The sequence below is a fragment of the Mobula hypostoma genome, chromosome 4, assembly GCF_963921235.1.
Source record: "Mobula hypostoma chromosome 4, sMobHyp1.1, whole genome shotgun sequence".
Lineage (NCBI taxonomy): Eukaryota > Metazoa > Chordata > Chondrichthyes > Myliobatiformes > Myliobatidae > Mobula > Mobula hypostoma.
In genome coordinates, this window is record NC_086100.1 from 85487662 (window position 1) to 85631840 (window position 144179).

Here is a 144179-nt window from a genome sequence, read left to right on the forward strand (position 1 = left end):
TGAGAGGGGACAGTTTTAAGGTGCTTGGAAGTTGGTACAGAGATGTCGGGGTAAGTTTTTTTACGCATAGAGTGGTGAGTGTGTGGAATGGGCTGCCAGCAACAGTGGTGGAGGCGGATACGATAGGGTTTTAAGAGACTCCTGGATAGGTACATGGAGCTTAGAAAAATAGAGGGCTGTGGGTAACCCTAGGTAATTTCTAAAGTAAGTACATGTTCGGCACAGCTTTGTGGGCTGATGGGCCTGTATTGTGCTGTAGGTTTTCTATGGTTCTATGTTTCTATGTTTTCATTCCTGGAGAATCCAGAATCAGGGATCATGGTTTCTGAATAAAACGTTGGCTATTTAAGACTAAAGTAAGCAAAAGATTTTGGCGAAGATGGTGAATCTTTGGAATTCTCTACAGATGGTGTAGGTGGTGTGATTGAGTTTATTCAAAACAACAATCAAAGGGTAATAAGAAGATGCAGGAAAATAGCACTGAGGTGGAGGATTTGTCATAATTAAAGTCAGGCGAGTTGCAGCTAGTCTACTGCTCTTCTTATTTCTTATGGTCTTCAACAGTTGTGACCTAATGTGGAGAATTGTGTCAAGAGTGCAAGGAGTTCATAGCCCCCAGCCGTGTCTAGTCAAACTCCTGGACGGATATGAACTGACCAGGAAATCATTAAAAGTGCATTTTAGTCAAGCTTAAAGCTATAAAGATATGGCAGAGATAGAGACCATCAATATTACAGTAGTAACTGTGGGAGAGGTGAGTTGAGGTGTACCTGGGATTACTCAGACTCAAATATAACAAGTTAGTGGAATTTCAGCCGAAAAACAATAGCTCATCTGTTTTGGATACCACACAAATTAAAGAGTAAATCAGACAGAGTCAAAGGAGGGGCATATCATTAATGTACTGTACACTGAGATCTGCGATGCTTTTGCTTGGTTTCACCATGAGATAATATGTAGGTAGGAAAAGAATAGAAATTTGTGTGTTGCAGTGGTGAAAGCTCCAAATATGTAATGCTCAGGAAACTTTCACAAAGGTGAGTATTTCTAATCACATGAGTGAAAATCAATCCAAAGTTGCTCCAAATCTAAAATAAAAACAGAAAGTGCTCAGTAGCGTAGGCTGCAGCTGTCGTAAAAGAAACTATTAATTTTTCAGGTTGGTAACTCTTAGTCAGGCAATTATTTCCAGCATTTTCTGTTTTTATTTCTAATAATATATGTGAATCAAAAATATTTTGAAGCAGATCTTCATAGAAAGCACTGCTTGGATTATTCAGGATTTTGCAATAACTTTGTCATCATCAAGAAGTCTTGTGGTTCCTTCAACTGCTGCTCTCTGTGAGGCTTTTGAATAGGTGGCCAATAAACAGCTGACCCATGGCCTCCTATGATTTGGTTCTCAGATCCCTTCACTCAATGTCCACAATACTGAGAGCAATATGATTACATTCACATACTACAGTTCTCATTTTTCATTTCACGTCTGGGTATGTGTTTTTTTTCCCACTTTGTCTCCTTTATTGCACACATCAAACTTTAAGTAATGACTCATAGACCCTTTGAGGAATAGGAAAACAGGCTGAGGAGGTAGTGGAGTGGAGCAGTGTTAGCATTAATGTAGAAGCTGACCATGTGCAGATTTAAAAAAGAGAGTATGGTTCAAACATTTGGAGGTAATACTTTTGCTGTAACTTTCAATGAGAGACAAGAAGGATCCTCTTAAAGAACAGTGGAGACCCTTATTCATGTCTGCAGTTTGTACCTGTGGAATTTCAGTATGATTATAGATAATTATGGAAATTTCCCAAAAACATGTCAAATTATACAAAGACAAATTTTTTTTTTAACTGGGAGAATGTCCCTGCTAAACCAGCCTGGCTCCAGTCCATTTACCTGACTCATCCCATGTGCTCCACAGCCAGTCAGCAACAGTCTTTGGGACACCGCCTCTATATACCTGTAGATGATCGGCGTGAGACAAATAAACAACTGGTCATTTCGCTCACAGAAAGACGCATGAGTTACCTTCAAACCTCTATAAAAGTACACGTTTTGGCAAATCAACCATTTCTGATTTTGCAACCATAATCTTCAGAATGGGATAATAGATAGCATCTCTCTCAGAGGCTGGGCTAATTTATTAATTAACAATGTATTTGCTTGAATAAGTAACCATTAATCAGAATGTTTTCTTTTAGTTCGAGTTATTTATTGACAAGGGGTCTAGTTGATCCTTTTCTGTGTAATCAGATCAGTTTCATTTCCTTTTTAGATTTCTCTTCAAGCTTGCAGGACCTGGGAGACAGAGTAGATTGGAAAGTATTTAAAAAGCTTCTACGTAAATTGGAGGGTTAAGGTGAACAGGTCACTGCTTGTGAGGTCACATACCTTTATTCGCATTTGCAAAACAGCAGAAAAATAATCAAAGGCTCAGTTGTAGGGGTGATTGCTGAGTGTGCTCCTGTGTGATGTTTTCAGCAATGACTGGGGCTGTACTGCGGAGTGCCGTTGTGAATCGGTTGACAACCTGTGGTCTCCTGGCTCAGGCTGAGCGAAGCTCTAGTCCCCTTACACAACTGGGCTCCCAGTACAGGTTGTTCAGCCTCAGCATGTCAGCCTATGCTGAACTTACAGTGCCTCCACCATCAACCCTCTTTAAACCTCTGGTTGTTCCCAAAAAACTCCTGCTGGGACCAGGACCATCCAATATCCCTGCTCGGGTCCAGGAGGCAGGGGGCATGCAGGTCATTGGACACATGCACACTGAGATTTTTCAGGTAATTTTTAAAAATTTCTGTTTGTTTTGTACGCCTTCTGAAAATAAGTGTTTGCTTGAAACTGTGATAAATTGCTATACAATGCAAATTTTTGTAAACATTTTTAAATACACAGTAATCTGTGGGAAACAAAAGAGAAAGAAGTTTGCAATATTACCATTAAGAGCAATAGAAATTTCTGTAGTGAACAACAAAATCATCAGGGTCTGTGAATGATTTAGAAATGTTTTATCAACACTCTAATGAATAGAACTTTGTCTCGACGGGGCTGGTTGATTGTGAACAGTGGTGACGGAGTCTTGCGAGAACAGAGAGCGGGAGTTAAGTGTGGAGCTCACTGGAAAATGGCAAAGAGAGGGAGAACATCAAGGAAAGAGCCAAGCTGTTGAAGGAAGTTTTTGGCGAGAGTGGAAGTGAACTAGAGATGGAGGTTGGCGGGAAAGAGGAATGGAATGGAAAGAGGAAGAAAAGAAAACAGAGGTACGGGATATCAAACTCTGAGGAGTCAGTCGATGACCAAAACAGGACAGCAAAACAATGGAAAGAAGATGAGATTCAAGCAATTATAAAACTAAGTGAGGACGGGGCGTCTTTTGGTGAGTGGAACCTGATTCGTTTGACGAAGATGCTCAACAAAATTATAGGCGAGGTTAAAAGAGCAAAGATTTTACAAAATGGATCGCTATTAGTGATTTGTCAGGATAGTGCTCAGCAGGCAAGATTAAGTAAAATAGACGGCAAAATGTACAATGCTCAATACCCAACAATAGAAAGTGGACTAGAGGAGTTATTTCCGGGATACCAACAAAAGTTACTATGGATGAGATTAAACAGAACATAAAAGGAGCAAAAATTATTGAGGCCAAATGTTTGAAAGTTACAAGAAACGGGGAAAAGAGTGATAGTTTATTGGTAATGATTAACTTTGATGAAGAGGGATTGCCGACTAACGTTCACTTAGGGTATATATGTTATGCGGTTAGAATATATATATATATATATACACCACTGCCTTTAAAATGCTATAAGTGTCAGAAATTCGGGCACATTGCGGAGGTCTGCAGAGGAAAACAAAGATGTGGGAGATGTGCTGCAGAACATGAATATTGGAAATGTGAAGCAGGAGCTAGGCTGAAATGCTGCAATTGTGGCGAGGAACACAGTGCAGCTTGTCGAGGGTGCATTTATAGCAAGAAGGCCGCTGAGATACAATATGTAAAAGTAACTCAAGGAATCAGTTATGCAGAGGCAGTGAAAGAAGTTGTTGGAAAACAGGCTATCAAGCAAACAGATACAGGGAATAATACACTTGTGAATTGTGAGGGCTGTAATATGAAAAATAAGGATACACTATTAATGAGTAGAAAGGATTTTGTACTTTTTATGGCAGATGCTGGTGGAATTTTTATGGTAGCAAACAAGCAAAAGAACTGAAAAAATTAGAATTACAGTCAAGTCTACAGAAAAGTATCTTGGTATTAAAGGGATTAGGTGGGAAGAAGTCAAAGAAATGCTGAATGGAGGAACCAACAGTTCACAGGCAAGGGAGATGGAATCTTAATGGCAGTGTATTTATCGCAAATGGTCAAGAGTTTAAGAAATATGTATCAGAACTTAAGGAAAATCCTCAGACTTTATGGTTGAAACCCAGGGTAAATGTGCAGAACTCCAATAACAAATAGAAGTACCCGACAAGAACAACTGTGAGTTGGAAAAGAGATTGGAAAATGGAGGAAATTATTACAAGGATACAAAAGGAAAAGGAATTTGTTGCAAAATGAATTATCTATGTTCAGATTATAATATGAAAACATGGAAGCAAATGAAGAAGAACGCCGAGATCTCAGTAAACAACTGCAGGCTACAATCCAAGAAAAGGAAAACCTGAAAAAGCAGATAGAATTGGAAAAACAGCAATTTTAAAAGTATAATGTGTGATAATTACTATTCTTTAACAAGTAGATTTTAGTCTTACAAGTAATGTAGATGAAATCAATTTAAGTGAGGTAATGCAACTACATGAAAACGTGACAAAATTAAGGAAGAATAGCAGTTTGCAGCATTATCTAATGAGCACATTAAGCACTCACGAGGAACTGCAACTACAGAGTGATGCTAATAGAGAACTGCAAGCTGAACTAGATTGTCTAAAGTAGAGAACTCCAGGTCATATTTGGTTGGAACACCACAAGTCTAGCAGGTGGCGGTAATGCACTGAAAAACTGGTTGTCAACTGCCATAAAACAAAAAAGAAGAACATAGAACATAGAATAGTACAGCACGTTACAGGCCGTTCGGCCCACAATGTTGTGCCGACCCTCAAACCCTGCCTCCCATATAACCCCCCACCTTAAATTCCTCCATATACCTGTCTAGTAGTCTCTTAAACTTCACGAGTGTATCTGCCTCCACCACTGACTCAGGCAGTGCATTCCACGCACGAACCACTCTCTGAGTAAAAAACCTTCCTCTAATATCCCCCTTGAACTTCCCACCCCTTACCTTAAAGCCATGTCCTCTTGTATTGCGCAGTGGTGCCCTGGGGAAGAGGCACTGGCTATCCGCTCTATCTATTCCTCTTATTATCTTATACACCTCTATCATGTCCCCTCTCATCCTCCTTCTCTCCAAAGAGTAAAGCCCCAGCTCCCTTAATCTCTGATCATAATGCATACTCTCTGAACCAGGCAGCATCCTGGTAAATCTCCTCTGTACCCTTTCCAATGCTTCCACATCCTTCCTATAGTGAGGCAACCAGAACTGGACCCAGTACTCCAAATGTGGCCTAACCAGAGTTTTATAGAGCTGCATCATTACATCGCGACTCTTAAACTCTATCCCTTGACTTATGAAAGCTAACACCCCAGAAGCTTTCTTAACTACTCTATCTACCTGTGCGGCAACTTTCAGGGATCTGTGGACATGTACCCCCAGATCCCTCTGCTCCTCCACGCTACCAAGTATCCTGCCATTTACTTTGTACTCTGCCTTAGAGTTTGTCCTTCCAAAGTGTACCACCTCACACTTCTCTGGGTTGAACTCCATCTGCTACATTTCAGCCCACTTCTGCATCCTATCAATGTCTCTCTGCAATCTGCGACAATCCTCTACACTATCCACGACACCACCAACCTTTGTGTCGTCTGCAAACTTGCCAACCCACCCTTCTACCCCCACATCCAGGTCATTAATAAAAATCATGAAAAGTAGAGGTCCCAGAACAGATCCTTGTGGGACACCACTAGTCACAATCCTCCAATCCGAATGTACTCCCTCCACCATGACCCTCTGCCTTCTTCAGGCAAGCCAATTCTGAATCAACCTAGCCAAACTTCCCTGGATCCCATGCCTTCTGACTTTCTGAATAAGCCTACCGTGTGGAACCTTGTCAAATGCCTTACTAAAATCCATGTAGATCACATCCACTGCACTACCCTCATCTATATGTCTTGTCACCTCCTCAAAGAACTCTATCAGGCTTGTTAGACACGATTTACCCTTCACAAAGCTATGCTGACTGTCTCTGATCAGACCATGATTCTCTAAATGCCCATAGATCCTATCTCTAAGAATCTTTTCCAACAGCTTTCCCACCACAGATGTAAGGCTCACTGAAGAAGAACTTTGTCTCAGGTAGCCATATAAAATACATAGTACTAGGTTTCAGACAAGTGTCTGACAGGCGACTTCATTGTTTTGTAATGCCAGATTTTGACACTTTTTCATGTTTTAAACCTCATAGCTTGGGCCACCTCAGTACAAACAAAGTAATTGATGCAATTATGTGTCCTGAGATAGCCCAGGCAGTACTTGGACACAGTAATGTGAACTGAAGTGGCCCAGGGCCAGTATTATTAAACAAGAGAAAATCTGCAGATGCCAGAAATCCAAGCAACACACATGAAGAACTCAGCAGGCCAAGCAACATCTATGAAGAAAAGTACAGTTGAGATTATGGGCTAACACCCTTCCTGCTGAAGGGTCTCGACCCAAAATGTCGACAGTATTTTTTTTTCCCATAGATGCTGCCCGGCCTGCTCTGTTTCTCCAGCATCTTGTGTGTTGCCAGTATTGATACGTTTCTTGGTGTTCATTGATCCGGTCTTATAATAATTCGATGCATTGTTTGCCTGTTGGCTCTTTGTTCTTCATACAATCTTGCTGTTTGGTCTTGTCACCTGCCTTGTTGACAGAAATATTGTTCACTAAATTAACTCATGAATCAGACCACATGGACCCCTCGATGGGGGATCTTTTGAAGTTATAATATCATGCTGTATGATATTATAACTTATGGATTCATACAGCATGAGATAAATGCCCTTCAGCTGATAATTGTCCATGCTGGCCAGGATGTGTATTCAAGCTGATTCCACATCCCAGCATGTGGCTCATATCCCTCTGAACTCTTGTCATCCATGTACATATCCACATAGCACTTAAAAATGTTAATGTTCCTGCCTCACACCAGGAACTCTGCAGATGCTGGAATTTCAAGCAACGCACATAAAAGTTGCTGGTGAACGCAGCAGGTCAGGCAGCATATCTAGGAAGAGGTACAGTCGATGTTTCGGGCCGAGACCCTTCGTCACGACTAACTGAAGGAAGAGTTAGTAAGAGATTTGAAAGTGGGAAGGGGAGGGGGAGATCTGCAATAGTAGGAGAAGACAGGAGGGGGAGGGATGGAGCCAAGATCTGGACAGGTGATTGGCAAAGGGGATATGAGAGGATCATGGGACAGGAGGCCTAGGGAGAAAGAAAGGGGGAGGGGGGATGCCCAGAGGATGGGCAAGGGGTATAGTCAGAGGGACAGAGGGAGAAAAAGGAGAAAGAGAGAGAGAAAGAAATAAATAACGGATGGGGTACGAGGGGGAGGTGAGGCATTAGCGAAAGTTAGAGAAGTCGATATTCATGCCATCAGGTTGGAGGCTACCCAGACGGAATATAAGGTGTTGTTCCTCCAGCCTGAGTGTGGCTTCATCTTTACTGTAGAGGAGGCCGTGGATAGACATATCAGAGTGTGAATGGGATGTGGAATTAAAAATGGATCTCCCAGTGGCCACACATTTTAATTCCATGTCCTACTATTAGTATTAAACATTTAAAAAGACAATTGAAGGATAACATCACTTCTAAATAGTATTATTACTGTAACTGTTTACTATCCAAACACTGATGTGTATACCTGGTCTGCGAAGACTTCAATATGTGTCATTTAACATTACGTGTTTTCGCAATTGTCGAGCTGGCACCAAGCCAACATGAGATGTTGTGAAAAAAAATTGTTTGCTGCTTCATTTGGCAGGAAAACAAGAATCATTATGTATATTTTTATTATGGATGGGATTTAAAGAATTGAGGAACAGGACTGCATGTTGTGTGGCAACAGAATGTTAGCATGTGTCACCTTGGGCATGTGTGCCATAGGTTCGCCATCCCTGTCGAATCTTTCCACTTGTGGGGACGTGCAATATGAGACATCTGTTGTGCATTTAATATTTCAATCATCTTGTATATGTATTGGTTAATTAAGCATTCTTGTTCATTTAAATAATTCATTATGGGTCATATGTATAAATATGTGAATTGTATGCATCATTAAGCTATCACGTGTTATGTATGCACCTAGCTTAAAGTAAAGATGACGTTAGATTCACATTTCAAACTCTTTTGTCTTCCTTTGAGTTAGTTTAATGTTTTGAAGTTACAAAATGTGACAAGGTTTACCAGGAAATCAGAGATCAATGACAGTTTATATAAAACTGCCACAGGATCTGATTAAGATATTTAAGGTAGATACAAAGAAGGCAGCAATGAACAGTTATTTTGTAATTGCAAGATGAGAGAAAACTTATGTGAATCAATATGATTGAATTATTCAGTCTGTTTTTGGTGCATCTGGGTCCGTAATGCTATGTGACAGAGAAACAGGACAAGAATAATACATTGAATATAACACGGTCCAATAGCATTTACCCTTGGCATATGCCAATAGTTCAAGTCATAACCCTTTAATCTTCGCTTCATCCACCTATCCAATGTAAAACTGAATATTGAAATAGTTTCTTTGCAAACCACTAACTCTGAAGTTGAGTTTGGGGGAAATGCATTCTCCTGGTTGAATTCCTGTATAGTCCTACGACCTTATTCTTGGAATGCCCTGTTCTTCCCAAGAGTATTTGTCAGATTTTAAATTGTCCAATTTTAAACATTTCCATGTTATATAAAAATCTGAGTTTGCTCAATGAAATAGTAGAGGAGTGAATAGGGAGGGGAGGGACAGAAACCGAAGTATAAGGACAGTTTCTATCCTGCTGTTATCAGACTCTTGAACTGACCTGTTGCACTATAAAATGGACTCTTGGCCTCACAATTTACCTCACTATGATCTTGCCCTTTTCTGTTTACCTGCATTGCACTCTTTAGGTAGCTTTTACACTTTATTCTGTATTGTTAATGTTTTGCTTTATTCTAGCTCAAGGCATTGTGTAATGATTTGATCTGTACAGAGAGTATGCAAGAGATTTTTACTGTATCTGGGTACAGGTGACAGTAATAAGCTTCCCTGTGTGGTGTTTCCCTCCTTCCCTCTCTTGTTACAGATTATGGATGAGATTAAGGCAGGGATACAATATGCCTTTCAAACCACAAACAACCTGACTCTGGCAATCAGCGGCTCCGGGCATGCAGCTTTGGAAGCAGCCTTATCTAACGTAGTGGAGCCAGGAGATGTGGTGCTGATTGCAATCCATGGCGTATGGGGTGAAAGAGCAGCAGACATCGCTGAGAGAATTGGTAGGTTCTTTATTCAGAAAATTGTGTGTGCATTCAACTTTATTTCTCCCATATAAGGAAAAATCATCTGTCACCCATAGCAAATGAATTTGATTTTGAATTTGAAAATGAAAATGAATAATATAAATAAATTCTTTCCTTCTTTCTGAAGCTTCTTGAGCTAAGTAATGTTTGATTACAAAAGATAATGACAGGTCTCTGCTGGCTACAAGGCTAATGCACTATCAAAGTTTTGAATTTTAAGGAAAAACCTGATCAGAGAACAAATACTAGGTGATGTTATATATGTAGGTAAATAGTGTGGCAAAGTCATTACTTGGAGGAACTTTTCTACTACCCCCCTCCCCATTCACTCCTGCACAATCCCACTGAGCTACTGCTATGCAGGACCTGGTTTCAAGGGGTGGAGGTGACTCGTTCAGACCTGTGTAATCTGCTTTACCATAGCGGAAATTCACCATTCAAAGTTGCCACTGGGGTAAAGTAGGTTATGGCAAGTCCACATGTTGATCAGTGGTCATTGTTGAAAGCAGCTGGCTTGCCTCTCACAGCAGATTTTGGACCACTTTCTGTTGTTGGTAAGATGATGAATATTGGCCATTAGACTTGGTGCATCCTATACTAAATAGGGCTACTGTACCTTTTCCCTCCACCTGAGACAGCAGTAGAGGCCTCAATTCACTGCTCCTTCACAAGCACACAATTACCTTACCACCGTGGAGTTCATGCTCTTTGCTTACTCAGAGCTGTGAATCTGTCAAAAACAATATTTCTAACAGTATAGACCTCTACATTTAAGTGGTGTCTCTCTCTTTCGATGATGTCAGAGGATGTTTATGGACTATAGACAATGGACTTTTTCAGTCTTATGGTTTTTATATTCTGTGTTGTTGCCCATTCTTTCTTGTTGTTTTTCTTGTGGGGCTGGGGGTTTGGGGATTGATGTTCTGTTATGTTTTGTGTGGGTGAGGGAGGGTTTAGGATTTGATTATCATGTTGCCGTTCTTTTTTTGTGCGGGGGGCAAATTTCTCTTTGAATGACTTTCCATGGTTTTCTTTGTTTCATGACTATCTGGAGAAGTCAAACCTCAGAGTTGTGTAGTGCATACATACTTTGATAATGAATGAAACTATGAACCTTCGAAAAAATTTTCAAAAATAAACAAACCATCAAAATATGTAAGAAATGCTAAAAAGTACTTTTTCTCAATCATTTTAAGTAGATGATCGTGCAACTTCTGTCCTTGATCCCTTGAATTCAGTCAAGTCAAGTTAAGTCGGTTTTTATTGTCATTTGGACGATAAACTGCTGGTACAGTACACAGTAGAAACAAAACAACATTCCTCCAGGACCATGGTGCTATATGAAACAACACAAAACTACACTAGACTAAGTGAGACAACACAAGGCTACACTAGACTACATAAGACAACACAAAAACTACACTGGACTACAGACCTACACGGGGCTACATAAAGTGCACAAAACAGTGCAGGGCAGTGCAATAAATAATAAACAAAACAGGCACAGTAGAGGACAAATTGCAATATAATAATAAATGATGTAGATGTCAGTCTAGACTCTGGGTATTAAGGAGTCTGACGGCTTGGGGGAAGAAACTGTTGCAGTCTGGCCGTGAGAGCCCGAACGCTTCGGTACCTTTTGCCAGATGGCAGGAGGGAGAAGAGTTTGTATGAGGGGTGCGTGGGGTCCTTCGCAATACTGTTGGCTTTATGGGTGCAGTGTGTGGTGTAAATGTCTGTAATTGTGGGAAGAGAGACCCCGATGATCTTCTCAGCTGAACTCACTATGAAACAAATGGAGAAGGGTTTTCTGGCTTAGACCTAGCGTGGCACAGGGCTTTTAGTCACAATTATCACTGCTTGGAAAAAGCAGCATTTTTTTCACCTTCATGTTTAACTAGAATTCCCAAAGTTGTACACAGAGAAATATCTGCAGTTTCAGAGGTAAATGCTGATATTTCCAGAATACCTAGGCTGTTATCTAATAAGGATAATAAATACTCCACACATAACCCCAAGCTTCTGCACTATTGAATAACATTACACCTCTAATCCATTTTCCCCTCCAATGATATAATGTTTGCAAATCGAAAAATGTTCTCCTTCAATAATCGCATGGGTGGAGGGAAAAGGTTTCTAAACATTTACAAGCATTGGAATATAAATAAGATATGAGCAGAAAATACTGCAAGTATTCAGTGTTACGAGAATACACATAAAATTAAGATGTTTGCTGGCCTGGGCTAGCATCAGTGGCATCAGCAGTTGGTCTGCCACCTGCCCTCAGGGGAAGGAGAGATAAGGAACAATGGAGCAGCGTCTGGAGATGTGTAATGAAGGGATGTGGGAGGGAGAGCTGTCTGGAGCGGCTCCCCCCTTTGAACCCTGAACTGTTTGAAGTGATGGACAGGCGATACCCCAGCAGGGGGATAAAAAGGGACAGGTTCGCTAAGACGACACACACGCCACCCGAGGTAACGAGACCCTGGAAGCGGTACGCTTCTCACGAGTGGGTGAGAAGTGCCAGACAACGACCAGGGTGGAAAGGTACGATCAGCGGGAACCCGGTGTGTGTCCGCCCTTGCCTGGGTGCCGGGTTCACTGCAGAGGATCGACCGCATCTGGAGGAGGGGTCACAGTCGGTGACCTCAGGTGACATCACCAAGGACCCGCCCAAAAGTTGCTCGTGAGCAATCTCGCTGGTCTGTGAGTGAAGCCGTGCTGAGTGCTGAGTTGTTCCTGTTCTCTCTGTCTCTCTTCCCCCACGTTGTCCATCGCCATGGCAACGATTACTGCGAACTGAACTTTGAGTCATTTTGAAATTGGTCATTTACCCCTTGACAACGATAGAGCTTGATTGATGCTGTTATCTTAATTCTGTGCACATGTGTGGTTATCATTGTTGAATTGTTGCATTTATTATCCTTTCGATTACTGTGTTGCTTGTTTCTTTAATAAAACTTTCTTAGTTCTAGTACTCCAGACTCCAACTGAGTGATCCATTTCTGCTGGTTTGGCAACCCAGTTACGGGGTACGTAACATCAGCAAGAAAGATAGCATCTGTGGAAAGAGAAACAGTTTATATTTCAGGTCTAAAGGCCCTTTATCAGAACTGGGAAAATGCAAAGAACAGATTTTATATTGTAGGGACCATGGGATAGAGTGCAATCAGGGTTGCCAGAGATTAATGAAAGATTTCAGGGAACAAACAGAGAGAAATGTGAAAATGAAAAGTTTCAAATAAATGTTCCTCATACAAGTCTTAAATGGCTGACCCCTCATCCTGCAGTTGTATATTTTCCTGGCCTGAAGAAACAGTGCCTTTGTATTTCACTGTTCAGAATCTTTACCTCACAATGCACTCACACCTCCTTTTTCAGAAAGCCCTAAATCCAGTGATAATAGGGATATTCTGATTAAGACCATAAGACAAAGGAGTAGAAGTTGGCCATTTGGCCCATCCAGTCTGCTCTGCCATTTTATCATGAGCTGATCCATTCTCCCATTTAGTCCCACTCCCCCGCCTTCTCACCATAACCTTTGATGCCCTGGCTACTCAGATACCGATCAATCTCTGTCTTAAATACACCCACTGACTTGAACTCCACTGCCGCCCACGGCAACAAATTCCATAGATTCACCACCCTCTGGCTAAAAAAATTTCTTCGCATCTCTGTTCCGAATGGGCGCCCTTCAATCCTTAAGTCATGCCCTCTTGTACTAGACTCCCCCATCATGGGAAACAACTTTGCCACAACCACTCTGTCCATGAGATTAACGTCTCCTCCTCATGCCAGACCTCCTCATCCCAGAGTTCCATTTTGTAAATTCACACTTCTCTGATCTCAGTTCAAGTACATCTTTCATTGGGTATCACAATTAAAACTGCACATATACCCTAGTGTGCGGTGTTCCTCAAACCCTGTGCAATTGTATAAAGACAACCTTCTGCACTCCAGCCCCTTGCAACATACCATTTGCATTCTCAAATGTTTGCTGTTCCTGCATGTTTACTTTTTGTGTTCCATGAACAAACACAACAAGGCTTCTCTGTATACAATTATCTAGATTACCTTCATTGAAAAGTTTTGTTTTACTTTCTTCCTTCGAGATCTCTTATTTTCTACCGCACAGTGGTTTTGTACCAACGGCAGACATGAACACGTTACACCAAGACTTTCATCTAAAGTTTGAATAGTAAAGGACTCAGAATTGATCCTGATCAGTAATAGTCTTCTAACCTGAATATATTAGTTACTTTTATTCTCTCTTTTTCCTTTCACTAATCCTTTATGTATCAAGGACTGAGGAGAGGGAGAGGCAGTCTCTCTCTCTCTCTTCCCCCTCCCTCCCTCTCTCTCCCTATATTTTATATATATATACACACACCTCTTGATTCTCTTAATATTCTAAATGCTATTGATCTGTTGAATGAACACAATGATCAAGCTTCCGCAGTCCACTGAGTAAAGAAAGTTCTCATCTCAGTCCTAGATAGCATGCTACTTATTCTGAAACTGTTACCTCCTTATCCTCGTTAGAGAAAACATCATCCTTGTGTCTAGATTGAGAAGACCTTTAAAAATTTTGCTGTAAGTTTTGATCAGATCTTTTCTCATTTTTCTAACTCTTGACAAAAGGGTCCCAGTCCATTCAGTCGATCTCGTACATGAAACCTCTCAATCCTGGGACAAATCTCGTGAATTTTCACTGCACTTCCACTACGGCAAGTATTCACTTTCTTAGGTAAGGAGACCAAAACAGTATACAATACTCCAAGCTGTATGTAAGTATGGTTTCCTCATTCCCGCAATCACACTCTCTCCAGGAGTTCTGTGAAAATGGATAGCTAGGTTCCTCAATTATCAGCCCTACCCAATCTCTCACCATTTAACAAGTACCTTGATTTTTTGTTTTGTGTACCTCAATTGGATGAGCTCACATTATTCCACATGCCTTGTTATTGCCCTTTCAATCAGCTTGACAATGTCCCCTGAGGTCTCTTCACTTATAATCTAATTTAGTTTATACCTGCCAGTGAATAATTCATGTCTACAGTGTTTAAAAAGTTCAAATATCTTCACTGATATTACTATCAGACTTGGGCCTTTCTGATAAAATGAATTTATACAATGGCCACTTACATTGACTTATGCAGAAGGAGATGATTTGCCACATTTGCATTCATCCCTGCACCTTACACATACCCAATAGCACTCTCTGATTATCTCACCAACTCCCTACAGGGAGGCAAATTGCAGCAGACATTTAACCTAAAAGACAGTACATCTTGAGCCATGAAGGAAACGAGATTGCCCAGGGAAGACCTATGTGGTCAAAGAAAGAATGTGCACATTTTGTCTCTCTCTACTCCAAAAGCACCAGATTGAACCAGGCATGCTGGAGTGGTGAGACAACTGCACTACCTCCAGCACCACCATGCCCGCGAAATCACATCTCACCCTTATTGCCCGTGCAGTATCTGTGTTCTCAGTTTGACTATGATGCAAAATACTGAACTAATTCACCAATATTCAAAAGTTCAACAAGTAATATTCTTTCTTCCTGGAGCTCCTACAGAATTAAGCTTTGGGAGTTTTTACTGCATCTAGATGTAGTAGCTGAGCTTCAGTGTTCAGTGTTCAGAAAACACTTGCATATGCTCATGATTGAAAGCCAGGCCTTGAAGGAAGGGGCTTTGCAAGCAATATCTGCAAGATAAGCTCTTCTGATAAACTGCCCCCAGTATACCACACTGTTCAAAATGAAGCCATGGACAATGTGGATCACTTCCCATATTTCAGGAGCCGCCACTCAGCGTGGTGGTCCTTATACTCCATTTGCTTCTCAGACTCACAGTTTTCTGTTCTGTGCACCTCACAGTGAGGAGGTAGTTTTCATGTTATTGGATAGTAGCCCAGTTGTGAGCTGCTGTACTTTGTGTATTTGGGAAAGGAAGATGAAGCAAGAGATAGATAAGAGCATGTGGCTGAGCTTGTGTCAGGAGGAAGAAAGAATATAGGATGTCTGCAAAAGCAATAGCATTAATGTTTGACAAACATGATGTGAAGAGATAATTCATTCTATATTGTTGGAGTGAGGAAAGGCAAAATTCTGAGGGCTTCATCAAGCTGAATCAGCAGACAGCAGATAGGAGGAGATTGAAGTGGAGATGGAATGAAGTAATGTGAGAGTCTGGGACAATGAAAATATACTCAATTGTGTCATGTGGCACTACCATCATACTAAATGGGAAAGAAGGGAAACAAACCCAGCAAATAAGAGCTGGGCATCCATGAGTTGCTGCGAATTTTACTCACCACAATCTCTGATGTCATAAAGACATAAGAATAGGAGTCGGCCATCTGGCCCATCGAGCCTGCTCCACCATTCAGTAAGATCGTGGCTGATCTGGCCATGGACTCATCTTCACCTACCTGCCTTTTCCCCATAACCCTTAATTCCCCTACTATGCAAAAATCTATCCAACTTCATCTTAAATATATTTACTGAGGTAGCTTCCACTGCTTCATTGGGCAGAACATCCCTTGTTTGAGCAGAGCAGGTAGAGCAGGTGATATGCAGAGAGCAAGAGGCTATGGCAGGAGCAGTATAATGTCAGGCCTGCACATGCAGGTAACTTCCAGTCTACAACCAGACAATTGGATTCACCTGCTGCTCATTCCAGACTCATCACCAGCAGCCAGTCCTCATCCACTGTCCTTGTTCACATATCAAGCCAGCCAGTCTCAACCAGTTGCTCCTGGCCTTAATTCTCCTTGCCTAAAGTGTACCTTGTTGCTGCTTGTGTTTAGTTTCTGTTCTCTCTTGCTTTGTGGCCCGTTGTGGCTTGTTATTTTGCAGTCTATTGGTAAAGTACCATTTACTGCTAAGTTGTCTCCGTTGCTTTGCTTTTGGGTTGAGCCTCCTCTACTTTTGCTGATAGACCAGGCACACTTCAGAATGAGGAATCAACCTGGAGAAGCTACAAGGCAGGACTACTAGCATGTCGAACAGCATAAGCAGTATGTGAAGTTATACCATAACCAGTGGATCAGATCTCAGCTGTGCAGGACCAGTCACGAACGCTGGTGAACAATTAAACAGCTCCCCAGAGGCACAGGCCCCACAAATAGCACCATTCTCACTGGGTGGGGGAGGCAGTACATCAGTGCAAAAGAGAAAGTTTCAGAACCTTCTGCACCATGGGCCAGGTTGTTGCATTACCCCAGAATTCATATACCCAGCTATGGGTAAAAAAAAAGTGCCACAAAAAGCAGGACAAATCCATCCCAAAAATTACCACAACATTAGTTTGCTCTTGATTATCAGCAAAGTGATGAAAAGGATAATCAATGGTGATGTCAGTCAGCACTTGGCTATCAACAATCTGGTCACGGAAGCTCACTTTGGTTTCTGCCACAACATCTCCTAGCCTTGTTACAGCCCCTTAGTCAAAACATGGACTAAAGAGCTGAACTCTGGAGGTGTAGTGAGAGTAACTGCCCTTGACATCAGGGCAGCGTAAAACCAGAATCAATGGGAATCAGGGGTAACCCTTCACTGGATCAGAATCAGAATCAGAATCAGCTTTAATATCACCAGCATATGTTTTGAAATCTGTTGTCTGCAGTAGCAGGACAATGCAATACACTGTTATTGAGAAAATAGCTGTGAATATATATATATATACACACTGTATAAAATAGTTAAATTAAATCATCATCATCAACATCATCATCAGGTGCCGTGCCCAGTTTGAGCTTTGACTGCCATGGCCCACACACTCCTGTTTCGGGTCAAGTGGATCAATTCATTGGTATTCATTTCCAGTTCTCTGGCTGCTGGCTCCATCATCATTTGTCTTTGACTTCCTCTTGCTCTCTTCCCTTCAATCTTTCCCATAATTACCGTGCATTCTAACTCTTCTTTCCTAATCACATGTCCAATGAAGTTACGTTGCCTTTTCATGATCTCATACATTATTTCTCTTTTTGTGTTTGCTCTGTTCATGACATCCTCGTTAGATATTCGTTTTGTCCATGATATTCTTTGCATCCTCCTCAAAAACCACATCTCTGCTGCTGCAATTCCTTTCCTCATGTTACTAGATATTGCCATTACTAGATATAAATTAAATATGTAGTGAAAAAAATAGAAATAAGAAAAAGTAGTGAGATAGAGTTCACGGGTTCAATGTCCATTTAGAAATTGGATGGCAGAGGGGAAGAAGCTGATTCTGAATAATTGAATGTGTGCCTTCAGGTTTCTGTACCTCCTTCCTTGTGGTGGCAATGAGAATAAGGCATGACTTGGGTGATGGGGGTCCTTAAAGACGGACACCGCCATTTTAAGGCATTGCTGCTTGAAGATGTCCTGCATACTATGGAAGCTAGTGCCCATCATGGAACTGGCTAAGTTTACAACTCTCTGCAGCTTATTTTGATCCTATGCAGTACCCCCAGCCCCACTTCTTTATCAGATGGTGATGCAGCCAGTTAGAATGCTCTCCATGGTACATCTGTAGAAATTTGTGAGTGTCTTTGGCGACATACCAAACCTCCTCAAACTCCTAATGAAATCAAGGCACTGTGGATTGAATCATACTTAGCACAAAGGAGGATAGTTGTGGTGGTTTGAGATTACTCAGAGCATCTCTGCAAGTCTCACCAATTCTCTTAGGACAGCACCTTCCAAACCCACAACATGAAACAGCTGGAGGGATGTGGGCAGCAAAATATGGGAACATCACCACTTGGAAGTTGTCCTCCAAGCCATACAGCCTTCTGGCTTGGGAAAACAACACTATCCTTTCGCCGTCACTGGGTCAAATTCCTGGAACTCCCTCTCTTAGCAACATTGTGTATATACCCATACCACAAGGACTACAGTGGTTCAAGAAAGCAACTCATCACCATCTTCTCAAGAGCAACTAGGGAAGGGCAATTTAATGCTGGCTCAGTCTGCAAAGTCCACACCCCTGGGAGGAATGTGGACTGAGTGGGAAACGAGCTGCTGCCTGAACTCCCAGTCTAGACTCTGAAATGAGGAAGATTAATACTGATATTTCTGAAGTTAGCAAGGTGCCTCAAGGAAGTAGTCATCTCCTTTATATATTGTTATGCAGAAGTAATCAAACTTGACCTTGACTCTAACTCATTGTTATATCACTCTTAGGGTACTCTCCCAGTCTACAGGATTATTCTGGGTGTTTGAAGGCTTTGGTTTGCAAAAACAATAGTAGTTTTCTCAGCCTTAAATTCCAAAATCCTTCTTTCAACTTTCTGCTTTTCCCTGGAGACAAGCCAAATCAATGGTCACCAAGTTTAATATTTCTTCGCAGAGCAGGGTCAAGATTATTTTCACTGTGCACAGTGAGGTACTTAGGACCTTTGCCAATGACAAAAACATGTAGAGATTGTTGTTATTTTACTATAGACTGAGCCTTTGACTGAGTAAGGTTAAAAAGTTAATATTGGCCATGGTAAGGTCATCCTTTGAAAATTCTATCATTGCGTACTTTATGCTCTATAGAGGCTGGGAGCGTTATTTTGTAACTGTGACATTTTCGTTTCACTTTTATTTAAGGTGGAGATGTCAAGAGATTTGTAAAGCCTCCAGGGGAAGGTTTCAACTTGCAAGAAATTGAGCAGGTTTGTGACTTTCTTTCTGTAAGTGTGCAAAACTGGCCATGAAAATGTGTATGCACAGTTGTGGCATCCAGATTTGTTTGTGTTTGGGCTTCAGCAATGGAAATTTAAATAACAATTTGTCAATGATCAAGCAGAAAACAATTGTTTAGTCTGTTGATAAATTTCCCCCCTCTAAATCATAGAGAACTCTGCTTGTAAATATTCTTGTGCTTAGTCAGATTATGGAGAAACATAATGGCTGACTACCAGAATTAATTGTTTTAACGGATGTTTTCAGCTCAAAGGAACAGAAACTTGAGTGAACATTCATGTACATCTACACCTGGGCAATAACCCATAAGTAGTGAAATGTTTGCACCTTATTTTAACATGCATTCAAACCAGATTCCTCTTGCAATATTTCTCCTACCAAATGGTAACACAATTTATGGCAAGGGTTCTGTTGTTATGGAAAGGCACTGAGTTACATCCTCTTCATTACACCAAGCTTCACAAATGATACTAGTCCCATTAGTTGGAGAGTGATAAATTAAATCCTTTTGCAGAGTGGGTAAAGACATTGAGAGAAGTAATCAATCATTAGATTTAACCTGAGAAGCAAAGAATCCTATTGGCCAAGTGGTGAACTCTGTTCCAAACTGAATGGAACCAGTGTTAATAGAATGACATTAATCAATACCAGGCTGTAAAGGAGGCAGAAGCAATGCTTTTGAAATTAGCTTTGGGATTATACTAATCAGTATTGATTTTGGTCATGTGTGGGCAGCGTAGAAATGATCTGCTTTATTCTGCAGGCTCTGGAACAGCATAAGCCTGTTCTGTTTTTCGTTACACATGGAGAGTCCTCCGCAGGCGTGGTTCAGCAGCTGGATGGGATAGGACCTCTCTGTCACAAGTGAGTGCACGTCAATCACACAATGACAGCGGATTTATTTAACCTTCATCATTTTCTTCTTCTTTTCATTTTGATTTTAAAAATTGAAAGTCACCTAATACTACTGAGGGCTATTTAATTTATCCTCATAGCAACCCGTAGTTGTTGATTCATTTTTATATTATTATTAATTTAAAGATTCCTATTATATCAACAAAATCTCTGTATAAAGTTAAACCATAATTCTTTGTGATAATGAAACATCCAAAATCTGGAGTAATTGGATCTAATAATTTCAACCATATAGGAGGCACATCAAATTCAAATGGAAAATTGATGATGGGAATTTAGCCTAGAATTTTTAAGTATTTACCTATAGAAATGAACAGGAATTTTCAATACATGCATCTGGTGAACATCAACATACTAGCATCAGCAAGGTCAATAGATTGGTTTATTGTGCTCACTGCCCTACAATGGTCACTCCTCACTCCATGACGCTGAGGCTGTGAGATTGCCCTGGCTGTTATGCTTCATGTCTGCAAGCTTTGTTGCGATCTGCCCTACTAATATGATGAACTGAGACCAAGCCTTTGTGCCAGCTCAGGCCTGCTCCAGAGATTCGGATCTAAGGACTGAATGTGGTTCAGAATGCTGTGATTGCTTCTATTGTTCGTGTGATTTGTGTTTTTATCCTCTCTTTCTCAGCACATTGTGTGCTGGTCTTTATTTATTTTTTGAATTATGCTCTATCGGGTTTCTTACTTTGTGGCTGCCTATAAACAGACAAATCTCAAGGTTGTATAATTTATACATTCTTTGATAATAAATGTACTTGAATCTTGAATGTACTGAGGTAGAGTGAAACATTTTGCTTTGCCTGCCATTCATGCAGAACATTTCACCAGATCAATACATTAAGATAGTACAAGGGAAAAACAATAACCGAATGCATAATATAAGACAGAACATAGAAACCTGTAGCACATTACAGGCTCTTTGGCCCACAATGTTGTGCCAACCATGTAACCTACTCTAGAAACTGCCTAGAATTCCCCTAGTGCTTAGTCCTCTATTTTTCTAAGCTCCATGTACCTATCTAAGAGGCTCTTTTAAGACCCCATTGTATCCGCTTCTATCACCGCTGTTGGCAGTGCAGTCCACACACCCACCACTTGCTGTGTAAAAAACTTACCCCTGACATTCCCTTGATATCTGCTTCCAAGCACCTTAAAACTATGGCCCCTTATGTTAGCCATTTCAGCCCTGGGATAAAACCTCTGGCTACCCACATGACCAATGCCTCTCATCATCTTATACACCTCTGTCAGGTCACCCCTCATCCTCTGTCATTCCAAGGAGAAAAGGCCAAATTCACTCAACCTATTCTCATAAATGACACCCTCTAATCCAGGCAACATCATTGTAAATCTCCTCTGCACTCTCTCTCTATAGTATCCACATCCTTCCTGTAGTGAGGTGACCAGAACTGAACACCGTATTCCAAGTGGGGTCTGACCAAGGTCTTATATAGCTGTAACATTACCTCATGGCTCTTGAACTCCATCCCATGGTTGATGAATACCAACACACCATATGCCTTCATAACAACACTGTCAATCTATGCAGCAGCCTTGAGTGTCCAATGGACATGGACCCCAAGATCTCTCAGATCCTCCACACTGCCAAGAATCTTACCATTAATACTATATTCTGTCTTCAAATTTGACTTACCAAGATGAATGACTTCACACTTATCTAGGTTGAAGTCCATCTGCCAATTCGCAGCCCAGTCCTGCATTCTATCAATGTTGCACTGTAACCTCTGACAACCCTTCAGACTATCCATAACACGCCAACTTTTGTGTCATCAGCAAACTTACTAATATAGCATTATAATTACAGAGAAATTGCAGTGCAGGCAGACAATATGGTGCAAGGGCAAGAACAGTTAGATTCTGAGGACAAGAGTCTATCTTATGACAGCAGGATAGAAGCTCTCCTTGAGCCTGGTGGTTCCTGGTTCAGACTTTTGTATCTTCTGTCTGATGGAAACATAGAAATATAGAAAATAGGTGCAGGAGTAGGCCATTCAGCCCTTCGAGCCTGCACCACCATTCAGTATGATCATGGCTGATCATTCAACTCAGAATCCTGTACCAGCCTTCCCTCTATACCCCCTTATCCCTTTAGCCACAAGGGCCATATCTAACTCCCTCTTAAATATAGCCAATGAACTGGCCTCAATTGTTTCCTGTGGCAGAGAATTCCACAGATTCACCACTCTCTGTGTGAAGAAGTTTTTCCTAATCTCGGTTCTAAAAGGCTTCCCCTTTATCCTCAAACTGTGACCCCTCGTTCTGGACTTCCCCAACATTGGGAACAATCTTCCTGCATCTGGCCTGTCCAATCCCTTTAGGATTTTATACGTTTCAATAAGATCCCCCCTCAATCTTCTAAATTCCAACGAGTATAAGCCTAGTTGATCCAGTCTTTCATCATATGAAACTCCTGCCATCCCAGGAATCAATCTGGTGAACCTACTTTGTACTCCCTCTATGGCAAGGTTGTCTTTCCTCAGATTAGGGGACCAAAACTGCACACAATACTCCAGGTGTGGTCTCACCAAGGCCTTCTACAACTGCAGTAGTACCTCCCTGCTCCTGTACTCGAATCCTCTTGCTATGAATCCCAGCATACCATTCGCCTTTTTCACCGCCTGCTGTATCTGCACGCCCACTTTCAAGGACTGGTGTATAATGACACCCAGGTCTCGTTGCACCTCCCCTTTTCCTAATCGGCCACCATTCAGATAATAACCTGTTCTCCTGTTTTTGCCACCAAAGTGGATAACTTCACATTTATCCACATTAAATTGCATCTGCCATGAATTTTCCCACTCACCTAACCTGTCCAGGTCACCCTGCATCCTCTTAGCATCCTCCTCACAGCTAACACTGCCGCCCAGCTTCATGTCATTCGCAAACTTGGAGATGCTGCATTTAATTCCCTCATCCAAGTCATTAATATATATTGTAAACAGCTGGGGTCCCAGCACTGAGCCTTGCGGTACCCCACTAGTCACTGCCTGCCATTCTGAAAAGGTCCCATTTATTCCCACGCTTTGCTTCCTGTCTGCCAACCAATTCTCTATCCACATCAATACCTTACCCCCAATAGCATGTGCTTTAAGTTTGCACACTAATCTCCTGTGTGGGACCTTGTCAAAAGCCTTTTGAAAATCCAAATATACCACATCCACTGGTTCTCCCCTATCTACTCTACTAGTTACATCCTCAAAAAATTCTGAGATTCGTCAGACATGATTTTCCTTTCATAAATCCATGCTGACTTTGTCCGATGATTTCACCGCTTTCCAAATGTGCTGTTATCTCGTCTTTGATAACTGACTCTAGCATTTTCCCCTCCACCGATGTTAGGGTAACCGGTCTATAATTCCCCGGTTTCTCTCTCCCTCCTTTTTTAAAAAACGGGGTTAAATTAGCCACCCTCCAATCCTCAGGAACTAGTCCAGAATCTAAAGAGTTTTGGAAAAATTATCACTAATGCATCCACTGTTTCTTGGGCTACTTCCTTAAGCACTCTGGGATGCAGACCATCTGGCCCTGGGGATTTATCTGCCTTTAATCCCTTCAATTTACCTAACACCACTTCCCTACTAACATGTATTTCCCTCAGTTCCTCCATCTCACTGGACCCTCTATCCCCTACTATTTCCGGAAGATTATTTATGTCCTCCTTAGTGAAGACAGAACCAAAGTAGTTATTCAATTGGTCTGCCATGTCCTTGCTCCCCATAATCAATTCACCTGTTTCTGTCTGTAGGGGAATCTTTTTCTTTTCACGTATCTATAAAAGCTTTTACAGTTAGTTTTTATGTTCCCTGCCAGTTTTCTCTCATTATCTTTTTTCCCATTCCTAATTAAGCCCTTTATCCTCCTCTGCTGGACTCTGAATTTCTCCCAGTCCTCAGGTGAGCCACTTTTTCTGGCTAATTTGTATGCTTCTTCTTTGGAATTGATACTATCCCTAATTTCCCTTGTCAGCCACGGGTGCACTACCTTCCCTGATTTATTCTTTTGCCAAACTGGGATGAACAATTGTTGTAGTTCATCCATGTGATCCTTAAATGCTTGCCATTGCATATCCACTATCAACCTTTTAAGTGTCATTCGCCAGTCTATCTTAGCTAATTCCTTCAAAGTTACCCTTCTTTAAGTTCAGAACCTTTGTTTCTGAATTAACTGTCACTCTCCATCCTAATGAAGAATTCCACCATATTATGGTCACTCTTACCCAAGGGGCCTCTCACGACAAGATTGCTAATTAACCCTTCCTCATTGCTCAATACCCAGTCTAGAATAGCCTGCTCTCTAGTTGGTTCCTCGACATGTTGGTTCAAAAAACCATCCCGCATACATTCCAAGAAATCCTCTTCCTCTGCACCCTTACCAATTTGGTTCACCCAATCTATATGTAGATTGAAGTCACCCATTATAACTGCTGTTCCTTTATTGCACGCATTTCTAATTTCCTGTTTAATACCATCCCCAACCTCACTACTACTGTTAGGTGGCCTGTACACAACTCCCACCAGCGTTTTCTGCCCCTTGGTGTTATGCAGCTCTACCTATATTGATTCCACATCCTCCCGGCTAATGTCCTTCCTTTCTATTGCGTTAATCTCCTCTCTAACTAGCAATGCTACCCCACCTCCTTTTCTTTCATGTCTATCCCTCCTGAATATTGAATATCCCTGAATGTTGAGCTCCCATCCTTTGTCACCCTGGAGCCATGTCTCTGTGATCCCAACTATATCATATTCATTAATAACAATCTGCACTTTTATTTCATCCACCTTGTTACGAATGCTCCTTGCATTGACACACAAAGCCTTCAGGCTCACTTTTACAACACTCTTAGCCCTTATACAATTATGTTGAAAAGTGGCCCTTTTTGATTTTTGCCCTGGATTTGCTGGTCTGCCACTTTTACTTTTTACCTTACTACTTTTTGCTTCTACCCTCATTTTACACCCCTCTATCTCTCTGCACTTGTTCCCATCCCCCTGTTGTGAATTAACCTCCTCTCTCCTAGTCTCTTTAATTTGATTCCCAACCCCCAACCATTCTAGTTTAAAGTCACCTCAGTATCCCTCGCAAATTTCCCGCCAGGATATTGGTCCCCCTCGGATTCAAGTGTAACCCGTCCGTTTTGTACAGGTCACACCTGCACCAAAAGAGGTCCCAATGATCCAAAAACTTGAATCCCTGCCCCTTGCTCCAATCCCTCAGCCACGCACTTATCCTCCACCTCATTGCATTCCTACTCTCACTGTCGCGTGGCACAGGCAGTAATCCCGAGATTACTACCTTTGTGGTCCTTTTTCTCAACTCCCTTCCTAACTCCCTATATTCTCCTTTCAGGACCTCTTCCCTTTTCCTACCTATGTCATTGGTACCTATATGTACCACGACCTCTGGCTCCTCACCCTCCCACTTCAAGATATCTTGGACGCAATCAGAAATATCCCGGATCCGGGCACCAAGGAGGCAAACTACCATCCGGGTCTCTGGACTGCGTCCACAGAATCGCCTATCTGACCCCCTTACTACCGAGTCCCCTATTACAACTGCCCTCCTCTTCCTTTCCCTACCCTTCTGAGCTACAGGGCCGGACTCTGTGCTGGAGGCACGGCCACTGTCGCTTCCCCCAGGAAAGGGGGAGAAGTGAAAATATCTGTGGTAAGAAGGATCTTTGAGTGTGTTGGTTGTTCTACTGAGATAGCGAGAAGTGTACACAGTGTCTTTGGAGGGGATGCTGGTTTTACTGATGTGCTGAACTGTGACCACAACTTTCTTACCATAATGGGCAGAGCAGTTGCCTTACCAAGCCATGATGCATTCAGAAAGCATGCTTTCTCCAGTTCATCTTTAAACATTGGTGAGGGTCAACAGAGCATGCCAAATTTTTTAAGCCTCCTGAGGAACTGGAATGCCCTTGCATTTTCTTGGCGATGACATCTACATGGTTGGACCAAGACAAGCTCATGGTAAGGTTCACTCTCGGGAACCTAAAGCTCCAACCATCTCAACCTCAGAGGCATTGATACTAACAGGAGCATGCGCACTTCCGGAGCTTCCTGGATGTCAATGACCAACACTTTTGCCTTGCTGACATTGAGGAAAAAGTTATTGCAATGACATCATGTCACTAGGCTTTCTATCTCCTTGCTGTAATCTGTTTTATTGTTATGTGGGATTGGGTTGACTGCAGTCGTGTCGTTTGCAAACTTGTAGATGGTGCTAGAGCAGAATCTGGCCACGTGTATACCCTTTGGAAAAGCTTTATTATATTGGCCATAAATCAGTATTGTTAAGAATATTATGCCTTTTTAAACAATCAATTGCTGGGTGGTGTAGTCACCTGATAATGGTATATAAGATTATAGGGCAGATAGATAGGGTAGATATCTCTTTCTCATTGTCTGGGACAAGAGGGCATGTGCATAAATTGAGAGGGTTTAGAGTCTGAAGCAGATTTTTCACACAGAGGGTGTTTATTGTCAGGAATGACCAGCCTATAGAGATGATGGAGGCAGATACTCTGATGGTGTTTGTGAAGCATTCAGACAAGTACTTAATGACCGAGGCACAAAAGACTATGTACTCAATATAGATTAGCATAACGAATAGCATGGACATGATGGCTGAATGGCCTCTTTCTAGCTGTTCGACTCTAGCTAGCACTGTGATGCTTAAACATCTCCTCTTCATCCATCTCAAGTGTCACTTTATTTCTTTCCAGGCATAATTGTTTGCTGCTGGTCGACTCTGTTGCTTCTCTTGGCGGAGCACCTCTCTACATGGATAAGCAGGGTATGTATCAGACCCAACATTGTTCACAAAAGTGAGCTATTTAAATTTTCTGCCTTCCTTTATCATTTCATTTATAACATAAAGTGAAAATGGAGAAGGCTGTAAATATTCAGCAGATGAAACAGCATCTATGAGCAGAGAAAAAGGAATGTCACAGTGATGCTGTTGGTGGAGCTGTGACCTCATAATGCCAGACACACGTGGGTTCAATGCTGACTTCTGGCTCAGTCTGTGTGACGTTTACAAATTCTCCCTGTTACTCTGGGGGTTTCTCCTGGTGCTCTGCCTTTTTCCCCAACCCCAAAGAGGTACAAGTCAGTAAGGTTTTACCCTCTAGTGTGCAGGAATGTGGGAAGAATAAAATGTGTAAAGTGTAGGATTAGAATAAAATAAGTACTTGATGTTTGGCACAGATTCAATTAGACAAAGGACTTGCTTCTGAATTTATTATCCCATAGCACTGCAATTAACATTTCAGGTCAAATTTGCAGTCCCATTTCAGTCCCTCTCCAATGATGATGCCTTGGAACTTGAAGCTCCTCATCCTTTCCTTTGGTGATGTCACGTGACCAGCAACAATGAATATATAATTGAGTCAAGTTTTATAAACAAACATAAACATTAAACTAAATTAACCGGAAGTTAACTGCTATACAGCAACTCTGGAACAGTTCTTAAATTAGTAAATTCAAACACAGTCTGAAAATGGAAAAATTCAGAAGTCCAAGTGATTTACACAGTCAATAAGGAGAGACTTCTCTGGAAACGGATTTCTTCGCAGACGTGACGTCACTGCTGATTCTCCAAGGGATTCACGACGAAGGAAATAAAACGGCTTAAAGGAACTGACCTTTTCCTGGCGAATGATCACTGCACAAACCTTCCTGATCTTACAGGGGTTATCTCAGATGCAGGTCACTATTTCTGAATGAAGATTCAATAAGATCGATCCTGTATTAAACTACCGAACGACACCAACTTTACTCAATCCTTTGGGTTCCTGTACTTTAGTAAGGTCTTCACTCTCCAATACGAGACTTACAATAGAAAGTGAAACTCCACTTTAAAATGAAACTGCGTCATGAGATGAATACGCAGCATAACGGAGTAACTGACGAATTAAACAACAAACGAAACTGTGTAACAACAAGGGTTTCCAGTTATATACCTGTTGAGAACATCATCACGTGACCTCACACTGGCAGGAAAATCACATCACCCCACCATCACAAGACCATTACATCAGGCACACAAGATACTCAATTACATCATGGTCATAAGTCAGTCACAAGATATCCATGAGGTATGTAACAGTGACCCCTCAGTGAGGATGTGTTTCCCATCCTTGAAATCCACCATCAGTTCCTTGGTCCTGCTGATGGTGAGTGCATGGTGGTTGTTGTTGTTGTTGTTGTTGTTGTGACATCACTCAACCAGCCAATCTACCTCACTCCTGTACACCTCGTTGTCACCATCCAAGATTCTGCCAGAAACAGTGGTGTCTTTGGTGAATTTACAGATTATGTCTGATTTGTGTAGAACTGGTATAGCATATATAATTACGTGTGTATTGAAAGGTAATTAGATTAGATTAGATTATTAGATTATGAGGACACTCAGTCCTCGTTTATTGTCATTTAGAAATGCGTGTATTAAAAAATGATACAATGTTCCTCCAGAATGATATCTCAGAAACACAAGACAACCCAAGACTAAAACTGACAAAACCACATAATTATAACATATAGTTACAACAGTGCAAAGCAATACTATAATTTGATAAAGAGCAGACCATGGGCACAGTAAAAAAAAGTCTCAAAGTTCCGATAGCCTCATCATCTCATGCAGACGGTAGAAGGGAGAACCTCCAAGCGCCGCAAACTTGCCGTTGCAGCACCATTGGAAGCACCCGACCACAGCCGACTCTGAGTCCGTCTGAAAACGACGCTTCCGACCAGCCCTCCGACACCGAGCACCATCCTCTGTCAAGCGCTTCGACCCCGCCTCAGCCGCCGAGCAACAAGCAAAGCCGAGGACTCGGGGCCTTCCCCTCCAGAGATTCTGGATCACGCAGTAGCAGCCGCAGCGAAATAGGCATTTCAGAAGTTTCACCAGATGTTCCTCCGTGCTCTCACGTCTGTCTCTATCAAATCAGGATTGCGCACTGCACCCTACTTGACAGGTAAACAGATATCACCACCGGAGTGGCCACTGTGAGCTGCATCGCGCCGCCATCTTCTCCTCCTCCTCCTTAGATCAACAATCCTACTAAGGGATTAAATAGCAATCTTGATGCTTCCCATATCTCTTCAATTTCCTGGATCTCCCTATAAATTATGTAACAGCAAAACCCTGTACTTTCTTGCATTGCAGATTTAGCTGAGTATCTAGCCTGTTATTCCACACTGATGTGATCATCTTTCTCTATTCAGGCATTGACATCCTTTATTCTGGGTCACAGAAAGTCCTCAACTGTCCCCCTGGAACAGCACCAATCTCTTTTAATGACAAAGCCTGGTTTGTAACTGCTTTTTTTCTCTCATATGCTCTGCTACTTCAATGATCTCTGGAAACTGTAAGAGGCAATGTCCTGCCTCCAATCTGCAACCCATAAATATAACTGTTGACGTGAATGCAGACTGACTTCATACCCTCTCCCGGTTTTTGCTAGACCACAAGCTGTCACAAAGAAATAATCCTTTGAGGAATAGGAGAGTTGTCCCAAAGTCCATATTTATCCTCCATCACTTAATAACATATCTCGGAGAAGAGAGTATAAAGTGACTAACGAGCACCTTCACTGATGTCATAACAAAAGGAAAATACGCCCGACACTTGGAAGTGTGCCAAAGTCATTGCGATACCTGAACCAGGAAAGCCTACAGATGACCCCACAAGTTACCGCCCAATTTCTCTCCTCTGCTGTACCTATAAACTTCTTGATAAAATACAGACTTATTTTATCCAGAATATTACCTCTGTTAGATCCTTACATACTGATCGAACAAGCTGGCTTCAGACAGCACCACAATACCTGTGAACAAGTTCTCGCACTCACATCATAGATCAAATCAGGCTTTGAACTAAAAGAGTAAACTGGAGCAATTTTTAATTGATTTATCTGCTGCACACAACACGGTTTGGAACCAAGGCTTAAAGTTAAATCTAGCCCGAACCATCCCTTGTAAAAAGATCCTACGTCTCCGCCACACAATGAGAGGCAGCTGTTCTTTCTTCATGTGCCTAGGAAGTAACACCAGACACGTTATGAAATTCTGCAATGGCATCCCCCAAGGGTCAGTTCTGGTTCCAACCTTATCGAATCTGTACCTCAGTGACCTCCCCGAAACTAAATCTGCTAAATTTGGATTGGGCCAAAGCCTTCCAATCAGATGATGTCAAATCCATTCAAAAAAAAAACCTTACTGAAGATATCAACTCCCTATCCAACTACTTCCCAAAGTAGTACCTAAAAATGAATGTCAACAAAACAGTAACGTCCATATTTCATTTGGACAACTGACTAACCAAACTTAGACTTAATATCAAACTAAATGGCAAACATCCACACCCAAAGTACTTAGGAGTCAGTCACACTAGATCAAACCCTCTCATACAAGATGCACCTTCAAAATGTTGCAAAGAAACCAAAATCTAGAATGGCCATGATCAGGGAGATAGCAGAAACCAAATGGGGTGCTAACCAGTCAGTCCTATCAACATCTAGTCTAGCACTGTTTCTCAGTCACCGAATATTGCGCACCCACCTGGGAGAGAAGTGCTCACACAAACATCATCAATACACAGCTCCATACTTCTATGAGAATAATCTCAGGGACCCTAAAATCCACACCTGTCCAATGGTGCACTTTTCTCACAATTCTCTGATTTAACCATGCATTGCTTTTACTTCTGAAATGAGTTACTACCCATGGCGTCCTTAGCTTAGTACCTATCACCTGGTACAAATTCTTAAACGTGCCTTGTCAAGTCACTTTTTATTGTCATTTCGACCATAACTGCTGGTACAGTACACAGTAAAAATGAGAACACGTTTTTCAGGACCATGGTGCTACATGAAACAATACAAAAACTACACTGAACTACGTAAAACAACACAAAAACTACACTAGACTACAGACCTATCCAAGACTGCATAAAGTGCACAAAACAGTGCGGGCATTACCATAAATAATAAACAAGACAGTAGGCACAGTAGAGGGCAGTAGGTTGGTGTCAGTCCAGGCTCTGGGTATTGAGGAGTCTGATGACTTGGGGGAAGAAACTGTTACATAGTCTGGTCTTGACAGCCTGAATGCTATGGTGGCTTTTTCCAGATGGCAGGAGGGAGAAGAACAACACACATCAAAGTTGCTGGTGAATGCAGCAGGCCAGGCAGCATCTCTAGGAAGAGGTACAGTCAACGTTTCGGGTTGAGACCCTTTGTCAGGACTAACTGAAAGAAGAGCTAGTAAGAGATTTGAAAGTGGGAGGGGGAGATCCGAAATGATAGGAGAAGACAGGAGGGGGAAGGATGGAGCCAAGAGCTGGACAGTTGATTGGCAAAAGGGATATGAGAGGATTATGGGACAGGAGGCCTAGGGAGAAAGAAAAGGGGGAGGGGAGAAAGCCCAGAGGATGGGCAAGGGGTATAGTGAGGGGGACAGAGGGAGAAAAAGGAGAGAGAGAAAAAGAATGTGTGTATATAAATAAATAACGGATGTTATATGGTTATATGGAGGTACAAGGGGGAGGTGGGGCATTAGCGGAATTTGAGAAGTCAAGGAGGGAGAAGAGTTTCTATGAGGGGTGTGTGGGGTCCTTCATAATGCTGTTTGCTTTGCGGATGCAGCGTGCAGTGTAAATATCTGTAATGGCGGGAAGAGAGACCCCGATGATCTTCTCAGCTGACCTCACTATACGCTGCAGGGTCTTGTTAGATGACATTTCAACAAAATGTTACTTTCACATCTTAATTGCCATAATTTCCCTTGGCCGTTCACTGCATCTGAAAAATAAACCAAAAGACAACATTCCAGATTACTTCCTCCTTTGCTAATCAGCCCCCCACCTGCAGAAACACTTCTGTATATGACTAGACATACTTTGGACATGTGGCAACAGCTAGAAGTGTACATTTGGTCCCAATCATCAGAAGCACACAGAACATCAAATAATACATCTTTACATATATTCTGTATCCATTTCTAAAAGTGGCCTTGTCTTTTGTTTACAGCCAGAAAATATTTAATCGGAAGAAGAAACCTACTTCACTTTACCTCGACATGAGTTGGCTCTCAAACTTCTGGGGCTGCGACGGGAGTCCAAGAAAGTGTGATAGAATTCTGTTCTTTCATTATCGGAAATATTTAAGATATGGGGGATACCTGAATGGGACAGTGTGGAATTGCAGTGGGAAGAGGATTTGACACACACTGAACGAGTGGGACGGAGTGTCTGGGGGGAGAGAGGGACCGAGTGACCAGATGGGAAACAAAATGAATAACTGAATTAAACAGATTAAACAATTAAAAAGCAATTTCCAACCCTGTTTTTAATCAAATATAAATTCTCTCTCTTTACCCAGAATGAATAACTGGTAAAGAGAGAATTCATATTTGATTAAACAATTAAAAAGCAATTTCCATCCTTGTTTTTAATCTGTTTAATTCAATTATTTACCCAGAATGAACAATTAGGCAAAGAGAGAGAATTTATATTTGATTAAAAATAATGATGGAAATTGCTTCTGTCAACCTAGCTGGAAGGGAAGATGATTAAGAGGCACTTAATGATCTCACTGTACTGAAAATATAGTAGTGCTGCATTTTATTTCCACAGATACCATCATACAAGCCCCATCACCTGTCTTTTTGCATTGAGAGAGGCACTTGCAATTCTTGCAGAAGAGGTGGGTTTTGTGTTTATGAAATTTGCATGGATATTTTTTCCCATGTTGCTCATACACAATGACGTAAAAGATATCCATAATGTGAGCCTGTGGACATATTTCTATATATTATTAAAAACAACCACAGGTGTCAAAATCTATCAAAGCCTGTCAAAAATTTATAGTACTGTGCATGTCTCGCTCCCAGGATCAGTCTGTGCTAGGTCAACATTCATCTAATATCATTCCTGTCTTGGGTTAACGTCTACCTGATTGTACTCTGTTATTTCACCCCTCACCGAGGAACTTCTGATAGAAGTTTATAAAATTTTGAGAGGCATAGGTAGACAAACAGTATTTTTTTTTCCAGGGAGAAATGTCTAATACCAAAGGGTCTGCATTTAAGGTGAGTCAGGCTGTTTAGGGAAGAGCAGGTTATTTTTTAATAGTGTGGTGGGTAGCTGAAATGCACTGCCAGGAGTGTGTGGATTAGACAGAGGTATTTAAAGTGCTGAGGGATAGGCACATGAATATGCAGAGAATGGAGGGATATAGATCATGTGCCAGCAGAGGGGAATGATATTAATTAGGTGTCATTATTTTAATTAGTTCAGCACACCATTGTGGGCTGAAAGCTTGTTTCTGTGCTGTACTATTTTCTAAGTTCTACTTTTGAGTCCTGCGGTTCCCTCCAAGCCTGCCTCTCTTCTCTGAGTTCTGATACCTGGCCATTGCTTCCAAGTTGTTTTCTTTTCTGTTTGTTACCCTCACATCCTGCCTATACACACTTAAGTCTGATAAGGAGTGGGAAGTCATCATATTTTAGTCTTTACTTTTTGTGAATTAATGGTGGCAATTCTTCTGCAGGGCCTTGAAAAACACTGGAAACTTCACCAAGAAAATGCCGAGTACTTACATAAAGGCATACAGGACCTTGGTTTGAAACTCTTTGTCAAAGACAAGGTAAGCATTTCACTTTGAAACCAACTAGGTGCAGTGTAATATTTCACATTTGCCATTATTGGAGAGGCTGTATTTGTAATTGTCAATCCCCTCATAAGTTAATGGTAGGACCATGCAGCAGCTATCAAATATGTATACAGTAAATGATAACTTTTATAGATGCTTCATAAGTTGTGAGTCATAGGAGCTGGGCTGTGAAGCAAATGGTTTGGGGAAATAACGCAGCTGGTCCTGTGGATGATTTTTTATAAATCATCCTCCTCTCTATAGTTCATGTAGTTTCAAGTAGGTGCAAGATACTTGATGGTCAAATTTTGAATGTGCTTTAAGTAAAGTAGATGCGACTGACTCAATGACGTAGAGTGTTTTAATTTCTAGTTGTAAAGGAGATTGAACACTTTTTAAAAAATCATACAAAGTATATTTTGTCCCTGTCAAAGGTAGGCATCACTGATGAAACCCCATGAAATTGGCATTCCCAAGAGAATAAGTTTAAGAAAGTTTGGAAGAAAATTACTAAACTATTTTCATTCTTCAGGCTCTAAGACTTCCTACAGTAACAACTATTGCGGTCCCAGATGGTTACGAATGGAAAGATATCACTGACTTTATAATGAAGAAGTACCAGATTGAAATCACTGGAGGACTGGGGCCCACTGTTGGCAAGGTATGTGAAAAATGGTGTAGGAAGGTGACCTATTGCACAGAAAAGACATGCACATTTTTAAGTGAATTGTGTAGTTTTATTTGAGTATTTTTAGCAAAAACGTTTTCATTGCATCTACTGCTCATCTACACATGTAGTGGGAGGGGAACTTTTAATTCATAAAGGTTCACATCATCTAATTGAGGCACTAAAGTCAAAGACAAGCAAAGATTTCTTATGGTATTTTAAAGCTTATTTCTCTAAAATTTGAGGTATAAGGAGTTCCAGGATGACCAGCAGCAGGTTGAAAATGGGCCAAGATCTCTTTCATAATAGAGGTTCTTCTTCCTATTGTAGCCTGATTCACTGCTTGAAATTAAGATTTACTCTAATGTTTCTAAATTATCTACGACTAAAGAAATCTTTTTTCTGATCTTTAGGTTTTACGGATTGGATTAATGGGAATCAATAGTACAAAAGCTAATGCAGATCTCGTGCTCCAAGCTCTGAAGGATGCCCTTCAGAACTGCAAGAAAAGAAATTAATGAGCTAAGGTCAGAAGCACTGGACATCTCCAGGCGACTGAAGAAAAATCTATTTGCTGATCTACATGCAATGATAAAACAAAACTTGGCTCCAATTGTACTAAAACCCATCAGTGACTTTAGATCTTTAAATGCTAACAGTTTGGTTCATGGAATCCAAGATGTTCTAAAAAATTAATGAAGAAAATCAATGAATCAAATCTATTCTGAATTTGGAGAATAATTTGTTTGGAGTTGGAGGGTTGGTATCTTCACAGACATCATTAAACTTTATTTGCTTTTGAACTTTGCAAAGCTAAACATAATGAGGAATGTAATCACATTTTTCCTTACCTCAGAGTAATGGCGTTCAGCCCCTAATGGGTCTGGGTGTCAGAGAAAAACGGTGCAGAGGTACACCCTACGCTATTATGCATGATATAAATTGAGGAGGGAATTATTCCAACAGCCCCACCTTTCCAGTCAGACCAGGTGATGTCTGGGTTATGTGAATGAAGTAGGTGAAGGAAAGTGATCACACTGATAGCTGGAGATATTGTGAAGGTAACAGACCTCACTTTATTCATGGCATTGTTGAGAACTGCAGCAATCCAGTATGCTCATTTAAAAGAATGGAACAAGTGAAAGACACTTACTGAATAAAAATCATTTGCTATTGTCTGTTTCTTGATTTCAATTTCTGTTTTGTGGTTTTGCTTGTATATTTAACAAATAAATGTACATTTAAACAATTGAAGCCAAAGCTATATCATTTACCGATCCATCCTCCAAAACATGCTCTCTAAGCTAGTCTGATATTCCATGCTCCAAGGAAATAGTTTCAAAGTTCTTAACTTGATGAGACAGTAAATTGTCTAAGTACTACCTATGTAGAATGATAGAATACATGTCCAACATCTTTTTACAGTTATATCAGCATATATTGTCATAAATAGGACCAAGGGCTAATCACCTCCGTATCTGCAGAGCTCTATCAAGAGGGTTTGACTTAGTTCTGGGTTAATTTCAGCTACGTGTTTAAATTTCACCTCATGCTAAAAAATAACATTGTGTTTCTGGAAATTTTAAATGAAAACACAACATCAATACCTCCTTGGTCAAGCAGTATCAGTGGAGAGAGAAATAGCAAATATTTCATGTTGGTGACCTTTCATCAGAATAAACAAAAGAAAAAAGCTATATTACTTAACTAAATTAAACATTTCTGTCTTTCTCTCATCACAGATTTTGCCTAATTATACAGATGCTGTTTTTATTAGAAGAATTTTATTGCTTTGCTAGGTAGCCACATTTAATCTATGATGGGTTAACAACTGGAAAAGTAATTGGGGTACAAAAACAGATCTCATCAAAATAATACAAACATAGAGACATGGAAAACCTATAGCACAACACAGGCCCTTCGGCCCACAAAGCTGTACCGAACATGTCCTTACCTTAGAAATTACCTCGGGTTACCCATAGCCCTCTATTTTTCTGAGGTCCATGTATCCATCCAGGAGTCTCTTAAAAGACCCTATTGTATCTGCCTCCACCACCGTCGCCAGCAGCCCATTCCACGCACTCACCACTCTCTGCGAAAAAAAACTTACCCCAACACCTCCTCTGTACCTACTTCCAAGCACCTTAAAACTGTGCCCTCTCGTGCTAGCCATCACAACCCTGGGGAAAAGCCTCTGACTATCCACATGATCAATGCCTCTCATCATTTTATACAAACATCACAATAAGGTGTACATGTTTTCACCACAACTGTATCCCAACATTCCCTTTTCTAAAATACATGCTTCTACTATAAAACAACATGAATGAACATTTCCTGACTCAGCTGTGAAAAATATCTGAATTGTTTTAAATTAAGTGAAGAAAACTTACACTATCAGTCCTACCATTAAGCTCTGTAGACTCATATGAACTCTTTAACATTTTTGCATTATGTATAAAAGCTGAGTGAATACATTATTAAATCTCCCATCAGATTCGTACACTGTTTCGTGAAATACATAAAATAGCCACTTTCTTAGGCACACCTGTATACCTGCTCGTTAATGCAAAATCTAATCAGCCAATCATGTAGTAATTCAAGGCATAAAAGCATGCAAACATGGTCAAGAGATTCAGTTGTTTTTCAGACCAAACATCAGAATAGGAAAGAAATATGATCTAAGTGGGTTTGACCGTGGAATGATTGATGGTGTCTGGCAGAGTGGTTTGAGTAGCTCAGAAACTGCTGATCGCCTGGGATTTTCACACGCGAGTCTCTAGAGTTTACAGAGAATGGTGTGAAAAACAAAAAAAAAATCCAGTGAGTGGTAGTTTTGTGGGCAAAAGCACCTTATTAATGAGTAGAGTAAGAGAAGAATAGCCAGATTGGAAGGTAACAGTAACTTAAATAACCATGCTTTATAACAGTGGTGTGCAGAAGAGCATTTCTGAATGCACAACACGTCGAACCCTGAAGTGGATGGGCTACAGCATCAGAAGAACACACCGGATTCCACTCCCGTCAGAGAAGGACAGGAAACTGAGGCTACAGTGGGTGTAGTCTCACTAAAACTGGACAGCTGAAGATTGGAAAAACATTACCTGGTCTGATGAATCTTGATTTCAACTGTAACATGCATCATAAGGTCAGAATTTGGTGTAAACAACATGAATTCATGCATCCATCCGGCCTTGCATCAATGGTTCAAGCTGCTGCTGGTGGTGTAATGGTGCTGGGAATGTTTTCTTGGCACATTAGGCCTCTTGATATCAATTGAGCATTGTTTAAATGCCACAGTGCTCCTGAGTATTGTTGGTGACCATGGGCATTCCTTTATGGCCAAAATCTACCCATCTCATAATGGCTGTTTCCAGCGGGATAATGAACAATGTCACAAAGCACACCTCCTCTCAGCTGACTCCATGAACATGACAATTAATTAAACCCCAGTGGCCTTGACATTCCAACAGCGCACCGTTGAGACGTGGTGGAATGAGAGATTTGCAGCATGAATGTACAACAGACAAATCTGCAGTAACTATGTGATGCTATCATGTCACCATGGACCAGGATCTCTAACAAATGTTTTCAGCACCATGTTGAATCCATTTCACAAAGAATTCAGGCAGTTCCGGGGCAAAGAGGGGTCCTACCCAGTACTAAAAAGGCGTACCTAATAAAGTGGCCACTGGGTAGAGAGCGCAACAACAATCCATATGTGGAAAATGTCATACTGTCACATATTTGTCACTACTCTCATCTTTCTCTCACATCTCTCAGCTTTCACAGTCTGCCAGCTACTAAATCCAAGTTGAAAGTACATCTCTAAGCTAAAAAAATCATAAAAGCGATAACAATGAGCAAACTGCAAGAAGCTAGTCACAATGCTGTATAATACACATGCCTATTTCATCTCGGGCACTAGGGCTGATTGCCAGTCTCCAAATGTTGTCAAACATTTTCATCAACATTGGTGAGTTACAGCCTCAGCCATCTTCCCAGAGTCTGCATTGGGAAAGAACATAGGTGCTGAGCCAAATGATAAATGATAAACCAAGTGAACTTTAATCAAAAGAGTGGGCTTTATCAGAACTCATTTCAAGGGGATTGAAATATAAAAGCAAGGATGTAACATTGAGGCTTTTTAAGGCATTGGTCAGACCACACAGAGCATTGTGAGCAGTTTTGGACTCCTTATCGAAGGAATGCTGTGTTGCCTTTGGAGGGGCTCCAGAGGAGGTTCATGTGAATGATCATGCAAATGAAAAGGCTAATATATTAGGAGTGTTTGATGACCTCTGAGCCTGTACTTTCTGGCTTAGAAGGATGGGGGATGGAGGAGGGGGGAAGAGGAATCTAATTAAAACTGAAGAGCCAAGGTAGAGTGGCTGATTTCCATAGTAGGGGAGTCTAAGGCCAGAAAGCCTTAGAATAGAAGGACATCCCTTTGGAACAGAGATGAGGAGGAGTTTATTTAGCCAGAGGATGCTGAATCTTGGAATTTATTGGCACAGTTGACTATGGAGGCCAAGTCACTGGGTATATTTAAAACGAGATTGACAAGTTTTAGGTAAGCCAAGACATTAAAGGTTATAGGGAGAAGGCAGAATGGGGTTGAGAGGGATAATAAATCAGCCATGATGGAATGGCAGAACAGACTTAACAGACCAATGGGCATAAGTCAAGTTAAGCTTATTGTCATTTAAATATATACATGTACACCGCCAAATGAGACGTGTCTCTGGAATAAGGTGTAAGGGACAGTGGTACACATATCACACAATAACAAAGGAAAGTGAAATTTAAATCTTCAAGTCAATTACACACAGATAAACAAAGTGCATAAATTAAGTAAAGTGCATAAATTAAGTATTGTAGGGTACAGTACAAATTATTTGGTGACACTTTGAATGTGATACAACAGGGAGATCAGAAACCTAATGGCCGGAGAGAAGAGACTGGTTCCCATCCTGACCATTTTTATCTTTATGCATTGGAGTCTCCTGCCTGATGTCACAAAGTCAGTAAGAATGCTGGATGGATGGATGGGATCCTTGACAATACCATGGGTCCTGCATATGCAGCATTCCTATAAATATCCCCAACGGATGGTAGGGGGAGCCCTATGATCCTCTCGGCTATTCTCACTGTCCTTTGTAGGGACTGCTGGTCCCATGCCAGATAGAGATGCCGTTTGGTCAGGATGCTGTCAATGGTGCTCTTGCAAAATTCAGTTAAGATGGGGGAGGGGGGTACTTACTTGCCTCAACCTCCTCAGGAAGTGGAGGCACTGCTGTTCCTTCTTATTCAGGGAGGTGATATTGAGGGAACAGGTGAAGTCATCCATGATGTGAATTCCTAGGAACTTGGTGCACTTAACTCTCTCTACGCAGGAGTCATGTATGCACAGAGGGGGTTGGTTCATCTGCACCTTCCTAAGGTCCACAATCATTTCCTTGGTCTTTTCCACGTTTTGACTTGGGTTGCTGTTCTCACATCAGTCCACTGGCTGCTCCACTTCCTCTCTGTACTCCAACTCATCATCAATATTGATGATGCCAACCACTGTTGTGTCATCCGCAAACTTCATGATAGGGTTTAAGCTGAATTGTGCGACACAGTCCTGTGTCAGTAGTGTGAACAGCAGCAGGCTGAACACAAAGCCCTGGGGAGCCCTAATGCTCAGCATAACAGAACTACAGACGTTGCTGCCCACACGGACTGGCCGTGGCGTTTCTGCTAAGAAATCTAGGATTCAGTTACAGAGTGAGGCATTGAGACCAGCGATGACAGTTTCCCCACCAGTTTCTGGCATACGATAGTGTTAAATGCTGAAATGAAGTCTATAAACAGCAACCTGGCATTTAAGACCCCATTTTCCAGGTGGGAGAGGACTGAGTGGAGGGCAGAGGCTGTGGTACAAGTGGATCGATTTGAGTGATATGCTCACTGGAAAGGATCCAGAGTAGCCGGGAGAAAGGCTTTAATGCACTTCTAGACCAGTTGCTCGAAGCATTTCATAATAGTTGAATTTAATGCCACAGGATGATAATCATTTAGGCAGGTTACTGCCGCCTTCTTTGGCATGGAATGATGGTTGCCACCTTGAAAACCAAGAGGACAATCGATTGTTCCAGAAAGATGTTGAATATATCTTTTTCTTTTTAAATCTTTTTATTAATTATTATTGAAAATCAACAACAGAGAAAAATACATCAAAATAATCAAGACAACATACCTAAATGTAGAATAAGAGTTAAACTATCAACCAAGCTAAACAGTATATCAATAATAATTTACAAAATATTAAAGCTTTTTTTATGGAAAAAAAGGGAAAAAACTCCTAACTAAAATAGGAAAAAAAACCCAATAACAAAAAAAACGGGGGAAAAAAAAACCATTTGGAGCACAAACCCAGAGCTATACACCATACAAGCTTCCATTAAAAAAAAGACATTAATCCGCCAAATAAATCCATATACCCAAGCATCAGAAAAGGACCATCTTTATTAACTCAAATCAAATGATAATAACGGGCAAAAGAACCCCACCTTTTCTCGAAGTCAAATCTAGGATCAAAAGTTCAACTACTAATTTTTTCCAAACTAAGACATAACATCACCTGAGAGAACCATTGTATCAAAGTGGGAGCAGAAGCATCTTTTCATTTTAATAAAATAGCCCTTCCAGCCAATAATGTGACAAGTGCAATTACGTATTGGTCTGATATAGAAATACGGTGAATATGTTGAGGAATTATACCAAACAAAACTGGTACGTTGAATATATCGATCAGCACCTCAATTAGCTCAGCTGCACAGTCTTTCAAAACCTGACCTGGTATGTTATCGGGCCCTGCAGCTTTGCGTGGGTTGACCCTAGCCAGAGTCTTCCTGATCTCAGCTTCAGCCAGTAAATTGTTCGCTCCCCCCGGGGGGGGGGTGCCTTTCTCGCCAGCATTCAGTTCTGTGAATCAAACCAGGCATAAAAGACATTCAGCCTGCGGGGGAGTGGGGCGTCCTGGTCACTGATGCGCAGGGTAGACTTATAGTCTGTAATCCTTCGAATTCCCTGCTACACGCACCTCGTGTCTCTGGTATCACACAAGTGGTTGTACATTCTCTGAGAATGCTCCTGTTTTGCCTTCCTGATGGAGCAGGAAAGCAGTTCTTGCTTTCTTGAGAGCCGTCAATGTCCCTGATCTAAAGGCAGCATCATGATCCCTCAGTTGTGCATGGGCCTTTGCAGTAAGTCATGGCTTATCTTTTGCTCTCACATGGATGTGTTTCATGGTAACATCCTCTATATGCAGCTGGTGACAGAATCCACATATTCCTCGATGTTAGCATGGTTGCCATAGGTAGCAGCTTCCCTGAACATCCTCCAGTTTGTGCTTTAAAGCAGTCCTGCAATGCTGAGATTGCCACCTCAGGCCAGGTGTTCACCACCTTTAGAATGGGTGTGGCTGGATTGATCAGTGATTCGTATGTTGGAATTAGCATAACACATCTGAGAGCCCAATGTGGGGTTGGGGAACTGCTTTATATGCACCTAGTATGTTAGTATAAACCAGGACTAGTGTATCTTCACTTCTAGTAGGAAAACCAACATGCTGGTGGAATTTAGGCAGGACTGCTTTAAGACATAAGGGTCTCGGCCAAAAACACTGACTATTTATTCCCATCCTAGGTGCTGCCTGATCTGCTGAGCTCCTCCAGGACTGCTTTTAGGTTTGCAAGGTTAAAGTCACCAGTGACAATGAAGATAGCATCAGTGTGTTTGGTTTGAAAGTCATTAATGGCCCTGTAGAGCTCACACAGTGCCTCATCAGCATTGGTACAGTGGGAGGGGGAAGAGATACACAGTTGTAAGAAAAAGTTAGTGAACCCTTTGCAACTACCTGGTTTTCTGCATTAACTGCTCATAAAATGAGGTCTGATCTTCTAAGTCTTAATCTGCCTAAACTCATAACACACAAACAATTGTACGTTTTCTCATCAGTACTGAGTCCACCATTTAAAACATCATAGTCTCTCAACAGATAAACTCTTCTTGGGCTTCCAGCCCGGTACAAGTATCGATTACATCGATATAATTGGTAGCCATTCCGTACCATCACGCCTCCATACACAGAGTGGTTCTTTATTCTTTGATTGACTGTGCAAAAACTATTTCGGACCCGGTGAGTCTCCCCGAGGAAACAAGACGATTATGCACCATGTTCCTACAGAATGGCTACAAGGTGAAGAAAATCAATTGGGCCCTTAAGAAGGCTGAGAGAAAAACCATGAAACCTAACAAGGAGGAATTCATTGCTACTGCCCATATTTCATATACTTCCATGGTTTCTGGGAGGATCACCAGGATCTTAAAGAAATACCAGATTAATACCATCCACAAACCTGTAACGAAGCTCACATCAAAGTTTATGTGGGACAAAGATGACCTGGAACTGAGGTGAGCTGGCATTTACAGGATCCCCTGTGAATGCAGAGGCAACATATAATTGGCCAGATGGGTCACACTGTGGAAACCTGCATCAAGGAGCACAGGTGGTGTATCAGTTTGGGTTACCTGGAAAAATTGGCAATATCAGAACATTGCACTCGCAATGGCCATTGGATTGACTCGGATGGCACAAAACTATTGTGTCGTGCCAATAGCTTTTGGGACCACCTAGTAAAGAAAGCCAGTGAAAGGAAACTAGAGGAAAAGAATCTTAACAAAGACGAAGGTCTCACTCAAAGAAAGAACTGAATTTGATTGTAAATAAGGTGTGGTGCCGAAACCTGATTGGATGAGGACTAACCAATCAGGAGGACAGATGAATACCACTGGACCAGACATGCCCAGGCATTATCCCTGATGAAGATGGCCAAGTTTTTTAACAAAACGTCTGTTATAATTGATACCTGTACCTGGCTGGTAGCACGAGACGAGTTTATTGGTCATATATGGTGGGAAAGCACTAATCCTTAACCACAATCAGAAAAGTATGTGAACCTCTGAGGTAATACCTTCTACAAAAGCTATTTGGAGTCAGGTGTTCCAATCAATGAATGCTGAAGGAGGTCACAGTGAAAGACCTGCAGAAATCTCTAGAACTTGCTTAAGTATCTGCTTCTGTGCGTACTATATAAAAAAAAACACTGAACAAGAATGGTGTTCATGAAGGACACCACAGAGGAAACCACTGCTCTCCAAAAAAACTTTACTGCATGTCTCATGTTTGCAAAAGAACACCTGGTGGTTTCGCAATGCTTCTGGGACAATGTTCTGTGGACTTAGGAGACAAAAGCTGAACTTTTTGGCAGAAATGCACACCGCTATGATTGGAGGAAAAAGGGCACTGCACACCAACACCAAAACCTCATCCTAATTGTGAAGCATGGTGGAAGGAGCATCATAGTTGTGGCTGCCTTGTTGCCTCAGGACCTGGACAGCTTATTGAGGGAACAATGAATACAAAATTGTATCAAGATATTTTACAGGAGAATGTCAAGGTAGTGGTCTGTCACCTGAAGCTTAATAGAAGTTGGATGATGCAATAAGACAATGATCCAAAACACAAGAGTAAATCAACAGAATGGTAAAAAGAAGAAAATGTGTTTTGGAATCAGCAAGTTAGAGACAAGACCTTAACCCATTTGAGATGTTGTGGCATGACCTCAAGAGGGCTATTCATGCAAGGTATCCCAGAAATATTGATAAACTGAAACAGTTTTGTATGGAGGAATGGTCTAAAATTCTTCCTTGCCATTGTGCAAGTCTGGTCTGCAGCTAATGTTTGGTGGAGGTTATTGCTGCTAAAGGAGGTTCTACCAGTTATTAAATACAAGGGTTCACATACATTTTTCCAGCCTGGATTGTGAACGATTAAACAATGTGTTCAATAAAGACATGAAAAGTACAACTGTGCGTTGTTAGTTTAAACAGACTGTGCTTGTCTCAGATGAAGATCAGACCACATTTTATGAGTAACGAATGGAGAAAACTAGGTAATAGCAAAGGGTTCACAATTTTTTTCTTGCAACTGTATACAGCTACCAACACATTTACTGTATAGTGAACTCCCAATGTATATAACATTGTTTGCACTTCATTAAAATGAATTCAGAGTTCTGCTCCTGTGTCTTATGGTTTTTATTTATGGCAGAAAGGTTATAGAAAGGACAACACCCAAAAGAGCTGTAGGAACTCGGTGGGCCAGACAGTATACTGTACATGGAGGGCAATGAAAAATGTTTCAGTTCAAGATCCTTCATCTGGACTGGAAAGAAAGAAGGGAGACAGCCAGTATAAAGAGGTTCGAGAAAGAATTCCATAACATTGAACTAAATGTACAGAATGATTGCTGGAATTAACAGTGCCATACTCATAAAAAAAATGGCTGCAATTAAAAAGAGGTGGTGGTCTTCATTTCAATGATCATGGACCCAACTAACATGCAGAATCTGATGGCCAGCGTCTCATCTTCCACTGCAAGAGAAACTATCCAATAACAAGGTGGATAAACTATCACCTGAAGTGGATGGATTGTCACCTGCTATGCAAGCTCAGCTTCCCATGACAGTGTGAGTTTGAAGGGATCTGGATGTGTGTGGTTAAAAAGGTTTTGTGTCAGGCCACCCTAACAAACCACTACAAGGACTAGCCTGGGGTAATCTGCTCATACATGGAGGGTAGATCTAGTATCTTGTCAAAAACAGTGCAAGATGCCATCACCTCAGTGCCATCAGCATCCTTGTTACCTGCTGTGGCTTTAGAGGTTGTAGTCCAAGAATGGGCTTTCTGGGTCCACACCATCTGAGTGTTGTCCTCCATGATCACGTCCAGTATTCACTCGAAATCAGCCATCACCGGTTTCCATGAACCATGCTGTAGCCACAAGCAAGAGGCACAATCATCATCAGATGAAAGAGTTAGGATTTACTCTCCTAATACTTGCTGTTCATCACTGATATTTGAGAACAGTCAGACAAGATCTGTATACATGGAATGCATAGACCTCTTTGGGTGGCGTAGGGTTCGGTAGGCTTGCAGAAGGGTTTCAGCTCGAAACGGCGACTGTACTTTTTTCCATAGATGCTGCTTGGCCTGCCGAGTTCCTCCAGCATTGCTTAAGATACCCTGAGGTTATTTCTATAAAAACGTAACTCCTTTAGAGAAGACATTACATTAACTTTAAAAATAACTGTTAAAATAACTCAATTTAAAAAATTTTTATGATATATGTAGCACATATAACCATCTTATTCCTACATATCTTTTTTTTGCATTAAGTATACACTTGCTTTTTACTATCTTGTACAAAGCTGTACTAAATATTCTCTGTGTTACTTCCAATGTATTACCTTGGCCCTAGTCTCCATTGCTCATTGTTAGGTGGCTGAGACATCAGGAAGTACTTGTGCAGGAATTGAATGCACCTGCTCCCTTATGCATCATGCACCCAGTATCCTTCTGCTGTGCAGCTCGGAAACACATTTTTGTGTGTTTCATCTTTAAACCCTTTAAAAGTTAGTTATTAGGACACTCTTCAGAATTGTGCTAATATTTTTAAAAGATGTTTTTTACATTTCCACTCAGGAAATTAGAACATACAACAGTACAGCACAGTACAGGCCCTTTGGGCCACAATGTTGTGCCAACCCTTAAACCCTACCTCCCATATAAACCCCCACCTGAAATTCCTCCATATACTTGTCTCTTAAATTTCACTATTATAAATTTAAAACATAAAATCTGTCACTAGCCAGGGAAATATTTTAAAAATTGACACTTAAAAATTCCTCCATGTATTATCCACTTGCCACCAAGAACTGTTTTACAAACTTTGCTAAATTTGGGTTTAATCACAATAAACACAATGCCTCCTCCATGACATCATTAATCCAAGTTTAAATCAATGAAAATGACCAAACATAAATCCATATGCCACCCCTTAGTAGTAACAGGGATGAGCTGTACTCTTAATCAATTAAAATTCCTCAAAATCTTTTGCAATACTTGACCAATTTTAGCCTCACTACAAAAGAACTGGTGTAACTTGTTGGAATGTTTAGGTCTTTTCCTTTTGATAGGTAAAGCTCTGTGGTTCCATTGTGTAATTTTACTTTTCCATGGCAGTAACCAGTTCCTCTCCATGTGCTACTGTCTGGTCTGAGTGGCACACAATTCAATTTCTTTAACTGCTTGCTGCAGGTCCTCTATAATGGTATCTACATCTGCTTTCGAAGTTGCTCGACCAACACTTAATCGAATGGCGTTCTCCGCCACGTCATATGGAATGCCACTGTTCAGCAGTATGTGTGAGGGCCTGAAAGAGCAAGACAATTTGTTACAGGAGTAGTGATGGGCTGAGAACCATAAGCACAACTATCCCTCACCCAAATATCATGGGCTCAGCATCACTTCCTAAATATCAAAAGGAAAGTTTGTATGCATATTTTCTGATTCCAAATAGAACCTGTTGAAAAATTTGATGGTTAAGCAGCCTAACATAGAACAGACCAAGAATACTATTATCAATTATCACAATGACTCTGTATGAAAAATTATTAACTGGGATTAAGATTAAAAGGGTTGAAGATTGTCCATGACAATCTTGAAACCTTTGATTTGTTATTGGTTTATAAAGATAGCCTTCTGGTCTACACACTCTAATTCAAAATTAAGCAAAGCATTATACGTTCACAACTTCAATAGTGAGCGTACACTGTTTGCTTTCTAAAAGCAATGCACTGCCCACTGCTCTACTCTCTCTGTACCCGTGACCGTGTGGCTAGGCATAGCACAAATACCATCTATAAATTTGCTGATGATGCAACCATTGTTGGTATAACATCAGGAGAAGAAGAAAGGGTGTATAGGAATGAGATATGCCAACTAGTGGAGTGGTGGTGCAACAACAACCTGGTACTCAACGTCAGTAAGACAAAAGAGCTGATTTTGGAATTCAGGAAGGGTAAAACGAAAGAACACATACCAATCCTCATAGAGGGATCAGAAGTGGAGAGAATGAGCAGTTTCAAGTTCTTGGGTGTCAAGATCTCTGAGGACCTAACCTGGTCCCAACATATCAATACAGCTATAAAGAAGGCAAGACAGCAACTATACTTCATTAGGAGTTTGAAGAGATTTGGCATGTCAACAAATACACTCAAAAACTTCTATAGATGTACCCGTGGAGAGCATTCTGACAGGCTGCATCACTGTCTGGTATGGGGGGAGGGGGAGGGGCTACTGCACAGGAGTGAAAGAAGCTGCAGAGGGTTGTAAATTTAGATGCTCGATCTTGGATACTAGCCTACAAAGTACCCAGGACATCTTCAAGGAGCAGTGTCTCTGAAAGGCAGTGTCCATTATTAAGGACCTCCAGCACTCAGGGCATGCCTTTTTCTCACTGTTACCATCAGGTAGGAGGTACAGAAGCCTGAAGGCACACACTCAATGATTCAGGGACAGTTTCTTCCCCTCTCCCATCCAATTCCTAAATGGACATTGAACTCGTGAACACTACCTCACTGTTCAAATATATATTATTTCTGTGTTTTGCAATTTTTAATCTATTCACTATACATATACTGTAATTGATTTACTTATTTATTATTACTATATTTTATTACTTTTTCTTCTTCTATATTATATATTGCATTGAACTTCTGCCGCTAAGTTAACAAATTTCACGACACATGCCAGTGATAATAAACTTGATTCTGATTCCGCATTTTAATAGAATCACGAGCACCAGAAAATCTGCAGATGCTGCAGATCCAAAGCAAAACACACAAAATGCTGGAAGAACTCAGCAGGCCAAACAGCATATTTTGAGCAGAGACCCTTCTTCAGGAGTTTCCAGCCTGCACCATTGACCCCTTCCCCTGTCTTCAACCCTCCTCCTCTTCCTGGATACTCTGGTCTTCTTCCTGCTCAGGAACGTTTTATTGCTAACTACTGACGAGACATGAACCTTCTCGACTGTAACACATCTCTGTCCAATACTACTCTCACTCCTTCCAAATACACTGCTCTCCAGTCTCTCTGCACCAATCCTAACCTCACCATCAAACCTGCACATAAAGCGGGGGGGTGCTATAGTAGTCTGGCGGACTGACCTTTACCTTACTGAGGCCAGGCATCAACGACTATTCTGAAGGAGTTCAATGAACACAATATCTACTATTTTTATGAGAGTGTTTTCTTTTTCCTTCAGAGGAAGATATTGTTGTTACCTCCAGTTTTTTTTTGAAGTTCATTATATATATTTGACAAATGTCCAAATTTCCTATGGGATGGTGGGCAGAAAAATGGAACTAAACCTCATAACCCATCTAAAAAAAAATCAGTAATATATCCTTTTTCCTGGTGTAGGCTTCAACTGTGAACATGTCTATGGTGTGCCATGCATCTCATTCAGAGCCGGGGCCAACCGTTACTGAGGCACATTCTTGGAAATTATAGCACTTTAGATGAGTTACACCATTGAATGTTTCAGAGCAATGTGGATGTACAAACCGTTATATTTAGAGGATACAGATTGCTAAATGTAGAGTACCTATAAAAGTATTCCCCCCTTCTCCTGGAAGCATTCATGTTTTATTGTTTTACAACATTGAATCATGATGCATTTAATTTGGCTTTTTTGATACTGATTAACAGAAAAAGACTCTTTCGTGTCAAAGTGAAAAAGCTGTCTCTACCAGCTTTGCACATCTGGACACTGCAATTTTTCCCCATTCCTCTTGAAAACTGCTCAAGCTCTGTCAGATTGCATAGAGATCTTTTTCAAGTCCAGCCACAAATTCTCAATTGGATTGAGGCCTGGACTCTGACTTGGCCACTCCAGGACATTAACTCTGCTGTATTTAAGACATTTCTCTGTAGCTTTGTCTTTATGCTTGGGGTCATTGTCTTACTGGAAAACAAATCTTCTCCCAAGTTACAGTTCTCTTCCAGACTGCATCAGGTTTTCCTCCAGGATTTTCCTGAATTTTGCTGCATTAATGTTACCCTCTACCTTCACAAACCTTCCAGGGCCTGCTGCAGTGAAGCATCCTCACGCACGATACAGCCACCACCATGCTTCATGGTAGGAATTATGTGTTTTTGATGATGTGCAGTATTTGGCCAATGCCAAACATTGCGTTTAGTCTGATAGCCAAAAAAGCTCATCAGACCATAGAGCAGGGGTCCCCAACCTTTTTTGCACCGCGGACTGGTTTAATATTGACAATATTCTTGCAGATCAGCCGAGGGGGGGGTGCCGGTGTTCAAGTTCAACAGTGCGTGACAAGGAATAAGGAAAGGTGCAGCTGACTCATATCATTTCCTCATGGCCCAATAGCACATGCTTTGCAGCCCAATGGTTGGGGTCCACTGCGGTACAGCATTCTTCCTACTGACTTCAGAGGATTAAAGAATAAGCAAAATTTCCCCAGAAACCACAAGAATGGGCAATGCAGGAATAGTAGATACTAGACAACGGGGTGACCCGTTGGGGCACCCTTTGAGACAAGGGTAGTGCAGTCTGATATGACCAGAATGAATATTAAATTTTCCTGAATGTTATTGCTATCTCTTTGATTTGAAGATTAAAGAAGAGAAACTCAGCTTATTAAAGAAGAAGGACGCATAGCAAGACAAATATGTGACCAGAATGAACATTAAATATCCATGAAGTAAATTTGAAGGAATCGGGCTTGCTGGATCAGATCTGGAATTAAATGTCTGATATAATGATGGATTTGGCCTTGAATAATCACAGAAGAATTCCATCAATTCCCAGTTGGAATGACTTCATTGGCACCAAAGGCTGTCATTTAGAAGAGGCAATTGTATTGTCTGATGTTTTTCCTGAACTCATTTGCAACAGGTTCATCATTGCTGTACAAATTGAGGAGTTCATTAGGTAGAGGCTGCAAATTGCCTGTCCTGACCTTCCCCTTCATATAACAGAAATGTGTGATTTCTCCAGTGAATAGGAAGGCATGACAGTGGTTGGCGCTCTCCTAAATGGACCTGATATAGTCACCGCTGTCCTTTGACTGCAGCAAAGGGTTTTATGGGTACCTTGAAGTACATCATTATAATAAGATTAAATTATCTCTTATTGATGGGTGGCAGTTAGATCTGTCCCAATCCTGCACATGCTGATGGTGATTAGCAGAATGTAACCACTCGAAATAGAGCTGCCCTGCCCTTTTGTTCCAGTAGATGTCGCTGCTGAGGCTGGCCGTGCGCATGCATCGGGCTGTCGCGTCCCGATTTCCATGATGGCAGATCGGCTCTCGGGTTAAAAGGGAGGCTGTTGATTTTTGTGAATGAGCAATTTTATATAAATATATAACCCTGAACTTTGTCTGCATTCTGTAAGTTAGCACATTTTAATTCGATTTAGCTTAAAAAAAAGTGCTGTTGTAATGTGTTTGTGCTAATTGAAGGTCACAAACAGACAAACAGACAGACAGAGCATGAGAGTTTTAGTATTATATAGATGTAAAATTATTCTTCTATCCACTCCAGAATCTATGGAAAGCATCTACTTACCTACTGACATTTTCAGAATGACAAGCAGCTCCCACACTCGCTAGAAGCCTTTGGCAGTGCTGTAGCACCTTCCGACCTGGGACACAACAACACAATTTCCATTTCTGTTTTATTAACCATTAATTAAGAAGCATAATTAACAGCAAATCTATGGGTGCTACATAAAGTAAAAGTTCATAGAATTAATGGTTATTGAACACTTTGAAAAGATTGAATAAACAACTGCAACAGCATGGATGAAACTAGATTTTCAGATTGTAAGATTGTTACCAATCAGATTCCACAGGAAGCAATACCAGATTCAAGACTATTTAAAATCTTTTTAATGACTCAGATGATTCTAACATATTCTAGTAAAGCTTTGTCAGGGAGGGGAGAAGGAAGCTGAGCAGCATGCTAAAGTTCTTGCCCAGAGGCATTGACCACTAAGGTAAAGACCAAGAATCAGCAAAAAAGGACAAATATGGGCAAATGTTAAGTTATTCACGTGGGAGGAATGGAAAAAGAAAATATGCTTTATACAAGGTGAAACGAATAAATCATACAAAAAAAGTGAATGTGGTGATAAGCAATGGGCCCATTGTCCCTGCTTGCTTCTTCTTGTATAATTTTATGCTTGACTATCATATATTTTGCCACACCTTGTAAGTTAGGACCAAGAATGGACACATTGCAGGTATTTGGTAACCTGTCTGATTCCTGGAAGTGGCTGTTGAAATGAAGTTTTTCCTTTCCAAAGGCAGCCTGGGGCAGGAACAGAAAAACTAGTCAGTCACATGGTCAGATGTTACTGTACGTACTGTCAACAATACAATAAGACATTCAATATAATCCAGACTTGTACACAATTGCAGGGAATCATTTCCTATTTAATTTCCACTGACGACAGTTCACATACCTAGAATGCACAAGGTCTAGTGGACTGACCCATCTTGTTATAATTGATATCTCATTGTAATTAATAAGAATTGGATCTGAGCTGACCACCAGTTTACTTTGTCTGTAAGGGACAAGGTCAGGCTGGATCAACATCCAAGCCTGTCCTCTTAATAAGATGCTGCATAGACTATAAAAATCTTTTAGTTACAGAGATGACTGAAAATAATAACTCCTATAAATGAAATCAGTCAGCATAGAGGCCAACACTTTGACTGAACAGCCAACACTATAAAACAAGAGAATACAAAATAAAAAGAGAATTTATTTAGTGAGATGCACCTGGCACAAAATAGAATGTATTTAAGTAAAAACTATTCAACCAATAGAAAACAAATTACCCATAAATACAAATACAACAGTCTGCATTTCAAAAACACCTGTAACCTAATAATGCGCTCCAGAGCAGTCACCAGAGCTTTATAAAGACTACATATGATCCATCCTGGTCAAAAAGGTGCAACAGCACCTTTATTTCCTGTGGAGCATCAAGAAAGCTCACCTCTGTCCCGGGATACTGATGAACTTTTACCGCTGTACCATTGAGAGCATACTCACCAACTGCATCTCAGTGTGGTACGGCAATTGTCCCGTACTGGACCACAAAGCACTCCAGCGTGTGCTGAAAACTGCCCAGCAGATTATTGGCACCCAATTGCCCACCCTTGAGAACATCTATGATAAGTGCTGCCTGGGCAGGGCAAAAAGCATCATCAAGGATGCATCTCACCCTAACCATGGACTTTTTACTCTCCCCCCATCCGGTAGGCACTACAGGAGCCTCCGCTCCCACACCAGCAGGCACAGGAAGAGCTTCTTCCCGGAAGCTGTGACCCTGCTGAACCTCACATCACAGCGCTAAGCAGTACCGCATCCGTATTGTACTGTCTCAGTACTTGTATATTTGTGTAGCACTTACTTTTTATTCGCAGTTATTTTGTAAATAACACTATTCTTTGAATTTCTGGTCAGATGCTAACTGCATTTCATTGGCTTTGTATCTGTACTCAGCACCATGACAATAAAGTTGAATCTATTCTAATCTAATATGATACCAGAACGCTGAGAACATTGTCAGGTAGATGTCACAGAAAGAGAGAAGTCTGAATATGGGAACATCAGACTGAGGGGCCAATGCAAGTCAGGGATATGCATGTGTTCAAGAATGTGGGGTGCAGATATTTCACACTTAAAAACATGAGAAAACATGTGCGGAGGTAGGCTATCAGGTCTCTCCAATTTGCTCCACCTTTCAATATGACTGTAGATAAACCATGCTGGCTTCAACTTCTCTTCATTGCTGGTTTCCGCCAATTCCCAGTCTTTCAGATAGTTATCAAACTCCACCTTAAATTCACCTAATAACCCAGCCAACACCACCCACAGGGGAGAGAATTCCAAAGATTCAGTAAGCTCTGAGAGAAGAAATATCTACACACCTCAGGAGGTGACTTAATGTGTAGCCGTGTCACCTTGTTCATGACTCTCCCACTATTGGAAACAACAAGGAAACATAAGAGACTGCAGATATTGGAATCTGAAGCAAAAGAAAAACTACGAGAGGAACTTAGAGGGTCAGGCAGCATTTGTGGAGGCAAAGTGGTAATTGACTTCTCAGGTTGAGATTCTACATCAGGACAGGGGACAGGAGCATTGGGGTGGAGGTGGGGCATAAGAACTAATTCAGGGGTTTTGCTCAACTGAGAACTAAAGTAGCAATGGATGAAAAAGACGATGCAAGTTAGGATACAGGCAGCTGCCTTTAGGGAAGTATACATTCACAAAGTCTGTTTTAATTATACACAATAACCAGAATATCAGTTATGAAGCACTAGATTAACTAATATGTTAAACTAAATCTGGCTGGCAGTAGTGATATCAAGCAGATTATCTTGCAATAGATTCCAGCCACCACTATGAACTGCACCCAAATTAATTGCTTTGTTGCTGTGACCTCTGGTGGTGAATGTTGCCAATACAGTTTTCCACCTAAATTTACCTTTCCAGTAGCAGTCACTAATTAACAAGCTGGAGGAGGAAGTCTCTCTGCCATACGACTTATGGACACCAGAGGGAAGGAAAGGCGTCGTCTAGTTCAGGAGGAGGTGAGAGCAGTAGTGGAGGAGATGAGAGCCTGCAAGACGGTGGGAATGAAGCAACAGGGAGCTTGGACAAGATGGGAGAATGCGGTTGAGAGGAAAGTGACCTGGGCTGATCTTTGGAAAGCCGAACCACATCGCATCCAGGCAGTGTGCGATGTGCTTCCAAGCCCATCAAACCTGCACACATGGGGCAAGGCAGAGTCATCTGCGTGCCCACTGTGCTCCAAGCGAGGAACCCTGGAGCACATCCTCAGCGGCTGTGCAAGGGCACTTGGTGAGGGACGGTACAGGTGGAGGCATGATCAGGTCCTGAAGACCATCACTGAAGCCGTCAGCGCAGGAGTTGAGTGGGCGAAGCGGTCCCGACCCTCCAAGCAGACCATTGCCTTTGTCAGAGCTGATTGTCCTAGTGTCTGAGTCTACTAAGCAAGTGGTGCTGCTGGAGCTGACAGTCCCATGGGAAGATAGCTTGGAGGAGGCCTTTGAAAGGAAGCTCTCCAAGTACGCAGGGCTGGTCAGCAACTGTCAGCAGGCTGGATGGAGAGCGAGGTGTCTCCCAGTGGAGGTTGGTTGTAGGGGATTCGTAGCCTGTTCTTATAGTTAGAGTCTTCAGCATTTTGGGCATCGAGGGAGAGAGGAAGAGGAGAGCCATCCGCAGTACCACCGATGCGGCAGAGAGGGCCTCAAGATGGCTGTGGCTCAAAAGAGGGGAGCCATGGAGTCATAAGTAGCTAGCCATCTGGACACAAGTTGGGGTCTGATCAGCCCCGGCTGGGTCACCTGGAGGAGGTTGTATGATGTTGAAAGACCCGAAACACCCAGGAACATCACTGAAGATGTGTCCAGAAGCATCAATAGATGTATGTACACAGCAACTACCAGTTTTGTAGTCCAGTTCTGCAATCTGCAGGGCACAGGATTACAGTTAACATTTACAATCTTCCAGTCATCACTTCTTGATTACTCATTTCACACCTCATCATAATTGTACTTTACAAGGAACTGGATAGAAAGTGAAACCTGTTGAGTTTATCATCCGCGATCTTGGTGGTCACTTAATACTATTGTGGAAGTTTTTTTTAATTTCAAAATATACTTTATTCAAAAATAAATATATACAATAAACCATTCAATAACTTTTCATCCTTTACATACGTTTCCATTATACACAGTACATATCCGTATTTATAGCCACCCACGTGGCACTCCAGTAGTTCAGCTTACCATATCATTGTTGAGGGGTATACTCCCTGCCCTCCGACCCCTCCCACTCCCACGGGTGGAGAAACCTATACTGTGGTCCTTCCCCACCAGGCCCTTGCGGTGGCTGCACCAAGTTTCAGTGCGTCCCTCAGCACGTACTCCTGCAGTCGAGAATGTACCAGTCGGCAGCATTCTCCCACGGACATCTCCATGTGCTGGTAGATCATCAAGTTTCGGGCCGACCAAAGAGCGTCTTTCACCGAGTTGATGATCTGCCAGCAGCACCGGACGTTGGTCTCCGTGTATGTCCCCGGGAACAGCCCGTAGATCAGAGAGTCCTCTGTTACGCAGCTGCTGGGGATAAACCGTGACACTAGCCCGTCCATCCTCCTCCACACCCTCTTTGCGAACTGGCAGTGTGCAAAGAGGTGGGTCACAGACTCCTCCTCACTGCAGTCCTCCCGTGGGCAGTGGGGTGCGGAGACGACGTTCCGGGCGTACAGGAGGGCTCTGACTGGGAGGGCCCCTCTCACCGCCAGCCAGGCGAGGTCTTGGTGCCTGTTGGTTAGATCTGGCAATGAGGCATTTTGCCAGATGAACTGGACAGTCTGCTCAGGAAACCACCCCACTGTGTCCATCACGTCCTTCTCCTGCAGTGCCTGCAGGACACTACGTGCCGACCACTGCCTGATGGCCCTGTGGTCAAAGGCGTTCTCCTGGAAGAACTTTGCTACGTAGGACAGGTATGCCAGCAACGACCAGCTGACTGGGGCGTTGCGCGGGAGTGGGGCCAGACACATCCTTCGTAGCCAGGGCGACAAGTAGAACCTGGGCACATAGTGGTACTTGGTGCCCACATACCTGGGCTCTACACACAACCTGATGCAGCCACATATGTGGAGGTTGCAGTAAGGCAAAGATAGCCTGGGACAGTTGTATTCAACCTTAGCTACAGAAAGGGTGGGTAATGTAGCAGGATCCTCTTTTGAGTCAATATGGGTGGAAGTCAGGAACAGGAAGAGAGCAGTTACTCTACTGGGGGTATTCTATAGGCCCCCTGGTAGCAGTAGAGATACAGAGGAGCAGATTGGGAGGCAGATTTTGGAAAGGTGCAAAAATAACAGGGTTGTTATTATGGGTGACTTTAACTTCCCTAATATTGATTGGCACCTGATTAGTTCCAAGGGTTTAAATGGGGCAGAGTTTGTTAAGTGTGTCCAGGATGGATTCCTGTCACAGTATGTGGACAGATCAACCAGGGGGAATGCCATACTAGATCTAGTACTAGGTAATGAACCGGGTCAGGTCACAGATCTCTCAGTGGGTGAGCATCTGGGGGTCAGTGACCACCGCTCCCTGACCTTTAGCATTATCATGGAAAAGGATAGAATCAGAGAAGACAGAAAAATTTTTAATTGGGGAAAGGCAAATTATGAGGCTATAAGGCTAGAACTTGCGAGTGTGAATTGGGATGATGTTTTTGCAGGGAAATGTACTATGGACATGTGGTCGATGTTTAGAGATCTCCTGCGGGATGTAAGGGATATATATGTCCCTGTGAGGAAGATAAAGAATAGTAGGGTGAAGGAACCATGGGTGACAAGTGAGGTGGAAAATCTAGTCAGGTGGAAGAAGGCAGCATACATGAGGTTTAGGAAGCAAGGATCAGATGGATCTATTGAGCAATATAGGGAAGCAAGAAAGGAGCTTAAGAAGGGGCTGAGAAGAGCAAGAAGGGGGCATGAGAAGGCCTTGGTGAGTAGGGTAAAGGAAAACCCCAAGGCATTCTTCAATTATGTGAAGAAAAAAAGGATGACAGGAGTGAAGGTAGGGCTGATTAGAGATAAAGGTGGGAGGATGTACCTGGAGGCTGTGGAAGTGAGCGAGGTCCTCAGTGAATACTTCTCTTCGGTATTCACTAATGAGAGGGAACTTGATGATGGTGAGGACAATATGAGTGAGGTTGATGTTTTGGAGCATGTTGATATTAAGGGAGAGGTGTTGGATTTGTTAAAATACATTAAGACAGATAAGTCCCTGGGACCTGACGGAATATTCCCCAGGCTGCTCCACGAGTCGAGAGAAGAGATTGCTGAGCCTCTGGCTTGGATCTTTATGTCCTCGTTGTCCACGGGAATGGTACCGGAGGATTGGAGGGAGGCGAATGTTGTCCCCTTGTTCAAAAAGGTAGTAGGGATAGTCCGGGTAATTATAGACCAGTGAGCCTTACGTCTGTGGTGGGAAAGCTGCTGGAAAAGATTCTTAGAGATAGGATCTATAGACATTTAGAGAATCATGGTCTGATCAGGGACAGTCAGCATGGCTTTGTGAAGGACAGATCGTGTCTAACAAGCCTGATAGAGTTCTTTGAGAGGGTGACCAGGCATATAGATGAGGATAGTGCAGTGGATGTGATCTATATGGATTTTAGTAAGGCATTTGACAAGGTTCCACAAGGTAGGCATTCAGAAAGTTAGAAGGCATGGGATCCAGGGAAGTTTGGCCAGGTGGATTCAGGATTGGCTTGCCTGCAGAAGGCAGAGGGTGGTGGTGGAGGGAGTACATTCAGATTGGAGGATTGTGACTAGTGGTGTCCCACAAGGATCTGTTCTGGGACCTCTACTTTTTGTGATTTTTATTAATGACCTGGATGTGGGGGTAGAAGGGTGGGTTGGCAAGTTTGCAGACGACACAAAGGTTGGTGGTGTTGTAGATAGTGGAGAGGATTGTCAAAGATTGCAGAGAGACATCGATAGGATGCAGAAGTGGGCTGAGAAGTGGCAGATGGAGTTCAACCTGGAGAAGTGTGAGGTGGTACACTTTGGAAGGACAAACTGAAAGGCAGAGTACAAAGTAAATGGCAGGATACTTGGTAGTGTGGAGGAGCAGAGGGATCTCAGGGTACATGTCCACAGATCCCTGAAAGTTGCCTCACAGGTGGATAGGGTAGTTAAGAAAGCTTATGGGGTGTTAGCTTTCATAAATCGAGGGATAGAGTTTAAGAGTCGTGATGTAATGATGCAGCTCTATAAAACTCTGGTTTAGGCCAGACTTGGAGTACTGTGTCCAGTTCTGGTCACCTCACTATAGGAAGGATGTAGAAGCATTGGAAAGGGTACAGAGGAGATTTACCAGGATGCTGCCTGGTTTAGAAAGTATGCATTATGATCAGAGATTAAGGGAGCTAGGGCTTTACTCTTTGGAGAGAAGGAGGATGAGAGGAGACATGATAGAGGTGTACAAGATAATAAGAGGAATAGATAGAGTGGATAGCCAGCGCCTCTTCCCCAGGGCACCACTGCTCAATACAAGAGGACATGGCTTTAAGGTAAGGGATGGGAAGTTCAAGGGGGATATTAGAGGAAGGTTTTTTTGCTCAGAGAGTGGTTGGTGCGTGGAATGCACTGCCTGAGTCAGTGGTGAGGCAGATACACTCGTGAAGTTTAAGAGACTATTAGACAGGTATATGGAGGAATTTAAGGTGGGGGGTTATATGGGAGGCAGGGTTTGAGGGTCAGCACAACATTGTGGACCGAAGGGCCTGTACTGTGCAGTACTATTCTGTGTTCTATTAAGTGAAACCACCGGAGACACCTCTGCTTACTACAGATCAATTAGACTGTGGCAGTGTGTACTCAAGCCAAATGAGAGAGGCCTCTATAGTGTGACTTCTCCCGAGGAGAAACATAGTGCCTCTTTACACTATGGGGGTGTCAGAGACAGGCGAGATAACAGAAGGATGTGAAACATACCCAACAACTAAGGCACTATTTTCTATAGTAACTTCAAAATATCATCGGCTGTCTGCTCAAAGTTCCGATGAACTTTAATACCTCTATTGTGAATGATGATTCATCGTCAGTAAAGAATTCAAACATATACAAATTACAATAATCAATATCCGTAACTGATATTCCAATACTACAAACATTTGTATATAAAAATAGCAGTTTTCTGTTCAAACTTCAGAACAGTGCGGGTGACAGGGGTCCAAGCTGTTATCCTTATGCTTAAGCACAATTAAAAAAAAAGCAATGCTTGAGTCGTAAGTATGTCTATGTTCTGGGCTCCATTATTTTAGTTGTGCTATTTTATTATTGACGATGGCACTATGATAACGGAATTGTTGATTAATCACAACAACAAATTCCATCAAATAGCCTGCTTCCCTTGGAGATTGTGAGGTCTACAAAGACCATTTTATATTCAATTTGCCTGCAAAATGCAAGAGATCTATCACCCTTGAAAATTGCGAAAAGGAACTGTGGATAAGGTGTGATTGTGTCTGAGGTAAGGAATATTCTGGGATTAAAATGACTGGTTTCCACTCTAGTTCTATGGGTTAAGACAGCTAACATGGAACCTGTAGCTCCTGCCACAGGATGGTGGAAGGTCCTTGATGTGGGAGTGGGTGTAAGCAGTAATTCTAGATAAGATAGTGCAATTGCAGGAGACCAAATGAGGCAAGAAGACTGAGACTTGTAATCAGAAGGGTTAGTTTACTCGCTGCTCGAAAGCTACTTTCAGAAGCCTCAAGGGTATGAGGATAGCATGTGCAAAAGACTCGTAAGCTTTCCTTTGTCTCCAGGGGCTGCTCTTCACAAAGGCTGCAACCAGTGCTGAAGAACCATTGGGAAAGTATGCTGTAGATATAGGAGAGTCCATGTGCACACTTAGTTTCATATGTTTGTTGAATGAGGCACCTGTTGAGTTTGAAGTCTAACTGAACGTTAGTGTTGTAAATGTTGTAACTTAGGGTGGCTCAGATGTTTGGACAAATGTTTTACTGTTTTCTGTGAATAAAGGTTAATGTGCTTATTTGTAATCAGTGCCTTCTGTCTCACTTACCAAACCCGTGAACCTGCTTCCTCATAACAAGACTATAGTTGGATTACCAGTCACAAAGACTCAGGGATGGTCAAGGACTTGAAAGGCAGAGTGAATAGATAATGAATAGATCAATTAACCCATGTCAACTGAGATGGCCATGTTTTAAATTATCTGCGGAGTTCAGAGAATATTGGGCCCCCATCATGGATTCTGGAACCGTGAGAAAACAGTATAATAATGGACTTATTTAGAGCATGAGTGGATTTTGTGTGTTGAAACCAAGGTCCACATCTCACAGCAATCTGAACAATTGTCTAACAGTTAGAGGATGGATACTTATGTTTTTGCAGAACCCATGTTACAGTATTTAAACATTGAATAAAATAGTCTTATAATATTTAATAGTAATTTTTGGTCTTGAACTCAGTCCTCGTAGAGAACACAGGGTACCACAAACACCCAAGTTACAGATTTTCCTACAATAGTTCTGCACATGATGAGAGAATAAAAATATCCATTGGTTTAGTTTTGTGAAATGAACAATGATTTCCAAGCATGCTTGAAGGATAGGAAGGTAGGCAGAGGGGGAGGCGTGGCTTTATTGGTAAGAAATGATATTAAGTCATTAGAAAGAGGTGATATAGGATCGGAAGGCACAGAATCTTTATGGGTTGAGCTAAGGAATAGCGGGGTAAAAGGACCCTGATGGCAGTTATTTATAGGCCTCCAAACAGCTGCAGGGATGTGGACTACAAATTACAACTGGAAATGGAAAAGGCTTGTCAGAAGGGCAGTGTTATGATAATTGTGGGGGATTTTAACATGCGAGTAGATTGGAAAAATCAGGTCGGCACTGGATCTCAAGAGAGAGAATTTGTAGAATGTCTGCGAGATGGGTTTTTAGAACAGCTTGTTGTTGAGCCCACTAGGGGATCGGCTGTACTGGATTGGGTATTGTGTAATGAACCGGAGGTGACTGGAGAGATTGAGGTGAAAGAACCCTTAGGAGGCAGTGATCATAACATGATTGAGTTCACTGTGAAATTAGAAAAAGAGAAGCCGAAATCTGATGTGTCGGTGTTTCAGTGGAGTAAAGGAAACTACAGTGGCATGAGAGAGGAACTGGCCAAAGTTGACTGGAAAGAGACACTGGCGGGAAAGACGGCAGAGCAGCAGTGGCTGGAGTTTATACGAGAAATGAGGAATGTGCAAGACAGGTATATTCCAAAAAAGAAGAAATTTTCGAGTGGAAAAAGGATGCAACCGTGGTTGACAAGAGAAGTCAAAGCCAAAGTTAAAGCTAAGGAGAGGGTATACAAGGAAGCAAAAATTAGTGGGAAGACGAAGGATTGGGAAGTCTTTAAAACCTTACACAAGGAAACCAAGAAGGTTATTAAGAGAGAAAAGATTAACTATGAAAGGAAACTACCAAATAATATCAAAGAGGATACTAAAAGCTTTTTCAAGTATATAAAGAGTAAAAGACAGGTGAGAGTAGATATAGGATCGATAGAAAATGATACTGGAGAAATTGTAATGGGAGATGAGGAGATGGCAGAGGAACTGAACAAGTATTTTGCATCAGTCTTCATTGAGGAAGACAGCAGGATACCGGACACTCAAGGGTGGCAGGGAAGAGAAGTGTGCGCAGTCACAATTACGACAGAAAAAGTACTCAGGAAGCTGAATAGGTTAAAGGTCGATAAATCTCCTGGACCAGATGGAATGCACCCTCGTGTTCTGAAGGAAGTAGCTGTGGAAATTGCGGAGGCATTAGCGATGATCTTTCAAAAGTCGATAGATTCTGGCATGGTTCCGGAAGACTGGAAGATTGCAAATGTCACTCCGCTATTTAAGAAGGGGGCAAGGAAGCAAAAAGGAAATTATAGACCTGTTAGCTTGATGTCGGTGGTTGGGAAATTGTTGGAGTCGATTGTCAAGGATGAGGTTACAGAGTACCTGGAGGCATATGACAAGATAGGCAGAACTCAGCATGGATTCCTTAAAGGAAAATCCTGCCTGACAAACCTATTACAATTTTTTGAGGAAATTACCAGTAGGCTAGACAAGGGAGATGCAGTGGATGTTGTATATTTGGATTTTCAGAAGGCCTTTGATAAGGTGCCACACATGAGGCTGCTTAACAAGATAAGAGCCCATGGAATTACAGGAAAGTTACATACGTGGATAGAGCGTTGGCTGATTGGCAGGAAACAGAGAGTGGGAATAAAGGGATCCTATTCTGGTTGGCTGCCGGTTACCAGTGGTGTTCCACAGGGATCAGTGTTGGGGCCGCTTCTTTTTACATTGTACATCAACGATTTGGATTATAGAATAGATGGCTTTGTGGCTAAGTTTGCTGATGATACGAAGATAGGTGGAGGGGCCGGTAGTGCTGAGGAAACGGAGTCTGCAGAGAGACTTGGATAGATTGGAAGAATGGGCAGAGAAGTGGCAAATGAAGTACAATGTTGGAAAGTGTATGGTTATGCACTTTGGCAGAAAAAATAAACGGGCAGACTATTATTTAAATGGGGAAAGAATTCAAAGTTCTGAGATGCAACGGGACTTGGGAGTCCTCGTACAGGATTCCCTTAAAGTTAACCTCCAAGTTGAGTCAGTAGTGAAGGCAGTGAATGCAATGCTGGCATTCATTTCTAGAGGAATAGAGTATAGGAGCAGGGATGTGATGTTGAGGCTCTATAAGGCGCTGGTGAGACCTCACTTGGAGTACTGTGGGCAGTTTTGGTCTCCTTATTTAAGAAAGGATGTGCTGACGTTGGAGAGGGTACAGAGAAGATTCACCAGAATGATTCCGGGAATGAGAGGGTTAACATATGAGGAACGTTTGTCCGCTCTTGGACTGTATTCCTTGGAGTTTAGAAGAATGAGGGGAGACCTCATAGAAACAATTCGAATGTTAAAAGGCATGGACAGAGTGGATGTGGCAAAGTTGTTTCCCATGATGGGGGAGTCTAGTACGAGAGGGCATGACTTCAGGATTGAAGGGCGCCCTTTCAGAACAGAAATGCGAAAAAATTTTTTTAGTCAGAGGGTGGTGAATCTATGGAATTTGTTGCCACGGGCAGCAGTGGAGGCCAAGTCATTGGGTGTATTTAAGGCAGAGATTGATAGGTATCTGAGTAGCAGGGCATCAAAGGTTATGGTGAGAAGGCGGGGCAGTGGGACTAAATAGGATAAAATGGATCAGCTCATGATAAAATGGCGGAGCAGACTCGATGGGCCGAATGGCCTACTTCTGCTCCTTTGTCTTATGGTCTTATGGTCTATACTAATCAAATAACATCTCACATTAATCATCCAAATTAATCTTCCATTACTAAATACAGTTATACATACCATCAGGTTTGCTTCCAGGTAATCTCTTATTTCCTTCATGTGACCGGCATACACCTCCAGCTTCTTAACAACCAGCTCGGCAGCCTGGGGAAACAGGTCAGGAAAGCGAGGATGAAGACAAATGTTATCATGTTACTTTTCTCTCTTCGTTACAACTGCCCATTTAAACAGTAAGGCAGGAATTATTATAATGTAAGCAGTGTCCATATACAGGAGCATAATGCTTACGGATTTTATAATTTACATAAACTAAAACCAAAAATCTGCAATGTTGGAAATATGAAATAAAAACAGAAAATGCTGGAAAAACTTGTCAGGTGATTTAGCGACTACGGAAAGAGAAAATTTTATATTTCAGATCGTTTCATGATAGCAGGGAAGTCTGTGGATACTTGGTTAGAATCTGAAGTGGTACTGGGATATGTTCAGGTATGAGTTCTGAAGCCAGGATGGATGACCTGCATGATTTAGATGATATCCATTCTGCTCAAGTTTTCAGGTGTTTTGTTTCAAATTTCCAAAATTAGCAATTTTTTGATATTTAATACCAAACCACTCTCATATAACTCAGTTTCTCTCTCTCCCTCCACAAATATTGCCTAGTTGCTAGGGTTTCGCATCGTTCTCCTTTTCAGCAACTGCTGTATCGTAACTCACATTTCCTGCACAATTCTATTTGTTTCTTTCCCTTCCATTCTCCTTTTGTTTACAATTCCTCCATATTGTTTAGCTGCCATCAAGAAGTCATCTTCACCATCATCCAGGCAACATCAACTGGTGTCAACAGGCTCTCATGGTTCTCCCAATCTCTGTCTTTATCCTACTTGCCTTCTTTACAGCTTTTTTTTCTCTAAAATTTCCTAGTTTTGATGAAAGATCTAGCTGAACCTTCCCACAGATGCTGCCTTTCATGCCGAATTTCACCAGTATTTTCTGTTTCGTTTCAGATTTGTACAGCTAAAGTTTCATTATTTGTTTTTTTAAAGTCAGCTTAATTAACTCACTGTCACTCAGATCATTTAAGAGGACTTGATTTGACATTGCTCTATCCCGAACCAGGAAGCATTTTCTTGGGGAAACTGGAGCTTGATCTGACACGAATAAATTAAGTTTAAAATTCCAACTGCAAAGAGCATTATTTGTTAACTGGTAAAAGCAAGTTTAATGTAACTCAAAGAAAAGCCAGCCGTGGTCATACAGGTTTTGCACAAATTTCAGTAGACTTTCAATTCCCAACATAAATTCAAACCTTTAAACTAAATTGGATACTGGCTGCCTATTCTATTTCATACAATCAGAACAAGCCTTAATATGTTATTTACCTTCCCAAGTCCTGCGATCATTGGTACGTTCTCTGTCCTGAAAAGTATGAAAACACAAATTGTGAGTATAAGATGAAAAATTAATGTATCATTACCATTCTTTAAAATGCATGCAATTGATTCTAAACCAATCTGAAGAGAAATGATGAGAATTCTAAGTCTGTCCTATACTTATTTAATTAGAAATGATATACATCAAGACCAAGGGGATAACTAGGGAGCAAGTTATAAGATAAAGGAGGGAACATATGCTTGGAAGGGGAAGATGTGGGTTAGATCTTTAAAGAGTACTTGCGTAAGTGTTTAGCAAGAAGGAGGATGTCGAGGATTGAGGGGTGTGGGGGGGGAAAGAAGAGGTCAGTGTGGAACAGCTAATTTGCTAAGGCATTTCAATATAGAGAAATGGTTAGTGTAGGGTCTCTTAAAGAACATTAAAGTGGATAGGTCCTCAGGGCCTGGTGGGAAATATCCCAGGTTATTGAGAGAGGCAAGAAATGAGATTGGCAGGGCCTTCACCAATATCTTCATGTCCTCTCTAGCCACAGGAAAGGTCTTAGAGAACTGGCAAGTAGCACATCAATGGTAGAGAATTTACTGGATAGCTATGTCTCATAACAAACAACAATTAATTCAGAGTGGATTAATCATAAGTGTGTTTATTTTACTTGCCATAAAGGAAGGCACTGCTGCACAAGAGCCGGTGGTAGCTTCAAGAGAACAAACAGCGTAGTCACTCATTTATACACAAATGCACCAGTTCAAGGACAGGGTGTGTTCTGTAAGTCTACTTAATTACTGTACATGGCATTCATTTAGTAACTGAATCCACTTGTTTTTCTGCAGTTTGTATATACTCAAGGCCCATCGGTGTAATGTTGCACAAACACAATTAGCAAAGCACTCCGGTACAATACGGGTTCCATTTTGATACTACACATAAAGTACATTTCCAGAGTAGGATCCTTAGGGATTTGGAAAATCATGCCTCAATTATGACAGTCAGCATGGCTTTGTGTAGAACAAGTAATGGCTGACATGCTTTTTCAAGGCAATGAAGGTGATTGATGAAGACAGAGCTGTGGACATTGCCTACATGGATTTTAGTAAGATCCCTCAAGGGAGGCTCATCCAGAAGATTAGGCTGCATGGGATTCATGGGGAATTGGCTGTTTGGATTCAGAGTTGGTTTACTAATAAAAGACATAGGGTAGGGATCAATGGGACTTATTCTAGTTGGTGGCCTGCAACTCACGGTGTTCCGCAGAGATCCATACTGGGATCTTTGCTGTTAATGTGGTGTGTATGTGTGTGTGTATATATATATATATATAAATAAATAAAAATCTGGAGGAAAATATAGATGGTTGTGTTAGTAAGTTTGCAAATGATACAATGCTTCGTGGTGTTTGGAATAGAGTAGAAAACTGCCAAAGGATACACCAGGGTACAGATGAGTTGCAGATATGGGTGGAGAAATAGAAGATGATACTTTAACCTGCCTAAACGTGAAGTGCTACACTTTGCAATATCAAAAGTAAAGTGACAGTACACTGTTAATAGCAAGATCCTTAACAGTGTTGATATATAGAGAGATCTTGAGGTCCAAATCCATAGCTCTGTGAATGTAGCTACATAGATTGATAGGGTGGTAAAGAAGGCATATGGAATGGGAAGTTATGTTGCAGCTTTTTAAAACTCCAGTTAGGCAGCATCTGCAATACTGTATTCTGTTCCGGTCACCCCCATTATAGGAAGGATATTGAGGCTTTGAAGACTGTGAAGAAGAGGTTTACCAGGACGCTGCCTGGATTAAAGGACATGTGTTGGAATGAGAAATTGGAAATGGAATTGCAATTGGTTTATTATTGTCATATGTACCAAGATGCAGTGAAAAGCTTGTCTTGCATACCATTGACACAGATCAAGTCATTACACTGTGCACTGAGGTAGAATAAGGTAAAACAATAACAAAATTCAGAATAAAGTGTAACAGTTACAGAAAAATTGCAGGTAAACAATAAGGCAGGTAAACAATAAGTCATAACGAAGTGAATTGTGAGGTCAACAGTCCATTTTATTTTACTAAAGGAACCATACAATAATTTTATACCATTTTGTAGGAAGAAAGGATTACTTTAGTTGAACATTTGATTTCTAATTTAATTAGTTCAGCACAATATCGTGTGCCAAGATGCCTGCTCCTGTTCTATGATCTATGTTCTAATTAAATCTTCAAGGCACTATGCAGGCTGATGCTTCTATGACTGTCCCAGGAAGTGCAATCAACAACTTGCATTCCTGTCAAACCTCTCATGTGCAGAAGATACTTCAAATGCTTAACATTATTAAGTAGAAAACAGTGTTGATTGTTTGTTGATGTTGATGATGGCGATTGTGTTTGTGTATCTCATCTGATGTGTGTTTGGAGGTGACTATCGAGGCCAATTCTTGAACAGCATAGACAACGGCACAGTGGAGACAAGCAAGTTGTCCTGATTCTGTAGGCACGGCTGTTGCTGCTGCTTTCCTCTTCTGCCGGGAGGTCTCCAGGTCTGCATGACACAATCTTCTAAGTTAAGTGCTGTGAACAAATTTAAACAAGGCATGCCAACTAGTTCTATCTCATGTCCTAGGTTCCATAAGCCAGTGAGCAAGCCCACTATGAGTAATGCCAGCTTTTACACAGTTTTTATATTGCATACGAGGGATACCATGGTTTCTGCTGCCCTGTGATAACTGGCCATAGAATAGCTGTTTAGGGAGTCTGGAGTCCTTCATGCTTATGCACATGCCTGGTCCAGAGAAGTTATGCTTTCAGGATTATGGCTTCAAAAACCAGTAGTCTTTACCATGTTGAGGACTTCTAGATTTGTGATACAGTCACGACAATGGATACATAGAAACATAGAAAACCTACAGCACAATACAGGCCCTTCAGCCCACAAAGCTGTGCCGAACATGTCCCTACCTTAGAACTACCCAGGCTTTACCCATAGCCCTCTATTTTTCTAAGCTCCATATAGCCATCCAGGAGTCTCTTAAAAGACCCCATGGCTTCCGCCTCCACCATTGCCGCTGGCAGCCCATTCCACGCACTTACCATTCTCTGCGTAAAAAAATTACCCCTGTCATCTCCTCTATACCTGCTTCCAAGCAGCTTAAAACTATCCCCTCTCGTGCTAGCCATTTTAGCCCTGGGGAAAAGCCACTGACTATTCACATGATCAATGCCTCTCATTATCTTGTACATCTCTATCAGGTCACCTCTCATCCTCCGTCCCTCCAAGGAGAAAAGCCCCAGTTCACTCAATCTATTCTCATAAGGCATGCTCCCCAATCCAGGCAACATCCTTGTAAATCTCCTCTGCACCATTTCTATGGTGTCCCCATCCTTCCTGTAGTGAAGCGACTGGAATTGAGCACAGTATTCCAAGTGGGGTCTGACCAGGGTCCTATATAGCTGCAACATTACCTCTTGGTAACGTTACCTAACATAACCTAAAATGGATCTCAGGCTGTGCATGTGGAAGTGTACCGACTTCCAGATTTTGTATATGATCCACATTTCACAACCATACAGGAGACGATTGAGGACAACAGCTTTGTACAAGTTGATCTCAGTGGACATCTGGATTTGTGCTGACTTAGCACATGTGATTGCAGGTGCTGGAGGTGACACTGCCAAGGTATTTAAATTCTTTTGCAATCCTCAGTGCTGTGCCTTCAATACTGATGGAAGGTGGCAACAGCAGCAGATCCTGGTACAGGCCAAAACAAGGTCTTTGTTTTGACCAGAGTGATAGTGAGCCAAAGAGACACGAGGCTTCTGCAAACCTGTTAATAACCAGTAGCAGATCAGACTCTGTGCGGGCTATAGTCGTCCGCATAGAGTGCTTCAAGGATGACTCTTTTAACTGTCTTAGATTTGGATTTTAGATGAAGCAGATAAAACAATGAACCACCAAGTCTGTACTGTAAGCACACCCCGTGTTCATGATCCCAGGCCACGTGATTGAGCACGCATGTGAAAAAGAGGTGGGCCAGCACAAACCCTTGCTTCACACCATTTGGGATATTGAATAGTTCTGACTCTTCCCCATTTGAAAGGGCAAGGCCAGTCATATCATCGAGGAAGAGGCAAGTAAGACTGATGAACTTATGTGGGCATCCCAACTTTGACAAGATTGTCCACAACACTTCCTTGTTAACCTTGTCAAAGGCCTTGGTTAAACCTACGAAGACAACATACAGATCCAAGTTCTGCTTGATACGATTTTCTTGAACCTGATGGAGAGTGAACATCATATTGATGGTGCTCCTTCCAGGGCAGAACCCACACTGTGTTTTGGTCAGGTTCACCTCTGACATGGTGGTAATTAGGCAGTTGAAAATGACGTGGGTGATCAACAGCAGCAAGATGCTGCGATAATTACCATATTCAGTCTTGCTGCCTTTGTTCTTGAAGACAGGTATGATCAAAACATCTCGGAATTCATTGGATATGCCTTAATTTTCCCAGATACTCCTCAGATTGGCATGGAAAACCCTTAGTGCAACTGGAGCCATTGACTTGAAAATCTCCGTGGGGATTCTGTCCTTCCCAGAGGCTTCTCCAGAATTTAAGAGAGCAATGAATGGCTTGTTTGACCTCAACCAGTGGATGATAGGCAATAAGCCAAAGTCAAATATTGAATAAATAATCTAAGCTTTCTTTCTATTTCTACAACATTCTTTGTGTATATATATCACTGAAAGTTTTCCAACTCTGTCATAAATAAAATTAAAACAAACAGCAAGCTATCTGCTCTTGAAGAATCTGGAAATCTGGTATTTTGCACCTTTTTAAGTCTACAGGTTTCCCCCGCCATCCGAAGGTACAGCGTTCCTATGAAATGGTTCATAAGCCGGAATGTCGTAAAGCGAAGAAGCAATTACCATTAATTGATATGGGAAAAATTTGTGAGCGTTCGCAGACCCAAAAATAACCTACCAAATCATGCCAAATAACACATAAAACCTAAAATAATAGTAACATATAGTAAAAGCAGGAATGATATGATGAATACACAGCCTATATAAAGTAGAAATACTTTTCCACAATCATTGCTGCACTGTTCTCTGTAGTGAAAATCTTATGCAAGCGCTCTCGGCAGAAACACGGCACAAGCGCTCTCCAGTAACCTTTAAGGTATGAAGCTGCTAAGTCACCATAAGCTACCAAATAACACGTAAAAATACACAGCCGATATAAAGTAGAAATAATGTACGTACAGTGTAGTATCACTTACCGGAATTGGGACAGCGCCGAGCACACTGATGATGGTGTGTTAGGCTGAGTCATCGGAGGATGGGGTGGTGCAGTGGCCCCCCACCCTCCGGGCAGCCGACCGATACCGATCCACAGAGCATGCAGGGGTCCAGCGGTAGCCAGGATGCACCCAGCACATCTTTAAGAAAAAAGCCAAAACAAACAAGCTAATTAATTAGGTGCCACCCGACACGTAAATGTCGACCCAGATCAGAGGTGATGCAATCGGTAATTGCCTCTGATCTGGGCCGACATTTACATGCCAGGCGGTACCTAAATAATTAGCTGGTTTATTTCGGCTTTTTTTCTTAAAGATGTGCTGGGTGCGTCCTGGCTACCGCTACATTCTTCGCGGATCAGTATCCGTCCGCGGCCCGGGGGTTGTGGTGGTGGGACACTGGGGTGTCACCTCATCGTCTGTTTCCATCAGGGCAGGCAGGTCATCTTCTATGCCTGCCTGCCTTGATGTCGAAGGTTGATGTTCGTCGTCTGCTGTGGCTGATGTGGAAGGCTTGCTTGACTGCTTAGCCTTGCGCATTTTTAGATTATACAGTTCTTTGTAAGGACTCAAACCATCCTGCAAATATGCCCTAAACCGACGTACCCTTTCAAAATTAAAGTCGCACTTTACCATTGCAGTGAAAATCTCACGCAGTTGCTTCACGTTCAGTTCCTGGACGACTTCACTTTTGGTCCATTCGCTACTGCATTCGGTTTCGATTGTTATCCTTTCTTCTTCCAATTGCATCAGCTCTTCATCTATTAGTTCTTGGTCATGGGATGCCAAACCTCTTCAACATCATCTTCGTCAACTTCCACAAGCCAAACTCACTTTGTCCTTACTTCGTTCACCACGATCGAAACCCTAAATTATATCTAGTTTTACGCTAAGTGTAACACCCTTACGAGCTCTTTCAGGCTTTTCTGATACCTTAGAACTCATCTTGCTAACAGCTGCTCACAGGCATGTGTTTAAGCAATGCCAGTGAAAATGCCGTTCCGAATCTGGGGGAGGAGCGGCTGCTTGGGGTGTGCTGCTTTTTCCGCGCGGTCTTTTTTCATAACAGTGAAAACACCTTCTGTTAGTGAAAACAGGGAACTAATGTAGGTCTTTCGTAACAGTGAGGTTTCGTAAAGCGAACGTTCGAAAAGCGGGGGACACCTGTATAGATAAAACTTAACAGATAAATTATACAATTGGAAAAGGAACAAGTATCACTAAACTTTTTCCAAGAACTTACCCTGGTCTGAACTTCCTTTCTTGACCTCCGCCAAAGAACATGGCATTCACTGGTGAGCTCGTGCCTGGCCCTCGAACATACAGGGCTCCAATGCGAGGGCCATAAAACTATAGGAGACAACGGGAATACGAATCTTCAACAAGGAAACAATACTTAATTGTACATGCTTTGCACGTTATGCACTCAGAATACTTTGATTTATGGTTCAATTCATCTGTAACCACTTAAAATATGCCATTTTGTTTTACATAATGGGATCATGAAAATGGTAGCACAGCAGCCTTTTATTTGGAATTATGCGTGTGGATCAGCTCCCAATTTGGATTGCAAATACATATTTTTAGTGCTTCATTTGACATGGCAAATTGGGTAGTACATACTGTATGTGTAGCACATAGGCATGATACAGATAGGCAAAGTAAGCAGCAGATGGTATCAATCCCATGCAAAGTTGCAATGATGGCAACACTAGCAAATTAAGCCAAGCCAGTTCAGGTAGTAACTCTGTTAATCAAGTACAAGAAATCTGGTTATCAGCTGAAAGAACTATCACACTGCACACACCTATTCCCCACATCTCTTTCACATTCACTCAGAATTTTTGTTTTACAAAATGATAGTGAAAATTTGCAATTCTTTTCTTTGAAATATGGATAGTACTTTTAGGTATAAAGGAAAGGTAAATAGCTAAGATAGAGAAGAGCCATGATGTGACTGAACGGTAAATGAGCTCAGACAGATCACCAAGCATAGACAGCTAGCCTCCCTGCAACTTCCGAAGTTTCTTTTGCCTGCTTTCAATTCTGACAAAGCAGTCTCTGATCTGCAAAGTTTACTTTGTTTCCCTTCCCACAGATGGGCCCTGACCCACTGAGCATTTCCAGCATTTTGTTTTACATTTCCTGCATCCCCAGTTTTATTTTTGATTTCCACTAGAAACCATAGAAACCATAGAAAAACTACAGCACAGAAACAGGCCTTTTGGCCCTTCTTGGCTGTGCTGAACCATTCTCTGCTTAGTCCCACTGACCTGCACACATAGAAAAACGACAGAAACCATAGAAACCACAGAAAAACATAAAAACCATAGAAACTTCAAGAATGGTATTTTACCTTGTGTCCTACGATTGTAAGGTAATCCACACCGAGATCTTGCACATCTACTGGCAGTTTGCCAAGTGCCTGGGCTGCATCTGTATGTAGCAGAATCTTGGGTGCTACCTTGCCTCTCTGGTGATTTATGATCTTAACTCGTTGACACAGCTCTGCAACTGGCTGAAACAAAAGGTAACGCAAAAACAAAATCAAGGCCAGAATCTTACATGACTTCTGCTAACAATAATTTCAGGAAAGTGCTGCTGTGCAGAGCTGAAAACACCAGGTCACCAAACAATAAGACATGAGTCAAATGAAGTTTTTAATCAGTGCCATTAAACAACTAAAGAAAAGTGACACGTTTTTGATGGCCCAAAGCATATTGGTTTGACTCAGATGGGGAAGTAAGTGAGGAGAGGATGTCGTTACAGGAGGGGGAGATGGGTTGGGAGGTAACGGGTCAGGAGTAACAGCAGTGGAGGGGAGGGGGTAGATGGGTCAGGTTGTCAATTGTGTGAGGGAAGCAGATATAAGGAATTGACAGGGGAGAGGAGACAGGTTGGGAAGTAAAGTGGTTGTGAGAGACTGGTCAGGAGGTGAATGGGATGGCAGATTGGTTGGAAAGAGGGGGTAGACTGGCTGAAGGGGCAGGAAAAGGTAAGAGTTAAGGTAAGATGTATAAATTGCAATGGAGGGTGGGAAAAAATTTGAAAACTGCAGATACGTAAACACTGAAATAAACAGTTAATGTTTTAGGTTGAAGATGACAAAATAAATCTGAAATCACATGCAAGTAAATACTTTCCTGATTCTGATAGATCACCGACTGGAAATTCAAACTCTCTCTCTGCTTGCATGCTGTATAAGCTGTTGTTTTGAGTCATAGTCACACAACAAAGGATCGGGCCCTTTGGCTCAATTGGTCTGTGCCAACCAAGATTCCTATGCAAACTAGTCCCATTTGCGCATGTTTTCCCATATCCTTCTAAACCTTTCCTATCCATGTATCTGTTCAACTGTCTTTTAATATGCTGTTAATGTACTTGCCTCAAACACTTCCTCTGGCAGATCTCTCTCACACACACACACACACACCATCCTTTGTGTAAAAAAAGTTGCTACTGAAGTTCTTATTAAATCATTGACTCTGTTCTATTTCTTTGTATTTACTATGAATGCCTGCAAGAAAAAATCTTAGTGTAGTATATGGTGACACATATATACTTTGATAATAAATTTACTTTGAACTCAGATAACTTTCTTCACTGTCAACAATACTATCTCTACTGTATTTCCAGCATTCTCTGCTTTTATGTGAAATATAAATTTTCCAATAATTGAATGTAGAATTACAGCAAGACAGACAACAGCACAGGAAGTTTTGACCTGAAGAACAGCAATAAAAGCAATTATAAAATTGTCAGGCTGCGATAACAAAGATCAAATCTCACAGATGCTGCAAATATAAAATGAAGTCAAAAATCCTGAAATCCTAGCAAATCAGAAACATCTGTGGAAAAATTATTATTTTAGGTTAGTCTTTCATCAGCGCTATAAACATCTGTAATCTCTCCTGATAATTTCAGATTTAATTTGCCTTCTATGCCTGTACCACTCCCTTATTGCATGCAGCCTGACCTGTTATGTAGAGTCAGCCACACAATTCTACCTATTAGGTCATTGCATCATTCAGTTTTCCCTGCTTGTTAGCTCCAGCCCTCATCTATATGCACAATTTAGAACTCATGTCATCAAATTTTTGAAAACTTACAAATAAAATGTCATTGACTGTTTCTCATTTGGGTACTACATACCCAAAGATACCCAACCTCTTAGAACGTAAGAAATAGGAGCGGGAGTCGGCCATCTGGCCTGCTCCACCATTCAATAAGATCGTGGCTGATCTGCCCACGAACTCATCTGCACTTACCTGCCTCTTCCTCATAACCCTTAATTCCCCTACTATGCAAAAATCTATCCAACCTTGTGGTAGCCTCCACTGCTGCATTCCGCAGAGATTTTCACAGATTTACCATCCTCTGGGAAAAGCAGTTCCTCCTCATCTCTGCCCTAAATCTATTACCCCGAATCTTGAGGGTATGCCTCCTGGTTCTAGTCTTACCTATCAGTGGAAACAATTTTCCTGCCTCTATCTTATCTATCCCTTTCATAATTTTATATGTTTCTATAAGATCTTCTCTGATTCTTCTGAATTCTAGTGAGTACAGTCCCAGGTGACTCAATCTCTCCTCATAGTCCCCTCATTTTTGGAATCAACCTGGTGAACGTCCCCTGTACCTCCTCCAAAGCCAGTATATTCTTCTTCAGGTAAGGAGACCAGAACTGCACGCAGTACTCCAAGTGGGGCCTCACCGGTACCCTGTACAGTTGCAGCTTAACTTCCCTGCTCTTAAATTCAAACCCTCTAGCAATGAAGGCCAACACCCATTTGTCTTCTTAATAACCTGCTGCACCTGAAAAGCAACCTTTTGTGATTCAGCATAAGCACTCCCAAGTCCCGCTGCACAGCAGCATGCTGCAATCTTTTACCATTTACATAATAATCTGCTCTTCCATTTTCCTTTCCAAAGTTGATGACCTCACATTTACCAGCATTGTATTCCATCTGCCAGACCCTTGCCCACTCACTTAACCTATCTATATCTCTCTGCAGACTCTTCATATCTTCTGCACAATTTGCTTTTCCACTCTTCTGTTTTAGTCATAATAGCCAACTTGTTAGCAAAGTTTCTTCAACGGGGAAACCTACTCATGACCTGTACTTCAGCAGCTTGTTGCTGCATGAACTTTGTGGTCTCTTTAGTATCCTCCATAGAGACAGACTAAGCAATACAAACTCTATTAATGGTTCAGGAATGCAGCCCATTACCCCATTCTCAGGACTGTTTTGGATAATAAAAACTATGTTTCCTAGTGAGATCAACATTCCCAAACCAAAATTAGTAAAGTAATTACCATGAGAACTCCTGTTTCATTGTTAGCGAGCATAATAGAAATAAGGCAAGTGCTTGGCCCAATAGCAGCAATCACATCATCAACTTGGATGCATCCAGTTTCTTTGGAAACAGGCAAAAATGTAGCTTCTGCAAAGGAGAAATATAATCATTTTCTCTTCATATATTTAATGATCTTAATGTTTTGCTGTACAGTGGATTCTGGTTAATTGAGTCACATCGGGACCAGTACATTTACGTGGCTGCCCCATAGTTAAAAAAGTATAATAAAGGTAAAATGAGTAACAAATTATGTAATAAATTACAGAAAAAAATTATAAAACTACCTGTACCACTACAGTACTATAAAACTGTATATTAGTTCCTAATACTTATCAATGGAGGAATTCATTCATGCTATGTTCTTTTGACTGTAAATGAACATAATCAGCACTCGAAACCTAGTGCAGATAATGAACTTCCTTCACATAACACTGTCGGGATGATTGCAACCTCCAAATCTTCATTTTAATTGTAACATTGAAAATGATTGTCAATACCTTCAAATTTTTTGTAGTTCCTAACTTGATGAAGTAGTGAAATTGGTTCATTTTCACTCTTGGCTGTTTCTGGCATTTCGAAGATTGAAAGCTTGAAACCACAATGAACAAAACAATACTGAATTGACTTACTGCTTATTCCTTACCAACCGTCAGTGACAATAGCACTGCTTTTTGAATAGAAACACACGCAACTGACACTAGTTAGAAACAGTTCAGTGAGACTCGCCTGCCCCAATTAAGCAGCAGTGTCGCAAATAAACAAAGGGAATCCTGGCTATTTTCTTGATTAGTTTTTGCTCTTTAAAAGTTTGTTTGTCTATTTATTTAGTGATACATCGTGGAGTAAGCCCTTCCAGCCCTTTAAGCCACGCTGCCCCAGCAACCCCACAACCCTGATTTGCCCTAACCTAATCCCAGGACAATTTACAATGATCAATTACCACACCTGATACATCTTTGGACTATGGGAGGACACCAGAGCACCTAGGGAAAACCCATGTATTCCACGGAGTACAGAGACTCTCTACAGAATGGAATTGAACTCCGAATTCAAGAATGCTCCAAGCAGTAACACTGTCACGCTAACTGCTATGCTATTACCTGTCCGGCTATTTTTTCAATTTGTTTATGTTCTTTAAGAGTTGTCCCAGATAAGCAGCTGCCCTGCCCGATTAACCAATGACCTAATTAACTGGAATCTACTATATTTAAAAACTTCCAACGTATTTCACCTGTATGCTATTGGAAGATTTTTGACCCTTTGAGTAGGTCTTGCAATCATAGCAACCATTTTTTTCCTGGGCAGATGCAAGTTGTTCTGGTAATAACCTATAGGAAGGCTGTGATTGCAGATGGAAAGGATGCAGATGAAATGCAACTCATTGGGTGACAACCTGGACAGCACACAATACACCAGATACAATAGCTTTGAATATTTGAAAGTTCAGCCTCTATGATGGGAAGCCAAACCAACCAGCAGGACCTTCTGCTTACTGCCATCGTTGCCAGAGTCTCTGAATCTGCACTGGAAAGGGTGCAGATGAAATGCAACCTGGGATGGAACGTTTCATTTTTGACAATATACCTGATAAGCGTGGTTTCCCTCCTTCCTTTGAGCAGAGGAGTCGGGGGGGGGGGGTGCGGAGAACCAATAGTGGTATACAAAATTTTGAGAGGCATAAGTAGACAAAAAAAATCCTCAAGGCAGAGATGTCTATAACCACTGGATATAGGTTAAAGGTAAGGTGTAAGTTTAGAAGGGATCTGAAGAATAATTTTTTTTCACCAGAAGGTGGGTGAAATCTGAAACATACTACCTGAGATGGTAGAGGCAGGTATTTATACAGTTAAGTAGTATCTATCTGGCCAAGCACATAAATTGCCAAGCCATAGTAAGCTGTTGGTGAGGTGCTGGTGAATAAGATTAATATGGATAGGTACTTCATCATGATAAGGTGGCCTGAAAGTTTCAATTGTCAACTCAACCTATCCAAACTGCACTCCTTTATGAAGTTTGTTGACCCTTAACATTATAGGCACATAGCACATCTTAGAGCTATTGCATTGACGGTATTGGCAGCAAACTCTCAGACCATTCCAGATCATTGAACTGGGCACAGAAATTTGCTTTGCATAATCAATAGGCCAATATTATGAGACTCCATTATCTTACAAGCAGAAGTCCAACACGTGGCAAAGAATGATATGTTATATGGGTAGTCAGCAAAAAATGGGCCAAAACTAATTTTTGAGTGGCATAGGTGGAAATCAGATTATTTTTTACCCATTCAATGTTTATGGAAGAACATCATTTTTCCAACCTCCACAGATGCTTATCCTGGGGAATTTGGGTGGAGGGGGGTAAAGCAGCTGTCTGTTTACATAAAAAAGCATCTCCAGCAGTTTCCATAGAAAATGTCCAATAAAAACTTTAATTAAATAATACCTCATAGTTTTCATAGCTGTTTTTTTCCCCAAAGTATATTACCAGAAATGAACACCAATAATTAAAAATTTGATATCTTAATTCTGCTCCTTGCAACTATAAAACCTTTTATAGGTTTTATAAAACCTTATATGAAAACAGCTCAAGGATCCCATACCAGGTCTAAGCCAGTACAAATTCCCTAGCATTAAATGCAAAGAAAAGTCTCAGCAAGTTTGCACTCTGCCATTAGAATATTGTAGTTACTAGGTTGTGTTGGAATTGGTATTTTTATGCTTTTAATAATGTATTAGCTGAATTAATTAGCTCTAAGCAAGACTGAAATTGTAGTTTCACTAACATATTTTGACCTGTATTTTTTACAATATGTGGATTTGTCTCCACCTGCTGGTACTAAACCAGTATAGCAGCTATATAACAGTTCATCCCATTTTCATTTCTCATTGGCTAAGTGTTAACACATGGCATAATGCTATGCCTCTTCTAAGTGGCCCTGCGCTTTTCTCAGGAATGTGCCTTTATTTCAGTATATAAGTATCAGTCTCTGCAAAACTTGCCATCCTGTCTTTGTCCTTAGTATCTTGTCTTCGTCTTTTCCTGAGATTCTTTCCTTTAGCTTCATATGCTCTGCAACTGTTCCTTTCCTTAAACTTTAAAATTGAATGATCATAGAGCAACAAGTTTTCACACATTCTTGGTCTCCTAAAATAACCTGCAGATTGAAAAATCGCTAGATCCCACAATCTGCCAATAAATTTGGGGAAACACACACAAACTGCTGTAAAGATTCAGCAGGTCAGGCAGCATCTACATAGGGAAATTTCTCACCTGCTGAGTTCTTCCAGCAGGTGAGACGTTTCTCTCCAAAGATACTGCCTGACGTTGCTTCCAATTTCCAGCATCTGCAGTTTCTCTTAAGTCAACAAATTTGGGGACTTCGGGTGCACATATATACATGTAAAGGACTGAACTTGCCAAGGTTTATCATGTAATTTGTCTAAATCTTTAGATGATGAGGGTTACATTATACCAAGAAGAAACAAAACATATCTAAATGGTTGTCCATCCTAGAGAGACAAGTTCCTCCAGTGAACAGTCATTTTTATTTGAACATGGGAGGATATAGTCATTGATAATTTGCTTTTGCTTTTAATAAAATAATAAAGAATGAGTCAAACCAAATGGCAATGTAGCGTCACAATATAGCAGCTACATTAACTGTCCAGTGCTTTTTGCAGCCTTGCATATTATGTAATATTCACAAACTTTCCATCAATTAGCACTTTAAAGAGAGAAGCTAAACAGTACTTCAAAAAAAAAGACCATCAATAAAGTCTCACTTGCTTTTCCCTCCTTGACCAGATTTTCCACCACCAATTGCACAGAGTCATGTTCAACATTTGATGTAATAATGTGAGGTAATGACTGAGTAATCTCTCCAAGCTCCACTCCCCCACCATTCTGTACCAACTGGTGCTGATGATCCAAGAAGTACTTGACTGCTGTATGAAAGACTAGATTATTAGCCTGGAAAACACAAACATTTTGGAACTTTAGTTGAGACTAGTTGCTGACTCGAAGTTTGGGTGTTTCAAATTCTTATCAATCTTTTGAGGAGCCAATGCATAGAAAACGAGGGTATTAATTTCAACATTTCATATTTTTTGTCACTTTTTGGCATGCAATGTTAGATATAATGTAAGTGATAATACATTGTGCACTATTTTATTAAATACAGTGGATTCCAGTTAATTTGGCCTTTGGTTAATCAGAGCAGCTGATTCTTTGGGAAAACTCTTGAAGAACAAAAAACGAATCAAGAGAATAGCCGGGATTTCTTCTGTTTATTTGGGACACTATGCCGTTTAATTGGGACAGGAGACTTGCCATAAAGTTTTTAACTAGCATCAGTTGTGTATACTTGTGTGGCCATAAGACACTACACCATGCTTAGAGCAAACAGCTTTTAAATGGCTTCAGTTGCGTGTGTTTGTGTTCAAAAAGCAGTGAGTTTTAGAACATAGAACATAGAAAATCTACAGCATACTACAGGCCCTTCGGCCCACAATCTTGTGCCGACCACGTAATCTACTCCAGAAGTTGCCTAGAAATTTCTCGACTGCATAGCCTATTATTCTAAGCTCCACTTACCTATCGAAGAGTCTTTTAAAAGACCCTATCGTATCTATCTCTACCACTTTCACTAGCAGTAATTTCATGTACTCACCACTCCCTGTGTGAAAAACATACCTCTGACATCTCCTCAGAACCTACTTCCAAGCACCTTAAAGCTCATACCCCCTTGTGATAGCCATTTTAGCCCTGGGAAAAAGCCTCTGGCTATCCACACAATCAATGCCTCTCATCATCTTATACCAGCGGTGATTGATAAGTTTGTGGCCTAAGGTAGGAGGAGTCAATTTTAGAAAACCTAACACATTTATTTTTCAACATAGTCCCCTCCTACATTTAAACACTTAATCCAGCAGTCATGGAGCATACGGATCTTGGACCTCCAGAAAGTGCCCACAGCAGGGGTTATTGATAAATTTGTGGCCTAAGGTAGAAGGAGATGAGTTATTAACTTCAAACTTTCTGCATAATCACTCAAAGAGTTGAACTGCATGTGCATGTAACGAGAGCTGTATAACTCATCTCCTTCTACCTTAGACCACAAACTTATCAATCACCCATTCTGTAGGCACTTTCTGGAGGTCCAAGATCCGTATGTTCCACGACCGCTGGACTAAGTGTGTAAATGTAGGAGGGGACTATGTTGAAAAATAAATGTGCTAGGGTTTCTAAAATTGACTCCTCCTAAAGGTCACAAATTTATCAATCACCCCTCATATTCCTCTAACAGGTCACCTCTCATTCTCCAGCGCTCCAAGGAGAAAAGGCAAAATTCACTCAACTTATTCTCATAAGGCATGCTCTCCAATCCAAGCAACATCCTTGTAAATCTCCTCTGCACCCTCTCTATAGCATCCACATCTTTCCTGCAATGGGGTGACCAGAATTGAACACAGTACTCCAAGTGGGGTCTAACCAATGCCTTATATAGCTGTAACATTACCTCATGGCCCTTGAACTCAATCCCACGGTTGATGAAGGCCAACGTACCATACACCTTCCTAACAACACTGTCAACCTGTGCAGCAGCTTTGAGTGTCTTATGGACATGGACCCCAAGATCTCTTCTACACTTCCAACAGTTTTACCATTAATATTATATTCTGTCTTTAAATTTGACCCTCCGAAATGAACAACTTACTAACCTACCCTTCTACTTCCTCATCCAGGTCATTTATAAAAATCACAAAGAAGAGGAGTCCCAGAACAGATCCCCATGGAACACACTGGTCACTGCTCTCCATGCAGAATACGAACCATCCACAATCACACTTTGCCTTCTGTGGTCAAGCCAATTCTGGATCAACAAAGCAAGATCTTGTTGAATCCCATGCATCATTACTTTCTGAATGAGCCTCACATGGGGAATCTTATCAAATGCCATACTGAAATCCATATACAGTACATCCACTGCTCTACCTTCAATGTGTTTTGTTACATCCTCAAAGAATTCAATCAGGTTTGTAAGGTATGACCTACCCTTGACCAAGCCATGTTGACTATCCCTAATCAGATTAAGTCTCCAAATGCTCATAAATCCTGTCTCTCAGGATCTTCTCCAACAACTTACCTACCACTGAAGTCAGACTCAATGGTCTATAATTTCCTCGGTTATCTCTACTCCCTTTCTTGAACAAGAGAACAATGTTTGCAGCCTTCCAATCCTCTGGTACTTCTGTCCCTATTGATGATGCAAAGATCATCGCCAGAGGCTCAGCAATCTCCTCCCTTGCTTTCTACAGTAACCTGGGGTACATCGCATCCGGTCCTGGTGACTTACCTAACTTAATATCTTTCAAAAGCTCTAGCACATCCTTCCTTAATGCCTATACACTCAAGCATTTCAGTCTGCTTTAAGTCACACCTACAATTGCCACAGTCCTTTTCACTAATGAACACTGAAGCGAAGTATTCATTAAGTATCCCTTTTGTTGCTATTAGTTGATGAGAAAGAAGCAGTAAGACAACTCAGAGTTGTTTTGCTCACTGTGGGTTCAAGCTTTTAGGTTTGGAGATGCCAGACAAAGCTAGCAGAGAAAATGAAAAGATTTCACTATTTCAACAATTTAGGAACTACAAAGAACATGAAGGTATTGACAATTATCTTGAATGTTACAATGAAGATGAAGATTTGGATGACGCAATTGTCGAAAGCATTGCATGAAAGCAGTTCATTTATCTGCACTAGGTGTCTGCGCTGATTTTGTTCATTTAGTCAATCAAAATATGACATACTGTACATTGAATAAATTCTTCTGTCAATAAATGTGGGTGGCCGTCCATTGTGTTCGACAATGACAGGAAACCTGTGAGTGAAACTTTTTAAAGTGGAAAAGCCGTTGTACTGGGACAGTTTCCTTCTCTTGACCTCGGAAGTCCGGGTCCAGTAGCACAAACAAACATCACAACTGAGGTCTCCATTGGTTGCAGAGGGTGACCGTGACTCCTTCTGTGCTTTGTCATGACCTTCACTTTCCACAGATCGTTGCATAGCCAGCTTCCTGGCCGTTGGATATCACTGTAAGTTTCATCCACTCAGTCTGCCGGAGCTGACTTTGCATTCTAGAACAGGCATCTCCCTATTTCACTGGTGTATGTGGCTGCCGGCTACCCTCACCTGGTTTAGCCTGCCTGTTGAAGCAGTACTCCAACATGCCCATACAAAAAGATCTTTAATGAGAATATTAAATGAGGGGGAAACTTAAATTCCTGGGCCATGTCATCAGAAAGGGAGAAATAGAATGTCTTTCATTACAAGGGCATATGTTTGGGAAACGCGGTAGAGGAAGGCAAAGAAGAAAATATATGGACACTGTGAAAGAACTAACAGATCTAAGTGTGCGAGATATCATTGACACTGCGAGGGATCGTTCGATGTGGAGTGCCATGATTGCCCAAGCGTGTAACGCGCAAGGCACATGAAGAAGTAGTTGAAGCAGTGTGGCCGCTCTCAAAATTTGGAGCTAGAGGTGACAGCTGAGAGTCTGATAGGGACCAAAAGTCCCCATGGAATGGACATGACAAGCACCTTCACCAGAGATGCTACCCCTCCCTGCGCACCCCATACCTCGTCAATATCTATTAGGAACTAATTCGTAGTTCCAGAATACAGCAATGGTATTGGTAGTGCTCTAATTTGTTCCGTGTTTCACTTAAATTTGTTACTCAGTTAAACAATAGTTTATCTTTTTTTATACCTTTTTGGCTCTTGTCATGAACCTTCGCCTAATTGGCGCAGCCGCTTAATTGAGCTAAAATGTACTGGTTCCTATGTGTCCCAATTAACGGGAATCCACTGCATTCCTATTTGAAAAGTTCTCTCTTCAGAGAAAGCCTTGTTTGAAAGGACTTTCAACACAACACCAAATGGACTAAGCTCACTGCAAAGAGGATTTATAATTAAGCACAATTATCAATTACTCAGGATAATCAATGCCACATCCATCTGTGTTGGAACCATACGCAGATTAGATGTTTATGATAAATCCATGCCTTGTACAACAGCCATGGAATTTACTCTCTGCTTGATGGGGATAAGATGGGTGCTTGCTGTTTGAGATGGGGTGTGAACTAGGGTGAGAGATGGCAGAGGTGCAGTGAATTATCTTTGAGTGGCATTTGAGAGTGAGAGTCCCTGAATGCATTTACAATACGTTGGTATACAAGACTATTCTTACCTCAGTTCCACCAGAAGTAAAAATTATATCTTGTGGGCGACCTCCAACCATCTGAGCTATGGTTTCCCTTGACCAATCTATCCATTCTTTGGCTTTCCTACCTAGTAACAAGAAAAATAGTTGCAAGAACTTGTCTTTAATTTTTAAAAGTAGAACATATTCTGATTTGCAAGTTTAAATAGCATAAGATGTTAACCAACAACTTCAAAAATTTCTGTTTTCTTAATGTGTTTTCCAGCTTCAATGACAACAGTGGAATGAGAAAGTAAAATGGCTAGGAATAAAAAAAGAACCATCTATTTTAATGAAGGAGCTCTCAGAAAAAGAAAAGCATCTTATACTGCAGTGGGCTTTCTAGAGTTAACCATTGTTTAAAGTAGATGATTTGTGAAGAGCATCTATGGAAAGTTTTTAAATCAGTGTTGAGGATAGTAACTGCAATATCACATCTAGCAAGAAGTCAGGATCTCACAGGGTATTCTGTGCATCAAAAATTTTGTACTTGTACACTTTTATGAAAAGATCTTTCTCTCCAGTTAAAAGTGACTGAAAGGACAAGTCAAATTTTACCAGTGTCCATTTTATTAAAAATATTGCAGTTTCCCTCAAAATTATGAGGAAGTTCCAGATAATCTTGACGGAAGTTATTGATGGCGACAGAATATTTTGCACTTCAAGACTGCTTTATTCAGGTCACTGCTCTGAACTTCTTTCTTTCTTTCTTTTTAAATCTTTTTATTGGGTAAGTATACAAAAAAGGTAAGCCATATAAACATTAATACAATGTTAAAGTATAATAAAATTCCAAAAGATAACAATACCAAAAAGAAAATACTACAAACAATGTAATTTAAGCATAAGAAACCAAGATAACATAATAGTATACTAGATTTTATATATATCAATGGAAAAAAAGAAAAAAAAAACCCCCAAAAAAAACCCACCGTGCAACTAACTAAAAGCAAAGCAAAGCAATGGGCTAACTTGAAACCAAACAGAGTTAAACTTAAAATCACGTCCTCAATCCCGACCTCCATTAAAACAGTGAAAAAAAAACAAGAAGGGTAAATATTACATTAAATGAAAATATCGACTAAAAGGTCCCCAAATCTGTTCAAATTTAAATGAAGAATCATAAAGGTTACTTCTAATTTTCTCCAGATTCAAACATAAAATCGTCTGAGAAAACCAAAAAAAGGTAGTTGGAGCATTAAGCTCTTTCCAATGTTGTAAAATACATCTTTTCGCCATTAAAGTAAGAAATGCAATCATTCTACGGGCTGAAGGGGAAAGATTATTAGAAATTTTAGGTAGTCCAAAGATAGCAGTAATAGGGTGAGGAGAGATATCTATATTTAATACCTTAGAAATAATATTGAAAATATCTCTCCAAAAAGTTTCCAAAGTAGGGCAAGACCAAAACATATGAGTTAAAGAGGCTATCTGCCCCGAACATCTATCACAGAAAGGATTAATATGCGAGTAAAAACGCGCTAACTTATCTTTGGACATATGTGCTCTATGAACCACTTTAAATTGAATTAGGGAACGTTTAGCACAAATAGAGGAAGTATTAACTAATTGTAAAATCTGCCCCCAATCATCCACAGAAATGGTAAGCCCCAATTCCTGTTCCCAATCTACCCTAATCTTATCAAATGGAGCTTTCCTAAGTTTCATAATAATGTTATAAATCATAGCCGATGCACCTTTCTGACATGGATTAAGGTTAATTATCGAATCTAAAATATATATAGGAGGAAGCATTGGAAAGGAAGAAAGTATAGTACTTAGGAAATTTCTAACTTGTAAATATCTAAAAAAATGTATTCTTGATAAGTTATATTTATTAGATAATTGTTCAAAAGACATAAGGGAACCATCTAAAAATAAATCCAAAAACCATAAAATACCCTTAGTCTTCCAAGTTTGAAAAGCGCGATCCGTAAAAGAGGGAGGAAAAAATATGTTACCTAAAATAGGAATCGCTAACCCGAATTGATTAAGATCAAAAAATTTTCTGAATTGAAACCAAATACGCAAAGCATATTTAACGATCGGGTTAGAGACCTGCTTAAGGCGTTTCGAATCAAAAGGAAGAGATGAACCTAAAATAGAACCAAGTGTATAACCCTGAACAGATTGTAATTCCAATGCTACCCATTTAGGAATAGATAGTATGTCCCGGTCAAGTAACCAAAATTTCATATGTCGAATATTAATAGCCCAATAATAAAATCTAAAGTTAGGTAATGCTAAACCTCCATCTCTCTTAGCTTTCTGTAAATGTATTTTACCCAGTCTCGGATTCTTATTCTGCCAAATAAATGAAGAAATTTTAGAGTCGACTTTATCAAAAAAAGATTTAGGAACGAAAATTGGTAATGCCTGAAACACATATAAAAATTTTGGCAAAAAAAACATCTTAACTGCATTAATACGACCAATCAAAGTTAAATATAAGGGAAACCATTTAGATGAAAGTTGAGTAATATGGTCTATTAATGGTAAAAAGTTAGTCTTAAATAAATCTTTATGTTTACAAGTAATTTTAATCCCAAGATATGAAAGGTAATTATTAATCAATTTAAATGGAAATTTATAATATAAGGGAAGATGTTTATTAATCGGAAAAAGTTCACTCTTACTAAGATTTAATTTATAACCTGAGAAAAGACCAAATTGTGCTAATAACTCTAAAACAGCAGGAATAGATCTCTCAGGATTAGAAATATATAAAAGTAAATCATCAGCATAGAGTGATAATTTATGGGACTTTAATCCCCGAGTTATCCCAGTAATATTTGAAGATTCTCGAATAGCAATTGCAAGAGGTTCTAATGCAATATCAAATAATAGGGGACTAAGAGGACAGCCTTGTCGAGTACCACGAAAGAGAGGAAAAAAAGGTGAGTTTAAAGAGTTAGTACGAACCGAGGCTACAGGGGAGTGATATAACAGTTTAATCCAGGATATAAATTTCAAGCTAAAATTAAACATTTCAAGCACCTTAAATAAATAAGGCCATTCTACTCTATCAAAAGCTTTCTCGGCATCTAAAGAAATAACACACTCAGGTACATTTTGTGAGGGAGTATAAACGATATTTAACAATGTACGAATATTATAAAAAGAGTAACGACCTTTAATAAAACCCGTTTGGTCTTCCGAAATAATAGAAGGAAGTACTTTTTCTAGTCTATTTGCTAATAACTTAGAAAAAACTTTAGAATCAACATTTAATAAAGATATTGGTCTATAAGATGCACATTGAGCAGGGTCTTTATCCTTCTTTAGTATTAAAGAAATTGATGCTCTATTAAAAGATTCCGGAAGTTTACCAAGTTTCAAAGAAGCCTCAAAAACCTTATAGAGCCAAGGAATCAATAAAGAAGCAAAACATTTATAAAATTCAACGGTAAACCCATCAGGGCCAGGAGCTTTCCCCAGATTCATAGAAAAAATAACATTCTTAATCTCATCCATTGTAATGGAAGTATCTAATAAAGAAGACATATCCTGTGAAATCTGAGGGAAGTCTAACTTATCTAGAAAATCATTCATATATTTAGAATCTCGAGGAGACTCTGATTGATGTAAAGAAGAATAAAAATCACAAAAGGTTTGATTAATCCCCACATGATCTAATATCAATCGATCATTTTGGTTATAAATCTGATTGATTTGAGATTTAACATAATTAGATTTCAATTGATTAGCCAGCAGCTTGCCAATTTTATCACTGTGAACATAAAAATCACTTCTTGTTTTCTTTAATTGGTTTACAATCGAGGACAAGAGTAGTAACTGTGTTCCATTTGAAGTTCAGTTCTTTGTTTGTATAGCTCCTCAGAAGGAGCCATAACATATTTCTTATCAATTTCTTTAATCTTGTCTACAATTGCCATCTCCTCCTGCTTCTGTTTCTTCCTCAAAGCAACGGAGTACGAAATAATCTGACCCTGAATATAGGCTTTAAAAGTGTCCCAAAGAGTGTTAACCGAAATATCTTCTGTATGGTTAATTGTAAAAAAAAGCTCAATCTGTTCATTCATAAAATTAACAAAGTCCGAGTCCTGAAGCAACAGCGAATTAAAACGCCATTGTCTATTGTTTGGTATATTGGCCATAATTTTAATAGAAAGCTTAAGTGGAGCATGATCCGAAATGGTTATAGAATCATAATCACATTTAATCACTGAAGGAATGAGACGAGAATCAATAAAAAAATAATCAATTCTTGAATAGGAGTGATGAACATGTGAAAAAAAGGAAAAATCTTTTTCCTGAGGATGCAGAAAACGCCAAATGTCCGTCGACCCAGAATCAGAAAGGAAAAAATTAATCAAATTTGCAGATTTATTAGGTAAAGTCCGTAAAGGAGCCGAACGGTCCAAAGCTGGAGATAAACAGGTATTAAGATCTCCACCCCAAATCAATGAAAACTCGTTCAAATTCGGAAACTGATCAAACAATGATTTATAAAATTCCGGACAATCCATATTAGGAGCATAAACATTAACCAAAACTACTTTTTTATTAAATAGTAAACCACTAACCAATAAAAATCTACCATTTGGATCAGAGATAATATCCTGTTGTATAAAAGTAACTGAGGAATCTATAAAAATAGAGACGCCTCGAATCTTAGCATTGGAGTTCGAATGAAATTGTTGTCCCTTCCAGAATTTGAAAAAACGTAGTCTGTCCCCCCTCCGTACATGGGTCTCTTGTAAAAATAAAATTTGTGCTTTAAGTCTCCGGAACACTTTAAAAACTTTTTTTCTTTTAATAGGATGATTAAGACCATTAGTATTCCAGGAGACAAAATTAATAATAGACTCCATAAATCCTAAAGTCAACCCACAACAAGGAGGATTGACAATAGGCGCGACCCACAAACCCGGAGAGGAAACAGAACATACAAAAGATACCGGGGAAAAGGACGCAACCAGTACTTCAATAATGTATATAGCCCAAAGAAAAACAAACTAAAACGTGAAGCCCCTCCCACCACCCCCCACCCCAAGACCCCAAGGCAAAATCTAAAGCAGACCCGCCAGAAAGAAGCAAACGCTAAAACTACCCCCATGACTTCGGGTATACGCTCCCTAAAAAAAAGGTATAAATATGAAAAGGATCAGCTAATTGTAAAACAGTAAAAAAATAAGTAAAAAAAAGTTAGCTCAATTAGAATACACACAGAACAGAACAAAAGCCGGAAAATATATATTAAAAAAAACCACAATAAACCTCAAACTCATGAATAGACACAGCAACAAAAAAAAATAGGATTATTAACATAAAGTGATTATAAAAAGCAAAACAGAATAAAATTTTAAAAAAAACTACAAAATTTAAGGCCGCACAGGAAATACGTAAGATGACAAAAGGGAAGTAACCACCCAGAATCCCCTGGGAAAAGAAAGAAATGACGCAGTTAAAAAGAAAGTTTAGCAGCCATATTAAGAAATCAAAAGTAAACTTTTCTGCCCAAATAGGGCACAGAAAAGTTAAAACCAACCAATTCACAGCCTCCGATCAACGGAGAAAATTAAAAAAAAAGGCAATTAAGATGTTGAAGATGAAAGTTGATCCAGATAACTCTGGGCATCCGATGGCGAATCAAAAAAACGAAGGGCTCCATCTGACATGCGAATCCTTAGACGTGCAGGGTACAGCAGCGCTGGTCTTAAATCCATCTTATAGAATTCCGACATCACGGATCTGTAACGGACCCGTTGGTCCCAGATTGGTTTACTGAAATCTTCCACGAATCGGAACTTAAGATCCGAAAAATCAATGAAACCTTTAGATCGAGCGAATCGAAACAGTCTCTCCTTGTCTTGAAAGTAATGAAAACGTAAGATAACATGCCTAGGTCTATCTGACCTAGACGAGTATGATGGGATTCTGTGAACACGATCCAGTAGCGGTGGTTGGTCAGGAAATACAGTAGGGAATGCATCTTTTAAAAGTTGAGAGAAATATTTCATGGGGTTGTTAGCTTCAACGGCTTCCCTGACGCCAATCATTCGTAAATTCTGCCGTCGCATTCTAGATTCCAAGTCAGAGTTTTTAAAAGTCAAAAAGTCAAGTTTCTTCTTCATTACATTAATTGTTTCTTCGATTTTCCCCATCTTAAGCTCACTTTGTTGCGCGAATGTTTGAAGATCAGATATAGCCGACTGATGTTCCGCAATACATGTTTGCATCTTATCAATTAAATCGGCAATTTTCTGGAAATTAGTTGAGATTTCCGTATGAATCAGGTCTTTAACAAAGCCTGCAATTTCCGTACGAATCATCTCCCTAACAGAGGTTGAAATTTCCCTCTGAATTAACTCCGATATCGCTTTCAAAGTCACCGGTGATTCAGTCGGAGGGAGATCCGTAGCTTTCGGTTTAACCGGAGGTTTACCATCCTTGCCGTTTTTCCCGTTCTTAGACATAGCAGATCTAAGTATCATCCAATTGTCAGAGAATTCAGTTTAATTCAAAGTATTGTAAAAATTGATGCCTTAATGGTTAATTAAAGTATAGCTGACCATAGAAAAAAACTCAGAGGTAATGGAGCGAGTCAAGAACGCGACTTCACTCCATGAGCGCTACCGGAAGTCTCCTGAACTTCTTATACATGCAAAATAAAAGTGAATATGGCAGTCCTATGGTTTTCAAAGTAAGTAATAGCATTTGCACAATTGGTAATTAGTGTAAAAAATCAATTATATGAATCAAATATGTCTAAATTCCAGTCAGTTATGCACTACTGGCATACTTTTTCAGAACATGTTCCTAGTTTTAAAATATATTAGTTTATTTATGGAAAAGGTAATGTACATCAAAATCAGACTAAAACGGCTGAACATAAAGGGCTGATGGGCTGCCTTATTCTACTATATGTATTATATCGAGTCAAAGAGCACTACAGTACAGAAACAGAGCAACATTAGCTGTGCTTCAGTCCTCTGGCATCTCACCCGTTGCCAAGGATATTTTACTTACCTCTACCAGGGTTCCTGCAATTTCTGTACTAGCATTCCACAAGGTGAAAGGGGACACCATGCCAGGGACTGGGGACAAATCCATATTTTTCCTCAAAACAGCAAGCACCTTCTCTCTGTAATCCAGATATGGTACATAACCTCACTACTATCTTTCCTTAGTTTATAGACTCTGTGCCCATTTCCCGAGAAAAGAGAGCTGCAAGAAATCCATTTAAGATCTCTCTTATCTCATGCATAGATGACCTCCCTGATCTTCAAGGGACCAATTTTGTCTCTTGCTATCCCTCTGCTCTTAAAACTATCTGCAGAACCCTTTGGGTTCTCCTTCGCCTTGCATGCCAGAACAACTTAGTGCCTTATTTGAGCTCTCCTGATTTCCCTTTTGTGTTCTCTTGCATTTCTTATACTCCTCAAGCACAACATTCATTCCTTGCTGCCTATACCTGCTCTGCACTTCCTTTTTGTTCTTAATCAGGACCTCAATCTCTTGAAAACTAAGATTCACTAAACCTGTTAGCCTTGTATTTTACTCTAATAGGAAAATGCACACTCTGTACTCTCAATATTTCATTTTTGAAGGTCTCCCACTTACCAACATCTCTTTGCTAGAATACAACCTATCCCGATCCACACCCACCAGATCCTTTCTGATGCCGTCAAAATTTGCCTTTCTCCAATTTTGAATCTCAACCCCAGGTCATCCTTCTGCATAATTATTTGAAACTCATTAAGTTATGATTGCTAGATCCAATGTGTTCCCCTATAGAGACTTCTGTTATCTGCCTTGTCTCGTTCCTTCTATATATTAAGTAAACTTGCCTGAACACATTTGACAAACTTTTAGTTGGAGAGTCCCAGCCAATATGTGGAAAGTTAAAGTTACTTCATATCACAATCTTATTTTTCTTGTAACTGTCTGCTACCTCTCTACAAATTTGCTCCTTCAGATCAGTCCATTATGTGGTCTACAATATAATCTCATTAACATGATAAACCCCTTTCTTATTCTTCAGTTCCACCCAGTAGCTTTAGTAGAAAAGCTCTCAAGTCTGTCCTGTCTGAGCACTGCAGAGACATTTTCCCTGGTAAGTAATGGCACCCCTCTGCTTTTATTATTTTCCCCCCGATCATATCTAAAAAATGGAACTCTGGCACAGTGAGCTACCAGTGCTGCTCCTGCTGCTACCAAGTCTCACTAATGGCTACAGTATCATAATTCTACATGCTGATCCATGCTTTAATCTAATCTGTGTTACCTACAAAACTCCCATTACATCGGTTTCATACACTTGAAAGCTTGGGAACATGAACTACAACCTGCTTCAACAGATCATCAAAACATGGATTATTCAATTTCAAAGCAGAAACTCTATTCCTCTTGCCATAGATGCCTAACATCTCCAGCATTTTATGTTTTGAATAAGTGTGATCTGATACATCCTGTTAGAGGTCACATAGGTGTGTTCGTATGCACAACATACCTGGAGCATATGAACTGCTGGGATTTCCCCAGGCCTCGTGCATGGCTTTAGTAACAGTCTGGATTACTTCACTCTCCATAGGCGTAGTTGCATTATAATCCATGTAAATACTGTTTTAAATGCAAAAATATTATTTCAACTATTTCATATCCTTCAACTCATGGGACCTTAGCTCCACTTAATGGCAAAAGGAAATGACTGTTCATATCTAAGGTTTATCACAAGCATGGATAATTACTGGTGAAAGTGGCTGCATGGGGCCATGGTTTGATTACTATCTTTTAGTCTTGCAGCCTAGATCCAAATCTATCCTAGACTGAGGAGGTGAATCTCTCTTCCTCATAAAGTGGACTCATTTATTGAACTCGTATTTTATGCTTTCATTCCTCGCACCTCAGTATAAATCCAATAGCAATACATTAATAATGATCTCTTCTCTAAAATTCCAAATCATTCTAGGGAAGATGGCAAGAGATTTCAATCCAGTTATGTCAGGATATTTCATAGCTGAAATTGCCGCATAGTAAATCTGGCTTTATTCAAGCCCAAAAAGTGGATGGCATAGGTGACACATATTTGGTGTCGCAATACATGGAGAGTAGTCAGCAGTACCTGTTTATTCGGCGAATATAGGAAGTCAGCAAGAATCTTTAAGGGAATGATAAATGGCGCGGCATAACGCATTTGGTTGGAAAGAAGACAAAGTTAAAGCAGAAAAGCAGGAGAGTGGTCTGGTGGGTGATCGTTTCAGGAAGTTTCACAGTTGCTGTCAGATTGCTGCGCACCTTCTGGAACCTGAACTTACTTTTGACTGGTTTGGTTTCTCGATAAAGTGAAGAGTTAAAGCACGCAATTCAAATGCAAGCAGTTGGATGCATGGCTGGCAGGCTCTTCAACCTGTTACTTCAATCCACAATTTTTTGGTAACCACTTTAGCTTGGATGTCAAATTGAAAGAAGTCAGGAAGACATTTTTAGAGGTGAGTAAATAGGATATCCCTCTTTTGGTTGGAAATTTAAAAAAAAAATAAACAAATTAGGAATTTGGAAACATATTTCATTATTAGGAAGTAGCATTACCTATTAGACAGCGTGCAACTGAGATTACAAAAAGAACAGGCAGGAGATGAGGCTTAATCAAAGCCAGTGGCATGAGTCACAGGGCAATAGAGACTTGGTGCAGTTAAAGTAGAAAGCAACAAATACTGGACTGAGAGTGTTGTATTTGAATACACGTGGCATAAGAAATAAAATGGACAATCTTGAAATTCAGCTACAGATTGGCAAGTATGATGCTGTTGCCATTTCTGAAACTTGGCTAAAGAATGGCTGCCATCGGGAGCTGAACGTCCGATGATATACGGTGTATCAGAAAGATAGGTTAGTTGGCAGAGGGGGGTGGAGTGGCTCTGTGTATAGGAAATAATACTGAATCATTGGAAAGAGATGACATAGGATTAGAAGGTGTAGAGTCTCTATGGGTTGAGTTAAGAAATAGCAAGGGTAAAAGGACCCTGATGGCAGTTGTATACAGGCCTCCAAACAGCAGCCGTGATGTTGATTACAAATTACAGCAGGAGATAGAAAAGGCATGTCAGAAAGGCAATGTCATGATAATTGTTGGGGATTTTAACATGAAAGTGGATTGGGAAAACCAGGCCAGCACTGGACCTCAAGAGAAAAACATTTGTAGAATGTCTAAGGGATAATTTTTTAGAATAGCTTTTTGTTGAGCCCACTAGGAGATAGGCTGTGTTGGATTGGGTGTTGTGTAATGATCCAGAGGTGTTAGGAGAGCTTAAGGTTAAGGAACCCTCAGGGAACAGTGATCACACTATGATCGAGTTCACTTTGAAATTTGAGAGGGAAAAAATAAAATCTAATGTATCGGTATTTCAGTGAAATAAAGGAAATTACAATGGCATGAGAGGAGAACTGGCCGAAGTTGACTGGAAAGGGACATTTGTAGGAAGGACAGCAGAACAGCAATGGCTGGAGTTTCTGCAAAAAATGAGGGAAGTGCAAGACAGATATATTCCAAATAAGAAGAAATTTTCAAAGGGAAGACAAGTGAAGTGACCATGGCTGACAAGTGAAGTCAGAGCCAAAGTAAAAACAAAAGAGAGGGCATACAAGGAAGTCAGAGGTAGTGGGAAGATAGAGGATTGAGGAGCTTTTAAAAACTTGCAGAAGGAAACTAAGAAGGTCATTCGGAAAGAAATGATGAATTATGAGAGGAAGCTGGCGACTAATATCAATGAAAATTCTTAAGGATTTTTAAGTATATAAAGGGTAAAAGAGAGTCGAGGGTAGATATAGGACCAATACAAAATGACACTGGAGAGACTTAGATAGTTTAGTGGAATGGGCAAAGAAGTGGCAAATGAAATACAATGTTGGAAAGTGTATGGTCATGCACTTTGGTGGCAGACTATTATTTAGATGTGGAGAGAATTTAAAATGCAGAGATGCAAAGAGAATTGGGCGTCCTTGTGCAAGATACCCTAAAGGTTAACCTGCAGGTTGAGTCGGTTGTGAAGAAGGCAAATGCAATGTGGCATTCATTTCTAGGGGTATAGAATATAAGAGCCAGGATGTGATGTTGAGACTCTATAAGGCACTGTGAGACCACACTTGGAGGATTCTGTGCAGTTTTGGGCTTCCTATTTTAGAAAAGATATACTGACATTCGAGAGGGTTCAGAGAAGATTCACGAGAATGATTCCAGGAATGAGAGGGTTACCTTATGAGGAACGTCTCGCAGCTCTTGGGCTGTATTCCCTGGAGTTCAGGAGAATGAGGGGGGATCTCATAGAAACATTCCAAATGTTAAAAGGCCTGAACAGATTAGATATGGCAAAGTTATTTCCCATGGTAGGGGATTCTAGGACAAGAGGGCACAACTTCAGGATTGAAGGATGTCCTTTCAGAACTGAGATGCAGAGAAATTACTTTAGTCAGAGGGTGGTAAATCTGTGGAATTTGTTGCCACGAGCGGCTGTGGAGGCCAAGTCATTGGGTGTATTTAAGGCAGAGATAGATAGGTTCTTGATTAGCCAGGGCATTGAACGGTATGGGATGAAAGCAGGGGACTTGGGATGACAGGATGAAGTGGATCAACCCATGATTGAATGGTGGAGCAGACACGATGGGCTAAATGGCCTATTTGTACTCCTAAATCTTATGGTCTTATTATTAATTCCATACTTCCCTGAAAGTAGCAAGGAATGGTAAAAAAGGTGTATGGCATGATTGCCTTCGTCACTAGGGGCCTAATCTATACAAGTCAGTAAGTCATGTTGCAGTTGTATAAAACATTGATCAGGCCACCCTTGGAGTACTGCATGTGTGTTGGTACCCCTAATACAGGAAGGATATGAAAACTTTGGAGACAGTTCAGAAGAGATTTGCTAGACCAGGATGTCGCCTGGGTTAGAGGATTTTAGCCATAAGGAGCGGTTGGTCAAAATTGGATTGTTTCCTCCGGAACACTGGAGAGTGAAGGAAGACCCGATAGAAGTTTCTAAAATTATGAGACGCACAGATAGACAAACAGAATCTTTTCCCAGGGTAAAACTGTCAAATACTAAAGGGCAGAGCTTTCAAGTAAGAGGCAAAAAGTTGAAAGGAGATATACTGTCCTTTTTTTTTAAAATACAGAATCTTGTAGGTGTTTAGATGTGCTGCCAGAGCGGGAATGGAAGCAGATACGATCGTTCAAGAGACTTTATAAATATACAAGGATTGTGAGGGTATGGATCATGAAGGAAGGACAGATTAGTTTAACTAAGCATTATGCTGACACAGACATTGTGGGCTGTAGATCCAGATCCTATGCTGAAATGTTCAAACTTCTATTGTAGATATATATTAATCCGATTTCACTGCGTTCCTTTTGCCTGATCACACAGCAATTCCCCACAGTATTTCCCTATGATCATACTTACTATTCAGACGAGGAGTTAGGTACTTTCTGCATTCCTGCTATCTTTTGACAATCTTGACTAAATAATGGTACATCTGTTGTCATGATGCATGCATTTGATTGCATCGCTCAGCACTTCATAGATAACTCAAACTGCTGCAAAACACATGTAAAAAGTCAAGTCCATAAACCACAGTGAATTATTTACAAAATGATAAAAATGCTGATAAAGTAACTGATACTATAAACACAGGTTTTGATAGAAACTTCTGAGCTCAGCATGTCCAGTGAACAGCTAGTAAGAGGTTTCATTAGCTGCCTCCACATGTAACGACAAAGCCCAGAATGCTGTTGCAAGGTTGAAGCATGTGAATTCAGACAGCAGTAGCAAGTTAATAATTTGTCTTGGCCGCCTCCTATCATCCACATCATCACAGGTACCAATCTTCAACAAATTCAATAAATCACTTGCAATATCATAAACAGTATATGAACTGGATATAACATAGTCAATGAACTGTGACAATGTCCTTGGCTGAAGATTAGCACAGGATATTGAAACAATCAAAAACAGAAAATTGTTTTCATGTATCCCATTCTCATGCAGTAAGCCAAAGGACCTGTTTCTATGCTGTCAGACTCTGTGATGACAGGATGTCCAGTTCCATTCGCAATTTGTAACAGACATTGCACAAGTACAGTTCATTCAACCCAAATGGTCTCTGCTAGTGGCAATGCCCCACAAGCTTCCTCTTGTCTTTTTTATGTAAACCTACTAGTATAACTACTTTCTTTCTCATGTTAGTCCACTCTCTCCTTAAAAGCATCAGTTATATTTGGTTCAAGCATTTCCTGTTCCCCATTTTCCAGTGTTGTTGGGTAAAAAAGTTCTCATTTCCCTGTTGGATCTCATTGTGACTTTCTTATTCCAACAGCCCAAAAACAAAATTTTAAATAAAAAATGAAAAGAGATGGAAGATCAGGAACAGCTATGGGCTTGTATCAGTGTGCTGTATTAATAAGTTCTGAAACACGTAGTTTTAGACTTTGCCACAAAATCAATAGGAAAGATATCCAATTCATGAATTTTGCCAAGTGCCAAAATGCTCTCAATTTTCCAGCAAATCAACTGGAAAAAAAAGCTTTTCTGAGACTGAAATCTTCAAACAGCCAAAGCAGTCTCAGCTTACCATTCTCCTGAACAAAGACCAAATGTCGAACTTTAATAAAACCCCTGAATAAAGATCAGTTCATTGAGATAGGGTCCCCAGCAGGGTAAGGGATCTGCAGGCAGCCTGTGCATCTACTTCCCTTCTTCCATGGTCTTCTCAAAATGTTTACCTGTCTATAGGAAAATCATCAATGACATAAAAAACAATCACTCTTCTACTTGGACAGTTTCGCTGAGAAAATAACCATTTCTAGGAGTGACATCTATCCCAATGGGAGGTGCCATGTGTACCACTTGGGAGCAGCTCCTACATTGGAAAGTCCAAGTCCTGTTTATTGCCGTATGCACAAGTATATGCATGTACTGGCACATTGCATTAGAAACACAACATTCACAAGAAAAGTTAAACATAAATTTAAAAGACATACAGAAAGAACATTGTTACGTACCCCGTAACTGGGTTGCCAAACCAGCAGAAATGGATCACTCAGTTGGAGTCTGGATTACTAGAACTAAGAAAGTTTTATTAAAGAAACAAGCAACACAGTAATCGAAAGGATAATAAATGCAACAGTTCAGCAATGATAAACACATGTACACAGAATTAAGATAACGAGATTAATCAAGCTCTATCGTTGTCTAGGGGTAAATGACCAGTTTCAAAGTGACACAAAGTCCAGTTCAATTTAGTTCAGTTCGCAGTAATCGTTGCCATGGCGATGGACAATGTGGGGGGAAGGAGGGAGAGAACAAGAACGAATGATCATTCAAAACGGCTTCCACACACAGACCTGCGATATTGCTCACAAGCAGCTTTCGGACGAGTCCTTTGTGATGTCACCTGAGGTCACCGACTGTGACCCCTCCTCCAGATGCGGTCGATCCTCTGCAGTGAACCTGGCACCCAAGCAAGGGCGGACACACACCGAGTTCCCGCTGATCGTACCTTTCCACCCTGTGCGTCTAAGGCTTGGTTCCGCAACCAGCCTTCCAAACGACTCCCGCCGACTTGCAGGGGGGCACCGCTTCCAGGGTCTCGTTACCTCGTGGTGTCGTGTGTGCTGCCTTAGCGAACCTGTCCCTTTTTATCCCCCTGCTGGGGTATCGCCTGTCCATCACTTCAGACAGCTCAGGGTTCAAAGGGGGAGCCACTCTAGACAGCTCTCTCTCCCGTCCCTTCATTACACATCTCCAAATCGCCTGTCCATCACTTCAAACAGTTCAGGGTTCAAAGGGGGAGCCGATCTTGACAATACCCAGACTGATGGCTCCTTCATTAACATCTCCAAATGCTGCTTCATTGTGTTCCTTATCTCCCCCTCCCCTGAGGACAGGTGGCAGACCAACTGCTGATGCCACTGGTGCTAGCCCAGGCCAGCAAACATCTTAATTTATGTGTATTCTCGTCACAACATAATTAGAACCAAAAATAGTTCATTGTAGCACTGAGTGGTCATAATGTAGTTATAACTAGGTAGTGAATGGGGTGGTGTAGGTTGGTTCAAATATTGAATGGTTGAAGGGAAGTAGTGGTTCTTAAACGTGATTGTGTGGGACCTCAGGTTTGTGCATCTCCTACTGAAGGTAGCTATGAGAAGATGGCATGGCCCGAATGGTGGGGATTTTTGTGGATAGAGATGTACCAGTGAGGTATTGGGCCAAATCTACCTGCCTACAGCTTCTTACATTTCTGCTCCACCAGATCTGCTACTAACCTAGCTAAGGGATTCTTCTTGCATTTACTAAACTTATTAAGTAAATCTATCTGTTCCGCTAAGTAATTCTAAAAGGGCGAGTCAAGTACATTAATCCATGTTGCCTTGTCTTTCACAATTATCTGGTTTCAGATAGGTTATATAGTTGTAGGGACGGCAGGAATAGCACGAAAGATCAAATGAATGGGTGGTTGAGAAGTTGATGTAGGAGGAAGAAATTCAGGTTCTCACTGGGATCGCTTCTGACATAGGGATGAAGTGTACAAGATGGGCTGCACTTAAACTGGGAGCACAGCAATATTCTGATTAGAAGTTTCACTAATGTTACTCAGGAGTGTTTAAACTAGTTTGGTACGGAAGTGGGATCCTGAGTAGTAGAATGGTAAATGAGAAGACAGAGGAAAACACTGTAGTCAACAAGAGCAAGTAAGTAATGACCACTGGTTTAAACTGCATTTACTTCAACACAAAAGCCTTAAGAGGTAAAGCTAATGAACTCAGAACATGATTGGCTCTGAGGACTAGGATATTATTGCCATAACAGAAATATTGCTGAGAGGGGCAGAACTGGCAGCTTAATGTTCCAGGATACAGATGCTATAGGCTTTACAGAGGTATGGGTAAGAGGGGCAGTTGTCTTTTTAATTAGGAACGGCATAGTAACAGAGAGGATATTCCCAGAGGTTCATCCAGTGAGGCCATAGGGGTAGAGCTTAGAAACAAGGGGACGGTCACTTTGATGGGACTACCATATGAGCCCCCCATCCCCAAAATGATCAGCAGGTACTGAAAGAACAGATAAGTAGAGCAATTATAGATAGTGTATGTTTTATTTGGAGATTTTAACTTCCCTAATATTGACTAGACCATCCATCATACAATGGACTTCGAGAGGGTGGAATCCCTTAAACGTGTTCAAGAAGGGATCTTGCAGAAATCAAATAGGTAAGATTGTTTGCTGGTAAAAGGATAACTGGCAAGTAGAAAGCTTCTAAAAGTGTTCTATCAAGAGTCCAGAGGAGGCAGCATGTTCCAGCTATGGTGAACGGCAGGGCTGGCCAAGTACAGGGAAGCCTGGTTGATGAGAGATATTGGAGCTCTAGTCAGGAAACTAGCATCCATTGGATTTAGGCAATGGGGAATGAGTAAGTCTCTCAATAGTGATAACAAGTGTCGGAATACACAAGTTGGAAATCAGGAAAGCAAAATAAGGACATGAAATGGATCTGGCAGATGGGGGTAAAGAAAATCCCAAGCATTTCTATATACTACAACTGAAAGGGTGGTTAAGGAGACAATATTTAATTTCATTGTTTTTAAGCCCCTTAAAGATCAGCATGGTCACCTATATGTGGAGCCACAGGAAATGGATGGAATTTTTATGAATATTTTTCGTCAGATTTACTGTGGAGAAAATGATAGATGCTAAAGAAATGAGGGAAGTGAGTGATGATGCCTGGAATGATACATGAAATTACCAGGGAGGAAGTGCTAGTCGCTTTAAAGCACATTAGGTAGATAAATCCCCAAGGCCTGACCAAATGCATCTTCAGAATTTTGTGGGAAGCTAGGGAAGAAATTGCGGAGGCCCTTGCTTCATGATTTGCTTCAAACTATGAGTGGTATAGATAGGGTAAACACAGATAGTCATTTCCCCAGGGAAGAGAAACTAAAAATTAGAGAAAATAGGTTTTAGGTGAGGGGTGAAAGATTTAAGAAGGACCTGAGGAGCAACTTCTTCATGAAGCAGTCAGAGCATATAGGGAATGAGATGCCACAGAAAGTGGTTGAAGCAAGAACAATAACAACATTTAAGAGACTTTGGTTAAGTACATATATAGATGTTTAGAGAAATACAAACCAAACATGGGAAAATGGTATTATCTTTATGGGCATCATGGTTGACATGAATGAGTTGGGCTGAATGGTCTGTTTTCAACCTGTATTACTTTATAAAAATTTTGGCCATTTGAAAAAATTAAAAAGCACCAGTAAGAGAAAGTTGAATGCTGAATTTAAGTTTAAAAATTCAGTTTTGGAATCTGAGCATCACTGGGAAGGCCAGCATGTTTTGACCATCCCTAACTGCCCTTGGTGAAGGTGACAAACAAAAGAAAATCTACAGATGCTGGAAACCCAAGCCACATACACAAAATGCTGGAGGAACTCAGCAGGCCAGGCAGCATCAGTGGAAGAGTACAGTTGACGTTTCGGGCTAAAACCCTTCAGCAGGACTGGAGAAAAAAAGATAGAGTAGAGTTAAAAGATGGAGGGAGGGGTGAAGTAAAGAGCTGGGACCTTCCAGTTGAGGCCGCACTTCACCTGTGAGACTGTCGGGGTCATCTACTGTGTCCGATGCTCACAGTGTGGCCTCCTGTCTATCAGTGAGATCCGATGTAGATTGAGAGACTGCTTTGCCGAGCACCTATGCTCTGTCCAACAGAAAAAGCGGGATCTCCCTGTGGCCACCCATTTTAATTCCACTTCCCATTCCCATTCTAATATGTCTATCCATAGCCTCCTCTTCTGTCATAATGAAGCTGCCCTCAGGTTGGAGGAACAAGACCTTATATTCAGTCTGGGTAGCCTCCAACCAGATCGCATGAACATTGATTTCTCGAACTTCCGGTAATGGCCCCCCTCCTCCTCTCCTTCACCATTCCCCATTCCCTTTTCTCTCTCTCACATCTCCTTGCCTCCCTCATGCTCCACTCCCTTCCCTCCTATTAGATTCCCCCCCTCTCCAGCCCTGTACCTCTTTCACCAATCAACTTCCTAGCTCGTACTTCACACCTCCATCTCCCAGTTTCACCTCTCACCTGTGTTTCTCCCTCCCCTCCCCTGACCTTTTAACTCTACTACTCATCTTTTTTCTCCAGTCCTGCTGAAGAGTCAGCTCAAAATGTTGACTATACTCTTTTCCATAGATGCCCCCTGGTCTGCTGACTTCTTCCAGCATTTTGTTTGGCAAAGGTGAGCTATCTTCTTGAACTGCTACAGTCCTTCTGCTGAAAGTCTGCCACCAGTGCCAGTGAATACTTAGATCAACAATGTTGAAGGAATGGTAATATTTCTAAGTTACCTGGGTGACAGATGTATATGTACTGTACTTTGATAAAAAAAATTGCTTTGAATTTTACAAGTTGGAAGGGGGTCTGCAGCTGCATTTGCTGCTCTTGTTAATTTTCACGATGAAACTGCAGGTTTGGGAAGTGCTACTGCAGTAAACTCGGCAACTCTGCAGTGTTCTTTGCGTAAACACAAGGAATTCTGCAGATGCTGGAAATTCAAGCAACACACATCAAAGTTGCTGGTGAACGCAGCAGGCCAGGCAGCATCTATAGGAAGAGGTACAGTCTATGCTTCAGGAGCCGAAATGTGTTCTTTGTGTACACACAAAGGGTACACACACACACACACTAACCAATGTGCATCAGGTGGAGAGAGTGAATGTGTTTGCCAGGGTGCCAATCAAGTTGGCTGTTTTGTCTTAGAAAGTCTGCAGATGCTGAAAATCCACTCTTAGCCCCTTAAAGCATGGAGATTTAATGCTTTTCCCCAATAATAAACAATGCCTTTCTTTTATCATTTCCTGACATAATTGAACGCAGAACACCGTTATTGCTTTCTTTGAACCTGATGAGTGTCGCGTGTTTGCAGCAAAGGGAGCAGTCCTGCGTGGCACGATGAAAAAAAAGACCTATTTCATTGGTATTGCAGATATTATCTGCACAAAACAATTGAAGTTAGTTGGAGAGTTCTGTAGATTTCCATGTTTACACTATCAGCACTACCTTTCTTCAATTTACTGTAGTGCATTTACTGTACGGTTGTTTCCTTCGCGACAACCATAGACTGCTTTAAAATCTTAGTGACCCAGCTTTTTAGCGAGCTTCTCTGACGTTTTTTAATATTGGTCCCACGATTTCCACACCTCCAGTTACAATGGAAACCCACTAATTGATGGCCTCTTCAACATCTGGATTATCACGCTTTCATCGTTGGGATGTTTCCTGTTATCCCTGTTAGCCCATTCTTCTCACAGTTTATCTTGCGGATGTGGAGTTCAGCACTCCAGTTATCTCTGCCGGCTGATAACTGGCGTTAGGCGGATGGTCCAGCAGGGTAATTTTTACGGCTAGTGTCAAATCTTTTTGTGGAATCTTGGCAAGGGTCTCAAAGTTGTTTTAAAGTGAAAATAAAAGCAAAATATAAAAAAACACTGCTTTTTGAATCAGCGTCCTTCGGCCTAAATGGTAACTTAACACAAGCATACGCAACTGTTTGCTGGAAGCACGGAAGTGCACATTACTGACCGTCTCCTGCAACAAATGGGTGGCATAATGTCTCAAACAAACGGAGCGAATCCTGGCTAATTTCTCGATTTGTGTTTGTTCTTTAAGAGTTGTCCCAAATAAGCTCCTGCCCCAATTCATCGGAATCCACTGTATATTGACGCTAAAATACTGCCGATCGTATGGATCAAGCCTTTGAACTATAAGCACTTTATAGGCTTTAGAGTAAAGTTGCAGCTTTCGAAATCAGCCGTCAGACAAATTAGTGTTTTTTTCCCCCTCTAGTTAACGGAGCTAAGAATTCACTTAACGGTGCACTCCAGGGAGCTTAAAAGATGTTTTAGAGCCGTGTTTGTAGGAGGCCCGTGCCGGTCCGGGAAGCCTGCGCAGCCACGGCCCGTCACCATCACAACCACTGGACAGTGCCCAGGCGGCAAGGCCTGTCAACTGCAAATACACACACACGTCAGTTCACTGCTGCCCCAGCCTGTCAGGTTTACTCACTCGTTACTGTCCGGCTTGATCCGCAGCTTTTCCCGCTCAACACCATACAAGCAGACTACAGGAACAAGATTTTCGGCCCGCCTCTCCAGCAGGGCGCAAGCGCGTTCGCCTTCCGTGACAGCACCATCAAGGGCGGGGATGAGGAAGCCGCTGCAACCCGCAGGTAGCTGTCGCGGAGCTGCTCTGTTGGTCCTTGCGGTTAGAGGTGGGGATGGACACTCGCATCATGGGTGAAAACTTATGGCGGCACCGACACTCCATGCACGCTGGTGAGAGAGAGGAGCGAAGAAACGCGGAGAGTTCGTGCTCAGATGCTACTGAAGGATCTACTTGAAGGAAGTTCAAGGCCGTGGTACCGGTTGGAAATAGAAAAGATGCTAAGACATCCAGGTAAGAATATAGCGTTATTAGAAAAGTCACGTGGAGCTCATCTTGCCGCTGCTGAGATTGTCCTGCAATGTTCGCAGTAGTGCATAAGAGAAACCTTGCCATATTCCTGTTCATGACCAAGTACTTTGTGACAAGCAATACCAGCCCCTTCTAAGTCACACACATCAAAGTTGCTGGTGACCGCAGCAGGCCAGGCAGCATCTCTAGGAAGAGGGACAGTCGACGTTTCAGGCCGAGACCCTTCGTCAGGACTAACTGAAGGAAGAGTTAGTAAGGGATTTGAAAGTGGGAGAGGGAGGGGGAGATCCAAAGTGATAGGAGAAGACAGGAGGGGGAGGGATGGAGCCAAGAGCCGGACAGGCGATTGGCAAAAGGGATATGAGAGGATCATAGGACAGGAGGTCCGGGAAGAAAGACTTCTAAGTCCTTAGTCTTTGCAGTTAAGAGCTTGAGGTACGCAGGTGGAGTAAAGCAATCTTTTCTGATTCAACTTTGATTTCAGTGTATCGTAGTAAAGTGGTGGTGTCCGACGATAACAGGATACCTGCGCAGCTGAGTTTTTAAAGTGGAAAACCCATTATGCTGAGGCAGTTCCACTCTCTCGACCCTGCCGTCCCCGATCTTAGAAGTCCACATTTAGCTATACAGCGGATATGGAGGTTGTTTGATAGTTATGTTTCTCAGGTGTTAATCTAGAATCATAATCTGACAGTTGAGAGAACTGCATTCAAATCCCAAAGATGCCATCTGTGAAATGTAACATAAATAGAAAATGCTGGAAAGGCTTGGCACGTCACGCAGCATCTATGCAAAGAGCAAAAATTATTGGCCCAGCTATGGGAAATATTAATGTTTCTCTTTCCACGGATACTGGTTGATCTAATTATTCAGATTTTCCCTTTTTATTAAACATTTCCAGCCTCTATGTCTTCTTGATACTTTTCATTTTCTTTGAAACTTAAATGTAATATAAGGAATTTTATTTAAATATTTGAAATAAATTTTATATTTAGCAAAGGTTACTTGATGTAGGAAATCTGCCATCCTTACCTGTGGTAAATGAGTCCTTTTTTAAAAAAAAAGGTTCAAAGATTGATTTATTATCAAAATATCTGCAGTATACAACTCTCAGACTCTTCAGATAGCAACGAAACAAAGAAAAACCATAGAAGTAAGTTCAAAGCGAAACAACAAACCCACTCACACACAAAAAAGAACAGCCCCCCCATCCCTTTTGTGCAAAAATGTAACAAGAACATCGGCTGCTAAACTCCCCTCCCCCTACACTAAACACAGTAAGTGCACAGGCCTGTCCTCTGAGCCACACAGGCTCCTCCGGCTGCAGAGGACTCGAAAGGTAGGTAGCTAGTGCTGAACGCTCGCTCGCCTTCCACGTTCACCTCGATGTTTCAATCTTCCTAGTTGCTTTCATTGGTGAATAATGGAAGCTTTAATCCATTCACCATAAGCAAAAGCAGCTCATTTATTTCTAACTGTGATAATATTGATACCTTTCACACTCTCACACGCATTTGTTTGCTTGGGAATGCCTGTGCATCATGATGTTTCAGTCAAAAATTAAACAGTGGAGCGTTATGTGTTTGTTAACACGATAAAGGCCAATGCAAAACAAAACAAGCTCTTCCAATATTTTTGAGAGACCGCTCTGTTTCTCTCCTGAGATGAAGGACTTGTGGATAGAGTGTGAGTAGTTGGTCAGCACCATGTTATCTATGCACGCTACCACCTTCAAGGGTGTTTGGACTTGTACACCAAGGTCATCAATACTTCCTAGTAACTTGCCATTCATTGTATAGTATATGGTATGTCCTAGACTCATTAGTGCTCGTATTAGTTATTGTACTGCTGTAACCTTTCTGTCTCCTTCTCATACCTGTCTCTTTCCCTTTATTAGTGCCCCTTTTGATCCTTGCATTTTTGTACTCCTTCAAAATCACCTTCTACTTATTCCATTTATTCTGTAGGTCAAGGTCAGTGGCACTGTGTTTGCCTCTGCGTTTCAGCAGGGAAGAGTAAAGTCGGGCAGAGCAATGGTGATAGGAGACTGGGGGACAGGCAGGAGATTCTGTGGCTGTGAAAGAGACATTGGGATGGTGTGTTGCCTTCCAGGTGCCGGCGTCGAGGATCTCCCAGAGTGGCTGCAGGACATTCTCAAGGGGTAAGGTGAGAACGGTGGTATACTTGGCACCAGTGCCATAATAGAAAGGGGGAAGAGGTCCTGCACAGTTATTGTAGGGAGTATAACGAAGCTGAAGGGCAGGACTTCATAGGTAATAATCTCTGGGCAGGAATAGAAAGGTGGAATAGATGATTGAGTGGCTGGGGAACTGATGCAGAGAGCAGGGTTTCATGTTCCTGAAACACTGGAAATTCTTCTGGATTGAGATGACCAGTGATGGGTTGCACTTTCACTGGTGGGGAATTGTTAACCTGGTCGGGAGGCTCTTTAGTGCAACTTGGAGGGTTTTAAACTAGTTTGGCATGGGGATAGGGACCAAAGCACCAGGTCAGAAAGTGGAGGGATTGAGAGGAAGGTGGATATCATGACCAGGAAGGACATGCAGGAGAATTTTAAAATACAATGGGATGATGGGTTGAAGTGGGTGCATTTTAAAGCTAGGAATAAGGGTCATGAATGTAAAGCGTGGATCAGTACATGGCACTACAATTTAGTGGCATAACAGAGACTTGATTGAGAGAGGGACAGCAATGGATGCTTAAGGTTCCATGATTCAGTGTCTTAGAAATGATAGAGGAGGTAAAGAGGGTTGGGGGAGAGATATGCTATTAATCAGGGAGAGTATCACAGCTGCAGTCAGAGGGGACATAAGGAGGGGCTCATTCACTGAGTAAAGAACTCTTAAAAAAAGTAAAGAAAGGTGCAATCACTATAATAGGCTCATGGAGGATAAGTGATCAGTGTGGAGTGTGCTAATTTTCTAAGGAATTTCAAGATAAAGAAAGTGGTTGTGTTGGGCCTTGCCCAATATCTTTTGTGTCCTCTTTAGCTGCAGATCCTTTCAATAGCCACGGGGGCATTGAAGAGCAGTGATGCAGCTGATCAAGAAAAGGTATAAAAACAACAGGGGTTTTTGTAGTGGATGGCTTCAACTTCCCTAATATAGACTGGAACCTCATTAGTGTGAGAGGTTTAGATGGGGTAGAATTTGTTAGGTACATTCAGGAGGGTTTCTTAAATCAAAATGTAGATACTGTAACAAGATGAGGGACCATACTGGACCTAGTTTAGGGTAATGAGCCTGGCTGGGTGTCTAACCTTTCAGTGGGAGAATGGTTAGGAAACAGTGATCACAACTCTGTAAGTTTTAAGATAACTATGGATAAGTATGGAACATGTTAGGGAATATTATATTGGACATAAACAAGAATATTATACAGGGGCTAAGTGGGAATGGTTATTTTTGGATTAGTTTACATCTGACATATGGAGTGTGGTTTAAAGACAAACTGCACAGGGTACAGGACAGGTATATTCCTGTATGAAGAAAGGACAAGTATGACAAGGCAAGGGAACTTTGTGGTGAATTTGGTGAAGATGAAAAAGGAAATGCATGTAAAGTTTAAGAATCTAAAATCAAATGGAGCCTCTTGAGGATTATAAAGAAACCAGAAAAGAACTCAAGAAGAGAATTCAGTGAGCCCAGAGGAGTCATAAAAAGTCGTTGGCAAGTAATATTAAAGGGGATCCAAAGGCACTTCATACATACATGAAGATCAAGGTGATAACTGGGGCAGGGAAGGACCACTCAGGGATAAGGGTGGAAATAATGTACTTTGAGGCAGAGAATGTGGATGAGGTCCTAAATGAGTACTTTGGATCAGTATTTACCAAGGAGAGGGAAGTGGTGGATAGGTGATCAATGTGGAGTGTGCTAATTTTCTAAGGAATTTCAAGATAAAGTGGTTGTATTGGGCCTTGACTAATATCTTTTTTGTCCCCTATTGCTGCAGGTGAGGTCCCAGAGGACTGGCAATTAACATTGTTCCATTATTCGGGAAGGAAAATAGGAATATTCCTGGAAACGAGAGGTACAGATGACGTTTCAGGCTGAGACCCTTTGTTGGGACTACCAGTTAGTCCTGACGAAGGATCTCGGCCCAAAACGTCGACTGTACCTCTTCCTATAGAAGCTACGTGGCCTGCTGCGTTCACTAGCATTTTTTGTGTGTGTTGCTTGAATTTCCAGCATCTGCAGATTTCCTGGTGTTTGCCTGGAAACAAGAGACTGGTGAGTCTTATTTTAGTAGTAGGGAAGTTCCTGGGTGGGGGGGATTCTTAGGGATAGGATTTATGAGCATTTGGAAAATCATAGTCTGGTTATTGACAGTTATCATGGCTTTGTGTGAGGCAAGTCATGTTTTACTAACTTGATTGAATTTTCCATGGAGGTGATGAAGGTATAGCTGTGGTATTGTCTATGTGGTGTAAGGCTTTTGATAAGGTCCCTCATGGGAGGTTCATCCAGAAACACAGTGTATTGGCATATTGGATTCAGCATTGGCTTGCTCATGAAAGATAGATGGTGATGTTCGATGACATTTATTCTGGCTAGAAGTCTGTAATTAGTGGTATTCTGCAGGGATCTATACTGGGACCTCTGTTGTATATAAGCAACACACAAATACTGGAGGAACTCAACAGGTCAGACGTCATCTATGGAAATAAATAGTTAGCCGATCTTTACTGATGATAAATAGATTGATGGTTTTGTGAATAGCATAGAAGACTGGCAAAGAATACAGTGGGTGAAGTTTAACTTGTCCAAATGTGAAGTGCTGCATTTTGGGAGATCAAATGTAACGGGACTGTACACTTTTAATGGCAGGACCCTTGACAGGTTGATCTGTAGAAGGATCTATGGTTCAATTCCATAGCTCCCTGAAAGGGCTAGACTAGTTCATAGGGTGGTAAAAAAGACAAGTGGTATTCTTAGTAAGGATTTGGGTTCAAGAGTTGGGAAGTTATATTACAGATTTATAAAATTCTAGTTTGGCTATATTTTGAGTATTGCATTCACTTCTGATCATCTCATTGATAAGAAGGATGTCAAGGCTTTGGAGGAAGTGCAGAACATGTTAACCAGGATGTTGTCTGGATCAGAGGACAGGAGCTATAAGGAGATGTTGGACAAACTTGAGCTGGTTGCTCTGGAGTGGCGGAGGATGAGGGAAGACCTGATTTGAGAGGTACAGATGGAGTAGGTAGATAGTATATTTCTTCGAGGGTTGAAATGTCTAATACCAATTTGTTGTATTGGTTCATGCTAAAGAATTTTCAATAGTGTTGGAACGGAAGGTAAGGCGGTCTCAATGAGACTGTAAAGGATTGTTATCCTCTATCAGCTCCTTTCTGAGGGAAACAAAACTGGCACAGGTCATTTGACTGGGTGGAAACAGGGCTGGAATTTTCAGCAGCTTAACCCTGGGAGACATTGTGGTTTCTAACGCAATAGTCTGCATCATTAAGGCTTAATTATTTTATTTGATCCTGCCCTCTCATTAAGGCCACACTTTCTCTGTTGTGAAGATGCTGTTTATTCTCACTGCTTCCTCTGTTCCCCTGTAATTTTACTCTGTAGGCTTAGACCCATTTTATCTGGCATAAGCGATATTCAAGAATCATTTTTAAATAAAAAGAGAAGTTTGGGGAAGATTTGAAGATTAGCTAGGGCTGAAACACTTTTTAAAAATTCATGTATACTTACAATTAACTGTGGTTGATGAGGAAGAGGAAATACTTTTCTTGTCCAGGATTCTTAGTGAAAGACTCTGGTTACGTCAACTGCGTAAGTCTAGGGAAGACTATCTCCAGTCCCTCCAGACGTGTGACATTGAGGTGCAAGTCCACCCCAAAACCCCCGGTTTGTGTGGATGCTGCATGATTCGTTACCGTTACAAATAAGTACCGTGAAATAACAGACAGTAGTCCACATACAATTAAATGATTTAGCTTTGTAATTCTTAATTTGACTAAAGGGTTAGTAAAGAAAAAGCAAAACAGGAAAAGGCCCATTTTTATGAAATAGTCTAATGTGCACAAGTTGGAGCTCATCATTTCCCCTTCGCCGATCCATCTTCCTAGGCTTCATTGAATCATGACCCCACTCCAAGTTGAGTTCTATGACCTCTTTTCTCTGGTGTCTTCTCCCTTCATCTCCCACCAAACAAAAGACCCAGCTTACACCAGTGTCAGGCACACAATATGAAAACACACTCCCTTCATTGGACGGCTCACATTCCAAAGCACCCGTTATCTCCAACCATAACCCAAACACTGCTTCTACAGAAAGACCATTATGTTAGCAGTGAAATCTTTCCCCAGGGTGTTGCACTCTTCCCCCACCAAAATTAGTCATGTCCTCATGACATTGAGATAATTTTCCATCCTTTCATATAAACCACAAGTCCAACCCAGGTGTAAGTAGCTTGAGCAACACACACAAAATGCTGGTGGAACGCTGCAGGCCAGGCAGCATCTACAGGAAGAAGTACAGTCGACGTTTCAGTCTGACCCTTCGTCAGGACTAACTGAAAGAAGATATAGTAAGAGATTTGAAAGTGGGAGGGGAGATCGGAAATGATAGGAGAAGATATGGGGGGGGAAGAAGCTAACAGCTGGGAAGTTGTTTGGCAAAAGAGATACAGAGTTAGAGAAGGCAGAGGATCATGGGACAGGAGGCCTAGGGAGAAAGAAAGGGGGAGGGGAGCCCACAGGAAGATGGAGAGCAGGCAAGGAGTGATTGTGAGAGGGACAGAGAGAGAAGGAAAAAAGGGGAGGGGGAATAAAAATAAATAGGGGATGAGGTAAGAAGGGAGGAGGGGCATTTATGGAAGTTAGAGAAATCAATGTTCATGCCATTAGGTTGGAGGCTACCCAGATGGAATATAAAGTGTTGTTCCTCCAACCTGAGTGTGCCTTCGTCTGGACAGTAGAGGAGGCCATGGATTGACATGTCAGAATGGGAATGGGACGTGGAATTAAAATGTGTGGCCACTGGGAGATCCTACTTTCTCTGGCGGACGGAGCGTAGGTGTTCAGCGAAACAGTCTCCCAGTCTGCGTCGGGTGTCACCAATATATAGAAGGCGCATCAGGAGCACCGGATGCAGTATATCAAAGGAGGCACGGCCTCCTCTACTGTCAAGACGAAGCCATACTCAGGTTGGAGGAACAACACCTTATATTCCATCTGGGTAGCCTCCAACCTGATGGCATGGACATTGATTTCTCTAACTTCTGTTAATGCCCCTCCTCCCCTTCTTACTCCATCCCAGATTTATTTTTATTCCCCTCTTTTTTTTCTTCTGTCTCTGTCACTCTCACAATCACTCCTTGCCTGCTCTCCATCTTCCTCTGGGCTCCCTTCCCCCTTTCTTTTTCTCTAGCCTCCTGTCCCATGATCCTCCCACTTCTTCAACTCTGTATCCCTTTTGCTAATCAACTTTCCAGCTCTTAGCTTCTTCCCTCCCCCGCTTGTCTTCTCCTATCATTTCGGATCTCCCCATACCCCTCCCACTTTCAAATCTCTTACTATCTCTTCTTTCAGTTAGTCCTGATGAAGGGTCTCGGCCCGAAACGTCGACTGTACTTCTTCCTATAGATGCTGCCCGGCTTGCTGCATTCCACCAGCATTTTGTGTGTGTTAATTGAATTTCCAGCATCTGCAGATTTTCTCATGTTTGCATAAATGGCTTGACATAGCTCACCAAGGAAATAGGTGGCACACACTGTTCCCCCAGCCTATCCGGGGGTCTCCTGATTCTTTGAGACCTCCTTACCCTGTCATCTACTTTTTCAGGTTCAGACACTCCTTGGGATACTTCTGGTCTACATGGCGATGCCTCCCCCGGTCTATCACTCGTGCCCTCCTCCAACTGAGATCCCTCTGCCACTTGGCTGAGCCCCGCTTCATCCCTTCATGGTCCCGCTGAAACCCAGTCTGTCCACAGATAGTCCCCCTGATTTCACCTGACTCAGCTTGAGAAGGGTTGGGAAACACTTCCTCAATCAGTGGGGAGTTAGCAAAGGGCAGCATATACCACACTCCCATTTCCTCATTCTCGAAGTCCATATCCCATTCAAGGGTGGGGGCTGGTCTAACCTCTCCTTCTGTTGGCCCTTCAGACACTCCGTGTCACTGCAGCGTCCTGTTACTAGGTGTACACTCCAGGTTAGGCTCTGGGTCAACACGCACCTCTTGTCCCAGAGGCAGAAGGTGGTTCCAATGGAGAATCTTGACAGGCCCGTTCCCATCCTCTGTTTCACCCGGAAAACTGGTGCATTTGGCATCTGGCTCTCCACTACATAGGGTGTAGAAGCCCAGTGGTCAGCCAACTTGTGCTTCCCAGGTAGCCCCAAATTCCTCATGAGGACTGTCACGTACCCTGTGATGGGTTAAAGAACCAGCAGAAATGGAAAACACTTCGGAGTCCAGTATTGCTATTAACTAATGGTATTTATTATTAACTATGCAATGCAGTAGTATAAATGCAGATATATCAAACAGGTTAGCAATGATTATATATAAGTAAGTGTGGAAATATATGAAAACCAAGCTTCTTGGAGTCTAGGGGTAAATAGACAGTCTTACGATGATGAGTAAAGTTCAGTTCAGTTCGTGGTATTGAGTTGAGTAGTGATGGAGAGAGAGAGAGGGAGAAATTTGAGTCTTCAGGTGAGCTGATGCAGTCGATCTTCCCGTTGTCCTCCGAAATCCTTTGAAAGTCGCCGACTATGACCACAACAAAGGGGACCGTTCTTCTGTGGTGGAATTATCAACCCTGGCGAGAGTTGGACACACAAATAACTCCTCACCAGTCATGCCCTTTTCACACTGTGAAAGCCACTGATCGATCCTCCAAAACCCACTTTTTCTGTGGGCACAACAAAGCTCATTCAGTGTCCAAAACCATGTGTCTCAGGTCTATCATCTGACCTTCTATTTATCTCACTGTGCCGAATACTAGCTGTCACTCAAACAGCTCCTCCCTTCTCTGTCTGTAAGAATTTCCAAGCAGGCAGCATCCTTGTAACATGCTGCAGAAAACCCATAACATCATCTAAAGCTATCTTCGTCTGTCTGTCTGTCTGTCTGTCTGTCTGTCTCTCTCTCTCTCTCACTCAAAAACAAGATGTCGGTGTTAAATAACTTTCTCTCTCTCTCTCTCTCTCTCTCTCTCTCTCTCTCTTTTCAAAAGCACAGTTCATAGGGGTAATTCAGGATCCCGTCGCACCCCCTTCCTTCAAAAAAGAAATTTTGACGAAGGCAAAATTTTTGTTTAACTGGAAATTTCAGAGTTTGAAACAATACATATATAATCATCAGATGACAGAGCAAAAGTGTGTACAATTTCCAACTTAACATCTGGATAAACAATCAGCTATAATATTGTCAGTACCTTTCACATGTTTGATTGTCAGGTCATATTCTTGCCATATCAGACTCCAATTTAATAACCTATTCTTATCCTTCATCTTAGTTAGAAACACCAACGGATTGTGATCCGTGTAAACCACAAGTGGTCTCTGGGCAGGACAAACATAGACTTCAAAATGTTGTAAAGCCAGAATAAGTGCCAGCAATTCCTTTTCAACAGTGGAATAATTTTTCTGGTGCACATTAAATTTCTTTGAGAAATAGGCTACTGGGTGTTCAATGTTATCCACTCCCTTCTGTTACAGTACTGCCCCAGCAGCTTCATCACTAGCATCTGTTTCTATCGAGAATAGCTTGGAAAAATCAGGTGCCTTGAGCACAGGGTGATAACGCAGGATGGTTTTCAGATGTTCAAATGTCTTCTGGCAAAGATCACTTCATATAAGTCTTTCACTCTTCCCTTGAAGTTTTGTTAGGGAGAGAGCAATGTCAGCAAAGTTCTTACAAAACTTATGATAGTACCTAACTATTCCTAAAAACCTTCTTAATGCTTACTTGCCCGTTGGAACGGAAACCTCAGCAATAGCTTGAACCTTGGCCTGTACAGGAGCCAGTTGGCCTTGGCCTACTACATAGCCCAGATATGTAACTGTAGCATGGCCAAACTCACTCTTATCAAGGTTCACAGTAAGATTGGCCTTGGAAAGTCTGTCAAACAGTTTTTCTACCGCTGCAATATGCTCTTCCCACGTGTCATTCCAGACCACTAAATCATCAATATAAGCTCCTGTGTTTTCTAAACCTCTAATCACAGAGTTGATCATTCTTTGAAATGTCCCTGGAGCATTTTTCATCCCGAAGGGTAAAACATTATATTCATACAGTCCAGATGGTGTCACAAATGCTGATATCTCTTTAGCCCTCTCTGTCAAAGGAACACCCCAATATCCTTTCAACAAGTCAATCCTTGTAAGGTATTTAGCATATCTAAATCTACTCTATCAATACAGTCGTCCACTCTCTTTCCTTGTTCCTTTTTGTTTCCAATTTCTTGTTCAACCATTTTACTTTACTCTAAATTCATTCTGTAAGGATGCTGTTTGATGGGCTGGGTTGAATTTACAATGATGTCATGCACTGCACTGGTGCACTGTCTTGGAATGTCAGGAAATAAATCTTTATGCTTGCTAGTTAGTTCCTTCACTTGTTTTTGTGGTGTAGGTTCCAACTGATGGACCTTATCAGTAATATTTTTCAAAATAATGGAATTCTTAAATCTTGTTGATACTAGATTCAGCAGGTTAAAATGAGTTTTTATCTCATTTTCAGCCTCCATGACTCCATTTGTTTTCATAACAGTACCCACAAGTGCCATCCTATCAAACAAGTGTTTTATTTTAATTTGAACATTCTGCAAACTTTCCTTTGCAAGGTCACAAACCTTATTATATCTTTTCCGCACATTGGCCCATATTTCCACATCAGACCACAGTTCTCTGAGTAGGGTCAAAGGTCCTTTTGGCCTGTGACCGGACACAGGTTCAAACAGACTACCCTCCAATGATTTTTGAATCGTATCTCCAACAGCAAATAAGAGTAGGGGAGCCCTCTCATCCCCATTTTTCCCACTTTTCACACAATCTGTTTTAATCATGGTCTTAAGAGGGGAGTTGAACCGTTCCAAGGCTCCCTTGGACTCTGTGTGATATGCAGATGACACAATGTGCTTAGTTCCCAGTTCTCGAACTATCCCCTGGAATGTTCTCGAAGTAATGTTACTATCCTGGTCAAATTGAATTTCTTTGGGCAGACCTATCAGTGTGAAAAACTTACAGAATGCTTTTACCACAGTCCTGGCCTTGATGTTTCTGACAGGTACGGTTTCAGGGAACCTAGACACAGCACACATAATTGTTAACAGATACTGATGATCAGCTGCAGTCTTTAACAATGGGCCTACACAATCCACTATGACCCTAGAAAAAGGTTCACCAAAAGCAGGTATCGGTTTAAGTGGTGTTACTTGAATAACCTGATTAAGTTTCCCCTCAACCTGGCAGGTATGGCAAGTCCTGCAAAAATTCACAACATCCCCTCTCAAATTAGGCCAGTAGAATTCCTTCATAATTCTGTTCACTGTCTTTCCCACTCCAAAATGTCCACCTAAAGGCATACTGTAAACCATGTTTAAAATTTCAGCCCTTTAAACTTTTGGAACCACTACCTGATGCACTGTAGCCCAATCCTCACTTGCAGGCATAGTGACTGGTCTCCACTTCCTCATTAACACCCCATCTTTAAGATAATATCCTACTGAGTCTCTCTGAACCTCCTCTTCTGTGAGAGCTGTCTCCCTTAAAGCCACCATTTTGGAATCTTTATTCTGTTCCTCTACAAATTCCTTCCTCGATAAGGACAAACCTTTCTCATACACCTTACTCTCCAAATCCTGTTGTAACATGGCAATACAAGTAGACAAATAAGTTGCAAGGGTCATGATGAGGTCAATTGAGAGGTTTGTCATACTCTTTGTCATACTAGAGAGAGTTCATGCTTTATTTTATATGTTGGTAATGAGGTCACATCTGGAGAACTGTTAGTATTGGTCTGTATATTTAAGGAAATATATGAGTAGGCTGTTTCCTGATCATCCATTTATGACCGAGCTGAGGAGAAATTTCCGTGCAACTTTGTGAATCTTTAAAGGTCTCCACCACAGACGGCTGTGGATATTCAACTGTGCATATCCCATCCTGCAGTTTATAAATTTTTGGACACCAATTTATCAGAAGATACTATATATGAGCTGGATGAGAAAGTGGACTTGAGATAATGAATTAGCCATGATCTTACTAAGTAACAGAACAGCTGAGAAAGTCAAAGGTGGTCATGCTACTTTTTAAAAGTTTTTACAATTTTCAGGCAAAATTGCTTAAAAAGCAACCTAACAATAACATAAAAAGGCTCATTTTGAAACTGTTGGGGGTAATTAGAAGAATTGAGATAAGCATGGAAAGAAGAGCCTAAGAGGGCTAATTAAAAATCCATAGAATTGCTACATGATTCCATGTTACTGCAGTCAGTGACTGAGATTGAATTTATCCACAATCCTTCACTCATAGAAACATCCACACGATCAGTGTCTCCCATTATCTTGTACACCTCTATCAGGTCACCTCTCATCCTCTGTTGCTCCAAGGGAAAAAGGCCGAGCTCACTCAACCTATTCTCATAAGGCATGCTCCCCAATCCAGGCAACATCCTTGTAAATTTCCTCTGCACCCTTTCTATTGTTTCCACGTCCTTCCTGTAGTGAGGCAACCGGAACTGAGCACAGTACTCCAAGTGGGGTCTGAACAGGGTCCTATATAGCTGCAACATTACCTCTCGGCTCCTAAACTTGATGAAGGCCAATGCACTGTATGCTTTCTTAACCACAGTAGCCTTGAGTGCCCTGGACTCGGACCCCAAGATCCCTCTGATCCTCCACACTGTCAAGAGTCTTACCATTAATACTATATTCTGTCATCATAATTGACCCAACAAAATGAACCAACTCACACTTATCTGGGTTGAACACCATCAGCCACTTTTCAGCCCATTTTTGCATCCTATCAATGCCCCGCTGTAACCTCTGACAGCCCTCCATACTATCCACACCTCCAACCTTTGTGTCATCAGCAAATTTACTAACTCATCCCTCCACTTCTTCATCCAGGGTATTTATAAAAATCACGAAGAGTAGGGGTCCCAGAACGGATCCCTGAGGCACATCATTGGTCACCAACCTCCATACGGAATATGACACATCGAGAGATTCCTGGTGGTGGCTGATGGAGTAAAAGCAATCTGCAGTTGCTCCAACTCTAATTATCTTACTATTTCCAACCTGTCTTGAAACTTTTTTTTAAGTGTGATATTCTTTCAATATGACTGGAAGGAGTGCTGGAGGTACTAAAAAGAACAATCACCCTGCTTCTTTGGATTCTATTTTGGATTTGCTGCAAAGTCATACACGAGAAGCCTCTGAGAAGTTTCAACAATTCAGCTCTGAGTTCAAACAAATAGATGGTAAATTAGATTCTGTTCAACAAACTCTTAATGAACACGATAAACATATAAAAAATAACGAAGCAATTTTGTCATCTCTGGAAATGGAATGGAAGTGGATGAATTGCAAAAGCTTTGTGAAAAGCAATCGAAGTCCAACGAAAAGTTAAGACAGTATATTAAACAAGAGGAAATAGTAAGGGCTATATCCTCTTTTCAATCAGGTAAGGCTCCGGGACCGGATAGATATACAGTGGAATTTTTTAAGACTTTTGCTGAAATACTTACACCCTATCTATGTCCAATTTTCGCTGATTCTATATCCTCTGGGACTGTCCCGAGAACTTTTTATGAGGCATCAATTTCATTAATTCCTAAAAAAGAAAAAAATTATCTGAATGCGCCTCTTATAGACCAATCTCGTTACTAATTGTGGATTCTAAAATTCTTCCTCAGATCTTGGCTAATAGGCTTGAGAATATTTTACCTAAAGTTATTCCTAATGATCAAACTGGATTTATTAAGAATAAATATTCACATTTTAATATTTGGAGATTATTGAACATCATTTACTCCTCTCCATCCAAACAACCTGAATGTGTTGGTTCCCTTGACGCAGAGAAAGCCTTTGATAGGGTGGAGTGGCCTTATTTATTTGAGATCTTAGAAAGTTTTAATTTTGGTCTGGGTTTCATTTCCTGGATCAAATTGATCTATCAAGCTCCTATGGCTGCAGTTATAACTAACAATCAAAAATCTCCTTATTTTAGACTATACAGAAGTACCTGGCAGGGTTGCCCTCTCAGTCCTCTATTATTTAATTTGACTTTAGAACCTCTTGTTATTGCTCTTTGGGATTCCAATAATGTTCAGGGTATTAGGAGAGGGGATAAAGTACAGAAGGTTTCATTGTGTGTGGATGACTTGTTAGTCTATATTTCAGATCCTAAGAAATCTATTCCTTCTGTGTTATCTATAGTTTCTGAATTCAGTAGTTTTTCTGGATATAAACTAAATTTACGCAGAAGTGAGTTATTTCCTATTAATAATCACTTGGATCAATACAATCAAATACTATTTAGTGTTGCTAAAAATCACTTTAATTATCTTGGTACTGTATTAAAATTATTAAAAAATTTAAGGACCTGTATAAATATAATTTTCTCCTATTAATTGAATATATGCAACAAATACTTTCTAAATGGTCTCCTAAGATGCTATCATTAAATTGGTCGAATTAACGCTATTAAAGTAATAGTTCTACCGAAGTTCTTATAAACATTTCAAGCAGTCCTTTCCTTTGTTCCTAAACTGTTTTTTGATAGAATAGACTCTAAAATCTCATCTTATATTTGGAATAATAAAAATCCTAGATTGAGTAAACCTTTATTGCAGAAATTAAAAAAGAACAGTGGTATGGCTTTGCCAAATCTTAGATTGTACTACTGGACAATTAATATTTGATATATTACCTTTTGGATTCATTATTCAGACATACCTGACTGTCCTTTATGGGCGGATATGGAGAAAAACTTGGTGAAGGGGTATTTCTTGGCCTCTTTACTGGGAGCTCCTCTTCCTTTTCTGCTCTCTGAGATTGGTAGACAAGACCTTAATCCCATTATTAAACATACATTAAGAATTTGGCTTTTGTTTCACAGATCTTTTGAGTTAAATAATTTTGTTCTTTCTAGTAAAATCCATCTTAACTATTTTTTTTAAACCATCAATTTTAGATCAGGCCTTTTTAATTTGGAAAATTAAAAGAATAATAACTTCTTCAGATTTATTTATGGGGCGACCCACACAGACTTCCAATCTGCACCTTGTAAGGCATGAAAATGCCCGACGCAGGCCTCTCATGGTCTGAGTCAATGTTCCTTCCTTATAGGGGATTGTTTAATGTCTTTCACTCAGTTAGCAGATAAATATGATTTATCTAATGCACTCTTTTTTAGATATTTACAAATTAGGAATTTTTCAGTCAAGTCAAATCACTTTTTATTGTCATTTCGACCATAACTGCTGGTACAGTACACAGTAAAAATGAGACAACGTTTTTCATGACCATAGTGCTACATGAACAATACAAAAACTCCACTGAACTACGTAAAACAACACAAAAACTACACTAGTCTACGGACCTACCGAGGACTGCATAAAGTGCACAAAACAGTGCAGGTATTACAATAAATAATAAACAAGACAATATGCATAGTAGAGGGCAATAGGTTGGTGTCAGTACAGGCTCTGGGTATTGAGGAGTCTGATGACTTGGGGGAAGAAACTGTTACATAGTCTGGTCGTGAGAGCCCGAATACTTCGGTGCCTTTTGCCAGATGGCAGGAGGGAGAAGAGTTTGTATGAGGGGTGCGTAGGGTCCTTCGTAATGCTGTTTGCTTTACGGATGCAGCGTGTGGTATCAATGTCTCTAATGGTGGGAAGAGAGACCCAATGATCTTCTCAGATGACTTCACTATCCGCAGCAGGGACTTGCAATCTGAGATGGTGCAATTTCTGAACCAGGCAGTGATGCAGCTGCTCAGGATGCTCTCAATACAACCTCTGTAGAATATGATGAGGTTGGGGGGTGGGAGATGGACTTTCCTCAGCCTTTGCAGAAAGTAGAGACACTGCTGGGCTTTCTTTGCAATGGAGCTGGTGTTGAGGGACCAGGTGAGATTCTCCGCCAGGTGAACACCAAGAAATTTGGTGCTCTTAATGATCTCTACGGAGGAGTCGCTGATGTTCAGCAGAGAGTGGTCATTCCATGTCCTTCTGAAGTCAACAAACATCTCTTTTGTTCACATTCAGAGACAATTTGTTGGCTCTGCACCAGTCTGTTAGCCTCTGCACCTCTGCTCTGTATGCTGACTCATCATTCTTGCTGATGAGACCCATTAGGGTCGTGTCATCAGCGCACTTGATGATGTGGTTTGAGCTGTGTGTTGCAGCACAGTCATGGGTCAGCAGAATGAACAGCAGTGGACTGAGCACACAGCCCTGTGGGCCCCCCATGCTCAGTGTGATGGTGTTGGAGATGCTGCTTCCAATCCGGACTGTACATACTTTGCTTCCAAATTACCCATCTGCTTATTCACCTAATATGATAGATACCCTTTTTCAGGTTAAACCACTTCAAAAAGGATTGATAGCTACAATTTATAAATGGTTATTGAATTTATGAATGATACCTAACAATAAAATTAAAGGTGCTTGGGAATTGGAATTTCAAGAATTACTTTCAGATAATCAATGGAGCAAAGTTTTTCATTTGGTAAATACTTCATCTATTTGTGCCCATCATTCCTTGATACAGTTCAAGGTAGTGCATTGGGCCCATATGTCAAAGGATAAATTAGCCTGTATCAAGCCCAATATCAATTCTATTTGCAATAGATGTAATACTGAGGTGGCCACTTTAACTCAAATGATTTGGTCTTGCATAAAAGTGGATAATTTTTGGAAAGGTGTCTTTAAAACTTTATCAAAAGTCTTGGATCTGGACTTACAACCAAATTTACTTACAACAACTTTTGGGATTATTCCATCAGAAGCAGGATATATTCCTGTTTCAGCTCAGCGGATGATAGCCTTTTCAACTTTATTGACTAGGAGAGCCATTTTACTTAAATGGAAGGATCCTAATCCACCTTCTGTTTTTTATTGGCCTTCCTTCAACATGTCCTGTTTAAGTTTAGAGAAAATAAGAAGTCGGATATTTGTTACATCCTTTAAATTAGAAGAAATCTGGTGACCTTTTATTCAATATTTTCATATGATTTGATTTATTGATTTTTGCACTGACTCTCTTCCAGTTATTTTTCTGAAGTTTTGGATTTGATCAGAAAGTCTTTCTTTTCTTGGTTTTACTCTGAGGATGGAGGATCCAGTCCTTTTTTTTTTCTTTTTTGTCTTTGTTTGCATAGAACTGTGGGGGTTGTTTTTCACATAAAATTTCAAAAAGTCTTTTTTCCCTTCATGAATGGATAAGAGGAGAATTAATTAACTTATTATACATTCTATATCAGATTAATATTATGCATGATTTTGATAATGTTTATTTCACCTTTATGTATTGTTATTGATATATATATATATTTGAGATAATTCGCCTCTTGTTTGTATATATGCTGTTACATACCTCATGGATATCTTGTGACTATCTTATGACCATGATGTAATAGTTTTTTTTGTTGGAGGTCACCTGATGTAATTTTCCCACCAATGGGAGGTCACATGATGATCTGTTCTCCACAGGTATATAAAAGTGAGACCCCTTGGGTGATGCAGTTAGTTTTCCAGTTAGAACATTAGTCAGAGATTCCGCTCTGTTGTGTGTGTTTTTTTATGACGCAGTTTTGATTTAAAATGGAGTTCTACGTTCTATTGTAAGGTACAACAGTGCCGGACTGGCAATTTCTGCCAGGTTTGTTGATGTACCTTTTCAGTAGTATTGGAGAGTGAAGACTTTATCGAAGTACAGGATCAGAAGGATTAAGAGAAGTCGGTAACGTTCGGCAGTTTAACAAAGGATCAACCTTATTTAGTCTTTGTCGAAAAAGTAGTGACCTGCATCAAAGATAACTCCTGCCAAAAGAGCAAGGAAGTTCATGCAAGGTTTGCTCTCTAGATATAAAGGTCAGTTGTTTTTAAGCCGTTTATTTCCTTCATCGTGAATCCTTTGGACAGAACAAGCAGGAAAGTTGCGTCTAGGAAGAAATCATCCTCCAGAGAAGTCTCTCCCAATTGAATGTATAAATCTGTTGGATTTTCGAATTTACCATTTTAAGAACTGTATTTGATTTTACTGCTTTAAGAACTGTTTTTGCATTTATGGCTTTAAGATCCAGTACCAAGTGGCAATTTGTTGAATGGCCGCATAGTGGTTAACTTCTGGTTAAGGTTTTCGTTTGTTTTTTTTATTGTTTATCCATGTTTAATAAATGTTTGGTTGTTTTTAGATAACCTGACGCGATTTATATTGATTGTTGCCGGTTACATAACAATGCTCTTTTTAATCAATAAAAAAAAGACAGAAGATTATCAACCTAGAAAATAGTAGAAGAAACAACCTGCAGGTTCTGAGTCTCAAAGAATTAATCGAAAGTCATCATCCTATGGAATTTTTTGCAAACTTTTTGCAAGGATTATTTCCGGAAATTTTGACGTCTTTTCCTATGATTGATCGAGTTCACAGATCTCCCGAGTTTAGACCTCCTAAGGGAGATAGACCAAGATCAGTAATAATCTGTTTTCATGAATTTAAAACAAAGGAACTGTTAATTCGTGAATCTCTTCGAAGAGGCATGATTGACTATAATGGTCATAAGATTAGCATTGTCAAAGATTACTCGCCTGAGGTTATGCAGGAAAGTGCTAAATTCAAAGAAGTTATGTCCGAGTTTTTTAACAAGGTTTTCAAGCCTTCCCTTCGCTACCCAGCCGGACTCAGAATCACAGTTAAAGATGGATCTTTCAAATAGTTTTGTTTGACTGTTGAAGCACAAAGGTTTTTAAAATCCAAAGGCTAGCTGTTCAATTTGTCTTTACATGAAGACACCAGATTAAATGAGAAACTATTAATTCACAGATCCCATCGAAGGCGTATGATTGCTTATGGGTTGGAATATTAAGATTCTTGAAGATCATTTGCTTGAGGTTATGCAAGAACGTGCTAAGTTTAAACAAGCTTTGTTAGATTTTTTTTTACAAGCCATTTCAAGCCGTCCCTTGGCTACCCAGTTTGACTGAGAATCTCATTAAAGATGGATCCTTCGAATGCTTTCCTTTAAATTAGAAGATATCTGATGACCTTTTATTCAATATTTTCATATGATTTGATTTGAATACTGAAGCACAAATATTTTTTAAATTTGAAGGCTAACTGCTTAGTCTGTTTTTCATGAAGATATAAGATTAATGTTTAATGTCTTTCTGTATGAATAATTGTATCTTTTACTTTTGATAAACTTTTGTAACTAATTTCCTTTTGTATTTTTTAATACTGTATTTTTGATATACGAGAATTGAATTTCTTGTTTGGATATTGTTTTGTTTAGGTTGGAATATAAATAACCTTGAAACTAATTGGAGCGATCACCAGGTTTTTTGGGGGGTTGTCCGTAGTTGTAGATGGCTTCTTTCTTTGGAAGATGGGCAGGAGTATGTTTTTTTTTCTCAGAAGCTATTTTTGAATTTTTAGCCAACTTGTTGCTTGGTTACCATTTCTCAATGTTTATGGGTTGGTTTTAACTTACATTTTAACCCTTCCTTTAAATGATATTAAAAATGGACAAAGCTCTCCACTTCTTTTTGGACCATCCCCCATCAGGAAGGTCTTAAAGCTCTCCGCTACTTTTTGGATTCCAGACCTAATCAGTTCCCGGCTACCATCACTCTGCTCCGTCTAGTGGAATTAGTCCTTACTCTTAATAATTTCTCCTTTGGCTCCTCCCACTTCCTACAAACTAAAGGTGTAGCTATGGGCACCCGTATAGGTCCTAGCTATGCCTGCCTTTTTGTTGGCTTTGTGGAATAATCTATGTTCCGTGCCTATTCTGGTATCTGTCCCCCACTTTTCCTTCGCTACATCGACAACTGCATTGGCGCTGCTTCCTGCACGCATGCTGAGCTCGTTGACTTTATTAACTTTGCCTCCAACTTCCACCCTGCCCTCAAGTTTACCTGGTCCATTTCTGATACCTCCCTCCCCTTTCTAGATCTTTCTGTCTCTGTCTCTGGAGACAGCTTATCCACTGATGTCTACTATAAGCCTACTGACTCTCACAGCTATCTGGACTATTCCTCTTCTCACCCTGTCTCTTGCAAAAATGCCATCCCCTTCTCGCAATTGCTCCATCTCCGCCGCATCTGCTCTCAGGATGAGGCTTTTCATTCCAGAATGAGGGAGATGTCCTCCTTTTTTAAAGAAAGGGGCTTCCCTTCCTCCACTATCAACTCTGCTCTCAAACGCATCTCCCCCATTTCATGTACATCTGCTCTCACTCCATCCTCCCGCCACCCCACTAGGAATAGGGTTCCCCTGGTCCTCACCTACCACCCCACCAGCCTCCGGGTCCAACATATTATTCTCCGTAACTTCCGCCACCTCCAACGGGATCCCACCACTAAGCACATCTTTCCCTCCCCCCCTCTCTCTGCATTCCGCAGGGATCGCTCCCTACACAACTCCCTTGTCCATTCGTCCCCCCCATCCCTCCCCACTGATCTCCCTCCTGGCACTTATCCGTGTAAGCGGAACAAGTGCTACACATGCCCTTACACTTCCTCCTTTACCACCATTCAGGGCCCCAAACAGTCCTTCCAGGTGAGGCGACATTTCACCTGTGAGTCAACTGGGGTGATATACTGCATCCGGTGCTCCCATGTGGCCTATATATTGGCAAGACCCGACACAGACTGGGAGACCGCTTTGCTGAACACCTACGCTCTGTCCGCCAGAGAAAGCAGGATCTCCCCGTGGCCACACATTTTAATTCCACATCCCATTCTCATTCTGACATGTCTATCCACAGCCTCCTCTACTGTAAAGATGAAGCCACATTTAGGTTGGAGGAACAACTTCTTATATTCCGTCTGGGTAGCCTCCAACCTGATGGCATGAACATCGACTTCTCTAACTTCCGCTAATGCCCCACCTCCCCCTTGTACCCCATCTGTTATTTGTTTTTATACACACATTCTTTCTCTCACTCTCCTTTTTCTCCCTCTCTCCCTCTGACTATACCCCTTGCCCATCCTCTGGTCCCCCCCCCTTGTTTTTCTCCCCGGACCTCCTGTCCCGTGATCCTCTCATATCCCCTTTGCCAATCACCTGTCCAGCTCTTGGCTCCATCCTTCCCCCTCCTGTCTTCTCCTATCATTTTGGATCTCCCCCTCCCCCTCCCACTTTCAAATCTCTTACTAACTCTTCCTTCAGTTAGTCCTGACGAAGGGTCTCGGCCTGAAACGTTGACTGTACCTCTTCCTAGAGATGCTGCCTGGCCTGCTGTGTTCACCAGCAACTTTGATGTGTGTTGCTCAAACTATTAATTTACTCAGTTTTAAATCACCCTGTTAAACCTAATAAGATTTTTGCTTATATTAGGAAATTTAAGGTCCCTATTATTTTCTTACAAGAAACTCACATACATAAATGTGATAATTTACATTTTTTTAGCCATTGGAATGGACTTTGTTTTCATTCTTCTTTTCAGGCCAAATCTAGAGGAGTTTCAATTCTTATAGATAATACACTTTCCTTTGTCCAACATGAAGTAGTGTCTGATACCAATGGACATTTTGTTACAGTTTCAGGAAAACTAGAGAATAAATTAATAGTATTTGCCAATGTGTATGCCCCAAATATAGGTGATCCAGGATTCCTTGTGCTTTTTTTCCCCATTTTTACCATATCTGAGTCTTTATTCTCTGGTGATGGGATGAGATTTTAACTGTTGGCTAGACCAATTTTAGACTGATCATCTTCTAAACCAGTGTCTCTTAATAAATCAGCTTTGTTTATTTAATCTTTTTATTGAAGTGTGGTACTGTACTGTTGATATTTGGCATTTTTTACACCCTTTAGATAGGGAGTACTCATTTTTTTTCCCACGTCGATCATACATATTCCAGGATTAATTATTTTTTATTGATAGTCAAATGATTTCATCAGTTCATTCCTGTGAATATAAAGAGATTGCTGGCTCAGATCATGCTGCTGTATTCTATCTTTAAATCTCCCTGGTCTTCCTCATACAAACAGATTTTGGTGTTTTAATACAACTTTGTTATCTGATAAGGAATTTTAAAAATTTCTAGAGAGGCATATTGTTTTGTTTTTTGAAGAGAATAAAAAGGAAGAGACTTCTAATCTTATTATATGGGATACGTTCAAGGCCTATATTAGAGGACAAATTATTTCTTAGACTGTGAGTGTTAAGAATGAAGCTAATAAAGAAAGAACTGAACTAGCAAATCAATTGAAACAATTACATCAAAAATATGCTATAGCTCCAGATCTTGTTTTATATAAAAGACATGTTGAAGTTAAAACTAAATATGATCTTCTATTAACATATCCAATTGAAACTCAACTTCTTAAAGATAAAACTCAATTTTACATTCACGGAGATAAATCAGGCAAAGTATTGGCCAACCAAATAAAAACTTCTGTAGTTAAATGACAAATTAAAGACATTTGTAAAACTAATGGTGATAGGATAACTGATTACTCTGAAATAAATGATACCTTTAGAGAATTCTATTCTAAACTTTATAGTTCTGATTCCCCTAAAGATAGTACTGTAATAAATAATTTTCTGGATCAATTAAATATCCCTGCACTTCCTGCAGATAATTGCAAACCATTTCTTATGAGTAAATTGCCGAGGCTATATGTTCGTTACACTTGGGGAAGGCTCAGGGTCCAAATGGAGAATTTTATAGGGCTTTTTCCTCATTAATTATACCGCCTTTACACTTAGTCTTTTTAGATTCTTTCAGGTTGAGTAGCTTGCCTCAATCTTTTTATGAAGCTTCTATTTCTCTTATCCTAAAAAAGAACAAGGATCCAATTGAATGCTCTTCATTTAGACCAATTTCATTACTCAGTCTTGATACTAAACTCCTTTCCAAAGTTCTGGCTCGTAGGATTGAAAATATTTTACCTTCTATCATTTCTGATGGTCAGACTGGATTTATTAAAAACCAACATTCCTATTTTAATATACACCGTGTATTAAATGTTATTTACTCGCCTTTCTCAAGAGATATCAGAACGTGTGATATCCTTAGATGCTGAGAAGGCCTTTGATCGGGTTGAATGGATTCATTTATTTAAAACCTTACAAAAATTTAATTTTTGACCAGATTTTATTCATTGAATTAAATTACTTTATCTATTTCCTTCTGCTCGGGTTCTTACCAATTTTCAAAATTCCAAACCATTTAAACTTCATTGCGGAACTAGACACGGCTGTCCGTTGAGTCCTTTGCTCTTTGATTTAACTTTAGAACCCCTAGCCATTGCTTTTTGAGAATCTAATGATATCTGTGGTATTTTAAGGAGAGGTATTACTCACAAAATCTCGCTTTACGTTGATGATATATTGTTTTTTATCTCTGATGTTGAGACCTCGTTACCTTGCGTACTTTCTTTACTCTCCCATTTTAGCTAGTTTTCAGAATATAAATTGAACCTACGTAAGAGTGAATTATTTCCTTTAAATAATTTGGTATCAATTAATACTAATCTCCCTTTTAAAATTGTAAGGAATCAATTTACTTATCTGGGTGTAACAATCACTAAGAATTACAAACACCTGTTTAGAGAAAACTTTCTTACTTTACTGAACCATGTAAAAAGGATATGATTAAATTGGTCACCTCTTTCAATATCTTTGATTGGACGAATTAATTCTATTAAAATGAATATTCTACCTATATTTATACATGTTTTTCAGGCTTTGCCCACTTTTATTCCTAAATCCTTTTTTGACTCTCCTGATTCTATTTTATCCTCTCCTCTACAATCACTCTGAGCACTGGTACCCTGCTGTACTCACTGTACACCCATGATTGTGTAGCCAAGTTTTCATCGAACTCAATATATAAGTTTGCTGATGACACAACAATTGTAGGCCGTATCTCGGGTAATGATGAGTTTGAGTACAGAGAGGAAATTAAGAACCTGGTGGCATGGTGCGAAGACAATAACCTAGATGCACTGTAGAAAGCATTCTTCTAGGGTGCATCACAACCTGGTATGGAAGTTGTCCTGTTCAAGACTGGGAGAAGCTGCAGAAGATTGTGAACATGGCACAGCACATCACACAAACCAATCTTCCGTCCTTGGGCTCACTTTACACTGCACGCTGTCGGAGCAGTGCTGCCAGGATAACCAAGGACACGACCCACCCAGCCAACACGCTTTTTGTCCCTCTTCCCTCCCGGAGAAGGCTCAGGAGCTTGAAGACTTGTACGGCCAGATTTGGGAACAGCTTCTTTCCAACTGTGATAAGACTGCTGAACGGATCCTGACCCGGATCTGGGCCGTACCCTCCAAATATCTGGACCTGCATCTCAGTTTTTTTGCACTACCTTACTTCCCATTTTTCTATTTTCTACTTATGATTTATAATTTAAATTTATTATTGATTTGTAATCCAGGGAGTGGGAAGCACAGAATCAAATATCACTATGATGATTGTACATTCTAGCATTAATTGTTTGGCAACAATAAAGTATAAAGTTATATATGGAGAAATAAATGTCCTCGATTAAATAAAGTTTATCTTCAAAAATCTAAAAAGTCCAGAGGTTTAGCCTTACCTAGTTTTAGGTTTTATTACTGGGCAGTTAATATACGATATCTTATATTTTGGCTGTACTATATTAATCATGTAGACTGCCCAGTATGGGTTTCTTTAGAAGCTAACACTGTTAATGAATTTTCTATTATTTCTCTTCTTGGATCCTCACTTCCTGTATTTGTAAGTAAACTAACGGGTAATTTAATAGTTAAACATACTCTGAGGATCTGAATACAATTTAGAAAACACTTTGGTTTATTGAGATTTTCCCTTTCAAGTCCCAATTATTCCAACTTTTTTTTAAACTCTTCATGACTTTTTAAAGAATGGGACAGGTTGGATATTAAATGTTTTTGGTAACTTTGTTGGAGGAAATCTTTTTTCATTTGAGCAATTGTCAGCTAAATATAGCTTACCCAAAACTCACTTTTTTAGATATTTACAAGATCTCAATTATGCACATTTCCTATAAGCTCAGATGAGAACTTACTAGATGTAATTTTCAATTTGACACCTTTTCATAATGGTTCAATATCTAATATTTATGGCATGATACTGGAGATGAGGACTGTGCCTTTAGATAAAATTAAGAATCTCTGGGAACAAGATTTACAGACATCGATATCTGAGGAAACTTGGAATGAAATTTTTAAACTGGTTAATACTTCATCGTTATGTGCTCACCATTCCTTCATACAATTTAAGGTGATACATAGAGCTCATATGACCAAGGATAAGCTATCTCGTTTTTATTCGGATATATCTCCCTACTGTGACAGATGTAATAATGGAGAAGCTTCATTAATTCATATGTTTTGGACTTGTTTGAGTCTTGACAAATATTGGAAGGAAGTTTTTCAAACTTTTTCTTTACTTTTCAAAGTCAATTTTAAGCCTAATCCTCTGACAGCCTTATTTGGTATTGTTGCAGGGCAAGATATCAAACTGAAGACATCTGATTTACATATTTTATCCTTTAGCTCTTTTATAGCTAGGAGGGCGCTTTTGTTTAAATGGAAAGCTGTTTTTCCTCCTATTCATGCTCAATGGTTATGTGATGTTTTGTCATGCATAGATTTAGAGAAGATTCGTTGTTCAATTTCTGAATCTCGTCAAGACTTTCAAACATTGTGGGGACCTTTTCTGAATTATTTTCAAAACCTTCAGTTCATTGTTTAAATTCAGATCTTGGCTATTATTATTTTTTATTATATGAGAAGGTCTTTTACCTTTTTTTCTCCTTAATAAACAGCTTTGGTCTTGGTAGGGGTTAGAGTCTTTTTTGTAATAATTTAGTATATTTTACTGTAACTAATGATTAACTTACATGAATATGGGGTAATGAGATTGTTATTATGAATAGATATAATGTAATTGGTAGTTTTAAAAAATCTTTTTTGACCTTTTATATATACTTTCTTGTATTCTGTATTCTTCTATGTAGAAACTAATAAAATATTGGAAAGAGAATATGACCTGTCTACAACCACTCTTTGTCTTCTGTGGGCAAGCCAGTTCTGGATCCACAACGCAATTTCCCCTTCGATTCCATGCCTCCTTACTTTCTCAATAAGTCTTGCATGGGATTCCATGTCAAATGCCTTGCTGAAATCCATATACACTACATCTACTGCTCTACAATCATCAATGTATTTAGTCACATCCTCAAAAAACTCAATCAGGCTCGTAATGCATGACCTGCATTTCACAAAGCCATGCTGACTATTCCTAATCATGTTATGCCTAATCATTCATTGCACTTTTCTGAAGAATTTGCCTTCATTGGGAGAAGTTGCTATGATATATTTTACAAATTCTGCTTCCTGCACAGCACTTTCTACAAAAATTGATTTGCTGTACAAAAGTGCTAAGATTTCACCCCACTGGATGTTACTGTTGCCAATGAAATGTTACCTTTCTGCATTAGGTGGCACTCTTCTATCACAAAATAGAAAACAGTTGACTGGTAACTTTGGTCATGAATCACCCTTGTCATTCCCACAATGAATTTCATAGAAAGGAACTTTTGATGGCATCATTTAAAATACAATGCCCTTTTTGATGCTGTTTGGGGTAGGATTGGGAATGGAAATCTGGGCTCTGTTTACTCAGGAAAGTTTGCCTTTGGATGCTCTTGGGATATCTGGATTTTTATCACCGCAGAGCAGAGCCAGGGCAAATGAGTTATTTATCTTTGTATTTCACTGCCATTCGGCCTACAGTGACCCCTCACCTGCTCCCCTTGGTCTTCAGCTTGCTCCTTAAACAATAATTAGCTGAGAGTCAGCCCTTGACTATGGAATCAGCCTCGCTCGTGTCTCAGATTCTGAGCTGCTTCTCCCAGAAATCAATTTTGCTGTTGTCTGGTCTCTGATGCAAGATGTCAATCCCTTCTGCCTCCCACATTGACTCTGCAGAGCCCTGACCTTGACCATAAACTCTGTTGATTCCTCAGCTATTTTCCTTCAACTAACATTGATGCACTGTTTCCAATTAAATCACATACCTTGTTGTTTGTGGAATTCCGATCACAGCAGTCCAAATACTGATGCTGAGGAATTGGTTCAGTTTCAGGGCAATTTAGTAAAGGACTGGAGAAACCATTGCAAAAGAGGCATAAAAAGTGAATTGAGAGGGCATCAACATTGGGAACTGAAAACTAATGCTTTCAGCACAGAGTGAACACTTAAGGTTACTGACATACAAAATACAGGAGAAGGAAATTCAGCTCACAGCATTAAATTCCTGTCTTATCACCTACATCTCATCTCGGCCTAACCCAGAACAACAACATCTAAACTGAGGGGTGCATCATCTGCTCTTCTCCCTGCACCCAATCTAGCCAACTTGCATGTGAGTTGGGGTGCTCTGAATCTGCCAGCCCAGTTTGTAAAAGTGTTTCCTAAAGGAACAATGAGAATGGGTACACACAGAGGCGTGGTGAAACAAAACAGACTGATGTCTTACCAAATGGAATACAACTTGGGTAAGTGTCAATAGACTGTGATACTGGGTTTGTTAACCAGAGGGAATTAAAAACCAGTGGGATAGTTCAGGTGAAGGGGCAGTCATTTATTGAAATGATCAATAAATAGCCAGAGGGAACAACGACAATTTGGGAAGAATTGACAAGGTGCCTTAATATCTGCATTAAAGCAGCGATGGATCCTGGTTAGTTTGGTCTACAGATTCCAAATAGAAAAGCTTCATTGTCAGGCACAACAGGGAAGCTGCATGAGACAGAAAGAGCTTTGTACCTTTGAGCACAAACAAAGGCCTTTTTTTTCAACACTGTTGGGGTCTGTATGATGTCAAAGGGTAGGGAAAATAGAGTCTGCTGGATTCAATATTAGGTTGTGGGCTGGAGTTTTGTGAGGGTAATGAATTGGAGCTCCATATCTAGAACTCCTGCACTTTTTTTTTGGGAACATATTTAATCAAATAACTGTGATCCTATTGTCCATTTCAATACATGATTTTTCCTTCACTTGAATGCTTCCTCTGATACTAGCCCAAGTTCTGACCCTTTTGTTAAGACTCTGGTTGTTAAAGCTTTGCATCCACATGAACTCGTGGGAGTAGATCGTGACAGAGAGAGGAGCGGGGCTGGGGTCATTTAATCATGTAATAATAAGAGCTTGTTATTTTGTGAATAAATAAGATGTGGTAATATGAAATAATAATCACAAGGCTAAGCAAATCCGCTGGGTGAAAGTAACTTGGAATATAAGTTTCAAGTTTAATTAATTATCATTCACTCAGACCTGAATAAACCAGTATTCCTTTCCAAGTCAAGGTGTAAAACATTACCAACAGCACACAGCACACTGCACGTAGTAACATATGGTTACAATATAAGAAAACATACAGTCACAAAGATAGCGGAAAATATATAATCCAAGTCCTTGAGTTGCCTTGGTCCAGTTTGTTCATGCACCATGCGAACACAGGAGGGTGCACCAAGAAAGTGACTGAATATAAATTAATTGACTGAAGTTAGAGCTGTTTTCTGGAGTTGTACACCAGGGAAGCAGCTGCAGAATGGGCAATTTTAAACCTTTTCAAGTAAAGAGATAGAATTTGTTTGTGATCTCATTATGAGGAATTCTCTAATTAAGAGTGATTATTTCATGATGGAATGTTTTCTGTGAGAGTATACAATCTTGTGAAAACCCCAAATGTAAATAAATCCAATTACTTAGTTATGAATAGCAAATTAACTGCGCTTGATTTAAAATTAGAGTTAAAGAGTTACACAGTCCTTCAGTTTTCCATGTTTACAGTAACTAACACGTTAGCTGGCCAGGCAGCATCTCTAGGAAGAGGTACAGTCGACGTTTCAGGCTGAGACCCTTCGTCAGGACTAACTGAAGGAAGAGTTAGTAAGAGATTTGAAAGTGGGAGGGGGAGGGGGAGATCCAAAATGATAGGAGAAGACAGGAGGGGGAGGGATGGAGCCAAGAGCTGGACAGGCGATTGGCAAAGGGGATACGAGAGGATCATAGGACAGGAGGTCCGGGAAGAAAGACAAGCGGGGGGGGGGGGACCCAGAGGATGGGCAAGAGGTATAGTCAGAGGGACAGAGGGAGAAAAAGGAGACTGAGAGAAAGAATGTGTATATAAAAATAAATAACAGATGGGGTACGAGGGGGAGGTGGGGCATTAGAGGTGAGGCGACACTTCACCTGTGAGTCGGCTGGGATGATATACTGCGTCCGGTGCTCCCGATATGACCTTCTATATATTGGCGAGACCCGACGCAGACTGGGAGACCGTTTTGCTGAACACTTACGCTCGGTCCGCCAGAGAAAGCAGGATCTCCCGGTGGCCACACATTTTAATTCCACATCCCATTCCCATTCTGACATGTCTATCCACGGCCTCCTCTACTGTAAAGATGAAGCCACACTTAGGTTGGAGGAACAACACCTTATATTCTGTCTAGGTACCCTCCAACCTGATGGCATGAACATTGACTTCTCTAACTTCCACTAATGCCCCACCTCCCCCTTGTACCCCATCTGTTATTTATTTTTATACACACATTCTTTCTCTTACTCTCCTTTTTCTCCCTCTGTCCCTCTGACTATACCTCTTGCCCATCCTCTGGGTTCCCCCCCCCCGTCTTTCTCCCTGGGCCTCCTGTCCCATGATCCTCTCGTATCCCCTTTGCCAATCACCTGTCCAGCTCTTGGCTCTATCCCTCCCCCTCCTGTCTTCTCCTATCATTTTGGATCTCCCCCTCCCCCTCCCAATTTCAAATCTCTTACTAAATCTTCCTTCAGTTAGTCCTGATGAAGGGTCACGGCCTGAAATGTCGACTGTACCTCTTCCTGGAGATGCTGCCTGGCCTGCTGCGTTCACCAGCAACTTTGATGTGTGTTGCTTGAATTTCCAGCATCTGCAGAATTCCTGTTGTTTGTAACATCTTAGCTGTCTGCATTAGAAACATAGAAAAGCTCCATCACAATACAGGCCCTTTAGCTCACAAAGCTATGCCGAACATGTACTTACTTTAGAAATTACCGAGGGTTACCCATAGCCCTCTATTTTTCTAAGCTCCATGTACCTATCCAGGAGTCTCTTAAAAGACCCTATTGGATCCGCCTCCACCAGCGTCACCGGCAGCCCCTTCCACGCACTGCGTAAAAAAACTTACCCCTGACATTCCCTCTGTACCTACTTCCAAGCACCTTAAAACTGTGTCCTCTTGTGTTAGCCATTTCAGCCCGAGGAAAAAGCCTCTGAATATCCACACAATCGATGTCTCTCATCATCTTATGCACCTCTATCAGGTCACCTCTCATCCTCTATCGCTCCAAGGAGAAAAAGCCAAGTTCACTCAATCTATTCTCATAAGGCATGCTCCCCAATCATGCAACATCCTTGTAAATCTCCTCTGCACCCTTTCTGTGGTTTCCACATCCTTCCTGTAGTGAGGTGACCAGAACTGAGCACAATACTCCAAGTGGGGTCTGACCAGGGTCCTATACAGCTGTAACATTACCTCTCAGCTCTTGAACTCAATCTCACGGTTGATGAAGGCTAATGCACTGTTTGCCTTCTTAACCACAGAGTCAACCTGCACAGCAGATTTGAGTGTCCTATGGACTCGGACACCAAGATCCCTCTGATCCTCCACACTACCAAGAGTCTTACCATTAATACTATATTCTGCCATCATATTTGACCTACCAGAATGTACCACCTCACACTTATCTGGGTTGAACTCCATCTGCCATTTCTCAGCCCAGTTTTGCATCCTATCAATGTCCCGCTGTAACCTCTGACAGCCCTCCACAGTATCTGCAAACACCCCCAACCTTCGTGTCATCAACAAATTTAACCCATCCCTCCACTTCCTCATTCAGGTCATTTATAAAAATCATGAAGTGAAGGGTTCCCAGAACAGATCCCTGAGGCACACTACTGATCACCAACCTCCATGCAGAATATGACCCGTCTACAACCACTCTTTGCCTTCTGTGGGCAAGCCAATTCTGGATCCACAAAGCAAGGTCCCCTTAGATCCCCTGCCTCCTTACTTTCTCAATAAGTCTTGCATGGGGTACCTTATCAAATGCCTTACTGAAATTCATATACACTACATCTACTGCTCTACCTTCATCAATGTGTTTAGTCACATCCTCAAAAAATTCAATCGGGCTCATAAGACACGATCTGCCTTTGACAAAGCCAACTATTCCTAACCATATTATGGCTCTCCAAATGTTGATAAATCCTGTCTCTCAGGATCTTCTCCATCAACTTACCAACCACTGAAGTAAGGCTCACTGGTCTATAATTTCCTGGGCTATCCCTACTCACTTTCTTGAATAAGGGGACAACATCTGCAACCCTCCAGTCTTCCAGAACCTCTCCCGTCCCTATTGATGATGCAAAAATCATTACCAGAGGCTCAGCAATCTCCTCCCTTGCCTCCCTCAGTAGCCTAGGGTATATATCGTCCAGTCCCGGTGACTTATCCAGCTTGATGCCTTCCAAAAGCTCCAGCACATCCTTTTTCTTAATGTCTATATGCTCAAGCTTTTCAGTCCACTGCAAGTCATCCCTACTATCACCGGGGTCCTTTTCTGTAGTGAATACTGAAGCAAAGTATTCATTAAGTACCTCTGCTATCTCCTCCAGTTCCATACACACTTTTCCACTGTCACACTTGATTGGTCCTATTCTCTCACGTCTTATCCTCTTGCTCTTCACGTACTTGTAGAATGCCTTGAGGTTTTCCTTAATCCTGCTTGCCAAGACTTTCTCATGGACACTTCTGACTCTCCTAATTTCATTCTTAAGCTCCTTCCTGCTATCCTTATAATTTTCTAGATCTCTATCATTGCCTAATTTTTTGAACCTTTCGTAAGCTTTTCTTTTTGCTTGACTAGATTTTCAACAGCCTTTGTATTCCATGGTTCCTGTACCCTACCACCGTTTCCCTGTCTCATTGGAATGTCCCTATGCAGATCACCACGCAAATATCCCACGCAAATTTGCCACATTTCTTTTGTACATTTCCCTGAGACCATCTGTTTCCAATTTATGCTTCCAAGTTCCTGCCTGATAGCTTCATATTTCCCCTTACTCCAATTAAATGCTTTCTTAACTTGTCTGTTCCTATCCCTCTCCAATGCTATGGTAAAGGAGATAGAATTGTGATGACTATCCCCAAAATGCTCTCCCACTGAGACACCTGACACCTGACCAGGTTCATTTCCCAATGCCAGATTAAGTACAGCCTCTCCTCTTGTAGGCTTATCTATATACTGTGTCAGGAAACTTCCCTGAACACGCCTAATAAACTCCCCCACCATCTAAATCCCTTGCTCTAGGGAGCAGCCAATCAATATTTGGGAAATTAAAATCTCCCACCACGACAACCCTGTTGTTATTGCATCTTTCCAGAATCTGTCTCCCTATCTGCTCCTTGATGTCTCTGTCACCATTGGGTGGTCTATAAAAACACCCAGTAGGGTTATTGATCCCTTCCTGTTGCTAACTTCCACCCACAAAGACTCTGTAGACAATATCTCCATGACTTACTCCTTTTCTACAGCCTCGACACTATCTCTGATCAGCAGTACCACACCCCAACCTCTTTTGCCTCCCTCCCTGTACTTTCTGAAGCATCTAAAGCCTGGCATTCTAAGTAGCCATTCCTGCCCCTGAGCCATCCAAGTCTCTGTAATGGCCATTACATCATTGCTCCAAGTACTGATCTATGCCCTAAGCTCATCCGCCTTGTTCATGATACTCCTCGCATTCAAATAGACATACCTCAAACTATCAGTCTGAGCGTATCCCTCCTCTATTACCTCCCGGCTACCGCTGGACTCCTGCGTGCCTTGCGGCAATGTATCGGGTCGGCGGCCTGGAGGGTGGGGGCCACTGCACCACCCAACCTGCGACGACTCAGTCTAACACATCATCGACAAGCTGTCTTCCCAATTCCGGTAAGTGATACTACACTGTACATACATTATTTCTACTTTATATTGGCTGTGTATTTTTACGTGTTATTTGGTATGATTTGGCAGCTTCATAGCTTAAAGGTTACTGGAGAGCGCTTGCGCTGTGCTTCTGTGGAGAGCGTTTGCGTGAGATTTTCACTTCGGCGAACAGTGCCGGCAATGATTGTGGAAAAGTATTTCTACTTTATATAGCAAACAACAGGAATTCTGCAGATGCTGGAAATTCAAGCAACATACATCAAAGTTGCTGGTGAACGCAGCAGGCCAAGCAGCATCTATAGGAAGAGGTGCAGTTGACGTTTCAGGCCGAGACCCTTCGTCAGGACTAACTGAATGAAGAGTGAGTAAGGGATTTGAAAGTTGGAGGGGGAGGGGGAGATCCAAAATGATAGGAGAAGACAGGAGGGGGAGGGATAGAGCCGAGAGCTGGACAGGTGATAGGCAAAAGGGGATACGAGAGGACCATGGGACAGGAGGTCCGGGAAGAAAGACAAGGATGGGGTGACCCAGAGGATGGGCAAGAGGTATATTCAGAGGGACAGACGGAGAAAAAGGAGAGTGAGAGAAAGAATGTGTGCATAAAAATGAGTAACAGATGGGGTACAAGGGGGAGGTGGGGCCTTAGCTGAAGTTAGAGAAGTCGATGTTCATGCCATCAAGTTGGAGGCTACCCAGACAGAATATAAGGTGTTGTTCCTCCAACCTGAGTGTGGCTTCATCTTTACAGTAGAGGAGGCCGTGGATAGACATGTCAGAATGGGAATGGGATGTGGAATTAAAATGTGTGGCCTCTGGGAGATCCTGCTTTCTCTGGCGGACAGAGCGTAGATGTTCAGCAAAGCGGTCTCCCAGTCTGCGTCGGGTCTCACCAATATATAAAAGGCCACATCGGGAGCACCGGACGCAGTATATCACCCCAGTCGACTCACAGGTGAAGTGATGCCTCACCTGGAAGGACTGTTTGGGGCCCTGAATGGTGGTAAGGGAGAAAGTGTAAGGGCATGTGTAGCACTTGTTCCGCTTACACGGATAAGTGCCAGGAGGGAGATCAGTGGGGAGGGATGGGGGGGACGAATGGACAAGGGAGTTGTGTAGGGAGCGATCCCTGCGGAATGCAGGGGGCGGGGGGAGGGAAAGATGTGCTTAGTGGTGGGATCCCGTTGGAGGTGGCGGAAGTTACGGAGAATAATATGTTGGACCCGAAGGCTGGTGGGGTGGTAGGTGAGGACCAGGGGAACCCTATTCCTAGTGGGGTGGTGGGAGGATGGAGTGAGAGCAGATGTACGTGAAATGGGGGAGATGCGTTTAAGAGCAGAGTTGATAGTGTAGGAAGGGAAGCCCCTTTCTTTAAAAAAGGAAGACATCTCCCTCGTCCTAGAATGAAAAGCCTCATCCTGAGAGCAGATGCGGTGGAGACCGAGGAATTGCGAGAAGGGGATGGTGTTTTTGCAAGAGACAGGGTGAGAAGAGGAATAGTCCAGATAGCTGTGAGAGTCAGTAGGCTTATAGTAGACATCAGTGGATAAGCTGTCTCCAGAGACAGAGACAGAAAGATCTAGAAAGGAGAGGGAGGTGTCGGAAATGGACCAGGTAAACTTGAGGGCAGGGTGAAAGCTGGAGGCAAAGTTAATAAAGTCAACGAGTTCTGCATGCGTGCAGGAAGCAGCGCCAATGCAGTCGTCGATGTAGCGAAAGAAAAGTGGGGGACAGATACCAGAATAGGCACGGAACATAGATTGTTCCACAAACCCAACAAAAAGGCAGGCATAGCTAGGACCCATACGGGTGCCCATAGCTACACCTTTAGTTTGGAGGAAATGGGAGGAGCCAAAGGAGAAATTATTAAGAGTAAGGACTAATTCCACTAGACGGAGCAGAGTGGTGGTAGAGGGGAACTGATTAGGTCTGGAATCCAAAAAGAAGCGTAGAGCTTTGAGACCTTCCTGATGGGGGATGGAAGTATATAAGGACTGGACATCCATGGTGAAAATAAAGCGGTGGGGGCCAGGGAACTTAAAATCATCGAAAAATTTAAGAGCGTGAGAAGTGTCACGAACATAGGTCGGAAGGGATTGAACAAGGGGTGATAAAACTTTATATAGGCTGTGTATTCATCATATCATTCCTGCTTTTACCATATGTTACTGTTATTTTAGATTTTATGTGTTATTTGGCATGATTTGGTAGGTTATTTTTGGGTCTGCGAACGCTCACAAAATTTTCCCATATAAATAAATGGTAATTGCTTCTTCGCTTTACGACATCTCGGCTTACGAACCGTTTCATAGGAACGCTCTACTTTCGGATGGCGGGGGAAACCTGTACATCATCAGAACTCAGCCGATGTCTCACCAGCTGTGAATTAAGACCTTTGTTCCATACTGAGTTCACAAATTATAACCGAAGAGGGCATAACATAATTATCAGAGCACTTACATGTCCAATATCAATCATGGCAAGAACATCGACAGTTCCGAGGTCAGAAACATCCTACGATGATGAACTTCATGATCCTAAGATGTGACAACGATGAGACTCTGAGGCAGATTTTGGCTACAGAGTTAACGCCCATTTTACTGCTCCATGCTGACTGATAAATGCTGGCAGTGGAAGGTAAAGATTTAATATACGAGTAGTCAGAAGAGAACAAACACATATGCAACCATGGAATGGAAATGAGGAGACATCACGAGAAAAGACTGCACTTGAAGAAGCTTGGAATTGGTGATAACAATTACCCTCATCTTAGTGGAAGTACAATTAGTGGTATCGATAGCTTCGTTAGTTACTGTGATGAGAATGGCTTAGTCACAGCCCAAAAGAGGAAATGTAGGATGGACAGTAAACAGCCACCAGGAACAGAGTATTGTTGGCTCTATCACAGCAGAGAGATAAACACAGCTGATTGTGTAACAGAGAGATAAACAGGTTTTCCACCGGGTTGTTATCTGGCAAAGGAAGTCTGTAACAGGTTCAAACTGGCTCAACCACAAACTGCAGTCTAAAGTGATCTATAATAAATCATGCTTGAAGCATCCAAACAACAATCCCATTAACTCGAGGGCAAAAAATTCCCTTTATAATAAAAGGTAGAAGTGGGACTGACACAGCCTATGTGGCACAAAGGCACTGACAAATTACATTCTAAAAAGCTTATCTCACTCTCGGTATACACAGCACATTCTGTGTGTTGGGGGCAGGGAGAAGTAGATAAAAATTATATCAGAATAATGAAAGCTTAAAATTGAAGAAAATTCATTCGAGAACAAGTGACACCCTGTTGGGATCTGTTGTGTGTGTGCAGCAGCATATCAATTAAAATAAAAGCATGCACGCAGGAGATGGCCTTAGCTGGTGTTAGAGAAAGAGAGAGAGAGAGAGAGAGAGAGAGAGAGAGAGAGAGAGAGAGAGAGAGAGAGAGAGAGGGGGGGGAACAATGAGGATGCTTAGTCAACAGATCAATTCACATGCACAGACCACAGATCAAAATGCATGCATGGGTAACAGATCATGCACAGTGCAAAGGGGAGTCATTACTTGAGAAGAAATAGATCCATACATTACTCTACCTCCCCTTTAGATTAATGAAACAGTATACATACAAAAGATTCAACAATTTCCCTTTTACAAACCATATTCAAATAAACATGCTTTCCATAAGTAGCTTCACTATACAAAAGGTTCAGTCTTTTGTGTGGCACTTTGTTTCTTTCCAGATAGCGCCCCTGGATCTGTGGAGTGGCATCAGGTTTGGTCGGTGTCTTGTCTAAGACGACGTTCTCAGTTGCCGGTGTCAGGTTTCGGTCAGTGACATCATAACTGAGAGGCAAGTCCGGTGGCTGTCATGTGTCCTACTTGTTCGGATGCAATCAACTCAGGTGTGTTCTTCAGTTGAGCATCCTGTATCTGGTCCACATGACATCTCCATGTATGATCTCCAATATTCACTGTGTATATCAGTGTTCCAGTTCTTGTAGCTATGCTACTGGGTGCCCACTTGTCTTCCTGCCCAATTTTGAAGTTCCTTGCTGCTTCACTTGACAACTGGCTGATCTGTTTATTCTTTTGTTCCCCAGACCTGGAATACCTGGTGCTGCTGTGCAGACCCTACTGGCTGCCTAGGGAGTTCACGGCTGTTATCATCACAGCGGTGTACATTCTGCTGCAGGCTGATACTGACCTGGCTCTCAAGGAACTGTACGAGATCATCAATACACTGGAGACTGCACACCCAGAGGCTGCTTCATCGTCGCAGGTGGCTTTAATCGAGCGTTGCTGACAAAAGTCTCTCCGAAGTTTTGTCAGCACATCCAGATGAGCACTCGTGGTGATAAGACACTTGACCACTGCTACAGTCCCTTCCACAATGCTTACAAAGCTCTCCTTCACCCAGCTTTTGGAAAACCAGATCATTCTTCGATCCTGCTTTTGCCGATGTACAGGCAGAGACTAAAACACGAGGTAGCCATAGTTAAAAGCGTCCACTGTTGTTCCGACCATTCGGGGTCCAAGCTGCAGGACTGCTTCGATGACATCGACTGGGATGTCTTCCATGATGAGGATGTCTCCGAGTTCACTGATAGAGTCACGTGCTTCATCTGGAAGTGCATCGACGATGTTCTCCCCCAGAAGTCTGTTAGGGTCTTCCCAAACCAGAAACCCTGGATCAATATTTCCGTGCAAGTAGCACTTACCGTGCAACATAGAGCTTACACTGCCGGCAATCAGCAGGAACTCAAGAAAAGCAGCTGCGATCTGTGCAAAGCTCTCAAGGCTGCGAAACAACAATACAGGGACAAGATTGGGTCAAGATTCACAACGCACAGCACATGTGACTTGCGGCGAGTGTTGCATACTATCGCAGACTTCAAAGCCAAACGTTGTGGTGCCGCCAACATCGTAGCCCCTGTCCCAGATGAGCTCAATAGCTTTTACACTCAGTTCGATGTTGCTAACTCTGAGCCTCCGAGGAAAGCCACTGCTACAACCTGCAACCTGGTCGTCTCTGAGGCTGAGGTATGCAGACGTTTCCAAAGAGTGGACAGTCGCAAGGCAGCGGGACCAGACGGCACCCCAGGGTGAGTACTCAGGATGTGTGCAGCACAACTGACAGGTGTGTTTACTGATATTTTTAATCTCCCCCTCTCCCTCTCCCAGTGTAGAGTGCCCTCCTGTTTCAAATTATCCACCATTGTCCCTGTACCAAAAAAGACCAAGGTAACATGCCTGAATGACTGGCGTCCTGTTGCACTCACCTTAATAATAAGCAAATGCTTTGAGAGGCTGGTCAAGGATTACGTCTGCAGCATGCTACCACCCAAGCTGGACCCTTTACAATTCACCTACCAACACAACCGATCAACAGACGATGCAATAGCCACAGCTCTAAATATCGTCCTTACACATCTGGAGCAGAAGGATGCTTATGTGAGAATGCTGTTCTTGGACTACAGTTCAGCATTCAATACCATAATTCTATCCAAGCTCAACAGGAAGCTCAGAGACCTTGGCTTTGACCCTGTCTTGTGGAGCTGGATCCTGGACTTCCTGTCAGATTGCTGGCAGGTGGTAAGAGTGGGCTCCCTCACCTCCACCCCTCTGACTCTCAACACAGGAGCCCCTCAGGGCTGTGTACTAAGTCCCCTCCTTTACTCCCTGTATACCCATGACTGTGTCGCCACCCACAGCTCTAATCTGCTAATTAAATTTGCCAACAACTCTACATTGATTGACCTAATGTCAAACAATAATGAGGTGGCCTACAGGGAAGAAGTCATCTCTCTGACACAGTGGTGTCAAGAAAACAGCCTCTCCCTCAATGTCACAAAAATAAAGGAGCCGGTTGTGGATTACAGGAAAAATGGATATGGGCTCACCCCTTTTGACATCAATCGATCTGGGGTTGAGAGGGTAAACAGCTTTAAGTTCCTCAGCATCCACATCACCGAGGACCTCCTGTGGTCCGTACACACCAGCCGTGTGGTGAAATAGGCACAACAGCGCCTCTTTCACCTCAGACAGATAAGAAAGTTTGGTATGGGCTCCCAAATCCTAAGAACTTTCTACAGGGGCACAGTTGAGAGCATCCTGACTGGCTGCATCAATGCCTGGTATAGGAACTGTACCTCCCTTAATCGCAGGATTCTTCAGAGTGGTGAGGACAGCCCAGTGCATCTGTAGTTGTTAACTTCCCATGATTCAAGACATTTACAGAGACAGGTGTGTAAAAAGGCCCAAAAGCTCATTCTGAATCTGAGTCACCCCAACCACAGTCTATTCCAGCTGCTACCATCCGGGAAACGGTACCACAGCATTAAAGCCGGGACAAACAGGATCTGCGACAGCTTCCTCCACCAGGCCATTAGACTGATTAACTCATGCTGATTTGAGTCTATTTCTATGTTGACTGTTCTATTTATTATAAACTATTATAAATCACTATGATTACACATTGTAACATAAAGATTTTTACCCCTCATGTATGTGAAGGATGTAAGAAATAAAGTCAATTCAATTCATTTCAATTTTTCACTTCCCTCCATAGATCTGGTTTGAGGAGGTCAATGCAAGATCTCAGATTCCTTCTCATGAACAGCATTGCAGGTGTTTGATTTGTCATCGCATAAACAGAGTTCTGATACACTCAAAGGAAGT

General features: G+C 41.2%; 2 protein-coding genes and 1 long non-coding RNA gene across 7 annotated transcripts; 2 read left to right on the plus strand and 1 right to left on the minus strand.

Annotated features, from left to right (window-relative positions):
* The first annotated feature begins 2232 nt into the window (after window positions 1-2232).
* agxta (alanine--glyoxylate and serine--pyruvate aminotransferase a) lies at window positions 2233-35801 on the plus strand. Its single transcript, XM_063046132.1, has 11 exons — window positions 2233-2780; window positions 9383-9575; window positions 19189-19253; window positions 20048-20148; window positions 26956-27026; window positions 29459-29543; window positions 32263-32358; window positions 32868-32937; window positions 33784-33879; window positions 34418-34546; window positions 34966-35801. The coding sequence occupies exons 1-11, from the start codon at window positions 2472-2474 to the stop codon at window positions 35068-35070; spliced, it is 1320 nt and encodes a 439-aa protein (XP_062902202.1). The 5' UTR covers window positions 2233-2471; the 3' UTR covers window positions 35071-35801.
* A 4814-nt stretch (window positions 35802-40615) lies between these two features.
* On the minus strand, window positions 40616-103977 carry scly (selenocysteine lyase). 5 transcript variants are annotated; one of them, XM_063046127.1, is made up of 14 exons: window positions 103870-103964; window positions 97805-97867; window positions 96207-96340; window positions 92261-92370; window positions 83773-83873; window positions 79303-79489; window positions 75477-75604; window positions 72519-72680; window positions 71406-71512; window positions 64857-64893; window positions 63535-63618; window positions 51745-51847; window positions 51104-51179; window positions 40616-46874 (listed from the first exon to the last, which is right to left on the minus strand). In XM_063046127.1, exons 3-14 carry the CDS (start codon window positions 96308-96310, stop codon window positions 46706-46708), a joined length of 1368 nt encoding a protein of 455 aa, XP_062902197.1. In that variant the 5' UTR covers window positions 96311-96340; window positions 97805-97867; window positions 103870-103964; the 3' UTR covers window positions 40616-46705. The 5 variants fall into 5 exon arrangements, with proteins under 5 accessions (XP_062902197.1, XP_062902198.1, XP_062902199.1 ...); XM_063046128.1 differs by lacking the exon at window positions 97805-97867 and having other exon boundaries at window positions 103870-103977; XM_063046129.1 differs by lacking the exon at window positions 97805-97867 and having other exon boundaries at window positions 96207-96337; window positions 103870-103938.
* Window positions 103978-104047: 70 nt separating this feature from the next.
* On the plus strand, window positions 104048-118017 carry LOC134345445 (uncharacterized). Its single transcript, XR_010017699.1, has 3 exons — window positions 104048-104259; window positions 106245-108530; window positions 117396-118017. It is a non-coding gene; the product is annotated as an uncharacterized LOC134345445 (long non-coding RNA).
* The last annotated feature ends 26162 nt before the right edge of the window (window positions 118018-144179 follow it).

What these genes read in the sequence shown, in the direction of transcription:
- agxta (XM_063046132.1), top strand. Translation starts at nt 2,472, where the DNA reads ATGTTTTCAGCAATGACTGGGGCTGTACTGCGGAGTGCCGTTGTGAAT. An exon ending in TCTCTACATGGATAAGCAGG is followed by an intron (nt 27,027 to 29,458) that starts GTATGTATCAGA and finishes TTCTCTATTCAG; the next exon opens with GCATTGACATCCTTTATTCT. An exon ending in TGCGACGGGAGTCCAAGAAA is followed by an intron (nt 32,359 to 32,867) that starts GTGTGATAGAAT and finishes TTATTTCCACAG; the next exon opens with ATACCATCATACAAGCCCCA.
- scly (XM_063046128.1), bottom strand. Translation starts at nt 96,310, where the DNA reads ATGCAATCAAATGCATGCATCATGACAACAGATGTACCATTATTTAGT. An exon ending in GGTCAAGGAGGGAAAAGCAA is followed by an intron (nt 75,605 to 79,302) that starts GTGAGACTTTAT and finishes TCTCCTTTGCAG; the next exon opens with AAGCTACATTTTTGCCTGTT. An exon ending in GAAAGGAAGTTCAGACCAGG is followed by an intron (nt 64,894 to 71,405) that starts GTAAGTTCTTGG and finishes CATACTTTTCAG; the next exon opens with GACAGAGAACGTACCAATGA.